We start from the raw sequence: 144179 nt of genomic DNA on the forward strand, positions 1-144179 counted from the left end.
CCTGGCTAACAGGGTGAAACCCCGTCTCTACTAAAAACACAAAAACTTAGCCGGGCGTGGTGGTGGGCACCTCTACTCCCAGCTACTCGGGAGGCTGAGGCAGGAGAATGGCGTGAACCCAGGAGACGGAGCTTGCAATGAGCAGAGATTGCACCACTGCACTCCAGCCTGGGCGACAGAGCGAGACTCCGCCTCAAAAAGGAAACAAACAAACAAACAAACAAACAAAAAGCTGCTTAGCAATATAAGCCATCAGGAAAGTACAAATAAAAACCACAATGAGATACCAGTATACACCAAACAGATTGATCTAGGTGTCCGAATTGAGAGTAAATTTTTAAGTATTCAGAGTACACTGTACATTGACAAAGTAATTTTATGTTGACTGAATTTAATACTAACAAAATAGAACTTGTTTCTTTCATGTCTTTGTGGGTATTTTCCACTTATTTTTAGTAATTTATTTTCATTGTAATTCAGAAGTGTATAAATTTATGAGAGATTAGAAATTTTTTAAGTGTCCCTTACCACAGATATTTTGAGAAACCTTGTTTGAAGAAATTGAAATAAGGTACTTAGCCCACACAGTACACTAGCAAGATGACCCCGGTAGTATCAACCCGGAAGCTAAAGAAATGTACTCTGTGTAGACCTGGCTCAGTCTTTAACATCCCAATCCCCATTGGATTTCCCATGAAGACAGAAACCACAAACTATTGCTTTAACGATCATGTTGTTCCCCCATCCATATTTTAATACACTTTATGCATATCATGACAGGTGAAAAGATTGCATAAAATATGTATATCTAATTCCCTGTGAGAGGAAATTTAGAAACACAAAATATGGCTAACCTTTGCATGATGCAAATATGAAGATCAAATTTCATCCTGATGCTTTAGATGGCCTCAACTTTACAAAGCTTGATACACAGTCTTTTTTTTTTTTCTTATAAACTGCTACACTAGTACACTTGTTGCTTAGCTTTAAATTGCATGTCTGCTTTGTGTGCTGTGATGATAGGACTTTAATAACTGAAGAAACCAACACAAACCAAAATAACACATTAATTATAAAGTGTGGACTTTTTCACAAAAAGGACTGTGAATTTAGAATCTGTACACTTGTTTTCTTTCAATACAAAGCCAAAATAAGTCTACTTGTTGGACTACAGTTTCATTTACTAGGTGTTTTTTAGTGAAGGAGCGGCACCAATTTTACACAGACATACACAATTTGACTGCAGTGTGCTGTGCTAGCATATGTTAGACCTAATGGAGTATGTGATAAACGTTATTTATATATTTTTCTTTTTATTGCATGTAGACTAAAATAGCACAGAAAACCAATGAGACATAGAGAATAATTTTATCCCCAACTGATTTTATTAAATGATCAATAATGATTAGACAAAATTAAGCCTAATAATTATATAGAATAAATACGTTCATATAAGGATTTTGCCTTTAAATTTTCTTTGCAGCCTAAATTCTTAGCACAGAAGGATGTGAAAGACAATGTATTTTTTTTCATGTCTAGCAGAGACTCATCAGATTTAGGAGATTGTGTTTATAGAGCTATCTTGAAAACTTTCCCACTATCATGGAAAACTTGAATCTATATTAAAAATCTTTTGTGAGCCTTGCTTTGCAAATAGAATCTGGAAAGGAAATAAATCTGTAAAAACTTTATGATTCTTTCCCCTACATCCCCCCAACACGAAAGAAATTTCATCTGTCAATGCAGTAGTAAAAATTTTTTGAAGAGTCAGACATATGGGCTAACTTTAAAATAGAGTTTTTGTTCTTCTATGCCAGTGACTATTTTCCCTATAAAGGATTAGCTGCAGAATCTGATATTCCTCCCAAATAGTTGATTGACAATTCATACTTATTAGCAAAAACCAGAATTACTTTTGGACCAACCTAATATAAAAGATAAAATATTTATATGAAATTAAACTTTCTGGAAAAAATCTAAACCAATGTATGTAGGTAAAGTGTTAGTTTTCTGCATGTATTTGTTTTCACTACTTTGCATTGGGGGTTGTATTTGGACAATATTCTGTTGTATTAATCTTTTGAACAATAATCCTATCTATGAAGCATTAAAATTTATCTTGCTTAATTATAGATTTTTTTTGTTTCCTTCATTAAGATATTGTGTAACACTAAAGTATTGAATTAAATCTGTGACTCAAATATCTTTGCTTGCTTTCACACAATATTTTACTTTGTGGAAGATTCCAGTGTAATGTTAATAACCAGCCATCATGCTTCCCTTGTCACCCCTATTCTCTTCTATAAAAAAAAAAAATATTATTTGCTACACAGAATTGTTGACACAATTAAATGATCTTGAAAAGCACTGTTCATAATAAATGCTACGTAAGTGTTTGTTGGTATTATTATTATATCACCTTTCAGGCCATAAAGGAAATTCTTGGATTAATTAGATTCGGATCCAATCTTTATAAAATTGTCAAGCTCTTTTTTTTTTTTTTTAAGTTTCCAGAAATCTTGAATCCATGTTTTAGTTCTCTGAACTATTGTGACTTCTTTGAAGGTGTCTTGCTAGTTTAGTCTCAGCCGCTTGTTCTGTTTTTACTATTTAGAGAGTTTTTAGTTAAGAAACTCCTTATTCTCATATGCAGTAACTCACTTTCTTGAACAATTACATGTAGAAAAAAATCTGCTGTAGTTTGAATGTTTTTGTCTTCCTTAAAATGCATGTGTCAGAAAGTGCATTCCTAATGCAACAGTGTTAAAATTTGTGGCCTATGGATAAGAGTTTAGGTTGCAAGGGCTCTGACCTCATGAATAGAATAATGCCATTATAAAATGGGCTGATGGCTGGATGCAGTGGGTCATGCCTATAATCCAAGCACTTTGGGAGGCCCAGGCAGATGGTTCGGCTGAGCCTGGGAGTTCAAGACCAGCGTGGCTGACATGGCAAAAGCCAGTTTTTAGCAAAAACAAACAAACAAACAAACAGACACTTTTTGGTAGTCATCACCTGTGGTTCCAGGTACTTGGGAGGCTGAGGTGGGAGGAGCACTTGAGCAGGGGAAGTGGAGGTTGCAGGGAGAAGAGATTGTGCCACCGCACTCCATCCTCTAGAGTGAGAGAGTGAGACATTGTCTCAAAAACAAACAAACAAACAAAACAAAAATGGGCTTGCAAGAGTGGGTTCATTGATCTTTCTCTTCTGCCACGTGAGAAACAGTATCCCTGTACCCTGGAGAATGCGGCACTTGAGCCACCATCTTGGAAGAGAAGATCAGGCCTTCAGCAGACAAAACCTGCCAGTGCCATGATCTTGGATTTTTCAGCCTCCAGAACTGTGAGACACACATTTTTTTATTTATAAATTACACATGCTCAGGTATTCTGTTATAGCTGCCCAAAAAAGAATAAGACGGAATAAGACAGAAGCTGTGTAGGCTTGCATGAGAACTTCAATTAACTGTCCATTCTCGAAACAAAACACAGAAATTGGAGATATGCAGACAGACAGACAGACACACACACACACACAAACACCCCTAGTCATATTTCAAATTCAACTTAATACACAATTATTAAATAAGTGTTACATCCCAGAAACATATGTTGGTAATACACTTTCTAGAACAATTACATATAAATTACTATAAGCAAAGTATTCAAGTTCTCATGATAATGTACATGCACATGTTAATGTACACAAGAACTTGAATACTTTGCTTATAGTTGTGTAGATCTTAGTTTCCCCTTCTGTAAGTAACTGTACGGTAAAAGTAGCACCTATCTTATGAAACACTTCTGAAAAGTAAATGAGGGAATGGATATGATAAACATAGAACCTGGGTCACATATAGCAAATATTATAATGTATTATAAAGATATGAAGTTAGGGTTGACCTCAGGCAGTTGAGTATTGAGAGAGATGGATATTAAACATGTAAAAGTTTCTCACTAAAGTGAAACAAGAATCTTATACATTCATAGCTAGTCAGGAAAACAATTCTAGAAAAACTTGAAGCCAGAATTTGCTTATCAATGTGAACTTAGCTTAGATCAAGCTGTTTCATAAGTGGATTAAAATACCAACATTGCAAATCTATCAATCATAAAAGCTTAACACATCACTAGTCATGGTTACTAAAAATTAAACATGTATGACCTATTTTAAGGAACACACAAGTCAAAACAACTTAAACATGTTTCAATATTAAGCTAAAATTACTTTTGGTTGTCCTTTGATACTGTACATACAGCTTACTTTATCAAAAGTAATGTTCACATTACTAAAAACAGAATTAATGCATATATTTTAAAAATGTATACAAAAGTTTCACAATTCTGCAATTATTGATGCATATAATAAAAGTGTAGTTTTTATAAGTTGTTGTTAAATTCATTCAACATTCATTAACCAGTTGGGTAATTCACATATGCTTGATACTGAGGATAAAATAAGAAAAATACAGACTAGATCTTTTAACACACTGAGCTTATAGTTCAGTTGAGCAAACAATAAAATGATTTGTGCTGAGGACCACGAAAGAAGTGCCTAGGGTGATATGATATTTACTAGTGTGAGTTTAAAAGGTATAATCCAAGAAACCTTCTCAGAAAGTGATAGATGAGCTGAGGTGTCAACAATAACAGAGATCTAGCTATACACAGATTTAGGAGTTGCCTGTAGTAAGTAGAGCAAACACAAGAGCCAAATTTGGGGACAGGAATAAGACTGGCATGCTCTGAGAACCAAAAGGATTAAAATACCTGCTGGTATTGCTGAAAATTAGAGAGTAACAGATAATGGATGTGTCAGGAAAAAAAATATAGAAATTGTGTCTCCTAGAACTTCACAGGCTATGTTGGGAATATGAATTTTATCTGATGAGTAATGAGAAGATATTGGAATCCCCTAAATGAAAAATTCCGCTAAAAATATATAAATTAGTTTAGTAATCATGCATTCTTATACATTAATCAACCAAGTGTGTAGTATTTAACTCTCAAACACAGAGGAAATTTGATTATCAACATAACTGTAATGAGGCATATTTTCTTATATTGTAGCAAAAAGATATTACAGGTTTACCTTCTATTACTTGGTACTGTAGCAACAATATTAAATGCTTAAGTCCTGTAGAGAGGTAGACAAAAACTCTTAGATACTCAGTTTAAATACAATATTGTGTAAGGTTATGGGACAACTAACATCCTTCATAAAGATCAATATTACTCTGTTTGTCTGCTTTTTATTATCAAGTCTTTATTCTTATTTATATTTTTGTTTTTGAGAGAGGGTCTCACTCTATCATCCAGGCTAGAGTGACATGGTGTGAGCAACACTTTAAGTTATCAAAGACTAAACACATTTAGTTCAAAATGGAGACTAGGTAATTTTGCCAGTTACATGAAACAATGTGAAGAATTTTCAATTAATTTTTAAACCAACAAAAATACTTCTATATTTTAGTATCACTTGCGGAAATAACAGGCTATTTTCCGGTTGAAAAGTATCTCTAATCCATCCCTCTATCTGATACTACCATTAATATGGGCATACAAAACTAATTCATATGCTGTCCAGCTTTTATTTCAAATTCTGTGTGATCACTTAATGCTTAATTTCAACAAATATTTCAACATATTCATATATATATATATACACATATGAACTTTTTTTTAAAAGTTTAACTTGTAGTTTATTTTGATGTTAACAATTTCTTTTTTTCTTACAATAATCTAAACATCAAGGAAACTTAATATTTTGGATTTCTCCTAAAACAAGAACTTATAGTGCTCAAAGTTCTGTACTCTCTAAGTTCATTTTCTTTAGGATAAATGACACAAATATTTAAAAGGAAGTCAATGAAAAGAACAAATTATATTTTTTATTAATACAAATCAAATGAAGTAAAATTGAGTTTGTGATTTTTCTCATTACCATATTCTAATCTTCTAAATTTATCAATATAGAAAGATTAATGGTAATAAAATAGCTAATATTTACTGAATGTGTCAAAGAATATTTTAGCTAAAAATGTGACATACAAATATAGCATGAACATGGATCAAATATTTATTCAACTTATTAATGGGAAAACCAGTAGCAAAGTAAGACTTCTTAAAAGTACAATTCAAAGAAAAGAGGATTATATAGTCAGTCTTAAAAGGCATGCTGAATAAGTTTGCTAAATTAGAAACAATACTGGTTAACATCTTTAAGGGTAATAAATCTTTGAAAGTTATACTATTAATTAAGTATAAGTCACTTAAATCATTACTGGACTAAAACTATTAACTAACATCTAACTTAACAGATTTTGAACCTTAATAAATGGTAAGTATAAATTCAAACAAACGTGCATTCTGTGGACTCTAAACTAAAGGAAAGTAAGCCTTGCAGAGAGGCAAGGAGACTCTTTTTGTTGAAGACTGTTAGACAATGCTGCAATGAGCATTGAAAGGGCATGTAGTTTTTTTTCATCTACTTCCAAGTTTAAAATAATTTTCTTAACATGACTTTATGCTATGCACACATTCTCCAAACTCCTTTAATGTACGCACTCATTGAATTGTTGCTGCAACCTTATATGGTAGGTGCTATTGTTCCATCCTCGGTTTTTGAGACAAGGAAGCTGAAGCACAGAGGTTGGGTATCTCAAATAAAATCATATTATCTGGTGCTCTAAGAGCACCCTCCCACCTTGTGTTATATATCTTTATAGTTTAAATATATAGCATCATGACATTCCTCACAGTTTAAACATATAGCAGCATGACATTTGCTAAATATTCTGGGTTTCTTGTAGAAAGTTTGAGTAAGATACTACCCTTGAACATTTTACAAATACTAACACATACGTACAGTGAGAGACTTCCTTTCTCTTGTCTATTTGCTTTAACTATTGCATCATTCTGATGAGAAGTAAAGTTAATAATTTATTAAAGAAATCGACATTAGTTAAGTAATTATGATGTAACAGCCACAGTAGTTAGAATCTTCACTAAATGAGTTAATAGAGAATGTACGTCAAGAAAAAAAAAAAAATCATATAATTCCAGAAGGAATTTATAAGGTTAAAGAAAGACCATCAAACAAAGGAAATAAAACACATATGTAAATATAACTAAATACTAAGTGCTGAAATATCGACTCCATGTCTTTAATCCTCTGTTCCATATCATGGTAATTTTTAGGTGTAGGGATATAAACATAAGCTATCATTAAACATGAAATTGTGAATAGTTATGAAAAACTATATAGAGGTACTCTGATTTAAAGTGGTCTAAGAAATTTCATTGCACATGAGGAGGGTACAGTTTCTTGTTTATTTCTTACATAAAGTAAGTTATACCTTTTAAATAAAAAAAGGGGGGGGCATAATCTTCCAAATACAACGTGACTAATGCTATTTTTTAAAATAATCATTCAAAGGAAGGAAAACAACATTCAAAAGAAGGCATAAAGTATTTTGAAAAAGTGATTTCAAATTTAATCACCATACATGGAAATATACCCAACTTATTCTATCAGCTGGTAATTTTTTTAAATTGAGAAACAAGAAAAAATTATAAATATATGCTATTTACAAAAAAAAAGTTTTAACACATGCATAGTCAGATAGTTTGATAGTAAAATAACAAAAAGTAATATATGATGTAAAGAGTAGCCCCAAAGAAATTGGTGTAGTTAAATTAATGTTCTACAAAGTTAAAAATCATTATGATACAGAAGGTAATTATGCAACAATTAAAATTTAAATCATTAATGATGCCACTAAAAAGTCAACATTCACATGACTTTGAGTACACAGTCTCAAAATACACAAAGATATATATAAAGAGAAATTGATAAATAATTATTAATCTCATATGATATATAATTTTATTGTGTTCACATATATTATACATTATAATTAATACAATGCTTCTTGGAAACATGAAAGACCAAGAAGACCTAATATTGGTAAAGTTGTAGAAGGGCTGAACATACATAAAATTTGATATCCAACAATTAGAAAATACATATTCCTCTAAGGTAAACATGTAACATTTTAACAATTGATAGTAGAGTACACAAACAAGTCACAATAAATAACAACATATAAAAACAGAATATGTCTTCTGACAAGATTAAATTTATTTTTAATTAAAACGTCTCTATTTGTGCAATTTTAGTTTTGAATGCTTCTGAGTAAGTCTAAGAATAAGAAAGTTTTTAAATGGGGTCAAACTTTCCTGAAAATTCAACCAATATTCATCAAGACTGCCCAAATTCTGGGCCATAAAACACACTGTAACAAATTTAAACAACAAAAGTCTTACACTGTGCCCTCAGAAAACAATGGATTTAGCCTATAAATCAATAACAGAAAGACAACTTGAAAATCCAAAAATAAATGGAGATTTAAAAACACACTTCTAAATAACATATTGGTCAAAGAAGAAATCACAAGAGAGATAAAAATTGTTATAAACTAAATGAAAATGAAAACACAATTTGTTAAAATTATTGGGATGAGTGAAGGTAGTTCAGTGACAATTCAACACATGAAATTTTTACCATGGACATATACATCAGAAAAAAAGAAGTATCTAAAATGAATATTCTAAGTTTACACTTAGGAAACAAAAAAGGAGCAACAAATTAAATCCAAAATAAGCAGAAGAAAATACATAATAAGAATTAGAGCAGAAATCAATGAAATTGAAAATAGGAAATCAATGGAGAAAATCAAGAAAACCAAAAACTGGTTCTCTAAAATGATCAATAAATTTAATAAGCCTTCAGACAGGCTAATGAAGAAAAAAAGGGAGAGGACATGATTCACAATATGAGAAATTAAAGAAGGCACATCATTTCAGATCTTATGGACAGCAAGAGGATATTAAGTCTATGTACATAAATTTGGTAACCTAGGTGACAAAAGATACCAAAACATACAGTGGAAAAAGTATACAATTCAAATAGGCCTATATCTATTTTTAAAAGTTGAATCAATAACTAATAAACTTGTAAAACAGAAAGCAGTAGCCCCAGATGAGTTCACCAGTAAATTCTACCAATGTTTAAGGAAGAAATTATACCAATTCTACACAATGCCTTTCAGAGGATGGAAGCAGAGAGAATACTTTCTAATTCACTTTATAAGGCTAGCATTACCCTAGTATGAAAATTATAAAAACACATTGCCAGGAAAAAAAAAAAACTATAAGACAACATATCTCATGAATATAGATACAGAAGTGCTAAACAAAATAACAAACTAAATTCAATAGTATATTAAAACAATTATACACCACAACCAAGTGGGAGTGTTCTTCAGATATGCAAGGCTAGTTCAACATTTGAAAATAAATGAATGCAATCCCTCATATCAATATGCTAAAAAATAAAAATCACATCATATTAATCAGTGCTGAATAAGTACTTTACAAAACTCAATACCCATTTATGATAAAAACTCTCAGTAAACTTGGAATAGAGTGTAACTTCTCAACTTGATAAATAGTATTTACAAAAACCTATAGCTAACATCATACTTAATGGTGTGGAATTTGAACTTTTCCCACCAAGATAAAGGCAAGACTGTATCCTCTCACTACTTATTTTCAATATCATATTGGAAGTACTAGTTTATGCAGTAAGACAAGGAAAGGGAATAATAGGTATGCAGATTGCAAAGGACAAAATAAAACTGTCTTTTTTCACAGCAGACATGATCGCATATGCAGAAAATTCAAAACAATTGATTTAAGAAAAACTTTGGGAACCAATAAGCAATTATAGCATTGTTGCAGGATACGAGTTTAATATATTATAGAAAAGTCAATCACTTTTCTATATATTAGCAATGAGCAAGTAAAATTTGAAACAAAAAACACAAAAACATTTACACTAGCATTCCCAATAACAAAATATTTATATATGAATCTAGAAAAATATATACAAGATCAATATGAAGGAAAGTAAAAAACGCTCATGAAATAAAAAAAAACTAAATAAATATAGAAATATTTTATATTCATATGTAGAAAGACTCAATATTGACACAATGTCACTTCTTTCCAACTTGGTTGTAGATTCAATGAAATTCCAATGAAAATCTCAACAAGTTATTATGTGAATATTGAAAAACGAACCCTAAAGTTTATATGGAGAGCCAAAAAATGCAAAAGAGCCAGCACATATTGAAAGAGAAGAACAAAGTTGTAAGATTGACACTGCCTGACTTCAAGGCTTATGATAAAGCTTCAATAATAAAGACAGTGTGGCAAAGACAAACTAATAGAAAAATAGATCAATGGAACAGAATAGAGAAACCAGAGATAGATCCACATGAATATACTGTCATCTGACTTTTGACAAATAAGAAAAAGCAATATAGTAGAGCAAAATAGCCTTTTTACTAAACAAAATAAAATCCACATTCAAAAAAAAAAAAAAATGAATCTAGATGGAGACCTTACACCTTTCACAAAAATTAACTCAAAATGAATAGCAAACCTAAATGTAAAACACAAAATAATAAAACTCCTAGAAATAACATGGAAGAAAATCTAGACAACTGTGCAGATGAAGATGACTTTTTAGATATAGTATCATAGGTATAATTCATGAAAAAAATAGATAAGCTGGACTTCAATGAAATTAAAACTTCTGTTCTGCATAAGAAAATGTCTAGATAACAAGAAAACAAGGCACAGACTGGGAGGGAATATTTGGAAAAGACACATCTGATAGAGGACAGTTATCCAAAATATATAATGCACCCTTTTTTTTTTTTGAGACGGAGTCTCGCTCTGCCGCCCAGGCTGGAGTGCAGTGGCCGGGTCTCAGCTCACTGCAAGCTCCGCCTCCTGGGTTTACGCCATTCTCCTGCCTCAGCCTCCCAAGCAGCTGGGACTACAGGCGCCCGCCATGTCGCCCGGCTAGTTTTTTTTGTATTTTTTAGTAGAGACGGGGTTTCACCATGTTAGCCAGCATGGTCTCAATCTCCTGACCTCGTGATCCGCCCGTCTCGGCCTCCCAAAGTGCTGGGATTACAGGCTTGAGCCACCGCGCCCGGCCTAATGCACCCTTAAAATTCAACAATAAGCAAACAATCTGACTGACAAATGGGCTGAAGACCTTAAGAGACACTTTACATAAAGAAGATTATACAGATGGGGAATAAACAATGACAAGATGGTCCGCATCATATGTCATCAGAAAAATGTAAATTAAAACCATGAAATACTACAGTGCATCTGTTAAAATGGCCCAAATATGGAAAACTGACAACATCAAATGCTCATGAAGTTGTGGAGGAAAAAGGGCTCTTATTCATCTTTGCTGAAATGCAAAATGTTACAGCTACTTTGAAAGACAGTTGGGTAGTTTCTTACAAAACTAAACATACTCATTATATGACATAGCAATTGCACTCTTTGGTATTTATCCAAAGGAATTGAAAACTTTTGTCTTCACAAAAACCTCTATATAGAGTTTTGTAGCAGCTTTATTTATAATTGCCAAAACTTGGAAGCAACCAAAATGTCCTTCAGTGGGCGAATGAAAAAAAAAGAAAAAACTGTGGGATATTGAGGCAATGGAATATTATTCAGTGCTAAAAAGAAATAAGTCTTTAAGTCACGAAAAGACACAGGTTAACTTTAAACGCATATGACAAAGCAAAAGAAGACAATATCAAAAGACTATATGCTGAATGATTATGTATGATACTACAATTAACACATGCCATTATTTATCTGTCCAAAACCATAGAATGTACAACATAAGAGTGAACTGTAATGTTGGGGCCAGGTGTGATAGCTTATGCCTCAGAAGTCAAGGATTCAGTGTGCTATGATTGCACCAATGCACTCCAGCTTAGGTGACACAGTGAGACCCTATCTCAGAAAAAAAAAAGTGAACCCTAATGTAAACTATGGGCTTTGGGTTATTATGATGTGTCAATGTAGGTTCATCAGTTGTAATAAATGTACCACTCTGGTGGAGGATGTTGATAATGAGGGAGGTTATGCATGTGTGGAAGCAAGGCAGATATGGAAAATCTCTGTCAACTCCTCTTAATATTTCTGTGAACCTATAACTTCTTTAAAAAAATAAATAAATTCTTTTAAAAAGTCAACTGATAAAAAGACTAAGTAATAATCATTAATTTTAGCAAAATAGAAATCTTTGTTTACATTTACAGCCACAACTTTCTTTGAAAAGGAGCAATAACAATTTAGTAAGGACTACATTAAAGACAGTTTAGTAAAAGAATTTGGAGGAGTTAAATACATTGTCAGCTGACTTTTGACAAATAAGAAAAAGCAATACAGTAGAGCAAAGTAGCCTTTTTACTAAACAAATGAACATCCATATTCAAAAAGTCTGTGAAAGTTGCAAGACAAAGCAGTAGTTGAAGAGAAAGAGGGGTCAAGAGCAGAAGTTTTTTAACATAAACAAATAGCTTTTTTTGCTAGTAAGAAATATCAAGTACAGATAACATGTAAACATTTAGGGGAGAAACAAAACTAATAGTACAAAACTCTTCCAGACATTTGCAGATTCATTCCCAATTTAGTTTATCAAGCCAGCATTACCTTAATACCAAACCAATTCACATATCAATATTCCTAATATAATCAATGCGACATTGTAAATATAACTTTAGCAAATTAAATTCAGCAAGGCATTAAAAGAATTTATCATGTCCAAGTGGAATCTCTCCTAGGTATGCAAGGTTTGTTAAGTATTTGAAATCTAATCAATGTATTTGACTGCAATAACAAACCAAATACCAAAAATCACATAATCATCTCAATAGAAACAACAAAGTTATTTGGAAAAATCAAACATCAAACCTGGTAAAAATTCTGAACAAATTAAGAAAGGAGAGGAAGTCCTTACAAATTGGTTGAAGACATCTATTAAAAAAGAAAAACCTACAGCTAACATCATGTTTAGTAATAAAAGTATTGATGTTTTCCCCTAAGATCACAAAAAAGACAAGGATGTCTGCTCTCAGCAACTCTATTCAACATGGTATTGGAGTGTCTAATCAGTTCAATAAGATAAGGAAAAGAAAAAAAAAAAAAAGATTCAAATTAACAAGAAAAAAATTCAATTGTCTTAATACTCAGATAACATAATTGCCTCTATAGAAAAATCAGTGAAGTATACAAAAAAAACTACTACACGAATACGTGAGTCTGAAAATCAATTCTATTCCTATATACTGGCAACATGAATTCAAACCTTGAAATTTTAATATCAATTAGAAAATATAAAAAATATGAAACAGTTTGAAAGTAAATCTGACAAAAGTTGTACAAGACTTGTGCACTAAAAAATTGAAAGCATATTGGTGAGATAAATTAGAGATTTTGATTAATGAAGAGGCTTATCATGTTCTTGGGACAGAAGACACAGGTATCAAATCTCTCCAAATTGACTTATTGATACAATGCCATAACAGTAAAAATAATGCAGCATATATTACGGTAGAAATTGAAAAGTTCATTCTAAAATTTATATAAACACGCGGTATTAGTCTGTTTTCATTCTGCTGTAATGAACTGTCCAAAATTGGGTAACTTCTAAAACAAAGAGGTTGAATTGACTCATAGTTTAGCATGACTGGGGAAGCCTCAGGAAACGTACAATCATGGTGAAAGGTGAAAGAGAGGAAAGGCACCTTCTTCACAAGGTGGCAGGAAGGAGAAGAACTGAGCAAAGGGGGAAGAGCCCTTACAAAACCATCGGATTTCATGAGCACTCATTCACTATTAGAAGAACAGCATTGTAGAAATTACCCCCATGATGCAGTTACCTTATCCTGGTCTTCCTCTTGACACATGAGGATTATGGGAATTATGGGGATTACAATTCAAGATGAGATTTGGGTGGGGCCACAAAGCCTAACCATAGCATAGGCAAATAACCTAAAATTACCAAAATATTTTTAAAGATAGAGTTCTTTAGTTACCTGAATTTAAGAACTAGTGAGCCTTCAGTAAGGAATACAGTACAATATTGGCATAAAGACAAACAGGTAAATGAAACAGGGTTATTTAGTGTCAGAAATAAATCCATATACATATATAAGATAACTGATTTTCAACAAAGATGAAAAGGCAGTTTGGTGATGAATGGATAAAAATGAATGTTGTGAAATTACTGGAAATTCATATTCAATAAAACAAAAACAAAAATAACAAAACAAATTTTGACTTATATCTGAAACCATATTCAAATATTAACCCCCAAATTGATCATATACCTAAATAAACACCTTAAAACTTTAATAACTCTAGGAAAACATAATAGAAAATCATTTGTGATCATGGGTGTATTAGTCATTTCTCACATTGCTAACAAACATATACCAGAGACTGGGTAATTTATAAAAAAAAATTTACTGTCAGTTTTACATGGGTGGGGAGGCCTCAGGAAACTTACAATCATGGTGGAAGGGAAAGCAAACACATCCTTCTTCACATGGCAGCAAGAGAGAGACATGAATGCCCAACATAGGGGGAATGCCCCAATAAAACCATCGGATCTTGTAAGAACTAACTTACTATCATGAGAACAGGATAGGGGAAACCACCCCCATGATTCAATTATCTCCATCTAGTCCCTAACATATCACATGGGGATTATGAGAACTATAATACAATTCAGGATGAGATTTGGATGGGGACACAGCCAAACCATATCAATGGGTTAAGCAAAGAATTCTTATATTAAACATCAAAAATGCAATCTTTAAAAAAACAAATTGATAAAATAGACTTTGTAAAAATAAAATTAAAAAGAGTAGTCCACAAAAGACATTGCTAAGAGAATGAAAAACCCAGCCACTAACTAGAAGAAAATATTTTCAAATCATTTATACCATAAAGAACTTGAATCTAGAATATATGAGAATCTCTTAAAACGAATAAGGAGTTAAAAAACATAGAAATGGACAAAAGATGGAAGCAGACATACCACTAAAGATGGTATATACTGATTTCAAGAAAGTATATAAAAAATAATTTTAACCCATGTGATGAAATAATTTGTACAACAATCCCTTGTGACACATTTTTACCTATATAACAAAGCACATCTACCCCAAACTTAAAATACAGGTTAAGAAAAAATTTTAAAGCACCATCATTTATGTATAAGCATATTAAACTACAATGAGATGATATTTTATAAATCTATTGGTATAACTCAAACAGACTGACCATAAAATGTTTTCTCTGAGATATAGAGGAATTGGAGTTGTTGGTGGAAATATATAGTGCTGCAACTAGTCTGGAAAACAGTTTTATCATTTCAGGAAACCAGTATATAAACATATATGCTTACCACATGACCCAGGCAATTTACATCTACCTGTTCCCCAAAGAGAAATAATAGTCTGTGTCCATAAAAAGAATTGTATACAATTGTTCATACTTAGTACATATGTAATAGCCAAAAACTCAAAATAACCCAGACAACGTTTAACAGCTGATTGGATAAATTATGACATATATATGCAATAAAATTCTACTCAGAAATGAAAAGTAATGAGCTTTTGATGTATTAAACTATATAGATAAATCTGAAAATAATTTTACTGAGTGAAAAAGGCCACTTAATACAAGAGAATGTGCCAAAGGATTGCATTTATATAAAACTCTAAGAAATACAAACTAATCTATAACGTCAGAAAGCAGATCGGTACTTGCATTGGGACGGATGAAAGGGAGCAGGAAGGATTAGGAAGAAGGTAATATTTAGGAGTAGAAATAATATTTTGTGTGTGATAGCTATTTTCATTTATTTGACTGTGGTTGTGAATTCACAGGCATATACATATGTCAAAACATATATACTTTAAATAAATGCAGATTTAAAAAAATTATATATCATTTCAGATGACAAAAATTCCCAAGTTGATCACTTCCATATTGCAATTACCCAGTTTCTAAATATACCACACTATTAATTTTACTTATCTTTTGCCATTCTTATACATTTTTAGCATGCCTATTAGTAATGTGATTTTTTAAAATATTGATTCTTATTAGATTACTAAGGGGAACAATGAAAGCAATTCAGTCTGCAAGTTTTTCCAATGTTTCTCATTAATTTTAAGCCTCTTTCTACTGATGTCTAATGGCTGAAATGCATATACTTGAAGCAAATGTCCAGCAGGGAATGAGAATACCAAGGTATCATGTAAGAGACCTATTCTGGTATAAGTATACAAGGTGATTGTGCTCACTTTAATAGTTTTAAGTATATATATATATTTTTATTTTTACTCATATATTTAGTTATAAATTTATTGTGTTATTGATAGTTAAACTGTTACTTGAATGAATTAATTCTGATTTTTATGTATAGAAGGCCCTCTTTTGACAGGATAAGATAATAATCTTGCATAATATTTTTGATCTTTACATTCCCTCAAAGGAAAAACCCTGTCCACATAAATAAATGATAGCCCTTTTCTTCTGTGAGAGTAAGAAAAGTGTAATTTTCATCAAGTTCCCTGTAAGTTCACCATGGATTGCATTGTGTTAGTCAGTTTCTCTGTGGAAATGACATTTTCTCACAAATGGAACCAGTAATTATCCATAAGTCCACACAGAAGAATGTGGAGAATGTATCTCTTGGAATTGCTTAGCAAGAACCTGTATCTCTGTACAAGGCTGGTGGTGATAGGTGACAGGTATTATGAGGAGGAGTAATTGGCAGAATGTGTATAGTCCCGATGTATATCAAATATGGTGGCTCTTTAATAATTTTATTTTATCCTAAACAGAACTCTCCATTTTATTTTCATTATTTTTCTGTATGCAATACATCTTGTGCTTACTTATGGCTGGTTAAGGTCCCAGGGAACACTGTTTTTATATTGTTCTTCATCATCTATGCATCCAAACCTAGAACCTAGTGTTGTGTTTGAAATAAACATGGTGTTTATAAATATCGAATTATTAAAATGTCTATTTTGCTATATTGATGGTGGAAAGCAGTTTCTAAAAGGCAATTTGTCCATATGTATCAATAATTCAAAGCAGTAGTACTTTTTATTTGCCAACTTATCTCTTGGAACAATATCCCCCCAAAAAGTCAGAATAGTGCAAAGATGTATGTATAGGTACATTCAATACAGCGATGTTAGTAATAGAATAAACAAACAAAAGCCAGTACAATATAAATGACATTCTATGTAGCAGAATGGGTTAGTAAATTATAGCAAATTTATAACATGGAAGAATATGCTGATATTGGAAATATATTTGTGTGTTTTAAAAAAATAATAATGTTTTTTCATCCATCTTGTTCCGGGCTAACCATTTGTCCCAAAAACTCTTCTCTGCTTACTTGGGCACTATTTAAATCTCCTTGGCACCTAAGTGGGAGGACTGGGTGTACATTCTTTATTTTTATGAGTCAGTCTTTCTTTCCCTGACGAAAGTGAAGAAAAGGGCTTGGGACTTGCTTCAGCAGACAGCTGTTTGGAAACTTTCTCTCATTACATATTCTCTCTGAATCTATTTAAAATATTGTATCAGAGTTCAGTGTTGTCGAAGAGTTATGGTAACCCTAGATCGCTGTTTATAGCCAAGCTTTAGGTAATCCATGTAATTAGACTTGGAAGTTCAATTACATAGTTGTTAAGTTGTCTTGCTTAAGAAATTTTCCCTTCTTAGTCTCAAACTTGAGTCAAGTTAAAGAAAGTATAACTGCATTACTACATTACTTCAACTCCAATCTGGTCACCATGACTGAGCTAAGTGGGGCAATATCAGTTCTTTCTAGAATATATATTGACCTCTAACTCTTGTCCCTAGATTGGGTTTTTAGTATGGTCTTTAATGATTAACTCCTCTAACTGAAACCATTGCTGAAGAGTTCAGTGCATCAAATAAATTTTATGCCAACTCCCTATGACTTCTTCCTATTTTTTCTATTTGGTCTGTGGTATATTATAATTAGCTAATATTTCAAAAAGTTTGTTTTACAAGTTATGAATCTTACTCTAGTGCCAATAGACATAAATAATTTTTCTATTTTAAAAAATCATTTTGGAAAACAGAATCTATTTGATCTATTTCAAGTTAAGTGTCCTTCCAAGTCCAAGCAACCATGACTTCCATATAGTGAAGTCTTCTAATACATACATTTCTGGAGGGGTAATGTTTGGGTGAGCAATTGCTCTTAAGGAAAACAAATTAAACAAAAAACAAAAAGAAAAAAGCCCTTAGTTGTTGGAAATTGGATCAACATTCCAAAATGTTTTTATTAAAATCAATAAACACCATTTAAGATGGTTTAAACACTTTCTGTAATTTATTATCAAACCAACTGCAAACTCAAAGGCATTTATTTCAGTGAAAATCATATCCCTTAATTACATATACAGACATTCAAGGCAAAAATTGTACCAGATAAATTTAAACAAGCAAGGAAGACTTTAATTGAAATTATTGCAATAGGAGAGAGAGGCCAGAACTTGGACTGAACTCAATTTCATGAGAACAAAACTTAGTTGGTTTATAAATTGCCAGGGTAAACTGATGAAAAAGTATGTTACAGAGGACATTATGTCAACTGGAGGCTCATTAATAGAATGTGTACAACATGTCCTGTTAATTCAGAGCTTGTAAATGTTGTCCATGGTGATTAGGTCATCTATGTTTACTAATCAGAACCCATTAAAGTTAGGCTTCTAGTCTCTTACAGAGACCAGGAGATAGGAGTTCTCTCTTGATAATTATATTTCAAAAGGATGGTTCTTAGCTCTTTAAGATTAAGACATTACATACATCTCAAAAAGGATGAGGAAAGAATTTATAGTTACAAGCTTTCCAAATTAAATGCTCTAAGCAAAGGGAGTCAGGTCCTAGGGTCAGGAAGAAGCCTGTCTAATGTTTAGTCAAGCTAAGAAAACATAGAGACAGTCTCTGGGACATTCTAAGTAAAAAAAAATCATTTTCTTATGCTGATTCATTTCCTTTCAGCCTGTGCTGATTTTTTTGTTACCATTTTTAATTCATTTATTTTTTAAGGATGGGGCCTCACTTGATTACCCAGAATGAATTTCAGTGGCCCGATTTGTTTGGTGGTATGGGATCTCCTTTCCTGCCTCTTCCTGACTTTCATACTCATCAGGGAAAATGAAATTTTGCCTGGAAGACAGGTCTCAATTTTGTAAATAACTTGGATACAGTGGTCTTGTATAGGTTACTTCATTTATGTGATATGTATTGTGTCCAGCATGCTATCAAATTGGCATATGAATAAAGGCATGGTCATAAATTAAACAAATAAGACTAGTCTAAACTTGTTAGTTGAAAGGGAATGTGGTGTCTTCTAAAATTTTACTTTAATTTTAACCTAGGTAAAACAATGATGTTTGTAGGCTTCAGAATAATTAAAATGGCTTTAAATGGTGAGCTTTTGTGTGGTTTAAAATCTTGAAACTATAGAATGATTCTCATCTATAAAATGCCAATATCTGATAGGCAGTTCAGAATTTCTTGCCTCCAAAGTTTATTAAAATGTGCCAAAAATAAGTATTCTCTGTTGGGAATAAGAATAGTTTTTATCTAATTCAGAAATTATTAAAGGGGAGATTCAAAATATAAAGGAATAAGTTAGTAGAAAAGAGGGATGTAAAGTAAGTTTTGGATAGAAGATGTATTTTTTTCAAGAAAAAGTTTAAAGAATAACTGTATTTAAAAAAAGGGATGTTGTATTACAAATGTTTGTCCTACTATAAAATTATTGGTAATTTCAAAAAGGGGATAACAATCTGTAATAGAGAAAAGAAAAAAAAAAAAATAGAAATAAATGTATTGCTAGGACAAGTCAGAAAGTCCAAGCATGTCATAGATGGTATATGTCATGATAAGGCTGGTGAAGGAATTTATGAAAGAAATGTTGTGTGTGATTAAGTTAGCTCTAATTAAAAGGAAATTGTTTATAATAGACTTTCTAAAGAATGCTCTACATGCTAAAATAAAATTTGCTTAAGGGACTGATTTGCTAAATTACAAGAAATTTTGCTTTTAATGCTGTAATTGGTATCTTTTAAAGCTTCTCTTATTTGTATTTCAGAAGTTCAACTGTTGTTCTGTGTTACTGCTTTCATCTCTTTCTCCTTTTGAGAAGGCCTGAGTTGATAACTCTTTCCCTGACCTTTTGTGTCAGCTCTTGTAACTATTTTCTCTCCAGTTTTAAACATTACTATAACCTGACACTAAAATATTTTATCATAGAGGTCTATAAAAGCAGTATCTTCCTTCAATATCGGTATAACTTGATTTTATACTCTTAGTATTTCTTGCTGTATACCTCATTTTTGGCTTTTAGTTTTTGGCTCTTATATTGTTTAAAAGAGTTTTAAGTACTAATGATTGCCTACCTATCCCCATTCCCATCTGGTCTAGAATGTTTAATGGAAGTCCCTTGGCCAAAGTGAATCCCCAAAAAACCCTAAAAATCTTAGACCATGACATGAAAGAGTGGATTGACATTCTTCACTATCCATCTGAAATTTAGGCCAGGTTCAAAAGGCCTTTCAAAATTACAAAAATAAAATATTGCCCTTTCACACAAAGGAAATGAATAGCTCCCCTATTCAACCAGAAGACTTAGTCTTATTAAAAACTTAAAAAGAAGGATCCCCGAAGGATCAACTATAAATAAAATAGAAAGGCCCCTATTGGGTATTATTAAGTACCCCCACTGCTGTTAAACTTCGGGGAATCACAGACTGGGTACACCTGTCCAGGGTTAAAACTGTTTCTTAGGAATCCCCACAGGTGTTAAGAGGAGGATACAACATACATTTGTAAATGCTAAGAAACTTAAAGCTGTTGCTTTGCAAACATGCAAATAATTAACATGGGAAGGAGGAGTGTGTGTAGTAATAAACCACACTTACTATATTATTCTCGCTTGATTTTTACCTTTCCTAAGACCTTCATTAGCTATTATTACTAATTTTTGTTCCTTGTTTGTTTAACCTCATAGTAAAATTTGTGTCTTTTAGACTACAATAATTTATATGAAAACTATTCTGGCATCAGGCTTCCAACTCACTCCATCTACTAACCTGGAGAATAAACATATCCTGCATTTGGGTCTCTTAGATCAGCTATCCATAGATTTTTGCTCGCCAGTGCTAGGCAGAGCCTGCACCCATAATATCAGCAAGAAGAAGTTACAGATCAGAACACTAACCTTCTGTGTAGCCCCTTTAAGATTAAACAGTAGTATCTAATCTCTGAGGGGTGCATGAGGTAGGATACCGGCAGGACTTATTTCTCGATCCTGACAGGATGAAGTAAAGAAACTGCCAGGAGCCAGCAGGTGATGATGAAAGCAATCCCTAACTGCCCTCGTTGCTCATTAGCATGATACTACCATCAGCGACATGGTAGTTTACAAATGCTGTGGTAACAACCTGGAAGTTGCCAGCCCTTTCAGTGACCTGGAAGTTACTGCCCCTTAATTAGAAAGTTCTAAAGAACCCACCCCTTCATTTTGCATTAACCACCCCCCCTTAATTTATATCTAATTAAACATGGATACAAATGGATATAAATACAATAGCTCACAACTGCAGATGTAGATAGCATTGCCTGTGAGGTAGCCCTTCTCTGTAAGGAACAGCTGTGGTTCAATAAATGATTACTGTTTAACACTATCATCTTACCCATGAATTCTTTCCTGTGGGAAGCAAATAACTACTTGCTAGGCTAAGCCCCAATTTGGGGGCTTTCCTTCACTGAGTTACAGGTATTGCTCTAGTTATTGGAAATATCCATGTGCCAACCTTTCTAGAATTTATAGTTTTTAAGTAACTAATAGTAAAAAAGCAGGTTCAAATGGACATTAATTAAACCTAAAAGAACTAGAAATTGAGAAAGCAGTTACCCAGAAGTTGCAGGTCAGTAAATGTTTAATACAAACTTCACCTACTTGAAAACTTTAGAGCTGGTGTTAACTGGTGCACACTTTCTAGTTTTACACTGTGAGTCATTTCCTTCTAAGGCATTGCTTTCTCTATCTGGAAACTGAAGGTTTTGGAAACTTTTGCATATAAAACTTTTAGAATATATAAGTGTAAGTAAAATAGTGGCTCTCACCACAATGTCAAAGACTAGACTACCGAGACACATTCTGAAAGGAAGACACATTTTCCTTTAAAATGGAAACATACTCTGCTATAATTTATTCTTTGTGATTTTACATTGGAAGGCCACTTTATAGCTCCTAATGTCTATTTGAAGATCTGCTCACTAGAGGAAAAAGGTAATTAAAGACACCAGGACTTAGTTCCCTCATTTTCCACTTCTTATATATTGAAAGTTGTGCTTTTTGGTCCAGATTCTCAGCGGCTCCTCAAAAATCTTTTGGTTGTGCAGGTAAGCATCTTTCAGAAAAATACATCTTCCCTTGAGATGCTTGCAAATATCACATCTGTTGTAGAAAACAGAAGATAGAGCTGTGTGCTCTAATTAGAGAGTAAAATTACTTGAAATGTATCAGTGGATTACTAACAGTGACTGATGCAAATGGTTAGAGGAAAATAGCTCTTTTTGATTTGAAATAATGCTTTCTATACAACTGCTGTGCCCATAATAGGTAAATCAAATTATGTCTTTTCTCCTTCATGACTGTAAATTAACAGTGAGTAAATGGGAAGACATTAGAATTTTACTTTTCCATAAGCCAAAGTATAAATGTTAATCTGAATCTCCTGAATTTGCACAATTTGCCTAGAAATACTGTTAAAACATACTTTCTCAAGAGAATTGTCTTTGTTTACAGCCTCCAAAAAATGCACATACAACAGCTACAGCTTTTCCTTGCAGCATTTTGGAATTGTCCTCACCTGGCAGGAAGTGAGATCTATTCAAAGGCCTGCAAATCTTAAAAACAAAACAAAAACAAAAACAACACAAAAACTCTGCTCTTTTAAAATAAAGTTCAATAAACTTTAGTTTCAATTCCTGCAAGGGTCACATGAGGATTAGTTTAAATTTCAGGTCAAGAGGCAGCTTGCTTCCTATTTGATCTGCAGCAATTGAAGCATACCTAATGGAAGCACTATTTTAAACACAAAGGTTAAACACTGTTGAATTTTGACAAAGGTTAAATGCCTATTTGCCAAAGTTAATGACTTAATAGCATTTTGAATACCATTCTTTGTATAAAGGTTAATCTCATTTTTTCAATGTAGTATTTCCTTTCTTAAAAGGAAATACTCATTAGAACCCAATTACCTAATTGTTAATTTGTTTTGATCTTATTTATAGTTCTTCAACCAGAGTATTATCTGTTTTGATTGCAAGATAATTTTTAAGCTTTTAAGAAGAAAAATGTTTAAAAAGAGAAATATGGTTATCAGAGAATTACTCCTTCCAAAAAGTCGAAAAGAAGAGGGCTGAAGATTTTAGAAAAACATTTTGGGCAAAGTTGTAATCTACGGTGGGCTCACATACTTTCCAAGGATGTACATGAGACCAATAAATAATTTCTTGGACTCAGTAGAAAAATCACTATCAGGTGATCATATTTAGAAAATGTCAAAAAATTATTGTACAAGGGAACAGCATGTAATTAATTCAGCATTAGTTTCAATGCCAATTTTAGCCAACATGATTATAATAATTTACAGCATATAGTATATTAATTAGAAAAAAATGCCAAAGTACATCATTCATCTATTATTCCCCAAAATCTCTAAATGATTAGACCATCTCATCTCACATACTGCTTAGAAATTGAACTAAGAATTCGGGCATTGAAAATTAATGCTGAATTTAAAAGTTGTATACAGGGAAAATACATTAGGTGGCTCTATATATTGCTTTGCAGGTAAGATATACTTGACAAAATATTTTAAATTCAATTACAAACACTATTACAAGTGACACAATTGTGTCAGGGTACACACATGCTATATATATTTATTTGAAGGTTATGTTGTAAATTACAGAAAGTGATGGAGGGCAATATCAGGAAAACCATTGTGAGAATTCCTCTCCTTTTTAAGGAGAGAGCTCAGTCAGGCAGAGGAATGCCATCTGATCTGTCAGAAGGTGAAGATCAATGAGGAGTGAAAGCCAAATTTCAGTTATATTTGAGGTAAACAAATGGGATAATGCAATTGAAAACATACAAGCAACAGTGGAGGGTATTCTAAGCTTAAGAAGATTTCAAAGACAATTTGAGGTTAAGTCTAGGACTTCCTGAGAAGAACCTAAGAATGGATAAAATCAAGTGATACAATGCTCCAATACATCGAAACACCATTTGGTATTTTACCCATTTTGTTTATATTCTGAAAAATAAAAAAGTTTTGTTTTATTTATGCTAATTTTTTCTCTCTTATTATAGCATATTAACATTTATTTTTATTTTCTAACTTCAGTTTAGTGTTTCTTCAGAAGCGTCATTTTAATTTTAATTATATAAGCTTTTTGTCACCTGCCCATTACACCTGTATTGATGTTGGCCACTAAAACTTACTTGGTGACAGTAACCTAAGACAAGGTAGAGTACGTAAAAAAGCAATAGCTTATTGGAAATTGTTTGCAAAGTTTTTCTTGGTTCATGCCTGCAAAATATTATAATAATATTCTTACCATTTTACTTTAAGAAAATGCAAAGTTATCTTGATAAACCATTCCATAATCCTTCTGAATGAACTGAAAAGATAATGAAACTTGTTGAACCAAGCCTGTTATGGTAAATTCTTTTGCTGTGACTAATGGGTATACTATCTAAAAATCTAATTATTTAAGAATTAATGCAAGAGATATATAAAGTTTTCTTCAGTTTAAATGGATTGTACAACATTAAAGAAAAGATGAAGAAATTATTTGATTCAAATGGGGTTTTTAAAAATTAATTCTTAGTCTTGTAATGCTTAACAGTTAAGACAATAAGTACATTTATGAAGACATTGAATTTCATATGCTAAAGAAATGCTTTACTTTTTTTAAATGAACTTTTTTCATGACACCAAATGGGAAAGAGCTCCATTTTTGTGGTAACTTTTCCATTTGGTGTCATGAAATCAATACCAGAAATGGACAGTAAGTATCAAGCACTGCAAGCTTTATTCGATGGCCAAAGATTTGGATAAGTGGGAGTGTAGCTGATAAATCACCTTCTCAGCTCTTGCACTCTGAGAATTTACAGATATATTCTTCGTAAAGGGTATGGGCATTAGGAGCAAGAGGAGGAACATTTATGTTTTTTCTTGAGAAGGGGTGAAGATTTTTTTTTTTTTTTTTTTGGAATCAAAGAGCTGCCTCTTTTTTGTCCTTTTTGTTCCCTTCAGGTCGTTGATGTGGTGATTGTCAACTGTCATGGTGCTTCTGGGAGTGTCATTCAGTATGGAAATTGGATTATAATGAAGCTAGATTCTTCAGCAGTCTGGTAAGCTGTATAAGAAGGAACCTCTGACCACAGACATCCTGTTTCCTAAAAATAAACAGAGTTAAAGCTGAGTAGGAAGTGTATGTTACATAGGTATTGCATTGGACACAAAACAGGATGAGTGTCCAGCTGTTACGTAGGCACTGCAATAGGTAACACTTTTTAAAAAGTAGTTTTTAGGTTCACAGAAAAATCAAGCAGAAAGTACAGAGATTCCCTGTATATCCCACATATAGATAGCCTCCCCCATTATCAACATCCCCCACCACAGTATACATTTGTTACAATCGATGAACCTACACTGATACATCATCATCACTCACAGTCTATAGTTTACATTAGAGTTCACTCTCAGTGTCATGAAATCTCTATTTTGGATGTTTATAATGGCATGTATCCACCAGTATATCATACAGAGTAGTTTCACTGCCCCAAAATTCTTCTGCTCTCTGCCGATTCATCTCAATTTCACCCCCAACCCGTGGCAGCCACTGAACTTTTTACCTTTTTGACAGTTTTATCTTTCTAGAATGCCACATAAATAGAATCATATAGTGTGTAGCATTTTCAGACTAATTTCTTTCATTTGCTGATAGACATTTAAGTTTCCTCCATTTATTTTCATGGCTTGATATCTCATTTCTTTTAAACACTAAATAATTTTTTCATTGTTCGGATGTACAATGGTTTATTTATTCATTCACCTACTAAAGGACATATTGGTTTCTTCCAAGTTTGAGCAGTTGTAAATAAAGCTGCTATAAACATCAGTGTGTAGGTCTTTTTTGTGGACTAAGCTTTTATCTAATCTGACTTCATACCAAAGAGTGCAATTGCTGTATTATACAATAAGAGTATGTTTAGTTTTGTGAGAAAGAGCAAAACTGTTCCAAAGTGTCCGTAGAGCTTGAATTCCTACTAGCAATGTATGAGAGTTCCTGTTGTTTCACATTCTTTGCAGCACTTGGTATTGTCACTTTTCTGGATTTTGACCATTCTAATGGGTGTGTCGGGGTATCTGACTCTTGTTTTAATTTACATTTTTCTGACAACAATACATTAAGCAACTTTTCATATGTTTATTTGCCATCGGTGTATCTTAGGTGAGGTATCTATCAAGGTCTTCTATGTATCTGTTAATCAGTTTACTTTTTACTGGATAATTATTTATAAGTGTTTTGTAAATATCTGCTACAAGTCACTGGCTTTTCTTTTTGTTCTTTTGAAAGTCTTTCGTTTTTGTTCTTGTTTCAAAGAACAAAAATGTTTAATTCTAATTAAGTTCAGCTTATTAATTTTTCATTTTATGGATTGTGCCTTCTTTTTTGTATCTAGAAGTCATTGCCAAACACAAGGTCATCTAGATTTTTTTTTACATTATCTTCTAAGAGTTTCATAGGTTTGCATGTTACATTTAGGTCTTTTATTTTAAGTTAATTTCTCTGAAGGGCATAAGTTCTGTGTAAAGATTTACTTATTTTTGTATGTAGATGTCTAGTTATTTCAACACCTTTTGTTGAAAATACTATTTTGCCCACTGTATGGTTTTTGTTCCATTGTCAGAGATCAGCTGACTAGGTTTATGTGGTATGCTTTACTTTTGCAAAATCAATGAGCATAAACCTGAGAATTCCAGTGCTTGTCAGAATATCCCCGTTACTGCGTTCAAAGTGCTAATTTGGTAGTGAAAAAAGTACATTCTAGAATAAATAGCAACAATTCTTAATCATATCAGTAGTTTAAAATACATAAGTATCAAGTTGTTCACTAGAAAAATTAGTTTTATATCTATTTTCAAGACATGTAAATGCTTGAATAAAATGTTCAAATTTATAGACATAAAGATAAATAGCCTAACTAATGATAGTCCAATGATGATTTCAAGTTTGTAGATTTAAATTATATACTTTGATTAAAAACAGATTTTACTTTTCATAATTTAATATGGGGAAAGTGTTTCTTACCTTCCTTTGGGATTTTAATGAAACACATAGTCAAATTGTTATTGCCTGGAATTCTGCTTTGATGAAGGGTCTGTAAAGGTGGCTGACAATGGAGGAACAACTTGCATTTTTACTTATTCGTGGTCCAAAAAGTTCTGACTTATGTCAAGTTTGTTTGGGTAACTTTAATCCAAATAAAACACCCTACTATATTTCTACAGTTCTGTGCCTCATTTGTACCTCCCCTCCTTTGTAGCATTCCATGTTAGGGATAATCTTAGTTTTCTCAGTCTAATAAATAATAGTTGTTTCTACTTGATGCCTCACTTCTCAATATTGAGTATTGCACTAATAAATGAATAATTATCTTGTAATCACAAGTTCTGTTTTTAGTTTCTGATTCTCCATCTTTACACTGCATAATCTCATAAGCTCTATAAATGGGAAAAATAATACTTAACTCATAATGGGTTGTTTCAAGTATGATAATATTAATGTTAAAATTTATTTGAAAGGACCAAACATAATAGCTGTCATATAGCATATTCTCAAGATACTGGTTAATTCTAAATATAAAACATTTTGGGGTCACTTACATGCATTTCATATAGAATGATTTGAAAGTAGAATCTTAATCTTAAAATGCTTTTCAATGGCCAAAATTTCAGGTGAAGTGCCTGGCAGTAGAGAAAATATTAAGGGAATACTATCATTGTATTCAAGTAACTTCAATAGGCAGCTTTAAGTACTTCTATTTATATATTTTGCACAGTTAACAAACTAGTATTAGCATTCTTACTATTTTAAAACAAAAGATGTAAGTTAATACACTAATTGACAGAAATATTTGGCTAAAATTAATTTATACATTACTAGAATTATTGTTAAAAGTAAAAAAAGTCTGTTCAATATTTTAACATTTTTAAGTACCTAGTAATATTTTGGGTCTTATTATCTCATTAAAAACTTAAAATACATCAAGCAAGCAAGCAAACATAAATGTGTCACTTGAATAGAAAAATAATAAATGGAACTGAGTCATAAAAGTCATCTATACATATAGGAAACTTTCTACTCACACAATTATGGAGCTCATAATTTCTGATATCAAGACAGAAAATAGTATTTTGGAACACCTGTCATAAATTCATATGGTATTTATCTCAGAATAATTGTTTATTCTCTAGATTTGATAACATTTGTTTAAAGAATTAATAATAATTTTATCTGCATTACTTAAATGCAACGTGCATTTATGTAATAATGATTAGAAGAAGTTACAGCTTTCATTTCAGTAAATGTACGGTTTCAATTTGATGCAGCTTTTGGTATCACATCAAATTCTCTTATGTATTATAATTTATTACCCAGAATTGTTGGGAATTATTTGGATGAAAACATGAAAGTCATTGACATTCAGTTCAAGAAACAAAGCCATTCAAAGAGCAATCTTGAAATTTGTAGCTTGCAAGCGAAAATAAACTTCCCATTTTCTCACTAATTATTTTCTCTTGATATAAGAAATGCTCTCTGAGTAGGTGACATTTACATTAAGACCTCAAAGACGATAATGAGATAAGGAGCAAGTGCACATAAAGAAGGAGGAAAAGACTCGGCACAGTAGAACATAAAGACAGTCATTGCAAACGAAGATCCTGAGTGAAGTGGAAAATATGGGCTTTGAAAATTAGACAGCAAATTAATAATGTAAGTGTCAATGGGGATTTTCAGTTTTATTCCAAATCAAATGGAAACCTAGTTTTTTCAAAGCAGAGTGATAAACCTAAAAGCAATTAGAAGCTCAAAGGAAACAGAAGACATCTAGATATTCTAAAAGTTTTACAGTTTCCTCTCACTCTAAAGGGAGGTAATAAAATTTCCAAATTAAATCCATTAGAATAAAACTTGAATGGAATAACTATAGAGTTTCAGTGTGGAAAGAAATTACTTTTAGATATACTTATGCAAAATATTATAGAACTGGAAGAAATAATATAACATAATTTAATTCAATTCAGTCATAATGGAATTCATGTACTGCTACATTCATAAAAGTATATATACACACACATATATGAAGACTTGTACATGTCTACATATGTGTATATGTACATATCTATATACGCATTTATATATCTGATTTACATAATAGTTTAATTAGTTTAAAAGAGTTTAAACGTGATGCAGGGCTTTTGCTTCTTAGCTCAGCTAGGTCTGGCTTCTTGCCTTATGACCAGGAAGAATTAGGCATGCTGACATCAAATAGTGAGTCGAGTAGAATTTACTAAGTGAACAGGGAAGCTCTCAGCAAAGAGAAGAGTCCTGAAAGCTGGCTACCCCCTTCACAGTTGAATACCACGACTTAAGGTGGGAATTCCTGGCAGCTCTACCCCATCCTTCCAGTGTGCATGTGGGCCCTTATACTGAGCTGCTCCATATTGATTTATTTTCCATACTGTGCATGTGCTAAGGAATGGAATTTTCCACTGCCAGCCTGTTTAGGTAAGCCCCCTGTGCAAGTTCCCTTATCTGCACAAAACATCTGGTGTAAGCACTTGCGGGGCAGGTCAGAGGTTCTCTGGGGACCCTTTCTTTACTTTCTGCCTAAAGCAAGCTGGCTAATTCCTTTTAAAAGCATTTTTCAAAATTCTCTTAGTGCTACAGGGAAGATAGATTTTAGGTGAATTAAAAACTAACATAAGCATATATTCCTCATACTTTATTTATTAGACCTGTCACTGTGTCAGATTAGCAGTGTTACTGTAATTTTACTAAGTCATGTCAATAGCTTGATCACTTAAGGTTGTGCAAATTTATCTGGAGAATTTCCTTCCAAGTATTTGCCTATGCTTTAATAATTGAGATTAAAACTATACTACAATGAATCATCCCAACCTCCCTTTGAGGTTCGTGGGAATTGGTGACCTATAATTTTGAAAAACGTTTCAAATTCCTACTTTACAATTAATTAGCTGTGTGTGTCATTTAGTATGCTGTTCAATCTCTCTGTGCTTCAAATTGGAATTTAAAAAGTGAAATGGAATTCTATATAATCATTTGGATTTTCTTCCAGTAATGTGATTTAAGTTTTTTTTTTCCCTCATCTTAATTCTCTTCTGTTCTCTACAAGATTTTCTAGCCTGGTCAGAGGGAGGTCTTTCTCTGACTGAATCAACACTTGTTATGCAGTGAGGTAATCTTTAAACACAGGATATATCTGAGATTCAGTTGACTCGATTCCTGAGTTCAGCTAAAATACATTAAACATGTTTTCTATGTTCTTAATCTTCCTTGAAAGCAAGCTAGCAGGCAATATATATATATATATATATTCAATTCTTATCAGCTTAGCCCAAAATGTAAGAAGCAAAATCCGCTGTCCTAAATAAGCATTTGGTGTACAAATGAATGTGACAGGCTTACAATAAGAAAAAATGTAAGTGCCTCTGAGGAACTGGAACTCGTTCCATGCTAAAGTACAGGTTGTGGCCTGTGTTGCAGTAAAACTAAATTAAATAAAAAGCAAGCAAGCAAGATGATAAAATGCTCAAATATCAGTGCACTGCGTAACTAAACTTCTAATTTCATTGGCACTTTATTTTGAGAAAATGGAAAATAAAGTGTCTATTTAATGGGCTATATTGACTCTATGGGAGACTAGTAAATTTCAGACATCTCTTTTAATTGAAGAAAAGCTGAATAATAGGACCAAAGTGCACTTTTCTGTGAATCAAAGCTTATTTGAAGTGGAATGAGCATGTCTGTGTACATATGAATTATAAATGAATAAGTAATAAACATTGGACAGTCAGTAAAGTACTTCAATGCTAATATTTTCAATTTTCATGCCTGCAAATTACACATAAGATATTTATAAATAAGCCCTTATTTTACTTCTTCCAAAATGAAACCTTGACTGGATTTACTGCAGTTGTTGTTTTTTCCTCTATGTATATCTGTCATTTACAACTCAAAGTGATTCCTCAACAGGGGATATTTGGAATATCTGGATATATTTATGCTTTCACAGCTGTGTGAGTAGGGGTGGGAGGTTGCTACTGGCATCCTTTGAGAGAGGCCAAGAGTGCTGCCAAGCAATGTACAGGACAACCACATCCCATCTCCCAACAAAGAAGTGTTTAGCCCCAAATCTCACTATGTCACTCATCTGAGGTTGAGAAACCCTGACTGATATTAATAAAATATTACTCCACTATCCATTTCACTTAAATAGCAGATTTTGTAAGCTAAATTTATTAAATTATATAATATAAAGAAAGAAAACAGGAGAAGCAATTGTGGGTTTTGAATTAGGATGAACACCTAATGCAAATAATTTTTTAAAAATTACATCAATGACAGAACCCCAGTTATATAACTGTATTATTCTCAGGTAGCATTGAATCATTTTGGTTTACTTTATAGTTACTTTATAGTAACTCTGACTGTAGTCTACTTTGTCAATCTCACTTAAATAGAATCAGTACAACAAATGTCATGTGCTAAATTACAGATACTAATCCAAATTTAGAATTAGAATACACGTCTAATTAACAAATATTAGAATATAACATAATAAAAATAAATTAGACATGCTGCATGAAGAAAAAAATATTTTTTTGCTTTATTTTACCTAAAGAGCAATTAGAAAATTTATCTTTGTAGCAGACTTATTGCCAAGTATGGAGTGATCTGCTATTTCAACCAGACTCTTGTTACAAATGTTGAGGCAAATATTTAAGAATACACATATTATTTTAAAAAGTAACGTGCTTCCTCAAAAATTGGAAAATCAAAGAAGCACAAAAATTGAAGATATAAATTGTGTATAATTGTGATAATAATATTTTGTGAAGTGACTCTTTTCCTTGGCCATTTCCAGGAACAATTGTATAAAGATTACATTGAATTTCATTACAGAAATGTATCCAAATATAAGTATCCAACCCCTTGTTAATTCATACATTCATTAATATAACAAATGTTTGAGTTTTTACTGTATACTAGGAACTCACTGGAGGTGGACTTGGAAACAAACTAAATAAATTACTTCATATTATATTTTGAACTGATATATTACTATGAATAATAAATGTGTACATGTTTTGAGAAGTAATAAATGCTACAAATAAAAGTCAGAGCTATGTAGACAAAATGTTTTTGTAAAGGGTGAATGGCTATGGTCACAGGATGGGCAAGGAAGGAATCTTTGAGGAGGTTACATTTGAACACAGGCCTGAGTGAACTTATCTCTCTCAACTGAGAACCGTATTTCTTAAATGCAAAAACATCAATTGCCAAGACTCTGATATAGGATGATACTTGGCATTATGCAGAAAAGATAACTAAACCAGAGTGATTGAAGCAAGTAAGGGGAAGAGGGGCTTGGGCAGACAAAAACATGTAGGCTGAGTTTAGGAGGCTGAACTTTAAGTGGTACGAGAGGTCACCTAAGAAAGTGAAATAATACATCTAAGTTGGAGAAAGGACACTCTGCTTGCTATGTGAAAAATAAAGAGAAAGCACATAGAAGTATATCTGGGGAACCAATCAGAAAGTTGCATGACATGCAAGACATAAGAGGGACTTGTACTAGGGTGATACTGGAGGAAGAGAATAGTAGAACTTAGGATGTCCAATCTTAAGATGGACATCTTAAGATGGATGTCCAGTCTTAAGATGAAATCTGAAAACCAGGTATAGGAGTTTTGAGGAACATTCTAACTGAGGAAACATTTATTCAAAGATTTATCATCAAAGAGGAACGTTCAGTGTTCAAGAAGCTGAAAAAATTTCAATTATTTAAGAAGGGAATGCCTTAGTACAGTTTGGTTGCTATAACAAAATACTATAAACTGTGGGCTAATAAACAGCAGAAATTTATTTCTCACAGCTCTGGAGGCTGAGAAGTCCAAGATCAACACACCAACAGATTTCAATGTCTGGTGAAGGTTTTGTAGTTGTGCTCCCACATGGCAGAAAGGGCATATGAGCTCCCTCAAGCTCTTTTTATAAGGGTACTAACCTCATTCATAAGGGTTCTGACTTCATGGCCTAGTAAATCTCAAAAGCCCCACCTCCTACTACCGTCACCTTAGGGGCTAGGATAGCAACAATGAATTTTGTGGGAATATAAATATCCATACCCTAGCAGTGAAGCAGAATTTGAAGGTAATCTTTCTTCCAAATAGTAAATGCATTTTTCAGAATTAAAAATTAAATTATTCGCTCCCCACTTTTATTATGTACAACTATTTTTACATTTGTGTATGGGTCTTAGGTTGTGTCTTAGGAAACAAATATTTTTGTCTATCCTTTCATGATAGACACAGGAAATTGGTCAGATTATCAGATAGCTTTAATCATTTGTCTCTTTCAATATTAGAAACATGCATTTTAAATTATGCATGCTTCAAAAAAGCTATTGTTGAAATTATGCAAATGAAGCAACAATTTCTAATCACTTACAAGTTTTTTTTTTAATGCGAACAATTGTTTATTTCTTGGCACCTGATGATTGAATTTTTAGCTACTTCATATTTGACAGTGTGTCTTAATTTATAGTAAAACAATTAAAACCAGTGAAGTCAAAGAAATACATGCTATTTTTTGAACAGCTCTCCAATGAAAGTTTGCCTTTACATGTGCTTCAATTAAGTACTATAATGAAAATAGCTATACTGATTATCTTTTGAGAACGTACTATGATTCACTGTCTTAAAAGCATTTCAGCCATATTATTTGATGTTTAAAAATTCAACAGGAGATATGCATAATTTAACACATTTTATTAATCAGAAAATTAAGTTTCAGTGACAAATCCACAGTCACACGCAATTATTAATGATTCCAGAACCACTCTTATTTCAAAAGTCATGTGCTTAATTCCAATATTAATCAGTATTTATTGTTTCCTCCAATTATATTAGAGTAGTGGTTAAACTGACTTTGGAAAATCAAGTCTCTAAATTTTTCTAATTTCCAACTGGATTGATATATTTTTGGCTTCTAAGCTTAAACAAATAAAGCCATACAATTTATGTCAGGAAAAACACTCTGGTGGTTACTGTGGCATAAATATTAGCACACCTTATCCCCCAAACCTTTCAATGTACTTGATAAAGACTCAGCTCTGAATAATTTGATAAACTTGGCCTAGAATGCAAAATTTGGAATTAACCTCTGGCAACATAAGCAAGACAATTATTTATTCCAGATTCTTGATTTATGTTGTGTAGTAAACAGTGGTTCTAAAGAACGTATTGTTCTTTTAGTTATAGATTTTTATGCTAAAGCTCCAACTCAAAATCACAAAAATTTAGAATTATATTTCTCAAAAATAACCATTCATATATACCTGTATTATTGTCTCCCTTTGAGGCATAGAGCAATTTAAATGATATCGTTAACTTTTAGAGTTAAAACTTTGTGTTTAGTAATAAACATTTATTCCTGCAAATGGAATTACTACTCAAATAACAAATACATATGTGGAATCACCAGATTTTAATACCTCACATGAAAACAGTTGTGGCAGAGAATGCTATGTAGTTTAAGACCCCTGAGGGGTGAATAATTTTAAATCAATGACATTGGATAATATGCTTCTGAAATACAGCCTCTCGAAGGAGTTTCCCAGCAACACTGGTAAACATTATGCCATCTGTATAATTGCTCTACATAGTTTTTGTTCCTTTAACTTAAAAGGCTTTTTTTTTTAAAGGACAATATTAGAAATGGATTATTCTGAAAAAAACTGACAAAATTTATCTGAAACATGAACATCAGTTACACTGCAGTTACACAGCAGACTTCATTAACTAAAACACGTTACAGTCAAGTAGATGATACTGGGTAACTTCTCTTCACAAAGTAGTCTAATCACCCAGACTCCTCTCTCTCATAATTCTACTGTTCATTAGATCCCCAATTCATTCTGCAAGTGTTAGATAATGGATAGTGAATGCTGTGGTGTTCTGATAACTGGAATGTTGGCTTTTGAGGACTCAAAGCTAAGTGACTCTCAGAAATTGCTACTGACTTAAAAAAAATTATCTTACCCAAAGTTACTCTTCTTTCCAGAGGCTATATACATAACTAATGACTGGTCAATAAAAAGTACGAAGTCGATTCCTTTGCCCTAGGTGTCTCCATCTTTGAAAGGCCATTCTGCTAAAGAACTTGCTATGGGATTGGTTTCACAGGGAAGCGTTCAGCTCCTCTCTCTGTCCATCCTGCTATCTTCAGTTCCTCACAACTATTATTCCTGAGAATTTTCCCAAATAAACCACCTGCATGCAAACACATCTACTTAGTGGAGAACCAAATTACAAGAGAAGAAAGGCAATGTATGGAAGGTATACTCCTATTTCTTAAAATGCCTTGCCTGGAAGCCACACATACCACTTTCATTCATCTTGTAATAGCTGGAACTTATCTCATGACTACATATAGATGCAAGACTACTGAGATATATATTGTTCCCTGGAACACCTCTACAAGAGAAAAGGAAAACACAAATCAGTGCCATGGTGGATATGCAACTTAGCTCTGGTTGCCCTAACAACATGCAATAGACATGACATATACAATGAACAGTTATTTCCCACAGTTCTATAAGCTGAAAATATGAGATTAGGGTGGCAGCATAATCAGGTTCTGATGAGGACCCTCTTCCTGGCTTACAGAAAGCTAGATGCTTGGTGTATTCTCATATGGTTGAGAGAGCAAGCTCTAGTATTTTCTCCTCCTCTTATGAGGCCTCTAATCCCTTCAAGGGGGTTCTGACTTCCTGATCTCATCTAAACCTAATTAGCTTCCAAAGACTCTACCTTCTAATATCATCACATTGGGGTTAGAGCTTCAATGTATGAATTTTGGAGAGACACAAACATTCAGTTGAAAATAATATGTGAAGGGCTACTTTCAGAAAATGGGAGAGTTGGAATGAAAGTGGGCTTAAGTTGCTATAATGTTTCAAGTACACCAATGAGATTTCCTTTTTACTTATGCTTACATTTAATCTGGGTATTGGAAAAATGGACTAATATATTCTGTTTCATGGAATAATGTTTTTTCAAGTAAGTTCAAAATAAATATATTTTTTAAGATAATTTGATGATACACATCATTCATCTCACAAGTATTTTTAAAGTACTTCCTGTGCATTTTGCCAGACAATGGGAATCAGATATAGAAACACCAAATCTATATTCATGTAGTATTCATATCATATTGGTAAAAAGGGAAAAATAAATACATATTTTTTTCTTTTTTAATTGAGATGGAGTCTCTGTTGCTCAGGCTGGAGTGCAGTGATGCAGTCTCAGCTCACTGCAATCTCCCCGTCCTGGGTTCAAGCAATTCTCCTGCCTCAGCCTCCCGAGTAGCTGGAACTACAGGCACACAACACAGCACCCGGCTGCTTTTTGTATTTTCAGTAGAGATGGGGTTTTCACCATGTTAGCCAGGCTGGCTTCTAACTCCTGACCTCAGGTGGTCCACCCAACTCAGCCTCCCGAAGTGCCGGGATTATAGGCATGAGCCACCGTGCCTGGCCGAACAGATAACTTTTATATTGTGAAGTAAATTTTATAATGAAGACTAGATGAAGAAGTTATAGAATTATAGAAAAATGGTGTGAAAATAAAATTAGATAAACCAAAAATATTTACCAGCAAAGCTACTGCGTATGATTGTATACATTATAGGTAGATTATGCACAGGACAACCAAGAAGGCTATTCTAACAGTCACTATTTAAAAGATGATATAACATGAATAATATATTTAAATATTCATAGCTAATCTCCCAACAACACAGTAGGAAAAAAAAATCTAAGTTTTAAAATTTGCTTGTGCACAAGACCTGTCATATAGCATACATTCAGTATATATTTCAGAAATGAATGTATGTATGAGTTGATAAATGTGTAAACACATTTATTTAAGATTGAGGAGGCAGATTAATGAACTGTAATTATTTGATTGTGTGGCTAGAGTAGTAAACTTTATATTACTCAGTAAGAATTATTACATTGAAGTGAAAAATTAGAAAGGGCAGGAAATGGCAGCACATTTAGCTAGGATAAATGTTTAGAAGGGCCAATTAGTTATGCATCAGAAATCATAGAGATTAAGCAAAAAAAAAAAAAAGGAAAAAGGGAGAAATTGGAAATAATTTGCATTCTTGCAACTGCAAAAGGCATAGTGCCAATAGAATCTATTTTTTTATCAAGACACCTGTCACACTCTCTCTGTACTGGGGTGAAGCAAGCAGAGTTTCTGACCTCAGAGAGCTTGTATTTTACTGGAGGAAAATATATGACACACAAATACATTGCATTTTCTATATGACTATGAAATAAAATAAAGCAAGTAGACAGGGGTAGCAGTGATTATGTTTTTAGTAACGTAATCAGTGAAGGTACCTGTAAAGGTATGACATTGGAACAAACAACTGACAGATGTAAAGGATGGAGCAATTTGAATATCTGGGGAAAGGGATAAAACTAAATATAAAGTCTCTGAGTTGAGAGCATGCTAGGAATAATCAATAAATGAAAAGAGGCTAGGTAATGTAGGTAGAGTCCTGTGACAATTGGATTTGCTGTGTCTTTTGTCAGGGCACCTGGGTTCTTAGCAAATAGCAAATAGCAAAGACAAATAAAAGTACATTCTCCTACTTGAACTATTAAACAAACCTCAGAATAGCACTGAAAAGGGCTTATATTCCAGTTTTGGATACTTTTCATGAACAACTATGTTCCACTCAGACCTACACTTTCTAAAATTTGTCATGTGTTTTGAAATGCTATAAAGGCCGGGCGCGGTGGCTCAAGCCTGTAATCCCAGCACTTTGGGAGGCTGAGATGGACAGGTCACGAGGTCAGGAGATCGAGACCATCCTGGCTAACACGGTGAAACCCCATCTCTACTAAAAAAATACAAAAAAACTGGCCAGGCGAGGTGGTGGACGCCTGTAGTCCCAGCTACTCGGGTGGCTGAGGCAGGAGAATGGCATAAACCCGGGAGGTGGGGCTTGCAGTGAGCTGAGATCCGGCCACTGCACTCCAGCCTGGGCGACAGAGCGAGACTCTGCCTCAAAAAAAAAAAAAAAAAAAAGCAATGCTATAAAACATTTAACATCTCTAATTTTAACTGCTTATTTTGCAAAATGGTTTTAAACTCAAACCTTGTATTTGCTACACAATCTATTAACATAACATTAAAGTTCTTATGATTTTTTTCATTGAACTTTGAAAAGTTTAAAGTATATGTATGGAAGAAACTGGCAAACATGCTCATGAAAATTGAATAGATTTGAACTTCTAATAGAGATGTGGACTTTGAGGACAGGTAATTTGTACATAGATTAAGAAGATACACATTTTTAAATCTGAAATATTGAGACAAAATAATTTCTGTACACACTGAAGAGATTTACATTTAAAAGGCCCCTAATCCAAACAAGCCACTTGACAGTGGGCAATAGATACAGCAAAATATGGAAATAAGGGCCAAGGGAGGAAAAAATCAAGCAAACAGTGGATTATGAAAAAAAAAATCTTAAACATAAGCACAAAGAATAGCACATTATGCTATTCATGTTTAATAATATTGATATTGGATGTCGAAAAGCATTTTCTAATCCTTTAGAAGGATCCGGCCATCCCACAGGGACCTGTTGGAGGTTGGGGTCTAGGGGAGGGATAACATTAGGAGAAATACCTAAGGAAGATGAAGGGTCGATGGGTGTGACAAACCACCATGGCACGTGTATTCCTATTTAAAAAATCTGCGCATTCTGCACATGTACCCCAGAACTTAAAGTACAATAAAAAAAAAGTAGCAATTCTCCTGAATGTAAGTGGCATTTGCTACCTTGGCATTTTTTTCTCTTCGAAATATATTTTTATTTCATCTAATCACTTATATGAAATGCTCTGAAAAAGCATCATAAGTTAATAAAGTCCACTTTATCAAATTTATGGGAACAAATCAAAAATTTATTGATAGATTAAGAAAACAAAAAACAAAACTAGGCAATGTAATGCAGAATGTTCACGTATTATATACATGTGTGCGGTGGTTTGAACGTGTTTTCCAAAGTTTGCGTGTTGGAGACTAAATCCCAAATAAAAGTTTTGGGAGGTGGGGCCTAAAATGAGGTGAGTGGGACAGCAGGGTTCTGCTTTCATTAATGGATTAATATTTTTATCACAGGACTGGGTTTCTTATGGTGATAGTAGGCTCATTATAATAATGAGTTTGTCCCCCTCTTGCTCTCCTTCTGTTCTCTCTTCCATCATGGGATGATGCAGCAAGAAGGCCCTGAATTTGGATTTTCCAGCCTCCAGAAGCATAAAAAGTAAAATACTTTTCTTTATAAATTATCTCATCTGTGGTATGATACAAAGATTATTATTTGAATTATAAATCTCATATAAAAATCTTTCACTGGATTTCTTTTAAAAATACCTAATAGCAGCATACATTTTTATAAACACACAAAAAATCTCTCATGGACATACTGAGAGTTCCTATATATGAATTTTGATGTGTGAAGAGCTGTGAAGCTAACACTTTGTTGTAAGAAAAAAGCTGGGGTAATCCTCTTGAAGCTGCATTTAAATATCATGCACAATGTTTCTACTTAGATAAATTTAATTGAGTTTGGGAGTGGATGTATGATAGGGATGTGAAAAAACTAAACCTCTTCCCCTGGAGCTACCCTTTGGCGTGGCACTTTGCTAGACACATAAATCAGATCATATTATGTGAATTGCATTTACAATAAACAAATGATTTTTTTAAAAGGGAGCTTCCACCTTCTAGAAACTGAGCAACTTTGGGTGAGGTAAAGAATCTCAAAATAACATGAGCATTACTAAGTGCAAAAATGTACAAAGGATAAGAGCTCCAAGTCAAATGGTCTTGGGTTATTAGGCAAGTCTGTATTTTTAATATATTTTCTGATATTTTTTTCTCTGTTACTCATTCCTCTGTTTCTCTTTACTTACTTTCTGTAGCTATATGAACCTCTTTAGGATTGCATCCTGATTATTATAGTGTTGTTGAGTATAATTCTTTGAATAATTTTCTTAGTAGTTGCTTTAGGTATTAAAATATTCATAGGTAACTCATCACTGTCTGCTGGTATTGAAATTTTGCCACTTCAAAAAAGTGTTGAAACCTTACTTCCACTTAGGCTCCGTTACTTTCTCCACTTTTAAAATATAATTGTCTTACCTATTTTTTCTACGTAATGTAGCACTGTATTAGACAAAGTTATAATGTTTACTTTTACCTTCTAGTATGGCTTAGAAAACTCATGAGAACTAAAAATTGTCTATTATAAGTATCTTTATATTCACTCATTCTGATCGTCTTTTCTGTTTCCTGAAATCCCAAGCATTCCTCTGTTATCATTTCCTTTCTCTTTAACTTATTTTAGCCACTCTTATAGTCTGATTTGTTAATAACAAACAAAATTATTTTTGTTTTCTTTCATCTGACAATGACTATATTTTACCTTCATTCCGTTTTGTTTTCTTTAAAATTGGGTCTCGCTATGTTGCACTGGCTAGACTCAGACTGCTGGGCTCAAATGATCAGCCTTCTCAGTAGCTGGAACTACAAGTGTGCACCACCATGCCCAACTACCATCATCTCGAAAAATATTTTCACTGGATATTATAAAACCTGCATTGACAATTCTTTTTATTTACTTCTTGAAAACTATTGTGCTACATCCTTCTGGCCTATAATGATTTCTGATGAGAAAACTACAGCTATTCAAATAGATGTTTCTATGTAAATAATGTGTTGTTTCCCTGTGAATGCTTTCAGATTTTTGTCTTCAAATTTCAGAAGTTCAGTTATGATATTTTTTGGTGTATATTTATTTTGTAGATTTATGGCCTGTTACCAATTAGAAGTCTTAAACGGCATTTCTTGGAATCTTTTTTTTTTTTTTTTTTGGCTCTATTCTCTCTTTTCCTTCTCATGAATGTTACTGTTATATTACTGTCATGCAAGGCCCTGAAACACTGTTTCCACTTCTGAAATATCCATTTGATTCTTTTCTATAAATTTTATTTCTTTACTGAGATTTTCTATTTTTTGTTAAAGAAAATTTCTTATCGATTTTTGAATCATTTTGTAATGGCTGTTTTAGAAATACTTGTCAGATTATTTCAAAATGTGATTTGTCTCAGTGGTGGCATGTGTTGATTGTCTTTTACTATTCATTTGTGATTTCCCCTCTTGGTATAGCATTTTTAGATATTATATAATGAGTATTTAGAGTCAATTGAATCTTTCCCTTGCATGCGTGTACCATGAGGGCTGGAGAGGTGAGTATGTTTAGCTTTCCACTGGGTTCCATTAACGCCACCTGGCTAACATGCAGTATTGGTGCACATCTTATTTCAGATTAGAATAGAAACATAGCTCCTCCCAAGCCTTGCTGACACTCTCATTGAAAGCAGGTCATTGGCTATCATTGTATATTTCCTCTGATTGGGGATATAAATTCAGTTCTCCACTGGGCCTCAGTGACACCAGGTGAGGGGCAAGATGGATTGCCAACTACCCCTCCTTCCTTCATGTCATCCTACCTCATTGAAACCTGATGAGAGTTGAGGCTCAGTTCCTCCTTGGGCCTTGCAGATGCTGGAGGACAGGGAGAACTGGTGTTTTAACTGTCTCTGATTTGCATTGCAACAGTCTTATTACTGTCAGATAGATAAAGAGGATCAGCCCACAACTGGGCCTCAATGATATCAAGTGTAGGAAGGAGGTGGAGTGATTACAAGTCCCAATTCCCACTGCCTTGCTCCGTTTCATTGATGTAGATGGTGGTAGATGCTCAGCCTGATATTGGATCCCGTTAAAACTACCCTGGTTGAGGCAGTCGAAGTGGTGCCTGCTTTTGCCAGATGGGGAAGAAGAACAACTCCATTTTTGACCTATCAACACTCTCCTGGCAGGGAAATTGCATCGCTACCATCTATTTCCACAAGGAAGGTGATGGAAGGTTAACTCTCTACTCAGCAAAGGAAATACCACCAGTGGGGGAATAGGAACACTGTTGCCTACTTAGGCCTGGCTTGGAAGGTAGGGTTGAATAATTCTCCATTCTGTCCCAAAGAAACTGTGTGTGGGTGATAGGAGGGGAGAAAAATTTCTGGGTTTTCTGTTGGCATTTGGCTTGATAAGGATGAGTATTATTTAAAAGGCCACATTTTTCCCTATTATTTGGCAGGGGGAACAAGCATTATGTAAGTTTTGTTTTTTGTTTGTTTGTTTGTTTTCCTATCTTGCTATTGCCAATGTAGGTTGAAGGTTTCATTACACTCTGTTTAAAGTGTATGGGATAAAATAATGAAACCCAGAGAACTCACCCCTGTGTTGTTTCTCAAGTTCCATAGTCCCTAGGTAGTCTTCCTTCTTCTTTTCTCCTTTGAAGTTTTTCTAGGTTTGTTTGTTATGTCTGGGGATTTTTAGTTATGAAAAACAGGAACTGAGTGGAATGTGATCACGCTATTTTAGCAAGACTTTACTTTTATTAAACACTCATTATTAAACAGTGGTATCAAAGAAAGAGCAGGATTTTGTAAAGTTAATATCATGGATGATATTCAAATAGTGGCAAAGCATCTGTAAAGACACTGGGGGAATAAATGCTACTGTGTGCCGGGAGATCTTTTAGACTGTTTTGGCAGCAAAGCAGGACTCAACAGGCTGGAGGCGTAAGCAAGAGCCTCATCATGAGAGCTTTATATGCTCAGGCAAAAATTTTGAATTTTGTGCTTTGAGGATGGGAATCTCTGAAATATTTTAGTATTATAATATAGTTAGGTTTACATTTTAGAATGATAGTGTTTATTGCAATGTGGAAATGTGGAAAATGTACCAAAGTAGTGAAAAGAAAAAAAAATGTCTTATGGTAAGATATCATCAGAGGATGGTGGTGAGAATAGATAAAACGGGGTGAGTTTAAGACACAGGGATTTAAAAAATCAAGAATTAGGTGTTCATGTGGGTTTGATGTGAAGGGCTAGAAGAATGGATGTTGGGAAATGAGGGAGAGAGAAGAGTTAAGGATGTCTTCAATGTTTGTAGTTTGATATTTATATATTTATAGAGATAGGTAGATAGATAGATAGACAGATAGATAGATAGATAGATAGATAGATAGATAGATGGATGGATGGATTTTTGCTCTTGTCACCCAGACTGGAGTGCAGTGGCACAATCTCAGCTTACTGAAACCTCTGCCTCCTGGGTTCAAGAGATTCTCCTGCCTCAGCCTCCCGAGTAGCTGGGATTACAGGCACCCACCACCACATCTGGCTAATTTTTTGTATTTTTAGTGCAAACAGGGTTTCATCAGATTGGCCAGGCTGGTCTCCACCGCCTGACATCAGGTGATGAACCTGCCACGGCCTCTCAAGGTACAGGGGTTGCAGGCGTGAGCCACCATGCCCAGCCTGGCTTGGTATATTTGGTTGGATGTTAGTCCTATTATCTAGTATTGCAAATACAGAAGGTATGTCAAAAGAAGAGATTAATTAGAAAGAGCTTAATTAACTACACTTTAAACAAGTTGAGCTTGACTGCTTTGAGGTATATGTGTAGAGCATTCCCAACAGAAAACAGAAGTTGAACGTGAACTTGAAGATCGGAAGATAAATGTAGACAGTCATCAGCATCTGTTTTGAAGTTAAGATCATGTATATGGATAAGACAGTAACAAGAATGCATACCAGAAAAGCAAAAACAAACAAACAACCAAAAACCAAATCAAGACAGAATGAAGAAAAAAAATACCAAGAATCTATATTGGGCAGATGCAGAAGAAAAATTCAGCCAAAATAACTGTGAAGAACAACTTAGAAAGCTAGAAAACTTTGTGAGTGATATTAAGGACCACAAAAGGGAAGAGTTTACACATTACAAAAATGGTCGAGGGTGTCAAATGCTATGGTGCTTTTCATCCTTGCCACTCGAAGAGTGATTCAAGGACTGGCATCAGCATCATCACCTCAGAGCTCATCTAGGATGCAGAACCAGACGCCCCACTCCTGAACTACTGCTGAATTAGAAGCTTCATTTCTTTTAAACTTCTCCATGTCTACAGATCACCTAGAGATCCTGTTGAGATGTAGATGTAGTAGGTCAGTGGAGGCATCTAACATTCTTCATTTTTAACATGTCCTTAGGAGAAGCCTCCCCTACCAGTTCATGGGCCACATTTCAAGCGTCAACCCTCTAGGTGGCAGGAGGCTGCTAATAGCTGATAGCAAATTGGGCAGTGGCTGGAGTTCAAAAATTCACTCTTTGTTTTTTCTTAAAACATTTTTGTTTTGTTTTGATTTATTTTGAAATATGCCATATATATTGTTGTTAAATACTTGTTAAAGGCAAAAGCAGAAGGCACAATTTCAGTTTTTCTCTCATCAGCAGAATTGAAAAGTACAGCTAATAATTAACTAAAATACATTTGAATATGCATATCCATGTATGATTTAGCAGGGATTTGAGTGATTGCTACAATGACAGCCGCATCACTAATAATCCAATTAAATGTCTTTCAGAATAAAGTCAGTGTTTCATCATTGTGGTACATACCTCTCTTTTTAATCATTATTTAGAAGAAGTACTCAACTCACAGTTTAAGAACAAATATTATTTATAAAACTGCCATAGAAAACATTGCATTTAATATATATTTAAACTTGTGCTTATTTTGGAGACTATTCTCTAGAGAAGTGATACTTTAATGTACATATAAAAAAATGTGGAGAGCTTGCCCAAATGAAGATTCAGATTTGGTGGGTCAAGGTGAGATCTGAGATTCTGCATTTCTGTATACTTTCAGGAAACATTCAACCGCATCTTTCTCTATTTTCTTCTTCTGGGTATATAACCCAGCTGCTCTTTTTATACATTTTTGAATTTTCTTGATTTAAGCATGGAATTCCTATATTGGCCTATTCTCCCCTTATCAAGATAATTCTTCACTCATAGGATTTACACTATAACTGATTTCCTCTGAAAAGCCTTCCTTGATACCTATATCTCCTTTAATCAAAGTGTAATGCACAGGTAATTAGTGTTGGCATCAACAGGAGACTTGTTAGAAATCTAAAATCTTGAGTATTACTTATGCTGTGACAGAAGCTGCATTTATTTCAGATTCAGGTGAATTTTAGGCCCTAAAAGTTTGACGAATATTGCCTTAAATTATGGCCTGGGTCCTCTTCTGCTATGCTATCATATCACTCTATACTGTTACCCACTTTTCTAGTAAATTCAAAGATTCATAAAAGCAGGGATAAGATCTGTTTCGTATCAGCAACTACGCTTAGTGCCTAGCATGGTAGCACACACTTAATACATTTTCATTGAATAAATGTTTGAGTAAATGAGCAGAAATGGAATACTTTAGTTTGAGCGTTAACAATAATTTAAAGCTTCTTTTTTTCTGGCATTTTACTTTTATTATTCATGAGACAAAATGTCATGTATAAACAAGGAGATGTGCATTTCTGATAAATTTAATTAAATGTAATATATCAGTATCATGTTTTTGAATTACTGCATATTTTATATATACTTTCATTTTATTACATTCATGAAATATTAAGTCAAAAGAAATGCAAAATTAAAAGTTTAGAAAGATTATATTTCTATGTATGTGCAGGTAAAATAATGCTTGTTCATTGTGTTGTGAGTCTGTCACTGCTATGGATTTTAAATTTAAGGTGCAACTTAATTTTAAACTTCAATTGCGCTAACCATATATTGACATGTCATATCTTTCTCTCTGTGCTTCATTTCACCCACTCATGTTTAAATTCTTGAAAAATGGAGTCTTGGATTTATTAATCTTCCACTCTTGTTACTTCCAGTCCTCTCACTGTAATCTCAACCCTCATTGGCTTTCATGGTCTATTAGGATCACTTCTTATCTACTGTCTCTGTATAGATTGTCACTTTGCTCCTGCCATCAGAGTAAGTTTTATAAAGGAGCCAATAGATCGCCCTTTTTTCCTGCAAAATATTTTAAATAGATACCCAGTATACACAGACTATGCTACATGCCTTATACTTGTTGACTTTTAGAAATATTCTTCATTTGGAAAATCATTGAAATTTGCACAGAAGACTGTTAATATCAGTTTCTTCACATGGAAGTAAATGCAATTGGTGAATGTAGGCCAAGATAATTAGTGTTTTTTTGTTTTGTTTTGTTTTTTGCATTGTTTCACTTGTTACAAGGGGAATGCATTACTTTTGTAATGAAATTATAAAGGTGTTAAAATAACTTTGTTAAACCTCTTGACTATTCTGAGTTACCTATTGCCTTAATAATGCTACAAACACCACTAAACCTCAGTAAAACTATAATAATGAACTGCTATTGAGCTCATGAAACTTTAATCCAGTGAATTAACAAGTCCACGGAGTTATTCTTGTCTTGTCTGGGCTAACTCACATGTGTTGGCATCAGCCGTGGGTTGGTTAATTCAGGATCGACTCTCCTGAGATGATAAAAAGGGTTTATCTCTGATCCATATCTTATATTTCAGCAGACTAGTTCAAATTAGTCTGCTTCCTAACAAAGTCTGAGTGCAAGCCAGAAATAGACAAGTCATTTTTTCTTGCCTCTGCTTATTCATATTTCCTAACATCCTGTTGGCCAATAAAGTAAGAAGACTGAGTCAGAGTCAAGGAATGGGGCAGAACTTCTCATTCAGAGTTGCAAAGTTCCATGGCAAAGTGAGCCAATGCAGAAAACAGAGATAAACTAAAGGCATGAACACAACCAACTTATAATATTTAACTATATTCTACATTGTCATTTCTTTGGCTGATCTATATAACTGACAAACATGTATTTACTCTTAGTGCCAAATGCTGTGGTTATAGCAGTGGTTAAGACAATATCACTGTTATTGAAAATTTCTAGTGAAGCAATTGACTCTAAATTAGTCATAGATATATAAATCTGACTAGGGTAAGGGAATGGCAAAGGGAGGAGCTGGTCAGGACAAGATTTCTCGGGGAGAGACATATGAAGGTGCTCTATGGTAAAGGGGTAAGTAGAGTAAGGCAATGCAAAGGTTTGGGGAAAGTGTCTTCCAGTCAGAGGGAAGAACTGTGTGAAGCCTCTGGGGTAGGGACAAACATGTTAGTATTTTCCATGTCAGCCTGCCTATAGTGCAATAATCAAGGAAGACAGTGGGAGGAGGGGAGGCCAGAAGGCTGTGGACGTCACATCATCTGGGTGCTTGACCCATGGGTGAAGAGTATGGACTCATCTGACGTGAGTTAAGAAGTCATTTGAACATTGAAAGTAAGCCAAATTCATTGCTTAATTTAAATGTTTATAGTTCTAGAACTGTATACAATTTATTTATCTCCATATATATTTTACATGGGAGAAAACCCTTCATTTTACATATGAGAAGACTCAGGCAGAAATATCGTACAATAATTGCTTTATTAGTACAGTTCTCACAGTCTGTCTTGGATTAATAACTAATGTGATGATGTTGAAAATATCATATAAGTTTTAAAATAGTAACTAAATATATTTGCTGATTCATAAAGAATACTATTATTGGATTGAATACAGGTTAGATAAAATTTTTATAATAATATATAGGACAATATATATGGGAGTCAAAACACTACAACTCATGAGTTCAGTGTTTGTTTAATCAAAATGCACTGAACATAAAGAGTTCACTGTGTATTACAATGCAGTTGACAAGACATACAAGATACTTTCACAGTTTCTACATGTGGACAGGTTTCCCTGGCAGAAATATAAATTAGGTGTTCTCTAAAGATAGTGACAAAGATTAAGTGATTTGACAGTAGAGTCAATGGAAACATAAATTCTTTTGAAAGACTTGCAAATCTGAGATTTGTTTTTCTTTGAGATGGAGAGAATGTTTTAAATAATCCAACTTCATGTAATAATAAAGAGGTAGAGGCATAAGTGGCAAAAATAAATTATTGTAATTAAGAAGAGAAAGTGGCCATGGAACATTCTACCTCCTATGATAGACTATAAAATTTACGGACAGATTAAATTCTGGAAAATAATATGATCAACCTTTCCTCCTTTATGGAAGAAACTGAAGCAATCCAGATTAATTAACAAGATGCAATTTATCCAGTCAGCACTAGTGACTGTATGCTCTGACTCTATGCCAATCTCTGCATTAGGAAAAATTCCCCACAGATGTTTTAGTAAATCTATAACCTTGCATAGACCTTGGACAGTAAATTCTTTATCCAATATTAAATATTATGATGTTTTTACATTGACACTAAATAACTAAGGCTTTAATATCCTTTTAGCTCCATTTCTGTACTTTGAAATATGATGTTAATTTAAATTCTTAATAAACCATGAATTTGATAAGACCCTTTCACTCCTTATCATGTCTAGTCTAATGTGATGCAGCATGGCCTACACAATGCTGAGAATCAGGAACTACTTCCAAAACTTCATTTTTTTCAAACAAAACTTTCAGAGTTTTTCTTATGTATATAAACCCAACTGTTGTATCAAACCTAGTTGTTTAAAAGAAAAAGCATCTCATCTTTCAGGTTCTGTGTACTCAGACTGGATTCAGCTCCACGGTCCTTTTGCTATGGACACTTCACTTGTATTACCTCATTGACAGCCAGTTGTTGGTAAAGCCAGCTATAGAATTTGCATGGCTGGTGTAGTAAAAATGCAGGCTAGCTGAATTAAAAATCATTGAAAATTTCTTGGCAGCAACAGCAGAGCATTGAACCAGGTACAAGACCAATCTAAGTTCAGAACCCTTCTAAGCATGAGGCCTTTGTATGACTGCACACTTATGTGCCCCTAGAGCAGCCCCTGGGTGTTGACAAGAGCGGGAGTCCTTGCTGAGTTGACTTGGACAATGGTACAGTTGGACCTTACTCACTCCGGCTAAGAGTAGTAGTCTCAGGGCATCTCCTTTCCATATGACCTCTACACATGATCCTTCCATGTGATCTTTCCAGCAAAATAAAAAGACTTCTTAGATGACAGCTCAGGGCTTTCAATAAAACATGCAAAGAGAGAGAAAGGAAAATTACCCAGTTTCTTGAAAGCTAGTGCCAGAATTGTCATAGTCACTATGTTCAGTAGGTTAATGCAGTCATAAGCCACCCTAGATGGGATCCAGGACACACACACTGGCAGGTATGGTTTATTAGGGGTCATATCTAGGGGAGCAGCTGTCAAGGTGCCCTTTTACTAACTCAAGAATTAAGCTCTGATGTCTTTCAGGTTTATGTGCGAACATTACCTTCCTTGAAATGTAGTCCTTGGTCACCCTAACTAAAATGATCTTCCCACCTCGTCATGTTGACTTTATTATCATCTACTGTCCCACTAGAATATTTTCTCCATGAGAGGAGGAAATTTGTCTTGTCTGCTGCTGCATACTCAGTGTTGAGAAGAGTTATTTACAAAAAAAAGGTAATTAATATTTGTTAAATAAATGAATTATTAAATCTTACATAACAAAAGAGATATGTATATATGCATATCTATCTAGTATTAATCTATCAATCTATCTATTGTGTAGCTCCCATTTAAAAAAATAGTAGAAAGAATAATTTTGGTTTCAGAGCCAGGCTAGGTGGTACATGCCTGTAGTCTCAGCCACTCAGTACACTGAAGTTGGAGGGTAGTTTCAGCCCAGAAGTTCAAGGCTGCAGTGAGCTATGATCATGCTGCTAACTGCAGCCTGGAAGATAGAACAAGACCCTGTCTCTATAACAATAATAATAATTTTGGTTTCATTAGAGTAGCTTTGCTGTTCTGGGGGCAAGAGTACATTCAGAAAATTTTTTCAATTTGGTGACTGAACATGATTTTGCATACCAGATAGACCTGTGCAGTGGTTTATAGTCTGGAAACTATATCAGTAATGTGTCACAAAGATAACTTTCTGATTCGGTTTATTATCTTCCATATAAACAAGATTGTCTTGCTTTTACATAACAATACTTTTCATTATATGCCGAAAGGGTTTGGTTTTGCTGTGTCTTTCTTTGTCGTTGTCATATGATTTTCTCTAAATGAAGGAAAGATACCAATAAACAGAGTTAAAGAGAACAAGTGCCTTTGATGAGAAGAGATGGGAGAAACTGACTGCATAACGATGGTTAATCAAAACAATATATTTATATATTTGTGTATATATATGAGTGTGTTTGTCTCTGTGTGTCTCTGTAACAAGTGTACATTTATATATGTATTCATGTGCAGATATGTGTGTGTATATATACCCATCAATTCACATATACATATATATACACACACACCTGTACTTTTCCTATTCTGCAGGCTAGTTGTATAAATGGCTTATCAACAGTTAAGTTTATTTATAAAAACATTTACAAATCACGTTAAATCAGAAGACAGCATTGCTCTGCCTAAGCCCCAGAGAGAACGAATAAGTCGAAAAATTATAGAGAAAAGGCAAAGAGCTCACATGAGTACATCTATGCAGTTAGCCTGTATGCATCTATTCTAAAGATATCTAGAGATACAACTGTGTGCCTGAACCCAGCATTACTCAGGGATATAAATTTCCTAAGAATCAAAGCTTAATTGATATGCTGCATTTGGCTCTTTGCATTCACTTATTTACTCAGTCTAGCTCATAGCCTAATTCTTGAATAAATAAGCAAGAAGCTGTTTTCAGTCAGCCTGTACTAACTATCTACCATATTGTCTTTGAATGAAAGTGGTTTCGAGTATTGTGATGCAGATCCTGAAACAGGTTGATATTTTTTAAATGACTTGAGTATAAATATCTCCTGAAGGATAACAGAAAGTAGTAATATCCTATTCATTATATTATATTCCAAATAAAGTTTACATCAGAATATATAAAATTTCCCACTTTCCCTCAATACTCAATCTGGAGTAAAACTACTATTATTTGAACTCTCCCAAATTCATCTAACACAAGCCCAAATCTTGTAACAAGATTAAATGTGGATGTACAAACATACGAATATATACCATTCATAAAAGCTATGTATACATTTGTATATGTCAGCAAGACTTTATCATAATTCATAATTTACATTAAAATTATAGTCTTTAATATTCCCTGATTTAAGTTTAATATTTAGATATAATATTGACATTATTATATTTTTACATCATATTAAAATATTTTTTAAAATTTTTATGTATGCATACAAACTCTAATTTTAATTAGAAAGTTCATATTAATCATCTTTCTCAGAGTATATTTTGAAAGTTACATGTTCTATAATGAAGGACGATGCCAGGGCAAGACTAGGGTGAACACCTGAGTCTTATTAAGCAAAGTTTAAGGAAGGTGTGTTTTACATTTATTTGAACACCCTTGAACTATTAAAGTTCAAGGGAAAAATTCTGAGATATACAGAGGTATTTTCCAGACAGGATTTTACTCTGTCACCCAGGCTGGAATGCAGTGTCATAATCTTGGCTCACTGCCCCCTCTGTCTCCTTGGCTCAAATGATCCTCCCACTTCATAATTATTATTTTGAGACGGAGTGTTGTTCTCTCACCCAGGCTGGAGGGCAGTGGCGCCGTCTCTGGTTGCTGCAAATTCTGTCTCCTGGGTTCAAGTGATTCTTGTGCCTCAGTCTCCCAAGTAGCTGGGATTACCCACACACACCACCACGCCCAGCTAATTTTTGTGATTTTAGTAGAGATTGGGTTTCACAATGTTGGCCAGGCTGGTCTGGAACTCTTGGCCTCAAGTGATCTGCCTGCCTCGGCCTCCCAAAGTGCTGAGATTACAGATATGAGCCACCGTGCCTGGCCTTATAACATATTCAAAAGTATCTGGGTAGAAACCCCTTCCTCAAAATGAGAGTTATTTAGTTAATTGGGGAAAAAAAAAAAAAAATATGTAGAATATACATTTTTTTCAAAAGTTTCTGTCTAAAATAAATGTGCATATATGGTTCAGCTCATGGCAAATCCTGTGAGATTAAATAACTGGAGAGGAGTGGGGACTTTCTTTCCATGGGTTTTTCCAGTATCCCTATAAGAAACTCCTGAGCGATCACGAGAAATCCTTACAAAATTTCACCTGCCAGTTTATAAGCTTCAATGAACTATCTTGCTTTTTCTGACATGAATATTTTTTTTCTCATGGGATAAATGGATTTGAGATATTGTTGCTTTTATGGAAATTGTAGCCATTTTATCATGACATTCCAGGGCAGTATTTCTTACCTATTTATACTTACCTTTGGTTCCAAAGATGTTTCCAAGTTTGTAAGTATTAGATAAGCATCTCTCCAGATTTAATCAGTGAAATTCTCAATACAATATTAGAATGTACCTTACTGCATAGCTTTGATGTATTACTTAAGAAAAGGAAAGATATATATCCTGGTTTGGTTTAATATGTCCCTTCAGAAGAAATTTGAATTGGATAGAAACAGTTTTGACATGTACTTGAAGACTATAAATGCTGTAAATGGCAGCTTTTAATCAGTGTGATAAATAGCAAAGGTCTGTAAATGGTATCAAATAATTTCTAAAAATGAAAACTAATTTTCCACTCCCACTGCTAGGAAATTTGTCAACTACAGTTTGATAGAACCAAAACATCTGCTCTTTGAAGCTGTGTAAACTCTCTCAGTAAAATGATGCATTATTTTGTTTTCAGATATACATTCATCTCTTTCCTAATTTAGTATGTTTATGAAGTACTGAGATAAGTTCCTGATTAAAAATTGTATGCAGTTAAAGACAGAAGTTTTGTTGCTTAAAGTTTTAGCTTTAGCTTTGCTCTCTATATTCTTTTTGAATTTCTTTCTTAGGATGTTAAAGAAGAACATGTATATGTGTTCCCTTTTCCAATTATTTTATTTTTGAAGTTTAAGAAAGTTAATACATGTAAACAATGTAAAACATCATTAAAATTAATAAGTATTTAATAACAGATATAATTATCAAGAATTGCATTAATTATCAAAGTGTTTCTTCTTCATTTAAAAATATATGTTTTCTTCAACAAAATGAGAAGGAAATCCACAGACTTGAAGAAAATATTTGCAAAAGACACAAAGGATAAAAAGGTGTTATACAAAATATACAAAGAACTCTAAAACTCAACAACAAGACAACAAACAATCCCATCAAAAGGGGACAAAAGACAAGCGGACACCTTGCCAGAAAAGATAGACAGTTAAAAGTAAGCATCTGGGCCGGGCGCGGTGGCTCAAGCCTGTAATCCCAGCACTTTGGGAGGCCGAGACGGGTGGATCACGAGGTCAGGAGATCGAGACCATCCTGGCTAACACGGTGAAACCCTGTCTCTACTAAAAAAATACAAAAAATTAGCCCGGCGAGATGGCGGGCGCCTGTAGTCCCAGCTACTCGGGAGGCTGAGGCGAGAGAATGGCGTAAACCCGGGAGGCGGAGCTTGCAGTGAGCTGAGATCCGGCCACTGCACTCCAGCCTGGGCAACAGAGTGAGACTCCGTCTCAAAAAAAAAAAAAAAGTAAGCATCTGAAAAGATGTTCAACACCTTATTTCTTTAGGGAATTTTAAATTAAAACAACAGTGAGATTCTACTATATAGCAATTAGAATAACCAAAATTCAAAACACTGACAACACCAAATGCTGCTGAGGGTGTGGAGCAAGAGGAACCTTCATTCACTGCAGGAGGGACGACAAAATGGTACAGCCACTTCGAAAGACACTTTGGCAGTTTTCTACAAAATTAAAAATACTCTTATGATATGATAGAGCAATCATGGTTCTCGATATTTACCCAGATGAATTAAAAACTTATGTTCACATAAATACCTTTACCTGGACATTTATAGCAGCTTTATTCCTAATTGCCGAAACTTTAAAACAATCAGGATACCCTTCAGTAGCAAGTAGATAAAGTGAGGTATAGCCAGAAAACAAAATATTACTCGGCACTAAAAGAAAAAAAAACAAAAACAAAAAAACACACCAAAAAAATGCAAAAACGCTATTAAGCCATGACAGGACATGAAGTAGATATAAATGCATATTACTAAGTAGAAGAAGATAATCTTAAAAGACTACATACTATTTGATCCAGCAATACAGCATTCTAAAACAGGTAAAACTATAGAGGCAATAAAGTGATTGTTTGCCAGGGATTAGGAGAGATAGATGAATGGACATAGATAATTTTCAGAGAATGATACTATTCAGAGTATGATACTACAGTGAATATACACTATTATACATTTGTCAATACCCAAAGAATGTACAACAGCAAGAGTAAGCCCTAATGGGCCGGGCGCGGTGGCTCAAGCCTGTAATCCCAGCACTTTGGGAGGCCGAGACGGGCGGATCACAAGGTCAGGAGATCGAGACCACCCTGGCTAACACGGTGAAACCCCGTCTCTACTAAAGAATACAAAAAACTAGCCGGGCGATGAGGCGGGCGCCTGTAGTCCCAGCTACTTGGGAGGCGGAGGCAGGAGAATGGCGTAAACCCGGGAGGCGGAGCTTGCAGTGAGCTGAGATCCGGCCACCGCACTCCAGCCTGGGCAACAGAGCCAGACTCCGTCTCAAAAAAAAAAAAAAAAAAAAAGAGTAAGCCCTAATGTAAACTATGAACTCTGGATGATGATTGTATGTCAATGTAGGTTCATAATTTGTAACAAGGGTCCCACTCTGGTGTGGAATATTGATGGAGGGGCATGTTGTGTGTAGAGAAAGGGGGTGTATAATAACACTGTGTACTTTCTGTTCAATTTTGCTGTGAACCCAAAATTGTTCTAAAAATAAAGTTTATTAGTAAAAAATGTGTTTCTTGATAACTAATTTTGGCATGCAGTTTTGGTCAGAAGTCTGTTAAATACCTACTGTGGGTCAGATACCATGTATATCCAACATAAACAGAACCAATAGGAGAGAGAGAGAGTGTGTGTGTGTGTGTGTATATATATCCACATATAGACATAAAACCATATATATTACCCTATATATTATATAAATATATATGGAGATAATTTTATTATAAGATGTTTACACACATGGTATTTCAGCTGAGATTTCCCATGTCATGCTGTCTGCAAGCTGGAGACTCAAGAAAGCTAGTTGTGTGGTTCAAACGTCTGACAGCTGGAGAACTAATGATATAGATGGCATAGATTCCAGTCTGGCCAGAGAACCAGCAGTGCCAAGGGCAGGAGAAGATTGATGTTCTAGTTCATTCAGTCAGGCTGACTTAATTCAAGCTTCCTCTACTTTTTTGTTTTATTCATGTCTTCAATGGATTAGATAATGCCTGCCCACCTTGGTGAAGGAAGACCTTCTTTATTTAGTCTACTGATTCAGATGCTAATCTCTTCCAGAAACATCCTCACAGATACACAAGTCATTCCTCACAGATCAACCAGTTATTCCTATGGCCTAGTCATGTTGAAACATAAAATTAGCAACTCGTAGTTTATTGTGAATGTAAAGATGAAAAAAAAAATTGTATATCTAAAGGAACTCACTGTTTAGTACGAAAGAAGAATAGATGGTATTTAAAATCTTATTATCCTGTTTGAATTCTAAGAAAGTTTCCTAGGGAAAATGATTTGAGGACAGAAAGGGAGATTATTTCAAAAGGAAAAACAATCTGAAAAAATATGCAAAAGCAAGAATAGAGGCAAAAATATAAACATTGCTATCACTGGAATATACAGTGTCCTGTGTAATACAATGGGACATGGATAAAAATTACATGGGGCCGGTCTAGCATGGTCTTGCAAGCTATACCTAGGAACTGGATTAGTGCATTTACTAGGTAATGGGTAAATATTAAGAAATTTTAAGTAACAGTATGGTCTTTCACAATCTGTACCCCGACCCTTTATCTCTGTGACCTCAGCTTCTATGATTTCTTTCCTCACTTTTTTATCCTAGCAATTCAGATGTTTTCAACATGTCTAGCACGCATCTGCTTTGGGCCTTTGTTGCAGTTTCATTTTGTTTATTGTGGTTCCCACTTAGAACAGTGCCTGGAAAATAACAGGCATTCAGTTTTAAAAAAATGTGTTTAATTAATGATTTTACACATTTGTTAAACAAAATTTAGACATGTGTGCCTAATTGCTTATTTCAGTGGACATTTTTTCTATCCATTTCCATGTTAACAATCTTCACTTGACTCACTAAATTGTAAGTTTCTTTAGCACAAAGATCTTATCTTGCTCACTGTTGAATCCTGAGCACATGAAATATAATAGCTGCTTAATATATAACGGATGAAAGAGTGAAACCACAACTATCATTCCACTCTTTGTAAACTCCGTTTTCCTAGCATCTCTCTTACATGACCATGCCTTCCACTCAGGCATTCCAGTGTCTTTTTATTGACTCTTCTCCTGAGTGTCCTCTAGGTGTTGAAGTTTCTCAAGAGCACATCCTAGGCTCCTTTCTATTCTACACACTTTTCCTGATTTTTTTAATGAAATTAATTCTATGGTGATCTGTCTGAGGATGTAATAAATGTGTTGATTTTTTTAATTTATTTTTTATTTATTTATTTTTTTGAGACAGAGTCTCTCTCTGTTGCCCAGGCTGGAGTGCAGTGGCGCAACCTTTGGCTCACTGCAAGCTCCGCCTCCTGGGTTCACGCCATTCAGCCTCCAGAGTAACTGGGACTACAGGACCCCACCACCACGCCTGCCTAATTTTTTGTATTTTTAGTAGAGACGGGGTTTCACCATGTTAGCCAGGATGGTCTCGATCTCCTGACCTCATAATCCGCCCTCTTCAGTCTCCCAAAATGCTGGATTATAGGCATGAGCCATGGTGCCCCGCCTGTGTTGATCATTTTTTTAGAGTCAGCAATTTTAATATATGAATAAGTTTGTCCTATGATTTTAAGATATTTTATACAATTTTTAGAGGATATATTGATATAAATGGTTACTAACAGTAACCATTAATATCAATAATTTTTCAGAAAATAATTTTTCAGAAAATTATCTGAGATTTATTAGCAGATCGACCTCATGCCAAAATTAACCTGTTTTTGAGACTGGGCTTTTGGGGTGCTTCATGATCTCTGTCGATAGTAGTAATAATAATAAATATTGTTAATTAATTAATTAATTTTTTTTTCAGACGGAGTCTTGCTCGGTCACCCAGGCTGGAGTGCAGTGGTGCGATCTCGACTCACTGCAAACTCTGCCTCCCGGGTTCACGCCATTCTCCTGCCTCAGCCTGCCGAGTAGCTGGGACTACAGGCTCCCGCCACCACGCCCAGCCAATTTTTTTTGTATTTTTAGTGGAGACAGGGTTTCACCATGTCAGCCAGGATGGTCTCCATCTCCTGAGCTCGTGATCCACCAGTCTCGGCCTCCCAAAGTACTGGGATTACAGGCGTGAGCCACCGTGCCCGGCTGTATGTTTTTTAAAACTTCTTAATTCAGCTTTGTGATATATTTCACCATTGTTCTATGGTGAAAATAGGGATGGCATTAATCACATTAGTCTCAATTAAAGTAAGATTTAGAAAGCTTGGGGACATCTAGGATTTACTGAATTACTACTTGTGCCAGGTGTTACAGTAAATGTCACCTATATGGTCCCTCATTTAAATCCTTCCCAGAAACCTGTGAGGTTTAAGTATGATTTCTATTTTGGAAATACAGAAAATGAAATACAAAAATTTAAAGTTACTCAAAGTCACAGAGCTAGAGATATAAATATGCCATATCCAGATATGTCTCATTCAAAATACAGTACATTGTCCTGCAAGAATGTTTTTAAAACTGATGCCATAGTTGGAAGGTTTCCTGAAGCACTAGGAGTCACTTCTGGGATCAGAGATAGCAGAGGTGGCTTGATCCTTGACCTTTGGTCTCAGCAAAATATGCTTTTCTTTTACGTGTTGTACATGCAGGAGTTTTATATTTTAAAAAATCCCATAGAATTTAAAACATCAAGAGTGAACTTTATGAACTTCAGGTGTTAATGATGTGTCAATGCAGGTTAATCAATTATAACAAATGTATGTGGGGCAGGGGTATATGGGAAATCTTGCTACCTTTCACTAAGGTTTTGCTGTGAATCTTAAAAAAAAAAAGTTACCAACGTGTCATTTGACTCAACATGGATCCACTTGAAATTTAGTGGAATCACTTAGTTGATACAACTCACAGAAATGGCAACTATAATATTTCATTGACTATAATATATATTTTGACAATATATTATATATATATAATCATATATGTATGTTACCATTTGATATGCCAATTATACCTAGTCTAAAATTTGTTCTAACTGGAGGGAGTGACAATATTAATGAACTTATTGAGCAGCTTAATATTTATATTAAAGCATGCTAGATATTCTATGCTGTCTTTAAGAGTGTGAATAGAAATTTTTTTCTCTTCTTGTCCCTAATTCTCTCAACCCACTTTTGATTTGCATCTTCAAAAACATGTCTTTCATATTGAGAAATAATTTATTCAGTTCTTACATTAACTACTTCCCTCTTTTCTCCTCCATACCAATTTTATCCATATCTGCAGTTTCAAAATGAAATTTTGTTATCATAATGATAGCACCACTATCTAGAGCTTATTATGGTGGTGTTTTAGGTGCTAAAGCATTTTATACATATTAAGAGTAAGTCCCTTAGTTATCACAGTAACCTGAAAGTGTTACATATAGAGAAACTGAGGCTAGAAAGATTATGTAACTCTCTTAACATCACATATTCATTAAGAAGAATCAAGAACAAAAGCTGGACCATTTGTTCTTGATCACCACCGAGAACTGGTCCTTCACATGACAAGTGCTGTCCGCATAATTTTGGCTTTTACTACAAAAACCCTCACTGTTTATTAGTGCATAATTTACCTGATGCCTGAAATACAGACCAAAAAAGACCTGTCTGGGAGGTTGCAAAGCTGAGCACAGAAAGATGTGGCTGCTCCCTGGGTTAAATTAGCAATGCTATTCTCAGGAGGTTAATTATCACAAATTAGGAGCTTTCAATAGTCTGGAAGCATCAGGGAAGAAATAACAGATTAGTACTGATAAAATCTCATGGGCTCTGATGGGAAGCACTTTATATTGACACTAATGAAAAAATCAGAAGCAACCAAGCTTTGAATGCTCAGAAATTTCAGGTTTCAGCATATTAAGAATTCAGTCAAATAAGACTTAAAAGAGCTTTAGGATTACAGCAATTGAGCGAAAGGATGACTCTCGAAGATGGACTAAAACTTTAGGAAAATTGTTCGCCATTTTTAATGCATTTTCTGAGAAACATGTATTTATACCTGATTTAATAATTTTGTTCTGTTTTGAAATTAAAGTTTGATTAGAAAAGAGTAATGCTCCATTTCAGTAGCTAAAGATGTTTCATATGACCATGTCTTCTACCTTAGTCAGGTACTTTGTTCTGGTCAAATAAGAGAGTATGTTTAAATCCTGAGGTTCAGTGAAGCCTTTGCTACTTTCTTCCTATCAGCCTTCTTCCTAGCACAAACAAAAGCAAAACAACTAAACTTTCTCCACACACTCTGGAAAATTATCAGTGTTGGAGCTTCATTTCTATAATATGAAGTTTTCTTACAAGGATTTTTTAAGTGTCATGACCTTAAATGTAAAGCTTTACTCATTTTTGGATAATTAAAAATTTTGAATTTGGAATTTTTACTATGAATTATAGTGAAAAAATTTAATATAAACACTACTAGAAATGGAGAAATGTTACTCTATTGGGACTAATCACTTTAAAATATGCTTTTCTTTCTTACTTTAGAAAATATATTGTGACTACTTTTAAATTATAAAGTAGTACATGTTAATTATAGAATATTCAGAATCTATAGAACAAATAGTAGAATGTAGAGAAAATATTCACAATCCAAACAAGATTCTGATTTTCAAAATCAAGTTTAGTGATTTTTTTTTTCTAATTTCAATTTTTATTTTAGATTCAGGGGCTACATCTGCAATTTTGTTACAGTGGTATAGTGTGTGATGCTGAGATTGACATTTCTATTGATCCCATCAAATAGTGAACACAGTACACAACAGGAAGTTTTTCAGGCCGTATCCCCTTCTCTCCCTCTCTCCATTTTGAATCCTTAGTGTCTACTGTTTTCCTCTTCATGTCCATAGGTACCCAAGATTTAGCTCCCACTTACAAGCAAGAACGTGATATTTCATTTTATTTCTGCATTAATTAGCTTAGGATGACTGACTCCAGCTGAATCCACGTTGCTTTGAAGAACATGATTTCCTTCTTTTTATATGTCTACATAGTATTCCATGTTATATATGTACCACATTTTCTTGACCCAATCCACCAATGATGGGCACATAACGTTGATTCTTTGTCTTTGCAATTATGAATAGTGCTGTAAAGACCATACAAGGGCATGTGTCTTTTTGATAGAATGATTTAGTTTCCTTTGGCTTTATATCCAGTGATGGGATGGCTGGGTTCAATGATAGTTCTATTTTGAATTATTTGTGAAATCTCCAAACTGCTTTCCACAGTGACTGAACTGATTTACATTCCCATCAACAGGGCATAAACTTCCTCTTTCTCTGCAGCCTCGCCAACAACTGCTCAAATTTTTGTATTTTTTACTTTTTAATAATAGCCATTCTGACTGCTGTGAGATGCTATATCATTGTGATTTTGATTAGCATTTTTCTGATGATTAGTGATACTCTGCCTTTTTTTCATATATTTGTTAACTGCATGTATGTCCTCTTCTGAGAAGTGTCTGTCCATCTCTTTTGTCCATTTTGAAATTTGGTTATCTTTTATATTCTTAATGATTTGTTTAAGTTCCTTATAGATTCTTGTAGATTCTGGATATTAGATCTCTATCAGATGCATAGTTTGTGAAGATTGTCTCTCTGTTCACTCTGTTGATAGATTCTTTTGCTGTGCAGAAGCTCTTTACTTCAGTTAGGGGCCATGGGTCATTTTTGTTTTTGTTGCAATTGCTTTTGAGAGCCTAGTTATAAATTATTTTCCAAGGCCAATGTCCGGAAGGAAATTTCCTAGGTTTTCTTTGAGGATTTTTATTTTTATTTTATTTTATTTATTTATTTGTTTATTTATTTATTTATTTATTTGAGATGGAGTCTTTCTCTGTCACCTAGGCTAGAGTGCAGTGGCACGATCTCAGCTCACTGCAACCTCCGCCTCCCAGGTTATAGCGACTCTCCTGCCTCAGCCTCCCAAGTAGCTGGGATTACAGGTGCGTGCCACCACACCCAGCTAATGTTTGTATTTTTAGAGAGGCGGGGTTTCACCGTGTTGGCCAGTCTGGTCTCGAACTCCTGACTTCAAATGATCTGCCCGCCTTGGCCTCCCAAAGTGCTAGGATTGAGGATTTTTATAGGTTAAGGTTTTACAATTAAGTTTATAGCCAGTGAAGAGAGAGAGGTTTCTGCAATGCGTTTCATAGGCTTTGCTTGCTGAAGCAATTTTTGGTGGTGTAATTCCGGCTGCATTCCAGTAGGTGGTGTTTAACAGTAAGAGAAAGCAAGTAGGTTCTCAGTCTTGCACCCGTTTTGTATTTCAGTACATACACAGCAGGGCTCTGTGGAGGGGAAGCAGTTGGGCAAAAGATGACTCTCTCTCCAAGTTCATTCTCTGTCCTTGGTGGAACTACTGGCTCTGTACCAGCATTGTCTTTGCCCCAAGGGAGGCTTTGGCAGCTTGCACTCCCTCCTCCCTTCGGAGCACTTGCAGCTAAGAGTTAAGTCATAGGAGACCCACAACTCCCTGGGGCCTGCTGGTCTCCTGTGCTTTTTAGAGCAAATTGTGAGATATGTTTGCTGGTGGTTTGGTGAGGCAGTGGGTCAAGGATGGAGGATCCCAGAGCAGGGCAGTGGAACTGTGGATGTCCAACTGGTATGGCACCCACAGCCCTGGGTTTTCATCCTGGCAGACAGCTGTGGGCCTGCCCAGCTTGCACTCCCACAATCCAGTGGGTCTCCCTTTGGTCGAGCACTGGCTGTGCTGAGGGGCCCACTACTCCCACACTGCTAAGAAGACACAGATGGGGCAGTGAAGACTGTGCTGTGGGCACCATCCTGTAGGAGTCAAAAGGCAGGTTGTCTTGGGAGGGACCAGCAGGCAAGGGGGCATGTGGATCAGATATGCTTCAATCCCATATCAATGGCAGCCCTGTTCCCTCCAAGTCCAGCAGACAACAGGAGCTTCAACCACTCGGTCCAACATGGAGAAGCTTGGGGGATGGGCATCTATGCTTGTGATTTGCCACAGCTGTACTGCACAGCAAAACCTTCTGGGCTCCATGAAGGTTCAAGCTGCACATCTACCTGCTTTCCAGGCAGCTCCTCCTCTCAGTACAAAGGTCTATGGGGGTTGTGGGAGCTTATCCTATAGCTAGGATACCAGAGGTCCATGGGGTATTATTACCCCAGGTTTTCTCACTCCTTCACTGGGTTGAGGAACTGGGGGGCAATCCTAGTGGCCCTGTGACTCCAAGCAGACTTCCCAGCTTACTCTTTCTTCAACCCCAGCATCTGTGTCGCCTCTATGGACTTTTAGTGTTTTCTCTCAAAATATCTGTTGGAAGTGTGCTGGTTTATTTGGTATTTTGGTTCCTCTTGGTGGAAGAGGTGTTTTCTGGCTATGTCTGGTTGACCATCTTGCCTGGTTTCCTCAAGATTATTTCTCTTCTTAAAAAACTGGTGTATTTTTATGGAGTCTTTTCTCTCTTTATCATTATATTTTTATGATGTATAAAATATTTTAATTCTATTTTTTAAAGCCCTATAATAAAAGCATTTCATGTTCTAAGAAATTATTCCTACATAGTACAATCAACAGTGGCAATAAATAGGACATTAAGCCAAATAATTAGGGGAGGCTTATATTATAAAAGCATAAATAATTATTAATAACAAATATCTGAGATTCTTACATAATTTTTAAACTTTTATTTAGGTTTGGGAGTACAGGAGAAGGTTTGCTACATAGCTAAACAGGTGTCACAGGGGTTTTTTGCACATATTATTTTGTCACCCATGTATTAAGCCCACCCATGGATTGCACTCCCACAATCCAGTGAGTCTCCCTTTGGCATGTACCCTGGGAGCAGGCCCGACTGACTAGACTGGTCACAAGCCTTCTGCATCCAGGTCACTGAGCCAGTCCAGGTGTTCCAGGTCACAGGGGTCAGTACCCACTAGTCATACTTTTCTACTCCACTCTCTCCTCCCACCCTCCCCACTCAAGTAGACTGCACTGTGTGTTGTTTCCTCTTGTGTTCATAAGTTATTATTTAGCTCCCACTTATGAGTGAGGACATATAGTATTTGATTGTATGTTTCTGCATTAGTTTGCTAAAGATCATAGCTTCCAGCTCCATTCACAAAAGACATGATCTCTTTCTTTTTCATGGCTGCATAGTATTCCATCCACAATATATATGTACTATATTTTTTTTATCCAGTCTGTTATTGATGGGTGTTTAGGTTCATTCCATGGTTTTGCTATTATGAATAGTGCTGCCATGAGCTTTCAAATACATGTGTCTTTATGGTGGAATGATTTATATTCCCCTGGGTATATGCCCAGTAATAGGATTGCTGAGTTGAATGATAGTTCTGCTTTTAGTTCTTTGAGGAATCGCCATATTGCCATACTGCTTTCCACAATGGTTGAACAAATACATACTCCCACAAGCAGTGTATTAATGTTCCCTTTTCTCCAGAAACTCGCTGTTAGCCCGATGGGGTTCCCTTTGTAGATCACCTGCCCATTCTTTCTAGTTGCCTTCAACATTCTTTCTTTCATTTCAACCTTGAAAAATCTGATGATTATGTGTTTTGGGGATGATCTTCTTGTGTAGAATCTGGCAGAAGTTCTCTGTATTTCTTGAATTTGTTGGCCTCTGTAGCAAATTTGGGGAAGTTTCCATGGAAGATATCCTGAAATGTTTTCCAAGATGTTTGTTTTCTCCCTCTCCCATTCAGGAATGCCAATGATTGGTAGATTTGGCCTCTTTATGTAATCCCATACTTCACAAAAATTTTGTTCATTCCTTTTTATTCTTTTGTCTTTATTTTGTCTGATTGTCTTATTTCAGAAAACAGGTCTTTGAGTTCTGAGATTTCTCCTTCAGCCTGGCTTATTTTGCTGTTAATACTTGTGGTTGCATTGGGAAATTCTTGTATTGTGTTATTCAGCTCTGTTAAACCCATTAAGTTCTTTTTTATACCTGCTATATTGTCCTTCAGCTCTTGTGTCACTTTATTGTGATTCTTATTTTCCTTGGATAGGGTTTTGCCATCCTCCTGAATCTCGATGATCTTTCTTCCGCTCCATATTCTGAGTTCTATTTTTGTCATTCCAGCCAGTTCAGCCTGGTTAAGAACTGTTGTTGAAAAACTAGTGAGGTCATTTGGAGAACATATGACACCCGGGCCATCTGAGCTACTGGAGTTCTTGCATTATTTTTTTTTTTTTTCTCATCTCTGCATGTGGTTGTTCCTTTAACTGCAGTATAAATTGAATATAGTCAATAAATTTTTTTGGATATTTTCACTAGGCTGAGGCTTTGTGCAGGGTCTTTATTTGAAGCTGGCTGCTTGTCTCTGGTTTCAGACAGGGGTATGTTAGTGAGGTTTTTGGTGTTGAAACTTTGGGTATGATCCAGCAGGAGGCACTTAGGCTTATTGGTAAGTTGGTAAACTCTTGCTTGGTCATGTGACTCCCCTAGGTTTCCTCACAGTTGCAGCCGTGTTTCCTCTCAATGCTCTGAAAGTGTGGGTTCCTCTCCTCCTTGAGTGCTGGCTATAGTTCATGACCTGGTACACCTGGGCTGTCCATTGCAGCTCAGAAGTGATTTCAGTGTTTATGTTCCTTCCTCAGCTTAGAGGCAGCAGAGGAATAGATCTAGTAGTGATTGTGGAAGATAGTTGTTTGCTTGTCTCCTCAGGGCTCCACTCCAGATACATGAAAGTCAGAAATCACTCAGTGCAGTCAGCCCAGGATGGAAGGTCTGTGCCGTCGGCCAAAGTCAGGGGTTCCCTGCCTGGTTATGAGCAGTGGGGAGACGGAGGTGGGGGTGGGCGGTGGGACCCATGGAATACAGACTAGCTTCCTCTCCTTGGGTTTCCTACAACTCATTGGACTTGTGGGTAAGTCACTTAGGGTCTTTTCTCCTTTGTTAGTCTGAAGGTGCCAAGGCCAGATCCCCTGCAGAGGCAGTGACAGAGAGTCTGTTGCCCCTGAAGGCTCTGTCCAGGGAGTTCCTGAGTTCCTGCTGGCTCAATAGTTCTGGTAAGGGGTGCCTGTAGGCCCAGGCCTGGAGGACCTCCCCAGTGAGGAGATAAGAGAATGGACACCCCTTAACAGTCTGGCCACTTTTCTGTAGGGCTGCTGCGGTATTCTATAGGTCTGCTCCAGTATCTAATCACTGTATTTTCTAGTATCTGGAAATGTCACCAATGAAGATTGTGAAGCAGCAAAGATTGCAGCCTGTCCATCCCTCTGAGAGCTTTGACCTAGGGAGGCACAAGCTTCTTGCCAGCCCAAAGGCACCTGTAGAAGGTGACTAGAAGCCCCAGTTGGGTGGTCTCATCCGGTGGGGAGGAATGGGATTGGGTACCCACTTGAAGAAGCAGTCTGGTCTCGTTTTGGTCGGGCAGCTGTGCTGTGCTGGGGAATCCCTTCTGCCCAGAGTCTGCTGGGACTCTCCAAAGTCCAAAGCCTGAAGGTGCCCAAACAGCAAACATGGCCACCTGACTCTCCCCAGGGGAGCTCCTGCTTAGGGAGGTGCAACAGACTTCTAAGCTGTTGCTGCTCAGCTGCCTGGATTCAGTCTCTTTCCTAAGGATATATACAGGGGTCTAAGCTCCCACTTTGCTGGAGCTACTGCTACTTTGGCTGGAAAGACCAAGTATCTAAGGGTCTAGTGTTCCCACACATGCCTGAGTGACTGCTCTGTCGAGACTCCACATAATTCTGTTTGTCAGACCGAAAGCCTGGTAGAGTAGGTTCACAGGAAGATCTCCTGACACAAGGGTTGCAAAGATTCCTGTGAGAAGTGTGGCTTGCCAAGACCGCTCATTCACTCGCCACTTCCCAGGGCAGGGGAGGTTCCCAGGTGGGTCATTGTCGTGTCTCTTCTTCATTCTCCTTGGGTCAAGTTGTTTTCTTGATTAGTCCCACTGTCAGTACCTAGATGCTTCAGTTGAAGGTATCGTAGTTACTTGCCCCTTCTGCTCCTCTCTGTGAGAGCAACGCACACTAGCTGCTTCTAGTTGGCCACCTTGGCCACTCCCTCATAATATTATAAGAAACTTATTTTATATCATTCAAATAATATTATTTGATAAGTTTAGAAGACGATAAAAGAAAATTAATTACCCATAGTCTCACTACCTGGAGCCAATAATCTGTATTTTCTAGAACCAATGGTCTAAAATTAATGTAATTTTCATTTTGTATATAGGTGTGTGTGTACATATATATAGATTTCCTTTACTCTCATATTCTCATAGTATTTAAATAATTCAACCAAATCTAAGTCTTCATTTAAAAATATTTTCTCTCAACATTACATCATTCTTATAATTTTAAATTTAATTAAAGTAACATATGTATACAGTTTTTGTCAGATTTTTGAAACTCATTAACGTTATTAATCCTCATATCAAAACTATTATCTTCTTTTTTGTGTGTGTGTGGTTTTGTTTTGTTTTTTTGTTGTTGTTGAGACGGAGTCTCGCTCTGTCGCCCAGGCTGGAGTGCAGTGGCTGGATCTCAGCTCACTGCAAGCTCTGCCCCCCGGGTTTACGCCATTCTCCTGCCTCAGCCTCCCAAGTAGCTGGGACTACAGGTGGCTGCCACCTCACCTGGCTAGTTTTTTGTATTTTTTTAGTAGAGACGGGGTTTCACTATGTTAGCCAGGATGGTCTCGATCTCCTGACCTCATGATCCGCCCGTCTCGGCCTCCCAAAGTGCTGGGATTACAGGCTTGAGCCACCGCGCCCGGCCAATCTTCTTTTTTAAAACTCGGGAAACTGAGGTTCAAGGAAAATGTTGAATTGGCTGAAGTCACAGGATATAATGACCAAGAACTCCATAATGGCCCTTATAATCTAAAATGCTTAAAATCTTCCACATCAGTATATTGACTTCCTATCATATATACTAGGTGATACATGACTACTCTATTGTTAGATATCTGATTGCTTCCAGTCCTTCACTAAAGATGTTATGAAAGCAATTGCAACACAAGCAAATTTGACAAATGGGATCTAATTAACTAAAGAGCTTCTGCACAGCAAAAGAAAACCATCATCAGTGAACAGACTACCTACAGAACGAGAAAATTTTTGTAATCTCTCCATCTGACAAAGGTCTATTATCTAGTCTGTAGGGAACTTAAACAAATTTACAAGAAAACAACCCCATTAAAATGTTGGCAAAGGACAAGAGACACTTCTCAAAAGAAGCTCAACATCACTGATCATTAGAGAAATGCAAATCAAAACCACAATAAGATACCATCTCATGCCAGAAAGGATGGCAAATATTAAACAGTCCAGAAACAACAGATGCTGGCAGGGCTGTGAAGAAAAAGGAATACTTTTATACTTTTGGTGGGAGTGTAAATCAATTCAACCATTGTGGAAGACAGGGTGGCGAGTCTTCAAAGATCCAGAGGCAGAAATACCATTTGACCGAGCAATCCCATTACTGGGTATATACCAAAAGCAATATAAATCATTATATTGTAAAGAAACATGCACATGTATGTTCACTGCAGCACTACTCACAATAGCAAAAACATGGAACCAACCCAAATGTGCATCAGTGATAGACTGGATAAAGAAAATGTGATACATATACACCATCGAATACCATGCAGTCATAAAAAGGAATTGGATAATGTCCTTTGCAGTGACATGGATGGAGCTGGAAGCTGTTATCCTCAGCAAACTAATGCAGGAATAGAAAACCAAACACCACATGTTCTCCTTTATAAATAGCTGAATGATGAGAACACATGGGTGGAACAACACACACTGGGGCCTGTTGGGGGTGCCCAAGAAAGGGAGGAAAAGCATCAGAAAGAATAGTTAATAGATGTTGGGCTTAATACCTAAGTGATGAATAGATCTGTGCAGCAAACCACCATAGCACACATTTACCCATGAACGTAACAAACCTGCATATTCTGCACATGTACCCCAGAACTTAAAAGCTGAAGAAAAAAATAAAATAAAACAAAAAGTATAAGATTAAAAAAATAAAAAAAGAAGAAATAAAAGAGAGAAAAAAAAGATGTTCCCAATCTATTTCTAAAATTGTCTATTTTTATTATTTTCTATATAATAAGTGCATAGAATTAGAATTAGACTAAAATATACTACATTTGTATGGTTCTTGCATTTATGTTTCTAACATACTTTCTGGAAAGCAGCACCCAAATAACACCCTAAGTCACAACATTCATGAGGAACCATTTCATAGAGATAGGCTGCTAGTTGTTCTCCAAAAGTCCTCACTCCCTTCTTCTATAGTGATTAAAGATTTATCTGGCACATTGTTGACCAGCTAACATGTTAATGTCCCAGCTTCTCTTGAAGGCAAGAGTGGCCATATGATAAGATTCTGGCTAATGAGTTATAGGCACAGGTAATACTTGCAATTTTGGGTCCAAGCTTTTGAAAAGAAAAAAAGCATATATTTCTTCTTTTCCCAGTCTGAAAGCTGGAATGATAAAGTAACAGTGAGTCATCACTGATCATAGAGCAAAGGTGAGCCCTATACATAATATAATAATTGAGTAGAAAGATTTTGGGTTCCTACAAGTTTCAACCCAGCAAATAGTCCTAAACCAAACTGATACACAACATATGTGTGCTGTATATGTATGTATTCTGTTGGTCACCATATTTTTCAACCTTTTGTTGTATTGATTTAGCCTATATTGTTGCATATACACACACACCCAGTATGCTGATGGGCTTGCTTACAATTACCTTTTCTTTTTTTCATGTATCAGTATGGCACCTCCTTATTCATCTGATTACTACTGATTTTCCAAATGAATTTTTTTTTACTTGAAATTTTCATTTTGAATTGCTTGTTTTTGCATCTGGCTTCCGTTAACATTTTTCTCTCAGATTTACAGCAAACGATTTACACTCTCTGTTTCTGTTGGTAATTTTTTTATAATATAATATTAAATAAAAACAAAACAAATACACAAAAAGTCCACACTAAACATATTAAATAATGACAAACAATCTAAGTGCTGTCCTTCAATCTATCTATCCATCTATCTATCTATACTGTTTATGTGGGTGTTTGCAGAACTATACTTTTTTTTTCAAATGAGCAGCAATATAGTGACAGGGACAACAAGTTATTTCCAAGGAAACAGACAAGTTGTAAGTTACAGGCACTATTTAAATCATTTAAGATTTATACACTTTCTAAATTCAGTGTTGACATTCTCAAAAAGTCTTTGTGTTATGGTCTTGAATATGTGTGTTTAGGCCGGGTGCGGTGGCTCAAGCCTGTAATCCCAGCACTTTGGGAGGCCGAGGCGGGCGGATCACGAGGTCAGGAGATCGAGACCATCCTGGCTAACATGGTGAAACCCCGTCTCTACTAAAAAAATACAAAAAATTAGCCGGGCAAGGTGGTGGGCGCCTGTAGTCCCAGCTACTCGGGAGGCTGAGGCAGGAGAATGTCGTAAACCCGGGAGGCGGAGCTTGCAGTGAGCTGAGATCCAGCCACTGCACTCCAGCCTGGGCAACAGAGCCAGACTCCGTCTCAAAAAAAAAAAAAAAGTGTCTTTATGTGTTTCTGTCTTTTATGTCTACATACACGTCTATATATCTTCCTCACATCGTGTTGTAGTTCTCATGTAACAAAAAGTTTGCATTGTATTATATAAACTAATAGCTAATTACTTTTTCTTTTTGGCAGCTTAAGAAACTACCTATGAATTGCTTTGGGATTGAATTCTGTAATTGCCACATTTCTTCAGACCTATTTATGGAATAAACATGCACTTAAATTTTACTTTTTATATAGAAGCTAATTAAGAAAAGGCAAGAAAATAGAATGCAGTGAAAATAGTGGAGTCAGGATATCAACAAGGGATCAGTATTCTTACACATAGACAGAAACTGAAATAATCAGTTTCTGAGTGTTGGGACAAAATACAGAAACCCCCAAGTCTCTAACATAACTGAGAGATGAGGGAGGCAACTTGCGCCTGAGGCAGTAAACTTTTCCTTGTGGTGTAATCTTTCTACTGCTCCCAGATCCCCAGGTATACAAAAACAGACTGATGTTCTGATTCATCCTTAAAAATTTAATTGTAATCTATTGAAAATATGATCCACAGGATCAGGCCCACAGCAATCATGTAGCTAAAAAATAGTCCAGGAAGCAGAATGTAGTTTTAATGTAACTTCTTATACATGTATTTGCCAAAGGTACTAAAAGAAATATACCCAAAACTTTAAAAATTCTTTATCATAAAAAACATCAACTTTTATCATATTCCACAGATGCTTCTGTGGAGCACTCTCTCAAAACCCATCAAAGGTTACCTGATAAAATCACAGAAAGAAAATAGAAGACACTTGGCAGACACTACATGAACCAAGTGATCAAAATTAACCTCACCAGTAATGGGACAAATCACTTGTGTGGCTCCATGATGCAATGCCCTGGGAACACAATGATACCTCAGTTGCACTTGTGCCCATAATGCATAGCTTGAATCTAAACACAAGGAAACATCAGACAAATCCAAATTCAAGGCGATTCTACAACATAGCTCACCTGTACCAAAAATGAAAGAAAAATTGAGGAACTATTTCTAGTTAAAGGAGACTAAAGTTTATGAATCATTCTTTGTTTTTTCTTTTGCTGTAAATGGCCTTACTAGGTCCACAGGCTAAATCTAAATTAGGTCCTATAGATTAGAAATAATGCTGGATCAATGTTAATTTCCTGATTTTGATCACTATACTGGAATAAGGAGGGAATGTTCTTATTTGACAAAATATGTTCTCAAATATTTAAGAATAAAAAGAAAAAAATTAAAAAAAAAAAAAAACATGTCCTAATCCTTCCTTCCTTCCTTCCTTCCTTCCTTCCTTCCTTCCTTCCTTCCTTCCCTCCCTTCTTTCCTTATTTATTTATTTATTTATTTATTTTCTGAGACCAAGTCTCACTCTAGCACCCAGGCTGGAGTGCAATGGTGCGATCTCAACTCACTGCAATCTCCTCCTCTTGGGTTGAAGCAATTCTCCTGCCTTAGCCTCCCAAGTAGCTGGGATTACAGGTGCCTGCCACCACGTCCGTCTAAGTTTTATATTTTTAGTAGAGACTGGGTTTCACCATTTTTATCAGGCCAGTCTCAATCTTCTGACTTCAGGTGATCTGCCTGCCTCCTCCTCCCAAAGTGCTGAGATTACAGGCCGTTTGTTTGTTTGTTTGTTTGTTTGAGACAGGGTCTCATCCATGTGTTCTCATTGTTCAGGTCCCGCTAAGAGAACATATAATGCTTGGTTTTCTGGTTTTGCATTAGTTTGCTGTGGATAATGACTTCCAGATCCACCTATGTCCTTGAAAAGACATGATTTTTGTTCCTTTTATGGCTATATAGTACACCATGGTGTATATGTGCCATAATTTTTTTATCCAGTCTATCATTGATAAGCATTTAGGTTGACTCCATGTCTTTGCTATTGTAAATAGTGCTACAATGAACATATACATTCACATATCTTTGTAATAGAATGATTTATTTTCCTTTGGGTATATTCTCAGTAATGGGATTGCTGGGTCAAATGGTATTTCTGATTCTAGATCTTCACTGCTACACAGTCTTCCACAATGGCTGAACTAATTTGCATTCTGAGGGGACACATTCTTATTTATCAATTCTACACATGAAAAGTTTATAAATTGGAAAACTATTTCCTTCCTTCCTTCCTTCCTTCCTTCTTTCTTTCTTTCTCTCTTTCTTCTTCTTTCTTTCTTTCTTCTTTCTTTCTTTCTTTCTTTCTTCTTTCTTTCTTTCTTTCTTTCTTTCTTTCTTTCTTTCTTTCTTTCTTTCTTTCTTTCTTTCTTTCTTCTTTCTTTCTTTCTTTTTTTTTTTTTTTTTTCAGCAAAAGGGTTTTGCTATGTTGCCCTGACCTGGATTCAAACTCCTGCGTTCAAAGGACCATCCGGCATCAGCCTCCCTCATAGTAGCTAGGATTACTAGCACATCACTATGCCAGGCTTAGAAACTCTTTCTTAATTCTCTAATTTCAAATATCATTTCTGTATATGAATCATACATTTAAGTAATTTGTATACACAAATTCAATCACTTTTTAACATGCATTTGGATAAATATTAAATTAAGTAATATATCTAATATACGTAAATTTTTAAACAACTGTATCTAACCCTATTTACAATTTATCAAATTATTTTAAACTTTTTGAACTACATATGCAATTGAATAGAGATAATTTTCTCAAACATTGCAAGCACCTAAGAAAGTAGTTCATTGTTTAAAAAATTAAGGTCTTACTAAGCCCATAAGAACAAATATGCTAACTCAAGCATAAAGGTAGCATTTAGGCCGGGCGCTGTGGCTTACGCCTGTAATCCCAGCACTTTGGGAGGCTGAGGCGGGTGGATCGCCTGAGGTCAGGAGTTCCAGATCAGCCTGACCAACATAGTGAAACTCCTTTTCTACTAAATACAAAAAAATTAGCTGGGCATGGGGGCGTACATCTGTAATCCCAGCTACTTGAGAGGCTGAGGCAGGGGAATTGCTTGAACCTGGGAGGTGGAGGTTGTTGTGAGCTGAGATTGCACCATTGCACTGCAGCCTGGGCAACAAAAGTGAAACTCCATCTCAAGAAAAAAAAAAAAAAAATAGTATTTAAAATGTTCAAACATTTTAAAAAACTATCAGAATGCACATAAAATCAATGATTTTAAAATGTTTGTTAATTATCTTGAGTATTTCAACATAAATAAGTTTTGTTTCTGGTTTGTTTTTAAATCCTGGGATGATAAATTTCCTCATTCACTATAAGGGTATTTATAGAGCAACTTAGATTACTTGACCTTAACGCCGAAATAGAACTTGGGTATGGGTGAGATTAATTGGTTAAATAATTGCCATTACACACAGCCTATTAAGGAAAGTGACTCAAGAAGAAAAGCAACTTCGAACTTAGATGTGACACCCAAGACTATCCCAGAGAATGACAGTATGACTAATTATTATGGTTTCATTTTTTTCTTCTATGTAAATTAGGTTTTCTAATAACCATGTCTTTCTGCTAGGACTTAATCAACCATATTGATTCCCAGGTTTAAAACATTTTCCTTTCTATTGGAATAATCCACAATTAATATAACAATACCAATGGAGACTTGCATAAGTCTTCTGATTTTAATCGTTTTTTTGTGTAAAAGTGTGTCTTTATGAACAAGGAATACAGCAACACTTCAGAGTTTCCGACTTTCTCAGCAAACATGTCAAGTTAATCAATATAATGTTATCTTCTAATGCACAGGCCACAAATGCATCCACTACTTCTGAGGTATGAATAACATTTTATTTGTCACTGTAATTATTTTGGTTGCAAGCAAAGCTCCTTAAGAAAAGAATTTGATGTTTCATGGAGTATATCCAGTGCCTTCATGTTGGAGATTTGATAAGAATAACTTTCTTGCTCACTTTTATAGCTTCCATTCTTAATTACATTATGAAATTTGTTACATTCTATTCGTGAATTTTGTAAAGGCCAAATATGATACAATTCACCCTTTCATTGTTTTCAGTTTTTAAAGATATAATTAGGACTTTTTAGAAGATTTTCTTCATTACTTTTTCGTCTTTATGTCTACACTTTCTTGTTCTTCTGCTTTTATTTTCTAAATATATCATAATTAGTCTCATATTTCATCCCAACTATCCATAGAATTTTACAATTTTGTACAATCTTATTCAAAAGTGAACAAAGTTCAAAAATATTTTTAAAAACAAATAAATGTAAAAATATACATTATTTGTACATTTTTAATGCTAAAACTAAGTTAAAATCAATATATATAGTAATCAATAAATATTTAAAATTAAGTAAAATAATAGAGTTGACATAACTATGTTTTAAAATTAAATTTCTTTATATATAAGAATAAAACTACTCACAGTTCTAATGTTCAAAGTAAAATATATATATATATATATATATATATATATATATATATTTTATTCATGCATGCTGGCCCTATAGATGTATAAATTTAGTAGTTACAAGAATTATTTAATACCAAAAGAATTCATTCCTGACCGTGTACAGCTACTGTAAAACCCACAATAAATCATGGGTTTATCCAAATTCTCAACTTGGAAGATAAACAAAAGCAAGCAAATGTATAATTGACACTATTGAAAAATTACGTTTTGCTATTCAGGAACCTATTTCATTCCAGGTAAAAGAAGGAGGACCCGACAAGTTCACTAAGTCTGTTGCTATTTTTCCCAAATGCTTCAGTCTCTCCATCAGTGTTAGAAATGAAGAAATCCACAACTCTTATGACCTTGAGATGCAATTGTTTTGAGAACTTAGGGCAAAACTTGTGAAGTGCTTCCCTGGAGCATAAACCATGTTAGTCACTGGAGCGATGCTATGTCAGTACTGAACATTGAATCCCAAAAGAAAAGATAGCAATGCACTGTGAAGTATTTTGGGGATTGTAATCGGTGAAGACTTCTAAAGAACAAACCCAAGGAGAGGCTCATCTGTCCCAGGTTTTAGAGCAGTCACAAGGAATAGTGTTTACTTATTGACAAATATTTTCTAACTGGTTTGGTTTTCCCTTGCAAAATTCTCTTGGTAAGACAAAATATATCTTTATCTCACCCTTGGAGCTAAAGTAACAAATAAAGGTTAAGAAAAAAATATGAGAAAGTTACATTTAAAAGTATTAATTAGTCCAATACCACTAAAAATAAGTATACTTCATTTTCTATTTTGATTTCAATTTGAGAGAAAATGTCACAAAGTTTAAAGAAAAATGAGTAGTAGGATTATTAATATATTGTTTTGAGACACAGTCTCACTCTGTTACCCAGGCTGGAGTGCAATGACACAATCTCGGCTCACTGCAACCTCAGACTCCCAGGTTCAAGTGAGTCTCCTGTCTCAGCCTCCTGAGTGCTGGGATTATGGCATTCACCACCACACCCAGCTAATTTTTGTGATTTTTCTTTTAGTAGAGACAGGGTTTCACCATTTTGTCAAGGCTGATCTTGAACTGCTAACCTCAAGTGATTCACCTGCCATGGTCTCCCAAAGTTCAGGGATTACAGACATGAACCACCACACCCAGTCACAATTCTTTTAAAATCTTCATAATTATACTCATGGTCATCCATGAGTATCTTCATTTATGTACATAAAATATATACACATGAATATTTGTGAGTAAACAATTTATAACCTGATGATTTCTGTACATCTTACACCTCGAAAAATTATAATCTCTACCAATAACTATTTTTGATATCAGGCAAATAATTTAGAGTTTCTGTTTCTTCATCTTTATAAAAAGAGTAATAGTCTATTATCATAATCATAGCATTGTACACAAATCAAAGCCACCAAAAATACACACAGCTATAAACCACTGGGTCAAAGAAGAAATCATTGAGACTAATGAAAATAGTAGCATAACATATTGATGTGGTTTGGCTGTGTCCCCATCAAAATATCAACCTGAATTTTATTGCCCAGAATTCCAAAGTGTTGTGGGAGGGTCCAGAGGGGAGTTAATTGAATCATGGGGTTGGTCCCTCCCATGCTATTCTCATAATAGTGAATAAGTCCCTTGAGATCTGATGGGTTTATCAAGGGTTTCTTCTTTTGCTGCTTCTCATTTTTTCCCTTGCCACTGCCAGTAAGAAGTACCTTTCACCTCCTGCCATGATTCTGAGGTCTCCCCAGCATGTGGAACTGTAAATCCAATTAAACCTCGTTTTGTTCCCAGTTTTGGGTAGGTCTTTATCAGCAGTGTGAAAACAAACTAATACACATATGATATGCAGAAAAGTCTGTTCTAAAAGGAAAGTTTATAGCAATAAATACCTACATTAAGCAAACAAACAAAAAAATATCAAACAGAAAACCTAAAGTTACCCAAAGGAATAAAAGAAAAAAAAAAAAAAGCCTAAAGTTAGTAGAAGGAAGAAGATTACAAAAATCAGAACAGAAATAAATGAAATAGAGACTTGAAAGACAACAGAAAAGATCGAAAGAAAGAATACATCAAAAAATAAAATCATAAATAAAAAGGAGACATTACAACTCATACCACAGAAATATGAAGAATCATAAGAGACCGCAATGAATAATTGTAAGCCAACAAATTGTATAACCAAAAGAAATGGATATACTTCTAAATGCATTCAATGTACAAAGACTGAATTATGAAGAAATAAAAAATCTGAACACACCATTAATGACTAAGGAGTTTAAATCATGGCAAACAAAACAAAATAAAAAATAAATAACAACAACCAAAAGCCCAGCGTCTTATAGCTTCATGACTGAATTCTACCAAACATTTAAAGAACTAATGTCAATTCTTCTCAAACTCTTCCAAAAACTTGAACAGGAGACAATACTTTTAAACTCATTTTATAAGGCTAGCATTATCCTAATACCAAAGCCAGGTAAGAACGTTACATGAAAAGAAATCACTGGCCAGTATCCCTGATGAGCATTGGTGAAAATATCCTCAACAAAAAATATTAGCAAACTGAATTCAACAGCACTTTAAAATACTTATGCACTATTATCAAGTGGGATTTATTCATGGGAAGCGAGGATGTTTCACTGTATGTAAATCAACAAACAATATATCATATTAATAGAACGAAGAATAAAAATCATATCATCATCTCAATAGATAAAGAAAAAGCATTTGACACAATTCAATATTCTTTTATGATAAAAACTCTCAACAAATTAGGTATAGAAGCAAAGGACTTCAACACAATAAAGGCCATATATGACAAGCTCATAGCTAACATCCTCCTCAGTAGTGATTATCTGATTCCTATAAAATTGGTAACAAGATGAAGTTACTTAGTTTCACCACTTATTCGACATAGTGCTGGAAGTCCAGTCAGAGCGATGAAGCAAGAAAAATAAATAAAAGACATTCAAATATGAAAGAAATTAAATGGCCTATATTTGTAGATGATATACTCTTTATATAGAGAAAACCCTAAAGGCTACACCAGAAAAGCTGTTAGAAATAATAAACTAATTCAATAAAGTTGCAGAATACAAAATTAGCATACACACAATCAATAGTGTTGCTATATACTAACAATAAACTGAAAAACGAAATAAGAAATGGCCTCATTTATAATAGCACAAAAAATACTTAGGAATAAGTTTTACCAAGGAGGTGAGAGATCTGTATACTAAAACTTATAAAACATTGATGAAATAAATTGAAGAAGACACAAATAAATTTTTAAAACCCCATTTTAATGGATTGAAATTATTAATATTGTTAAAATTTTCAGACTATGTAATCAATAGATTTAATGCAGTCCCTTTTAAAATTCCAACGACATTTTTCACAGAAATAGAAAAAAAATTGCAAAATTTGAATGGAATGTGAGAAGACCCTGAATAGTCAAATAAATCATTAGAAAATGTTGGTTAACCTAGTTATCTCATATAATTATTGTGACTAGTTAGTCACACTAGATCATACTTCCTGATTTCAAAATACACAGCAAAATTCTAGTAATCAAAACAACATGGCACTGGCATGAAACAGACATGTAGCTCAATGGAATAGAACAGAGACACCAGAAATAAATCTACGCATTTATGGTGAACTAGCCTTCTACAAAGATGCCAAGAACACACATTGGTAAAAGATGGTCTCTTCAATAAGTGGTGCTAAGAATATAGGAAATCCACATTCAGAAGAATAAAATTGGACCCTTACTTCTAACCATATACAAAAATCAAATCAAAATGGATTAAAGATTACATGTAAGACTGGACACTAAAAGTTATAGAGGAAAACATAGGATAAAAGGTTTTTGATGTAGTTCTTAAAAAGATTTTTAGGATATGACCCCCAAAGACAAAGGTAACTAAAATAAAAATAGAAAAAAGTGATATTTCATACATCTAAAAGTCCTCTGCTCAGCAAAAGAAACAACCAACAGAGTGAAAAGGCAATCTGTGAAATTGCAGAAAATATTTGCAAATGATATGTCTGATAAGGGGTTAAGGAACTCAAATGAAAGATGACAAATATTGGCAAGGATGTTGAGAAGGTAATACTTTTACACTGATGATGAGTCATGAATTAGTATAGTTGTTATGAAAAATAGTATAGCGGTTTCTCATAAGATTAAAAATGGAACTACCCATATGATCCAGCAGTCCCATTTCTGCTTCAAATGAATTGAAATAAATATGTCAAAGAGACATCTGCTCTCCCATGTTCATTGTAGCTTTATTCATAATAGCTAGGATATGAAACTGATCTAAGTATCTAGGAAAAGACAAGTGGATTTTTAAAATGTAGGGTGTATACACATACACAATAGAATACTATTTAGACCTTAGTAAGAAAGGAATCTGTCATCTGTGACAACGTGGATGAACCTGGAGGATATTATGCTAAGTGAAATAAATCAGCCTTACAAATAACTTTTGGTCAGATAGGAAGAATAGGTTCTGGGACTCTATCATAAAGCATAGTGAGTATAGTTAATAATGATACACTATATTCACAAAAATTGCTAAGAAAATAGACCTCAAATATTCTCACCCTATACATACACAGAAATAATAAATGTGTGCATTACAAGATATGTTAATTAGCTTGATTTCATTATTATACAATGTATATAGTTATCAAAAATACCATAAATACAATTTTAAAGGTAATCTTTTAAATTTTAAAGGTAATGTTTAAAGGTTAAACATTAATAGAGATAAAAATACAAATCCAAATAAAAGTTAATAAGTCTCTCACCAGCTTTAAGGTCAAGGAATATCTTTTTCAATGACCTGGAACAATCTCTCTGAAGTGTAATCATCGAGGAAGATAGTACCCCCAATTCTCAATTTCTGGAATGGTAGGAGCTTAGCCTTGGGTGAAGGGGGCTGGTTCTCACTCCAAATTGCAAAACTACCTCTTGCTGTAAAAATATGGTAATTTGTTTTTTCCTTTGAATAAATCCAATTACCTAACACAGATGGTCACCTCAATTACCAAGTGAATTTAGGATCAACTATGTGTGACAAATGGTACTATCAAGTACTCTTACTGAGGACTAGTTATTATTTATTTGGAAAATATATATGTAATGGATTGTACCTGCTTGAATATATAAAAGGGTGAAATTTCTTTGTTTGCAATCTCTTTATCAAATTACCTATGTGTATCACATTCTGGTTTAATGCCTAGTCGGTAATATTTTTACTTTCTTTTTTACCTCTACAGAGAGGTTTTCAGAGTTGGGAGGATATTTTGTTTTCATTTTCACTAATAATTTTGGCAACAGAGATAGAATGAGTTTTGCCTTCTCTAAACTGAATGGTCCAGCTGAAGGTCTTGTGAGCACACAACACTCAGGTAAGATACCATGAATTATTATGCCTCTCTTTCCACTCTGCACAATTTTGGAATACCAGCCAAATGAACCCCCATCTTAAAATTCAAGATTTTACTATTAAATAAACATCGATAATACAGGCTCTAATGTCTCATCAGTATTAATATATTTGGAAAATACAAGACACCAGAAATGCTGCCTGAAAGTGTGTCTCTTAAAGAATTAATAACTTTCTATTATATTTGAAAAAATGTATGATAATTCAATCTAGCAGTAGACTGAAGACAGTTCTTCTGATTTGAATAAATTAAATGAATGCATTGAGGTTCATAGACAGGCCTTGTTACATAAGAATATGTTCTCCCATCGCCCAAATTCATAGGTTGAGGACCTAACCTCCAATGGGACTGTATTTACAGATACAGCGTAAAGAGATAATTAAGGCCAAAAGAAGTCATAAGAGCAGAGTCCTATCCAATATGACTCATGTTCTTGTAATAAGAGGAAGAAATACCAAGGATGGAAACCACAGAGAAAAAAAGGCCATAGCCACATGAGGATGCAGCAAGAAGACAACCATCTGCATGTCAAGGAGAGATGTGTCTTGAGAAACCAACCCTGCCGGCAACTTGATTCTGGATGTCCAGCCTCCAGAACTGTGAAGAAAATAAATTTTTGCTCTTTAAGTCACTCAGTCTATGGTATTTTGTTATGCAATCCCTAGCAAACTAATACAAATCTCATCTAAAACAAGTCAATCACTAGTATTTATGTGATGAATATTATTCCAAGAAAAAAATAATTTGGATAGGCAAAAGGGAAAAAAGCAAAATAGAATAGAAAATGTGAGAATTAGAGGTACTTTTTCTTTCACAGAACACTTCTGACCCTTTTTCTGCAGTGGCTACTCCCCCTTTTCCCCTGAACATCTTGTCTTTATTCCTCATTACCTCAGAATGAGTCTAGGGAAGGGAAGTTAATGACCTCTTCGATGAATGGTTTCTTTCTGCTATGGTTTGAAAGTCTCCCTTCCAAAATTTGTGTTAAACTTCAATGGCCAATATGACAATATGAAGAGGTGAAGCCTTCAGAGGTGATTAGGCCATGAGGTTTTCTTCTTTCTGAATGGGATTAAGGTTTTTATAAAGGAAATTTCACTCAAACTTTGGCTCCTTTGCCCTTCTGCCTGCTGTCATGTGAGAACGGTGTTCCTCCCCTCTGCCGGATACAGTAACAAGATGCCACATTGAAAACAGAGAGAGCTATTGTCAGACAAACAAACCTGTTGATGCCTTGATTTTGGGCTTCCTAGCCTCCAGAACTATGAGAAATAACATGCTATTCTTATAAATTATCGTGTGTCAGGAATTTTGTTACAGCAGCATAAATTAACTAAGATATCTGTGTCAGGAGCTTTTCCTGAAAAGAGGGATGAGGGAAAAATGTTATTATCTACTTTTTGAGGGCACAGGTTTGAGTGCCTCATGGTCAACTGTGATTTCACTCTATGTCTTAGCCTTGATTTCCCCTCCAAAAGTCTCTTATTATTCATGTACCATGAAGCTAGAAAAGCAGAAGATATAAGGAGACCTAATCACGAAAATATGAGAACTTGAAGAAAAGGCTGTCTTTTAGGAAGACAACAGGATGGAGAGTAGCTGCACTTGTCAATGGAAAAAAAGGCAAAGAGAAAAGATGTTAAATTGATAAACGTAGACACAGAAAAAGAAACCAAAAAGCTATATAACTTTCATTTCCTTTGTCTCAGAGAAAAACCTGCTTTTATTTATCCTGCAAGCAAAGCTGATGCCATCAAGAAGCTACTGAGGACTCCTTGTTCATCTATATGCCTTCTTTGCAAGTTAATATTATTCATTTATAATTTTTTTCTTTTTCTTATGCTTTAGAAGTTGAAGTAGTGCAAAGCAAACTCCTTTACAGCTTCACACATGGGGATGTGTACTGACTCCTGTATGGCATTTTGTAACCAGTCAGCTTTGTTCCTTTGATGGAACAAGAACATTAGGATTCTAAAGATTCTATCAGGGAGTTCTGGTGGACGAGGGAAGCTGATTTTCTGACACACATCTTCCCTTCCAATACACACACACAACTATGAAAGGACTTAATAGTTTAAGAGACACATTGAAAAGAGTTGCTAATAGCTGGAGTCGAACCCTTGCTGAGAAAGGTGAGGTGGAAGGTATAATGGTGTTCCCAGAAGGGGAGTGAGTCCCCCAATTCATTATCATTAATTATTCATTGAGACGTTCGTACAGTTTATTGGCATAGATCCAATGGCAGATGAAATAGCCTTCTGACCATAAATACCTTTGCCTTGTCTCTTTTGCAGGCTACAAAATAGAATTACAGAAAATGTAATAGGATACCAGGTGTAGAATATCACTTAAGTCTTATCAGTAGCTACTTGGTTTGGGTATCATCAAAAGAAAGACAAAGAAGAAAAAATGTTAAAGCTTACTGTGTTAATTGATCAATGAGCATTCTGTACTAAAGGGAATGATCTCTACTCTGGCCAATCTGTAAAGGTTGAAAAAGAAGAATCCATGACATTGGAAAAGGAAGTATAGAAGTAGACTGGGGAGGATACAGGAGGCACAGGAACAAGGGAATTAAGGAAGTCCAGAAAGCTATGGAATCAATGGAAAATGACTTAAAATACATTTAGGGACACTCAGATGTGAGAATTGGTAATAGTGGTGCTACTTATCCTGTAGCTTTCTCAATAATTTCTCACATGCTTTTGGTAACAGATTAATACAAGTTGTTGGTATTTTATGTCTTTTTTTTTCTCTTACTTGTTCTTTTTCCCCCCTAGTTCCCGTACAGATAACTCCTCTGAGGATCTGAGGAACATGTGTTCTTACCTTGTCCTGATTCCCCTATACATCTTTTTGGGAGAGAACTGTGCAACTTAAAGGCTACCTTATTTTGTACTGTGAAGGAACCGTCTCTGGAGCTCCTTGGGAAAAAAAGTGATCTGATTTAGCTACCCTGTGCATTTTGAAAGAAAAGGGCTATGTAAGAAGAGAGCATCTCACACTGTGCCAGAAAAACACTCCAAACTGAAAAAGAAAACAAAGTTTCACTTTTGGCTCTAGTGATACTTATACTTGCTATAGAACCAATAAAAAATGTTTGTCAAAAGGGTAAGCCATGATCACGTGCAAAAAGGAATCTTTTACTGAGAGCTCCATTAAAAGGAATAAAATCAATTATTACAAATATCAGAAAAGCAAGGAATAAATTTTAAAAGGGCACTTACTTTGTCATATTCATATACTTACAGTAAAGAAGAAAAGTAAATTTGATAGAGATGGTTGCATTAGTCCATTCTCATGCTGCTAATAAAGACATACCCAAGACTAGGTGATTTATAAAGGAAAGAGGTTTAATGGACTGACAGTTCATCATGGCTGTGGAGACATCAGGAAACTTAAAATCATGACGGAAGGGGAAGCAAACACATCCTTCTTCACATAGTGGCAAGAAGAAGAATGAGTGCCCAGCAAAGAGTGGTTATATAAGAAATCTCCTTATATAACGATCAGATTTTGTGGGAACTAACTTAATGTTGTGAGAACCAAACGGGGAAAACCACCGCAATGAATCAGTTATCTCACCTGGTTCCTCCCATGACACATGGGGATTATGAGAACTACAATTCAAGATCAGATTTGGGTGGGGACACAGCCAAACCGTATCATTCCATCCATGACCCTCCCCACTCTCATGTTCTTACAATTAAAAGCATAAGCATGCCCTTCCAACGATCCCCCACAGTCTTAATTCATTCCAGTATTAACTCAAAAGTCCAAGTCCAAAATCTCATCTGAGACAAGGCAAGTCACTTCTGCCTATGAGTCTGTAAAAGCAAAAGCAAGTTAGTTACTTCGTAGGTACAATGTGGGTACAGGCATTGGGTAAATACACTCGTTCCAAATGTGAGAAATCAGCCAAATAAAGTGGCTGCGGGCCCCATAGAAGTCCAAAATCCAGTAGAGCAGTAATTAAACCTTGAAGTTCCAAAATGATCTCCTTTGAATCCATGTCTCACATCCAGGTCATGCTGATGCAAGAAGTGGGCTCCTACAGCCTTGGGAACACCAACTCTGTGGCTTTACAGGACATAGCCCTCCTCCCAGCTGCTTTCACATGTAGGTGTTGAGTGCCTGCAGCTTTTCCAGACACATGATGCAAGTTGTTGGTGGATCTACCATTCCGGGGTCTGGAGGATGGTGGACCTCTTCTCACAGCTGCACCAGGCAGTGCCCTAGATAGGACTCTATGTGGGGGCTCCAATCCCACATTTTCCTTCCATACTCCTCTAGCAGAGGTTCTTCATGAGGGTTCTGCTCCTGCAACACACCTCTGCATGGACATCCAAGCATTTCCATATATACTGTAAAATCTAGTCAGAGGTTCTCCAACCTCAATTATTGTCTTCTGTGCACCCACAGGCCCAACACCGTGTGGAAGCTGCCAAGGCTTTGGGTTTGCATCTCTGAAGCAATGGCTTGAGCTGTGTGTTGGTCCCTTTTAACCACAGCTGGGGCAGAGGCTTCTGGGATGCAGGGTACCATGTCTCAAGGCTGTGAAGACCACCAAGGCCCTGGGCCAGGGCAAGAAACTTTGTTTTCTCTCCTAGACGTCTGGGCCTGTGATGGGAGAGGCTGTCATGAAGGTCTCTGACATGCCATGGAGACATTTTTCCCATTGACTTGGGAATTAACATCTGGCTCCTAGTTACTAGTTACTTATGACCAGGCTTGGATTTATTCCCAGATTTTTTTTTTTTTCTATTGCATTGTCAAGCTGCAAATTTCCTGAACTTTTATGCTCTGTCACCTCTTGAACACTTTGCCACTTAGGAATTTCTTTAGCCAGATAACCTGAATCATTTCTCACAAGTTCACATTTCCACAGTTCTCTGGGTCAGGGCAAAATGCCGCCAGTCTCTTTGCTAAAGCATAGCATGTATGATCTTTATTCCAGTTCCCAACAAGTTCCTCATCTCCATCTGAGATCGCCTCAGCCTGGACTTCACTGCCCATATTACTATCAGCATTTTGGTCAAAGCAATTCAACAAGTCTCTAGGACGTTCCAAACTTCCCCCTATTTTTCTGTCTTCTTCTAAGCCATCTAAACTGTTCTAATCTCTGCCTGTTACCCAGTTCCAAAGTCGCTTCTACATTTTCAGGTATCCTTACAGCAGCACCACATTACCTGGTACCAATTTACCCTATTAGCCTGTTCTCATGCTGCCACTAAAGACATACCCTAGACTGCATAATTTATGATGGAAAGAGGTTTAATTGACTCACACTTCCGCATGAAAGGGGAGGCCTCAAAAAACTTACAATCACAGCAGAAGGGGAAATGAACATGTCCTTCTTCACACGGTGGCAGGGAGTAGAAGAATTTGGTCAGGTGAGGTGGCTCACATGCCTGTAACCCTAGCAATTTCAGAGGCCGAAGTGGGCAGATCACCTGAGGTTGGGAGTTTGAGACCAGCCTGACCAAAATGGAGAAATCCCATCTCTACTAAACAAACAAACAAACAAACAAACAAAAAACTACAAAATTAGCCAAGTGTGGAGGCGCACGCCAGTAATCTCAGCTATGCAGGAGGCTGAGGGAGGAGAACTGCTTGAACCTGCCTGGCGGAGGTTGTGGTGAGACGAGATCATGCCATTGCATTCCGTCCTGGGCAACAGGAGCAAAAACTTTGTCAAAAAAAAAAAAAAAGAATGAGTGCCCAGTGAAGGGGGAAGCTCCATCATGAGAATTAACTCACTATCATGAGAACAGGATGGCAGAAACTGCCACCATGATTCAATGATCTCCACTTGGTTCTTCCCATGACAATGGGGATTGTGGCAACTAGAATTCAAAATAAGATTAGGATAGAGACACAGCCAAACCATATCAACGGTCAACCACTGATAAAAGAACTTAGAGAAGTAAGCATGTCTGTTTTATTAATCCCTAAAGTTCCTCATCCTGCATCTCTTCTGTCTTTGATATTATTGTCTGCAAGTTTTTCTCTGTAATTAATCCACGTTCTGATTTTCGTGCCTCCTCTTTTCTTTCCTTTCTTCCTCTCTCTCTCTCTTATTTCTATTCTTCTAGCAGATGAACGTAAATTATTTTTTGTTTGTTTGTTTGTTTTTTGTTAGACGAAATCTTGTTCTGTCTCCCAGGCTGGAGTGCTGTGGTGCAATCTCAGGTCACTGCAAGCTTTGCCACCAGGGTTCACGCCATTCTCCTGTGTCAGCCTCCCAAGTAGCTGGGACAGCTATACAAAACTACAGGCACCTGCCAACACGCCCAGCTAATTTTTTGTATTTTTAGCGGAGACGGGAATTCATCCTGTTAGCCAGGATGGTCTCGATCTCCTGACCTCGTGATCCGCCTGCCTCGGCCTCCCAAAGTGCTGGGATTACAGGCTTGAGCCACCGCGCCTGGCCTGTACTAAAATTATTGTGTCCTTTTGCTTATGAAGGAGTTCAATATGAGATAAAGGATTCCACAAGGGTTTTGATTCTCCTACAATTTATCTAATTGTTTATAAAACAAACAAATGAACAGCAATAACAACCCCTCTCAAAAAAAGAAAAAAACACTCAGACAAACTTTTCCCACCAGAGACATCTATAGTTATTCAAATACAGATGAATTTCCACAGGCCTTAGAAACTACAGAGCATGCAAAATTGAATACTTGGCTTTCGTACCATTGCATAAGGCCTCACTAGACAAACTGCAGCATTGCTCAACCGAGGAAAAGTATTGAGGTCATTGGTTGATAGCTGTGGGCCACAAAGTCCATTTTGCAGATGTAAGTGGATTACTACTAAAAAAAAAAAAAAAAAAAAAAAAAAAAACCTTAGTTTTAGGCATTAGCACCGGATTGTAGAGAAAGGATTCCAGTTTTTTAGTATGAACAATACATCTCATTTGCATAATTCTCCAGATCCTTGGTTTTGCTCCCTGTAAAATGAAGAGCTTATAAAAAGCTGAAATTGAATATAGCTTCTTCCCCACCTTTGCAGATTCAAAATTTTGAAAAGTATGACCTGATTTATGTGATGTTTATGCTCATCTTTCATATTTAATAATGTTTCCTTATGGGTCATGCATGTGGAAAACAAGTGTCCTAGTTAAGGCTTCCCTTGCTGTAGTGACCTATCTTTTTTCTTTTTTCTTTTTCTTTTTTTTTTTTTTTTTTGAGACAGAGTCTTGCTCTGCCACCCGGGCTGGAGTGCAGTGCCCAGATCTCAGCTCACTGCAAGCTCCGCCTCCCGGGTTCAGGCCATTCTCTTGAGTGACCTATCATAAAATGATAGAAGCTTCTGTTTTGCCTGGAATTAAGTCTCCACAAGGAGAGAAGATGATAACACATACTAGAGATGACTTTCTTTGGTTCTGGAATTAAAATGTATTTGTGTACGTTTTCAAAAGTATTCACAGTACTTTTCATAGTACAAAACATACATATGTTTTGAGTTTGTCAAGCAACAGCACAAATTAAAAAGAAAATGATTTTTTACTTCCCTGAGAACTAAAAAACTCATAGAAAATTGATGGTTGATTTGTTCTGAACTTTACCATTGCCTGCTAAAATTTCAATAATTAATTTTGCTGACAGAGCTTCAAAAGCTGTTGATAAAACATAGAAGACTCAAAACTTAGAAGCTCCACTTATACTACATTAAGAAACATTTTTTTTTTATTATACTTTAAGTTCTAGGGTACATGTGCATAACGTTTATATCATGTATAACTCCCCAATGCAATCCCTCCCTCCTCCCCCCTCCCCCTGATAGGCCCCAGTGTGTGATGTTCCCCTTCCCGAGTCCAAGTGATCTCATTGTTCAGTTCCCACCTATGAGTGAGAACATGCGGTGTTTGGTTTTCTCTTCTTGTGATAGTTTGCTAAGAATGATGGTTTCCAGCTGCATCCATGTCCCTACAAAGGACGCAAACTCATCCTTTTTGATGGCTGCATAGTATTCCATGGTGTATATGTGCCACATTTTCTTAATCCAGTCTGTCACAGATGGACATTTGGGTTGATTCCAAGTCTTTGCTATTGTGAATAGTGCCGCAATAAACATACGTTTTTAATGTTCAAAAATATGCTTCACAAAGGGACTATGGGAATGATCTAACATAATAAGATTTGGTTAGGGTTTTTTATTTTATTTATTTATTTATTTTTGAGATAGAGTCTCACTCTGTCACCCAAGCTGGAGTGCAGTGGCACAGTGGTGCGATCTTGGCTCACTGCAACCTCTGTCTCCGGGGTTCACACCATTCTCCTGCCTCAGACTCCCGAATAGCTGGGACTACAGGCGCCTGCCACCACGTCACGCTAATTTTTTTTGTATTTTTAGTAGAGACGGGGTTTCACCATGTTAGCCAGGATGATCTCGATTTCCTGACCTCATGATCCTCCCATCTCAGCCTCCCAAAGTGCTGGGATTACAGGTTTGAACCACTGCGCCCGGCCTGGTTAGGGTTATTAAGTCATCAACAAATCATCTGAAGAAGAGATGAATTTTAAAGTCACTAGACTCTGAGCCCGCATACCAAAAAAAGATTTTTTAAATACAAACATATTAGAGAGATGTGATATTTGTCAGCAGAATTATTTACAAGCTACTCCTAAGAAACCACAGGAAACGCTCTCTGAATAACTACCAGGAGCCTTTTGGTAGTTGAATTTCATAGAACTACATGTAAAAGGTAAGAGCTTTGTCTGTTTACTGTGTGTATGATGTCTGGATGGCCTGAGGCCTTACCCTCTTCAAAAACAAAAATGAAACAAAACATATAAACTGATTTTCAGGAAATGGTAAAGACTCTCTTAAAAACCTTTGTTCTAACTTTTGGGATACCACAGTATTTGAATCAAACAGGGAAAGCTATTTTATTTGTACCATTGCCTAGGATTTATGCAAATGTGTGCTGATTTCCATAACCTATCATACACCTTATATTCCTCAGTCCTCCAGATAAAGTAGATAAATTAAATTTTAAAAAATAATTAGCTAAGACTCAGCTATGTACCGGGTTAAAATCTCCAGAGTTTTGTCATTAGTCTTTTTCCTGCTGCCTCTGCATTCAAGCACAGAATCTTTCCTCTGAACCCACATTTGGCAGGCCCATGAATTTGGGTCTAAGAACATGCCCTGTGCCTGATACAAGCAAATCCTCTTCTAACCGTTTCCAATGCCTAAAAGGGTTTATCTCTTCCCTAGAAACCCTGAAACTTAAAGATAGTAAGATCTGGAAGGACATGCCAGTGGAAATTGACTATCTCTGTGGACCAGGAAATTTCATCTACAAAAAGGTATTCCAGAAAGAAAATACAGTCACCATGTTGGGAAGAAGGCTTTCAAGTGCTGCTGATCACTTGTTTGGCTATCAGAGATTAAAACAAAATGAAACAAAGACCAAAACCAAAACAAAAGAGAAACAACTCAGCTGGAGTCATGCTTCCCTGTGGAGACAGCACCCAGGGAAGATTTGACTGTGGTTCTCACAAGGCCTTGAAATTCAAGTTTTCAAGAATAACTGATCTTGGTATTGAATTCAGATGAAGAGGTACTCTAGAGAACATATTACATATTACATTTTAGATGGTCTTGCTGTCCTTATTTCCGGTAGGGTTATTCTGACTACTTTAAGATTCACATTTTACCAGGAATCAAAAGTAGTTACATGACCTTTCCTTTTTGTACTCCCAGTAATGGTTCTCACAGTCTCCTTTCCAGTTAGCTCAAATTGTCCTCCCAGCAGAAACAGGACCTGGAATTGTATAACCAACAGTTTTATTATTCACAGAGTAGAACTGAGACCATCTTCATTAATAATCATTTGATAGCAAAATAAAACTAATATGAATCCAAGTACTCAAGCCTAGCTATGGTTTGAATGTGTCCCCAAATTCCATGTGTCAGAAATTAAATTCCCAAATTTATGTGTTGTTTCTATTTGAAGGTAGGGCCTTTGGGATGTACTTAGTGATAGATGATGTCATAAGAGTAGGGACCCCATGATGAGATTAGTGGCCTTATAAGAAAGGGAGGAGAAATATCAGCCATGTAGTGCTTTCTACCGTGTTATGATAGAGCAAGATGACTTCACCAGATATAGCTCCTCAATCTTAGACTTCCCAGTCTCCAGAAATGTAAGAAATTGCTTTCTTCATAAATTACCTCATCTTAGTATTCTGCTATCTCAACACACAATGGGCTAAGACAAGCCCTACTTGTAAAACAACAAACAAACAAACAAACAAAATTAACTGGCTTAATTGAAAACATAAAAATTCCAGTTAATAGAAAAATACAAACTTGGCATTGTAAGATAGAAACTACAAAAAAACAGGTCTACTTAACTAACTTTGTGATGTAACTTCTTTCCCAGCTAAGTACAGATTGATACATGAAACTGAATGTATTACTCATGAATATTTTGCTGACTATTATAATGTATAGCTATTGATTTAGATCCCATGCAAAAAAAAAAAACAAAAACTCACAGAATAGGTTTGTCTTCAAGACGTAAAATAGTAATAGCTGTATACATTAAACACTCAAAGTTTAATCTGTATCTTTCAGTTTGTACCTCATAATAAGACTTTTTTTTTTTTTTTTTTTGACAGAGTCTTGCCTTGTCACCCAAACTGGAGTGCAGTGGCATGATTTTGGTTCACTGCAACCGCTGCCTCCTGGGTTCCAGTGATTCTCCTGCCTCAGTCTCCTGAGCAGCTACATTACAGGCACCTGCTACTACGCTCAGTTAATTTTTGTATTTTTAATAGAGTAAAATGTATTTTTTTTGTGTGTTTGTGTATTTTTAGTAGGGGTTTCACCATGTTGCCTAGGCTGGTGTCGAACTCTTGACCTCATGATCCACCCGCCTCGCCTTCTCAAAGTGCTGGGATTACAGGTGTGAGCCACCACGCCCGGCCAAGACTTTTATATTAGATGGTGACCATGGATGTTACTGAATTGCAAAACTGAGAAAAGCTATTTAGGAAGATAGAATAATTACTAAAAGGCCTACGTAGTCATGTGCTGGATCACAACATTTTGTTCAACAGTGGATCATATTACGACGGTGGTCTCATAAGATTATAATGTATTTTTTGTGTACTTTTTCTATATTTAGATATGGTTAGATACACAAATACCATTGTGCTATAGTTGCCTACAGTATTTGGTAACATGTACAGATTTGTAACCTAGGAACAATAGGCTATCCCATATAGCCTATGTGCCATAAGAACATCCAAGTTTGTTTAAGTACATTACATTCTATGATGATCTCACAACAATGAAAAGGTGTATGCAATAGGCTGAATCTGTTTGGCTATATAAAAGGGTGAGATTTCTTTCTGTCTGCATTCTCTTTAGTGGAGTGCCCGTGATGTGCATCATATCCTGGTTTCAAGCTTGTTCAATAATAACATTGCTTTTTTTCTCTTCTACCTCTGTAGAGAGGTTTTCAGGGTCGGAATAAGACTTTTTTTTTTTTTTTTTTTTTTTTTGAGACGGAGTCTTACTCTGTCGCCCAGGGTGGAGGGCAGTGGCCGGGTCTCAGCTCACTGCAAGCTCCGCCTCCCGGGTTCACGCCATTCTCCTGCCTCAGCCTCAACAAAATCTAAGTTGCTTTAGGATAACAAAGGTAGCTTTCTGATGTTCACACCATCCCTGATATTGGGAAGTTAGATATTTCTTTTATATTCTACTCAAAAACATTTGTAAATCTAAAAACCTACTATACAGTGAATACCTTATGCTCTATGAACATAAATATGAATATGAAACAATTTTTATTTTTGAATATAGTTCTCAAAGCCAAAACGTAATTTTTCCTTTATTAAAGGATTTTAAAATTACTAAAATGTACTAGCAGTATGCTTCCCATTTTCAACAAATTAAATTATGGAAGGACATAGTTGATTGTAAACTTGGAAAAAGATTTCTTTTGAATTGAAATATATATTCTGATATAATATTGTTATATTTAAAACCTTATAACCAAACTAATCTCTCATTAAAAATCCAATAGAAAAAAATTGAATAAAAGTAAGACATAACTAATAAGAATAATAGTGGATAATGGATAACATTGTCAACAAACATTGATTTAAAAGAAACATTCTTATCTGTATATTATCTACTAAAATGTACTTTGTGTATACAGCAATAAGTTAGGTCTTATGATGTGTTTTTAAATTAGATTTCATTCCTCTTTTATTTATTCAAAATAAAGTAGCCCCACAATCTCTAGGTCTCTTTTTATAAATCCCATCTATCTCATGTATTTTCATGGTATGCTCTGAAGAAAAGACTGAAAGGAAAATATATGCCAGAAACCATTTGGTAGATTATATATTTGACTTAGATATGTGTATGAATAATATTTCCAATGAATTTCAATGTATTATAAGTTCAGAGAAAAGTGTTAGAATTTTAAAAATAAATAGCCTCTGGTCTCAACATAATTTCTATAAGCTTGTGCTTCTTTTCCACTTTGTTTTAGTTCTTTCCTTGATGTTTCCAGATTTGGCAAGTAACTCAATTTTCTGTGCATTTTTCACTTTTGTCTAATAAGTATTTTCTGCTCCTCTTGAAGCAAAAAATCTTCTGCTAAATCTTTTCTTCATTCGTTCATTCATGTATTTATTTTCAAGCTATTAATAATATATTTTAAATGCATATTATATACTCCATGCTTTCCTATGCACTTTCACATCTCTACTTGGGTATGTAATTTGCACTCCAAGTAATTTCCTAGCATTTTCCACTGTTACACAAATAATTCGTGCTCACTTCTTCCTGAGGACATTCTGCCATTCCTTTTCTTCCTAAAATGAATTTATCCCTTTTCCTTACCAACCCAATTTTCATAAATTCTTAGCTTGATTCATTCAAATTCTCCCTATAAAAGCTTTATCAAAATCTCCAGACTTGCCATATCCTGTACTTTATGCTTTCACACCAACTTATAATTTTCTCAAACATCATTTATTAGTATGTTAATAAATTAATTAGGTAGACAGAAACAAACTTTGATTTCTGTCTCTCCTTTTAGATTCCAAGCTCAAAAAGGACTTCTTTGGCTTTTTCATAGTTGTTAACATAGCGACATGCTTAGCACCTTGCATATTGTTGATAATCACTAAATGTACGACAAATAAGCAAATGAATATAATTATTTATATATGTCATATATATGTTCATGTTGTATATAAACATATTTTTATGTTACATATAACATATTTATACATTAATTATATATAAATTATACACACACAGAAACACACACACACACACACATATTAATTTAAAAGGGAATGTGACCATAGGATGAAAAAGAAAGTCTTCAACTCTGAGCAATTAAGGGGGCACCTTCTAAGTATATGGCTGAATCTAAACACAGTAATTGCTTTATTTTCTGAATTAAATATTTATTTTGCTAAGTAAACTATTTGATAGTTTTAACAAATCGATGAAGTCAAAATATTTAAAGACAATTTTAATGCAGGCAGGATCTAATACGATAAAAGCTTTTCTTTCCTTACTGGGAATACTTGGGTCAACGATAGAAATAGATTTTTCACCCTACAAAACCACTGTTTTAAATTTCTAGATAAGAAATAAGTGTAATGTACCCATCAGGTAATTCACAAATGCCAAAATCACTGAGTTGGGTAAAATGCTTAAGCTCAATTTCTGTCAATTTTCATTTTAGGTAAGGGAAAATAACCCGCTTCCCTGAAAAGGACAGCATTTTACAAACGTCTTGGAAATGATTGATAAAATAGTGATAATTTACTTTCCTGAACATCCCTGGTGCATCATGAAGTGGATTGAAAGAGTCAAAATCTGATAATTGGTTGGTGTTCATCTGGGATTTTGTGCCCACTAATGCCCTCCTGCCTTCTAACCTGTGACATCCCCAAATTTTCACATTTTGAAAGAACTTGGTTTGTTCTCTCTTGGTTGTATTACTTTGCCAAATGAGAATAAACAAAAGGGTTAACAATATAAGAAATAATATCTAATATATGTGTAGATAACAAACATACATTTAGAAAAAGTGGAATTATTACTAATCTTAAGAGCATGTTGAAGACAGCCAAATTCATGGAAGTGGTCAGTAGCTGAACCCATTTGCTTTATTAAGAGATGTTCTCTTCTTTCCCCTTTCTTAATGTTTCTGTTTCAGTTGTTTGTTCAATATTTTGTTGGCAGATTCATCTTCATTCCTCTTTTTTTTTTTTTTTTTTATTCTTTTTTGAGAAGGAGTCTCACTCTGTTGCCCAGGCTGGAGCGCAGTGGTTCTATCTCAACACATTGCAACCTCTGCCTCCTGCGTTAAAGCAATTCTCCTGCCTCAGGCTCCCAAGTAGCTGGGACTATAGGCACGCACCACCACACCTGGCTAATTTTTGTATTTTTAGTAGAGATGGGGTTGCACCATGTTGGCCAGGCTGGTTTCAAACTCCTGACCTCAGGTAATTCACCTGCCTCGGCCTCGTTCCCAAAGTGCTGGGATTACAGACGTGAGCCACCGTGCCCGGCCCATTCTCCTTTTAAATACAAATATTTTATTATCTTATTATTTCTTCTTTCCTTTTAAAGATTTTCTCTAGAAAGTGTTAACCATCTCTGTATTTTGAACCTTTATACTTTATCACTAATTTGTACCTCCAAAAATGATCTCCCTGTTGATTCTTAACGTTAGACATTTAACTGACTCATAGATACCTCTTCTTGGACATTTTATAGTAGATCAAATTCATTATAGTAGATCAAACTCAGTGATTTCTAATCAAGAATAGGGATTTTTAAGGCAGAAATAAAGTTAGGAAGTTATCTCTACTTTGGTACTTTGACATTTTGGACAGATAATTCTTTGTTGTGGGAACCTTACCTAAGCATTGTAGAATATTTAGCATATTTATCAGTGTATTAGCATTGGCTACAATTTAGCCAATATACTTGGCCTCTACCTGCTACATTCTACTAGTGCTCTTCCCTGACTTGCAATAATCAAAAATGTCTCTAGATACTGCCAAATGTCCCTCATGCATGAAAATCACCCTTAGGCAGGAATCCCTGATCATGATGACATAGAAGTTTCTGCAGAAAGTAATACAAATAGAGATGAAGTAACAAAATTAAGAGGCATTTTGGAAGAAGACTCAGTGAGGTTAAAGATGGCATATATATGCAATTAGAAATAAGGAAGAATCTCAAGTTGTTTTCCAGGTTGGTTGTTAAAAATTTCCTGAAATTTCTTATATTTTTAAGTTTTTGTCTTCTATGCTTCTCTTCATACTATTTCCTTTATATAGATTTGTTTCCCCTTCCTGTATATTAATAAAGTTCTATTTATGTTTAAGGCCTAAATGATCTATCAGTCATCATCATTGTGACTACTTCCCCAGCCTGAAACTCTAACATAGAACATTTTGTTTGTTAAGCCGTTAGATATTATTTATTGCGATGTTTATTCCCCATGTCTTTAAAGATAGTTGTGTCACCTTATACATTCTTTCACAACATATCACACTGTATGGCATGTAATAAGTCCTTAAAAATGGTGAGTGATTTACTTAGTAATAAGATACAAGAGAGTAACTTTTTTTTCAGAATGCGCAGTTATCATCACATGTATTTGACATACATTAACATTAATATTAATTTTGAAATAATATGCTGACGGCAGTCTCCATGTATTTTTTTAAACATTCTTTGAATAGACAAAGTAAAATATAGATGTAAATTATATTTTTTATCACAAAGTATTTGATATACAAAATAGTTATACTTTTATGTATGGAAACTAGAAGTTTATCAAGTAACTCAATTAAACACAATGGATGGTCAAAAATGGCTTTGAGGAAGGTAAGTGATTCTGTAAGAGAAAGAAATCCTGTTGTATCTGGAATTGGGGGGTTCTTGGTCTCGCTGACTTCAAGAATGAAGCCGTGGACCCTGGAGGTGAGTGCTACAGTTCTTAAAGATGGTGTGTCTGGAGTTTGTTCCTTCAGAGATCATTCAGATGTGTCTTCTTTCTAGTGGGTTCATGGTCTCGCTGACAGGAATGAAGCTGCAGACCTTGGAGGTGAGTGTTACAGCTCATGAAGGGTAGGAGGACTCAAAGAATGAGCAGCAGCAATATTTATTGCAAAGAGCAAAAGAACGAAGCTTCCATAGTATAGAAGGGAACCAGAACGTGTTGCCGCTGTCTGGCTCGGGCAGCTCGCTTTTATTCCCCTATCCCGTCCCACCAACATCCTGCTGATTGGTCCATTTTACAGAGAGCTATCCATCCATTTTGACAGAGTGCCGATTGCTGCCTTTACAATCACTGAGCTAGACACAGAGTGCTAGACAGAAAAGTTCTCCAAGTCCCCTCCCCCCCCAGGTTAGCTACATACAGAGTACTGATTGGTGTATTTACAAACCTTGAGCTATACCCAGAGTACTGATTGGTGTATTCATAAACCCTAAGCAAGACACAGAGTGCTGATTGGTGCATTTACAATCCCTTAACTAGACAGAAAAGTTCTCCAAGTCCCACTAGATTAGCTAGACACAGAGCACTGATTGTTGTATTCACAAACTCCCAGCTAGACACAGAGTGCTGATGGGTGTGTCCACAATTCCTTAGCTAGACACAAGGGTTCTCCAAGCTAACCCACTAGGTTAGCTAGATACTAACTACTAAGATAACTGATTGGTGTATATTACAGTCCCTCACTGCCCTGGGGCTGGCTTGGAGTGTGCGTCCCACTGAGCCCGTGCCCATGCTCCCCGGAACTCGTGCTGGCCTGGAAGTCCCAGTGCCGGTTCCCACCAGCGCCTCTCCCTCCACACCTCCCCAGCAAGCAGAAGGAACTGGCACTGGCCACGGCCGCTCAGAGAGGGGCTCCCACAGTGCAGTGGCGGGCTGAAGGGCTCCTCAAGCTAGCCAGAGTGCATGCGGAGGCTGAGGAGGCCCCAAGAGTGATGGCTGCTAGCACATTGTGATCTCTCACTGTTTGACATGAATTAATATCATTTTCTTAAAGTTACCTGTTAGATCAGAGAACATGCTTAGACTCAAAGAAGATTAAAATATTAGGAGAGTCTGTTTTAAGTCTAAAATTTCAATCTATAAATATTCTTTTCAATTGTCTAGAAAATATATGAGTGATTATAATTATACTTCAAAAACGTCTCTATGAAATTAAGTTCAAAATTTTAATAAAAGTGTTATACTCAGAATAAAGAATTAAAATGAACTTTGAGAGCCAATGTATTTCAAAGTAGCTGTTAGAAAATTTTGTATGTATGTGTCTGAATCAAGTAAATTGTGTTGCTTCTATCTCTCAAACACTATCCCTGCTAGGTTGTTGTAAATTATTTCACTAAGATTGAACTTCTTTAATCAAAAAAAAAAAAATGCTTTTCACTTGTAGGAGAGTACAATGGTATTTTGAAGTTGTATAATTTATTCTAAGAGAGTCTAAATTTTTAGTTTAATAACTCTTGCATTTTTAAAATTTAAAACACAAATAAAATGTGATTTTTATTGTGCCATCAAACAATTCTGGATTATCAATATATATCAAGTGGTAGAAGATTTTACATTGTTTGAATACCAAAATTAACAAGAAAAATAAAAATATGAATATTTAGATGTCTATTTTGTTTGCAAGATCTCAAAACAAACTAACTTGGACATTTATACAGAATTGGAAAAATGAAATGATATAATGATTTTTTTGTAGGAAAAAAGCCTTCTATTTGCTACTCAGACACATTATTTAAAATAATTAGATAATTGAAAATGAAACAGTATATATTTGCATTAATGGTTAAAAATAATTTTCTCTTGCCAGTTAAGCAGAACTTTATTTCCCATTATGCAAATGTAGTTTTTGTTTTCTGTACTCTATTCATCTGCCTCCACATAAAACTCACTAGGTAAAGTTCAACATACAGATTTTAAAATCAGTCATAATTTTTTTTTATTATTATACTTTAAGTTCTAGGGTACATGTGCATAACGTGCAGGTTTGTTACATAGGTATACTTGTGCCATGTTGGTGTGCTGCAACCATCAACTCGTCAGCACCCATCAATTCGTCATTTATATCAGGTATAACTCCCAATGCAATCCCTCCCCCTACCCCCCTCGCCATGATAGGCCCCAGTGTGTGATGTTCCCTTTCCCGAGTCCAGGTGATCTCATTGTTCAGTTCCCACCTATGAGTGAGAACATGCAGTGTTTGGTTTTCTGTTCTTGTGATAGTTTGCTAAGAATGATGGTTTCCAGCTGCATCCATGTCATAATATTTTTATCTCTGCTATGGCAAATCTAAAAGCTGCCTTGCCTTATAATCACCCTCTTCTACTTTTTACATTTCACTTTACCACATATTTGATATTTGTCATCTCGAAACTACCGGGAGTCACCAGTTGACAGTTTCTTTTTAATTAAGATTGCAGTGTTTATTGTTTGATTTAAGTCTGAATTTCTTCTTTAGTAATTAACACTTGCAAGGGAAAGCAAGTTTCATATCTGTTGAAGCAGCCATTTTCTCAGTTTTGTACCAAGGGTTATATATTTAAAATGAAAATTACATGAGGTTTTTTTTAAATTTTTTTATTTTTATTTTTTCTAGAGAAAGTTCCCATACTAAAAAAAAAAAAAAAAAAAAAAAAAAGATAAAGTTTATGCTACGTGAAATTTAACCTCTTTTGTTAATCACACTTAAATGAATGAGACATGCAATAACAATTTCACAAAATTGGTTGTTGTATACTTTTTAGTGATCCCAAGTTTTCACTAAATGTTAACTTTTCAGGATTGATAGCTAGAACTTTGACTCTTTCTCACTCATAAATCAATAGCACCTTATTTGTTGATATTTGGCTAAAATATTACTATGATGATAAAAATAATATTGTTGATTATATAATAAATTGCATTTAAAATAATCGTTTATGGGGGCAATACTCAGCACTTGATATTTATATTATTAAAAGTATAGATAAATTCATCTAAAAACCTCTGTACTGGGACATCACTCAATGTCCAAAACATTATAGTAGGCACTTTAAGTAATATATTATACATTTGATCCATTTGTGAGTTATTATTAGTGACTTTATAAAAATCCCATTTAGTAAGACCTAGTGTGTTGAAAGAACAAGATTTCAAAAATACTTTCAGACAGAATCAATTTCAGTGGCATATGATCTGTGCAGTCACATGGGGTCCCACACTCAGAAGAGCTTTGTGTCTGAACTTACAATTCACTCCAAATATATATATATATATATATATATAATATATATATATATATTCTCTAGGCTTCTTTAATTCTTCATATGGGTTTGATTTTTAAAATACATTATGTCGGCCGGGTGTGGTGGCTCAAGCGTGTAATCCCAGCACTTTGGGAGGCCAAGACGGGCGGATCACGAGGTCAGGAGATCGAGACCATCCTGGCTAACACGTTGAAACTCCGTCTCTACTAAAAAATACAAAAAAAAAAAAAAAACTAGCTGGGCGAGGTGGCGGGCGCCTGTAGTCCCAGCTACCTGGGAGGCTGAGGCAGGAGAATGGCGTAAACCTGGGAGGCGGAGCTTGCAGTGAGCTGAGATCCGGCCACTGCACTCCAGCCCGGGCGACAGAGCAAGACTCCATCTCAGAAAAAAAAAAAAAAACATTATGTCTCCTAGATCTTGAAATAGCTTTAAAAATAAAATCTGGGTTTTGAAAAATTGTGGACAATGATTTCAAAGAACAGATTTTCCTTGGGATGTGTGTGTGTGTGTGTGTGTGTGTGTGTGTGTGTGTATTTACTCTGTTAAAATAAAATAAACAATTTCTTTCCACCATAGGAAAGGTGGGCAAAAGCATGACTTGGGGCCAAATCCAACTATGCCAATCCATTTACCTATTGTTTACAGCAGGGATGAGTAGTTGTAACAAAGACCATGTGGTCTGCAAAGCCTAAAATATTTATTATCTGGTCACAGAATAAGTGTTCTGACCCTGATTCCTCCATTAGAGCATAATAAATATTCTTTTTTGTGTATAGGTGAATACTGAGTGGGAATTTTATGTATTGCATGACACTGACAAAACAGGGAGAAGTCAGCCATGCGACTTACAAGAACATTAACACTTTATATTTGGGTTAATCAGTGGCCCCTGAAAACTCATGACCACCCAGAACCTGTGAATGTAACCTTATTTGGAAATAGGATTATTATAGATGTAATCAAGTTCATATATAGTCATATTAAACTGGTGCAGCCACAAAATCCATTATTGAACTTAGGACATTGTATACTGGATAATGTCCTTTCCCTAACAAGGGAGAAATTTGGACATAGGCACATACACAGATGAAAGATGATGTGAGTATACAGAGAAGGAAGATGATGTGAAGAGAAGAAGACATGAAGACACAAGGGAGAAGACCATGTGATAAAGAAAGTAGAGATTTCAGTGCCAGGTCTACAAAACAAGGAATGCTGAAATTTCACAGCAGACACCAGAAGGTAGAAGATCAAGGAGGCATTCATTCCCTGGGCCTTTGGGGAGATCATGGTCCCACAGAAAGCTGGATTTTGGACTTGTAGCCTCCAGAACTGTGAGAGAATATGTTTCTGTGAATTTTGGTCACCCTATTGTGGCACGTTGTTATGACAAGCCCTAGCAAAAGAACAGCATTTTAAATAATTTTGATGAATTGTTTAAATATACTAAAGCTATTAAACATTTTCTAACATTTTCTTGATTTATAGTAGAAGACTTATAGTTATTAGTATTATAGCAGAAGTCTTATACTCTAAATAGGCTTTTACCATATGAAAATTTTACAAAATACATAAATACTTTACTTCCTTTTGATAAAATAAATTGTATTGCCTTTTAATTATAAATTATGACTTAATGGTTCAACATATTCTTCAAAGATAAGGTAGGTTATATGACGATTTATCTTAATATTCATTTAATAAAAGATCAATCATTATTATGATTCTTAAGAGCATACAAATTAAAGTTATGATGGAAAGTGTAGCTTAATTTCTTCTTGTTATTACTTATCTCTGTTATTTTTATAACCATTAAATCATGTAAAGCAATTATTGCCAATCATTACAGCCCAAGAGCAATAACTGTTTTATTTCTTAATTAAATACTTATTTAGAGCACTTCATTTCAAGTGTTACCAAATACTTACTAATTTCTTCCTAGGAATAAACTTATTTGTAATTCGGGAGGGCAGCCTGGATATCTAAACTACTGGGGATTTTGAAAAAAACAATTTTGTCAAAATTACATAATTAAAGAAAAACATGAAAGCATGGGTAGCTATGAGTGACTTAGTACCCTTTTTTTGTAGCAATTTATTATCTTTACTTACTCATAAGTTTTCCTGGCACATTCCAGGATGCTCCACATATTTTAGTGCTATTAGATACCACTGAACTTGTGCTGCCACATTATCATGGGTAATTTGTAGATCCAAGTGCTGTTTTCAGAACCCCAAACAACATTTATTAAATTTGCTAAGTAATTATATTTACTCATGATAATTTCAATTCCACAGTGAGAGTCAGCACAGGTGTGACTAGCAGTTATATTTCTTCATGCACAGAGCCCCTGCTGTACATAAAACATCCAGTAGTAATTTTCTTTAATTCACTTAATTGCTTGGGGCAGCCTGAGCCACTCTCTTCCCCTAATTTGATGCTTTCCATTGTGTTTCATAGAAAATCCAATAGTCTGAAGTGGGGCCACTTATAACTACAAGAACTGAAATACAAGCACACTTGTGTCTAATATAGTTTTGAAGTCAACCCTGTAGTATTTACATGGGTGTCTATGTAATACAAACAATTTGAGAAACTCTAATAGCCCAGAAGCAGAGAGAGCGAAACAGGGAAAGGAAATAAATGCAAAGTAAGACAGATGATTGCTGTTATTAAAAATATTATGAAGTTTACTTCTAATGTAATGATACTAAAATCCAAAGCAATCTTGTGACAATTCTCTTTTTTATTGTTTCAGGATTTAAAATTATATTCATGTGTTTTCCAAAGATGCGTTATCAATGTACGTTCAAGTGTTATTGAACTTCTTGGAGTACATCAAACATATTGTGTGTGTGTGTGTGTGTGTGTGTGTGTGTGTGTTTCTACTGGCCTTACCTGTGCACATTCTGCTTCATCTAACTAACGTGCAAGGTACCAGATTTATTTTGTGCTTTTAGGTCCACTCAATTTTTGTTGCACATGTTTTAAACAAATGAACAATTTGATGGATGAATAGTGCTTTTAGTACCTTTAAAATGCTAAATGATGATCACTAAAAGCTCTTGCAATGTAATATTTTAGCTTTTCAGCATCACAATTAAATAATAATTAGTTAATGAGTTCAGTTCATTGCACTTGTGCAGTACATAAAAAGGTAAACTAATGTTTTAAAGTGTTTAAAGAAACAGAACTCTTCATATACTCTGAAAAAATGTCATTCAATGAAACATAATTGAAGAAGCAGTTTGCTTCCGGAAAGCTCAATTACCATAGAAAGCAGAATGCTATTACTGAAGAAACAGTTTTCCCTAGAACAAAGAAAATGGCTATACAATTTGAAATCTAACTTGCACCTGCGTGAGTGAGAGAGAGCTTTTGATTCCATAAATCTCTGTCACTCTTAGAAATATTGTGGATATTGTGTACAATTTGAGGAAAGCAACACTGGCTAATGTAAATGAAAGACACCTGTTTAATAAAATCGTTTTTGTTCAATTTATGTTTTTAACTATGATATTTAGATGATGGGCCTGAATTTATCAGGAAGCCGTGCATGCCTAGAGGAATGTCAAAACATACTGCCTCTATAACATTATTGGAGTAGCTGAAAAATTACTCTGGTCCAACAAAAGAGATGCTCTTCTATTAATTTAAATGTTTTTTTTTTTCTTAAGATTATGAAGATTTAATCCATTGACAACCGACTTAAATAGAAAAACTTCTTGCCCAGAAAAATACATAAACATCACAAAATCTCCATGTTAGTTGGGGAGGAGGCACATATTTCCTAAAGCTGTCCTTGAGAATTGACAGATTCTAGGAAAAGACGCCTTATTCAAGTAGCTACCCCATTAACAAAGCTATTTGTCAGTGTGTCTCTAGCACACTGTTACCTCATATACAGATTTTACTCTGTGGGCTCAGAAAATCATACTCCAGCCGGGCGCGGTGGCTCAAGCCTGTAATCCCAGCACTTTGGGAGGCTGAGACGGGCGGATCACGAGGTCAGGAGATCGAGACCATCCTGGCTAACACGGTGAAACCCCGTCTCTACTAAAAATTACAAAAAAACTAGCCGGGCGAGGTGGCGGGCGCCTGTAGTCCCAGCTACTCGGGAGGCTGAGGCGGGAGAATGGCGTAAACCCGGGAGGCGGAGCTTGCAGTGAGCTGAGATCCGGCCACTGCACTCCAGCCTGGGCGACAGAGCGAGACTCCGTCTCAAAAAAAAAAAAAAAAGAAAATCATACTCCAAAGTATGGCACTTGGGCGTGCTAAGTACTTTGAAATAAAGGAAATGGAAGCCTCAGAAGCAAAGTCTCTCTGACCTTCTCCTGTACTCCTGTCTCCTGCTGCCTTTCTCTCCCTGAAGTGAGTCATACAAACCAAGGTTTGTCTTCCTCAAGCAGCTTATATAAGCTAGAACTACCCTCCCCCTTAAAAAACAAGCTGTAAAACCTGGACAAGCCACACTCACCCTTCTCCTTTGACCACCCTTATTTCCTCCAGGTTTGTTGCCCGAAGTATGGAGCAAGAGGTGTATTGCCTCATATTTGGAAGAAATGAATGTTACACAGAGAGAGCAAGAAGTTTCTGAACAAACAAATCTTGCAGGTACTGTTCAATTGTTACTAAATTAATAAATCTAACGTTCTATTACCACTAGAAAATACCCTTTTGTCGAATTAAATTTTTTACATGGCTACCCATTTTTCATCTAACTTAAGCATAAAACAACACTTTTCCCTGTGTCCTTGGGCCTTCATTTCTGAAATCTCACATGCCACATAAATATTTGATTAAATAAATTTGTTATGCTTTTCTCTTGTTAATCTCTTTTGTTATAGGAGTGTTGGCTTTGACACCTATGATGGGTGAGGAAAGGTATCACATGTTTTCACCCTTTCAACTCTTCTTAAGCCTTCAAAATCATCCACTGCTTATATAGTTTCTTTTGATATGGTTAGCATATGGTTATAACAAAACTCTTTCTATTCCCAATTGGCACTGAAAACAACAACAACAATAAATATATTCTATCAAATATTTTAACAATAGTATTTGATATTTTACAATAAATTTTCTTCTAGATATGATACACTTTAATTATACATTATTTCATTGTTTCATATTTAGGAACTTTTTGTAAATAATTATGTAAATCTCTGATTATTCTCTTAGTGCATATTCTTAGTTCTGAAATTACTTTGTCAAAAAGTGTGAATGTGATAAAATTATTGAAACACATTAAGTTGCTCTCTACAAAATCATAACAATTTATATTCTTACCAATGTTGACAAAAAGAGCCAAAATCTGTAAAATAGTTGAAGAGATTGATTCTTAGCCAAGTATGAGTGAGCAATGGCCTATAGCACAGCCCTCAAGAGATCCTAAGAAAATGTGCCTGTGGTTGTTGGGACACAAATTGGGTTTAAAAGACATCAATGAATACATGTAGGATGCACATTGATTCACTCCAGAAAGGCATGACAACTGGCTTCCAGGTCACAGTTGGAGTCAAAGACTTTCTGATTGGCAATTGGGAGGAAGAGTTTAATTATTATATAAAGACTTAGAATCAATGGAAAGGAATTGTCTGGGTTGAGGTAAAGGGTTGCAGAGACCAAGGTTTTATGATGCAGACAAAGCCTCCAGGTAGCGCGCTTCAGAGAAAAGATTGTAAATGTTTCTTATCAGACTCGGAGTCTGTTCTATCAGTAATTCCAAAAGAGAGGTAGGTATAATGAGACATGACTGGCTTCCCATTCCCATCATGGCCTCAACTAGTTTTTCAGGTTAGCTTTGGAATGCCCTTGACTGAGAGAAGGGGGTCTATTCAGATGGCTGAGGGGCTTTAGAACTTTACTTCTGGTTTATACCAGTGATTTGAGACTCTTAGGGCTCAGGATACATCTGAGCCCAACTCTCATATGACTGTTGGAGAGCAGAATGTGCCACTGCAAAGTAGATTCGTTTGGTAAATTTTCAGCTGGTTATCCTGAGAAAACTGTGAACAAAGGAGTAGCTCTGAAAATTGTCCTTTTGTAATCTATAAAGAAAATCTACTGAAGAAAATAAAACTATTTTATGCTGTACTAGTTTGTTTTTACAGTGCTATAAAGAACTGCCTGATATTGGGTTATTTATAAAGAAGAGAGTTTCAATTGACTCACAGTTCTGCATGCTTGGGGAGGCCTCAGGAAACTTACAGTCATGGTGGAAGGCGAAGGAGAAGCAAGCACCTTCTTCTTCACAAGGGGTTAGAAAAAGTGACAGCAAGGGGGAAACTGTCACATACTTTTAAACCATCAGATCTCATGAGAACTCCCTCACTATCACGAGAACTGCATGGGGGAAACCTCACCATGATTCAATCACCTCCAGCCAGGTCCCTCCCTCAACATGTGGGGATTACAATTCAAGATGAGATTTGGGTTGGGATGCAGACCTGAACGATATCATACCCCAAAATATGTTTACTTGGCATACATGGAGAAGGCCATTCAGAGAGTCAGCAAACAGATGTAGCCTTACAAAGCTGTCTTTTATGGCAGAGATTGGCATCTGTGGACAATCTGCATTGATACAGCCAGGGCTTCCCTTTCCTGGATCTAGCAAAGAGTAACTGAGAGTCTGACAGCTTTAAAGACCTGAAAGAAATATATACCATCTATTCTATCTGAGGGCAGCTACGTGCAAGGTTTCATTTACATTACAAGGTCACTTTTCCTAGCCAAGCCTCCACTTCTCTTCCATTCATAACCTGCCTTGCTACTATAATCTGCTTTACCACTACAACCTGTTTTTGCCTGGGCTCTGAGTCCCCATTCTATCTGTAACCTCAAGCTGGTGTATAAGCTTCTGGGGGTTTGGGTAATCACTCTGGATCTCTCCAGGCGCACCTTAATAAATAAGATGGCCTTTCTCTTATTAATCTTTCTTTGGTGAGTTGAATTTTCAGTGAATCTTCCAAGGGTGAAAGGGGAGTTTTCTCTTTGCCTCTTCACTGCTTTAGTAAAAGTACCTAATACAGATGTCTAATAGCTCCTCTGAGACAATTTTATGACCTGAGAGATTTTTGATCTGCAGAACAAGACAACATTTATTTACCATACATCTCCACCCCTCACCCTTATAACTTGTCTTTACCACCCTTCAGAAACCCCAAGCCTCAATATTTTTCTATAGCTCAAAATGCTATATAAGCATCAATCATCTGGTTTTTCATTTAATCTCATATTTCTTTTGGACTCCTCTGCATGTACATAGTTAACTATAGTTTTTTTCTTGGTAATCAGTTTTATGATCGTTTAATTTTTAGTCTTTTGAAATAATCTAGGAAGGTAAAGGGAAGCCACTTTTTCCTCACTGGTAATGCAAAGTCCATTTCAATATATCATCAATAACTCAAAAACATAAAGTTTATCCATTGAAAAAACAATAAAAAATAACATTTATTGTGATCATCCTATGAAAGATATTTCCCATGTGGAAATGAAACAGCCGGTTGAAAGGGGTTATCGGCAAACCCCCAACCAGCCTGCACACTGGGATTGGTGTGCACTGTGGTAGAGTCTCGGGAAGTTTGAACCATTTGCAGCAGGGAGGAGCCTGGCTCCTCCTCTTCCTAGGCAGAACCTGGCATTCAATCTGCGAGGTAGGAAGTGAACAGCAGGGACTCTGGGTTTGTGGAGGGTCCCCTTTTCCCTTTTTTCCCAATAAATGCCATTTTCCTCACCCTTCAAATTGTCTGCAACACTAATTTTTCATGGCCATGTGACAAGGATCCCATCTTTAACTGAACCAAGGAGAGAGTCCTGTAAACAGAGATCCTTAATCACAAAACAGATAATAAGTCAAGTGCAGTGGCTCATGCCTATAATCCCAGCGCTTTGGGAGGCCAATGCTGGTGGTCTGCTGGAGTTCAGGAGTTCCAGATCAGTCTGGGCAACATGGTGAGACCCCATCTCTCCAAAAAATACAAAAATTATCAGGCATGGTGGCACACACCTGTAGTCCAAGATACTTGGAAGGCTAAGGTGGGAGCACGGCTTGAGCCCAGGAGGTGGAGGTTGCAGGGAGCCAAAATCTCTCCCCTGCACTCCCGCCTGGGTGACAGAGTGAAACTCTATCTCAAAACAACAAAAACAAATCCACAGGCAATAGATTTTTTAACAACTACAGGGTCAATGAAAAATCAATTTGATATGACTACTTTTTTGATAACTATTTTCAAACAAAAAATTGCACTGGATACAGTTAAATAGGCAAGGAATAATTCATTCAAAGTCATTGCAGCAGGTGATAGAGGCCAGAACTCCTCTGAACTCAACTCAGATGAAACAAGAAGTGGGAGAGTTTTTATGTACTAGGGTGAGCCAGTGAAAACATCTTGCAAGATGTTAGAAGGGAGGCTGATCTGTGGGATGTATGGAGCACATTTAGTTATTCCTGAGTTTTCAAATGTTTTTCTTTGAGATTATGTCATCTATGTTTGCTAATTGGTACCCATTGATGTTAGGAGTCTGCCCTCCCATGGAGATTGGAAACTGGGGTGCTAGCTCCTCAAATATTTACATTTCAAAGAGATGTTTCCCAGATCCTTTAGGAGGACATTCCTAAATTCTAAACTGGCAAGATGCTTTTAACAAGATTTACATCTCAAAGGGGCAAAGAGATAATATGGAATGATAAAGTGTTCTAATGTAAATGTTCTCAGAAAAGAGAGGTCAGAGGCCTAGAATAAGAAGAATCCTGTCTGAAGATTAGTCAAGCTGAGGGGAATATTAACGTCTTCTTGATCTCTTGCAATAATAGTTTAAGGCACAGCATTAATGTCAGAGGCACATGAACCAGGACAACTCCATCTTGAATAGGAGCTGTCTAAAATGAGGCTGAAACCTACTGGGCTGCATTACCAGACAGTTAAGGCATTCTAAGTCACAGGATGACATAAGAGGGTGGCACAAAGTACAAGTCATAAATCCTTGCTGATAATACAGGTTGCATTAAAGGAGCCAGACAAAACCCACCAAAACCAAAATGGCGATAGGTCATCCTCACTGCTCCCCTCCCACCAGCACCATGACAATTTACAAATGCCATTGCAACATCAGGAAGTTACCTTGTATGGTCTAAAAAGGGGAGGCATGCATAATCCACCCCTTGTTTAGTATATCATCAAGAAATAACCATGAAAATGGGCAACCAGCAGCCCTCAGGGCTGCTCTGCCTAAAGAGTAGACATTTTTTATTCCTTTACTTTCTTAGTAAACTTGCTTTCACTTTGCACTTTGGACTTGCCCTGAATTCTTTCTTGTATGAGATCTAAGAACCCTCTCTTAGGATCTGGATTAGGGCCTTATTCCTGTAACATATTTCTGGCGACCACAGAAGGGACTATAATGCAGAAATCCTGACCCAACGGCCACCTTTGAGTAAGCGTTGGGGTCCTGTAACATTAAGGCAACACTTTTAAGAAATTAAGCCAAACTAGCAAAGCATTTGGTAGTTTGATGGAAAGAATTATTTGCCATTGAAATATAGATTAGTTAAAGGTTGAGACTTCCTTAAATATCACATTTACCAGGGAATCCTTATTGCAGCATGGTTTAGAAATTACACTTTTTGCTAAGGCTCTTATTGTGTGTTTCTATTTGAATGATCATTAGCCTTTGGGACTCAGATGTTTGAACACAGAAAAACACGGGGAAAGACATATGGAAGTCTTTTCTGAGCTGGACTTTTAAGTTCAAGAGAGCCTCTAAGTGACAACCTAGACCTAGATCAGGAAACATTCTCAGACAATTTTTATGTGTTGGATCTGGTTGTTTGGATAGACCCTAGTTACAGAATGTGTTTCTGAGATCTGAACTCCAGAATACGTATTCTAATAGGAGATGTCGGTTATTTTAAAATGAATATGCTACCGATTCTGTTCTCAGGTAGCTTACAAATCTAGCAAAAGTGATGACAAATGCACTCAAGAAGCAGATGATCTACAGATGTTACATATAGATATGTATTTATTGATAAGTTTAACATTTTAGTAACCTATTTTTCTTATTGTCATCTTTCTGTTAAATTCATTAACTTTCCTTTCACTTTTTCTGCATACCTTGCTGTGTTTCCTAGTAATTGCTTTTCTGTGAGTATTCTATTGCTCTTCTCCTCAAGGGAAAACATTCTGTTGTCTATTCATATGTTTTTGTCTCTTCCTTCAGTTAATTTACTGAACTCTAGCTACTATTTACTCTCAAGGTGAACTTCCTGCATTTATTATTAAAAAGTGACATCGCATAAGAGTTCAATTCTCTAGGTTATAAAAGACACAGATATTGTGTTATTATGATGTAAATGTATTATACCCTATGGCAAAAGCAAATGCTTTCTTCTTACCCAAAGAAGATTGCTGCCAATGTTTTCTGGTGTTATTTATTATCAGTTTTTTAACATGTTACTGCATTTCAGTCCATATTGAAATATGCAAAGGAATAATGTTCTTGTCTCAAGGTTTATTTCTTGTGTTTTTTTTTTTTTCCTTAATCACTTCCAATAAAATCATTAAATAATTCTATTAATTTACACTGAAGAAAAAAAAAAAACAAACTGGCACAATAGATATGTTTCAGCTCTTCCATTACCAATATTCTAGTGAAATTCATTGCAACGTCTGCAACATGAAACATTTATGATTAACACCAAATTTACTTAAAAATTATATATCATTTGTTAGGTTATGTGAGATTTCCTGGGCTCATCAAACAGAGACTTTAGTGTTGGCCAGGCACAATGAGGAGAGAAGTGGATTTGGAGAGAGAGCAAGCCAAAATAAGTCAGCTTGCCTCTCCCTGTGCTAAGCAAGAGAAATTGGCTGTCACTGCACTAAGCATAAGCCTGGCTAAAGGGGAATCATACAAATATGTGATGGAGGTGACTTTTCTCTGTTTCCTGCCAAATAAAGAATGATACTAGCTCCCTCCAAACATAAAAGGAAGAGTGAACCCAAAAAAGCACCAGATTAATGTTAATGCTTGCAAGTCAAGAACTCCTTTGAAAAATCTCTCCTAAAGGGGGAAAAGTAAACAAAAGAATACACATTCACATTGTTCCTACCATTTTTGCAGCTGAACAGACCCTTGCTTGCAGCAGCAATTTATAGACCCTAAGTTAAAACTGTTTTCATATAAGAAAATAAAATGTTAGAAAGAAAAACCTTACATTTTCTACTCCAGATCTAGATCTCTAGTGAAAGCAAAAGGAAAGACTGAAAGAAACAAATTGACTTTCTTGGACGGAATTTTTCCGAGCCACAGTCAAATGATACTTTTTTAAAATCCTTAAATTCATTTGTTAATAAAATAATTCAGCAAAAGTATAACTTAAAGTCAGATTGTTAATTTCACATACTTTAAACAATTTTGCTTGCTAGAATTTAGAAATTAAAGGTGCAAACCCATTTGCACTTAATCTCAGCTAGGGCTTAGGCTGCTCTTGTCTTATCTATCCAAACTGCCTTCCTGCATGAGAGGAATTAGATTACACATCTCATGTGCTTGCATCATGCATAAGTTAGGCAGAGAAGCCACTTGTTTATTTTAAACAATAGAATCATGTACCACATAATGACTTTTCAGTCTAAACGACAGACTGCATATACAACAGTGGTCTGATAAGATTATAATAGTGTATTTTTAGGTACCTTTTCAATGTTTAAATATGTTTAGATACCATTGTGCTAAAATTGCCTACAGTGTTCAGTTCAGTAACATGTTGCACAGGTTTGTAGTCTAGGGGAATAGTCTATGCCATATACCCTAGGTATGTAGTAGGCTATACCATTTAAGTTTGTATGGGTATACCCAATGATGGTTGCACAATGACAAAATCACCTAATGGCACAATTTTTATTAATTTATATTTATTTATTTATTTATCTGTTTGTTTGTTTGTTTGTTTGTTTTATTTATCTTTTTTTTTTTTTGAGACGGAGTCTCACTCTGTTGCCAGGCTGGAGTGCAGTGGCACGCTCTCCACTCACTGCAACCTCTGCCTCCTGGGTTCAAGGGATTCACCTGCCTCAGCCTCCCGAGTCACTGGGACTACAGATGTGCACCACCACGCCCAGCTAATTTTTGTATTTTTAGTAGAGACAGGGTTTCACCATGTTGAATGGCACAATTTTTAGAATGTGTTCTCCTAGTTAAGTAGTGCATGCCTGTATATTCTATATCATGTATATTATTTTTCTTTAAGTTTGTTTACAACCCATTATTTATGTTATAGTACCAGAGAAGAAGTCTTATCAGTATAGTTCTTCTTGGTTTCTTTATGCAGAAGACTATATGTGCTAAGAAAAAAAAACTTTTAATTTAAAATTAAAAATATCCTCTATATAAGATCTATACTCATTTTGAATGTACATAAATTATAAAAAAGTACTTTATAAAATACAACCAATTTCATTGGTCATGTTAAGTAGAAACATGGCTTATTAAATGAAAACTCTATAAGAGAAAGGACGCTCTCCCACTTGGAGTGATTTTTGATGCTGATGCCATTAATGATCTTCCAATAACTAATACTAATTATCCTGGCACTAAGTTTCTGGCTTACCCAGAAATAAAAGCTTATGATCCCTCAGGGATATGGACTTGACAGAGGAGTTAAACTCCACAGCAGCTGAGCGGGCAGAATATGTCAGAATGTCAGACTGTGAACTTGATGTAAGAATGTAAGAGAGGGAGATCACCAGTCTTTGTGATTTTGTGGCCGTTAAGTCACATTTAGTATGAGACCTGAGTTCACAAATTACATACCACACTCAGAAATACCTTCACTAAAAAGAAGACACACCCCTCTATCAGATAGATGTTTCTCAACTTCATTTTTTAAAAATATATTTACCCTTTCCTAGGAGCATTCATGAACACTTCTTTTTCCAAGTCATTTTGCCTTCCATCAAATTTTAATACCACAGTTATACTGTGTATTTATTTACTATATTTATATCCATACTTTATACATAGTAGAGTATAATAATATTATTATTATTATTATTTTACGTAGCCAGTTTTGGTCCCTGAGGGACAATATAACTCCCATTACTCAACTGTTGCTTGACAGAAAGAATTATTATTCCATAGAGGAGTAATACTTTTTTCTTTAGATTCTAGATACCCACTCTTTTCTTCACTTTTTCTTAGCTAAGGATAACTTGTATTGAAAAAAAAATCATTTCTCGTTAAATACAATATAGTTACTGTAAAGTAGGTATAGTCGGACTACTAACTGTGCATTGAAGTTGCTAATGCTATACCTGTAGCTTAGAATCTTGTTAATTCTATATCTTTATTCTAGAATTTTGCTGTATATTTTAGTGAACACTAAACATCTCTATCTGAAGGACCCTCAGCTACCTTAAGGCAAAATGTGCACTGTACTTCTTCTTTCACAGAAAATTGATCTTTGTCAAAACCACTACTTCTCCTTTATCCATCACTTCTATTTGTCCTGTATGTATGCTGACTCCAGGTTTATAATCTCTGAAATTTATTATGATTTCTTATATTTATTCCTTGCTCATCATTTACATATGCCAGTGTTAAATCAACTCTCTTCCTCCCGTATATACATTATTGAAGTATTCTGTTATCTCTCTGACTCCAGTTTTGACTATGAACTCAGTGATCTTCACTGTTTCTTGCATAATTTCACTAATACAGAAATCTATTGCTATGATTCCTCTTTTTCGAAATGATTCCCCATTTCTCAAGAAACAGTGTTAAACCTCTTTAGCTGAACATGTGGACCTGACCCTGGTTTGACATATCCAGTTTTATATTTAGCCACTTCTATGCAATTTCAAAACAATATTAAATTAATTATGTCAATTTCTGCAATTACTCCATGTGGTTATACTTTTCTGAGGCTTTGTATAAGACTGCCAATCCCCCAGCCTCCTTAAGTGAGCCTTCTCAACCTTCAAAGTCCAGTTCACTCCCTACTTCTATGAAGACTTCTTCTACTCTCTAATTGGAATTTAAGCTCAAATTGTGCTACTTTGTTATTTAGCAGTGACTTAAACTATAACAATTATAGTATTTGTCAAATATGTTTATGTCTGCCTCAATTATGCTTGATGGCAAGAAAAATTTAATTCATTTTTATATCTACATCAGGTGGTCCAACTCAATATTTACTCACATAGTAATAAATGAATTAAATAATAAATAAATTAATTAATTAAGGTATTATCAATAAATGAATGAAAAAAATTGGGAGGAGACAATATGGAGAGAATGAAGGAATTTAATAACAACCACCACCACAACAAAATCAAAATAGCAAAAAGTCACTAACAATTTAAATAAAATTATTCCTATACCAGTAAAATGCAAAGCAATTTTATATTGCCTCTCTAAATTAATATAATCTCTGGGCTTTCAAAAAAAACCATACTATTTTTGTCAGTGATAAATGAATTATACTTTCTTAATGAGGGATATAGCAACCTTGTAAATGTTTGAATCCATAAGTCAATGAGCTTTTTCACAAAATTTAAGTTTGTTTGCTAGTGTGCTGATATTGTTATCATATGCTTATATGTACTTATAAAAATCATGTACCTTAAAAAATGAAATGCCCCAAAAGATGTACTGGAAATATTCAAGTAAAATAAAAGTATTTTCTGTTTTCTAGAGTTAATTTTAGTATCTCATGCTATCTCAAAGATAAATGAGCCAGTTTTCTATAAAATCAATTATTAATCCTACCAATTATATATAAAATACCAAAATGTCTGATATCAACATTATCTGTTTAAACTAGGATAAGTGACTCATTCAACTACAAGGATTTGCATTTATACTTGAAGCTTGTCTATGGAGTACTTTGACCTAAGGATTTGTTTTCTCTCTTTTTCTCCCCCTTTGTCAAAGTCTGTCTTAAACATATTCCCCATCTATGCCTCATTTTGATAGTTATGAGACATTTTGATTATTCTTATGAAAATAAAAAATTATCCAGTGCCTGTCAAATCTCTAAAGCTTTAGTCTGATGTGAGTTTTAAAAAAGAACTGAATTTTTAGTTGTACAGATGATTACTGAGAGAAATCTGTGCACTGAAACACAAAGAATAAGGAGGTTAATGGGCCATCCGCACTTAACTGGCATATTATGGAAGAATTGGAAAACGTCACATATTGAACAGATGCAGCATTAATTCAAATTTCCCTGAAATTTATTCATATAGCACCTTTTAGGTAATAAAAGAAAAAGAGAAGGCATACATTGAAAGTAAAGAGATAAGATTTAAAAATAAATAAGATTAGTGATATAAAGAAAAAAAGAAAACTTCCATTGGTAGTATATATACATAGTTTTGTCTAGCTAGATAATGTAAGGGATTCAATTGCTATTTGTATCATCTATTCCTCTGTCAGATCTGAATTCAGAGCAAGGATAATTTTGAAAAATGAAAACAATTATGTGAGTACACTATGCAGTTTGTGGCCTAATTTTATTAAACTATTTGTATTCAATCTGAATGTCAAAATTTCCGGCTCAACCAAATTGCTAGCTTACATGTCAAGCATGCTTTCATCATTAGATTTAATATCTCGATGCTAATTATACTTATTTCATGCTTCTCCTCTTCTGAAAGTTCATGTCTTCTCTCAATTCATATCCTATTTTTGTTGTCTATGTCTTTCCTGTTCTATTTTTAGAAGTGAATACAACAGAAATGACTGTGGTCAAATGTTAACACAAATTTCAGAGTAGAAAAACCTGAGGTATAAACAATGTATTACACTTGATATAGATTCTTCTTTTTTTTTAATGTGTTTCTTTTATTTGGACTATTTCTCCCAATTATTTTCTTTTTAGGACTGCATGTGAAACTTTCAAGCTATAGCTTATTTTTAAAAAATACTGAACCAAATGTATTTTCTTCTGGAATACCTTGGCTTACTTTATCCACTTTCAATATAAAAATAGTTGGATTTAATATACAGCAAGCTATCATGGGATGTATAGTTGAGTTTTATGTGGAAAGGGTTAACCAAAATCACCAATATATGTAAGGATGAAAATGTATCCAAGGAAAAACAGGAAGATTGCCAGTAATTAGGCAGCCCAGGGTTGATTTCCTTCCTGTACCAAACAATCTAGATGATTTCTAAAATCTCCACAGCAAATGTGAACAAAATTATGAGGCAGGAAAAAAAAAAACATAAGAAATAATTAGACAAACACATCTGCTAGTGACTGCCAGATAAAGTACCTTAAAGAAGTTGGGAGGAACTGTAGTCACATGTATACTTAACTTTGAAATTTTAAAATATGAAAAAATACTTGTATGAAAAATATAAGATATATGCATCATTACATTAACTAGTCAATTATATTGAGTTTCATTTTCCCTATTGATTATCTCCTGAGTTAAGTTGTTTCCAGTTTTACAGATTTTCTAACTGCCATTCCTGGACTCATATCTGGACTGTTTCACAGTATTGACTTTAGAGAATATGGAGGGATAATCTTGGAAATAGAGAAACAATAGTGTTTATTGACTTTAAAATCATATATATACGTGCACACAAATAGTCAAAAAGTCATTTTAGCCAAAATGAATCCCATGCCAATGAAAATAAAATAACAAAATGATACCATCAATCAAAAAGAGATGAGAAAATGGAGAAAATGAATATTGGAAAATAGAGTCACTGACTTAATTGTTGGATTTAAATTCTCTTCTGTGGAGTTATCCTATCTAGGGCCACATGCCTTTAACCTGACACCAACAAAGTACTAAAGTCATATAACAAAACATTCTTTTATTAATTCCATATTCATCAAATGATTATCTGGTATACATTTAGGTCCTCATGTAACTTTCTTTATCTAGAAAGAACTTTTTGTTAATTTAAAATGAATATTTCAGTTCTTACAGCATTTCTTTACATTAACTGGTTTAAACACCAATCTCCATTAGTTAATGTTAGTATACCCCTAACAAAAACTGGATTAATATTCAGGTATCTGGGCAGGAAATGCTGTGCCTTAGGGTCTACTAGCAGTGAATGAGTAAGGAAATGATTTTTTGTGTCTTTCTGTAGTAAGGCATTCATAGCTTCTGTTTTACAAAACGTAATTATAGCTACTAATATTTTGGAGCCATAGATCATCAGTAAAAGACTATATTTGTGTGCAGAACATTTGATATAAAAAGTTAAGGCCTCCAGTCTTATTTTATTTTCTGTTATGATAACTTTTTAAATTACATGGTATTATATTTTCAGATATGAGTACACACAATGAAAACAATTAAAAACACAGAATTACCATTCACAGTTTGCCTTCTTTTCATCAAATTGGTCTCATGTCATATAAATGTAGTTTATTTTAGATATGCAGTGTTCCTTTATATTCATAGCATCCTCACTCAAGATGGTAATTATTATGGTGAACATTTGGGTCATTAGACTGGATTATAGTTTAACAGATTGCTATGAAATTGGATCTTATTCTTAAGCTCCAGTGTCTGTGTGGCCCTGATAATGTTGAAAATGCAGTCATCATTGTACCTAACCTTAGGAAATGAATAAACGGCTATTTGGAGTCCTGGCTCCCTTTGTGCTCTTATATTCCTGAGGGCATGGTTTTATAATACTTCACAGAATATCTCAAAGACTAATTGTGAAATATTTGGATGTAAGTTGATTTGGATGTCCCTGATTACACAACATCTGCATGCAAGATAATACACTATTTCAATTATGATTTTGTCAAGTTCTCAAAATACAGGATTGACTTTTAACTGGAACTATTTCTGTTTGCTGGCATAACACCATTTGTGCTACTTTCTTATATTCATTCTGCATATTAAAAAGGAATATTAATTAACTAAAAGGGTTTTTGTGTTTATTTTAAACAATAAACAAATTTATTATGAAATTTTACTCATAAATATGCTGGATGGTCATTTAATAATAAAGTATGCCATTCTTTTATTTATGTCTCCCCAAGGGTTAAGATCATTCAAGCAGAACTATCTCCTGTAAGTATCAGTATTTATTCATCTAAATAGGCTGTTTTGGTTAAAATTTTATTAAAAATCATGCTTATATTACTGTATAATTTTGTATATGCGTGGATATTTATCTGTTCAAAGTAGAGATGTGGTTGACATGAAGAGATATCTGCCTAGTTCACAAAACTATGACTATGAAAATACCATTTCCATGATACCCCCTTGTTAGGGAGCTATCCCTTTCTCACTCCGACCTTGATACTGTAATGTCAGAGATTACAGAATCTGTTTCCCTGTGCAGTATTTTTTGATCCAAGTAATAAATCTATGATCTGAGAATAGTCAAAGTGCATCTCTTAGATTTTTCAAGAGTTGGAGAATGTGAAGGTTTCACTTCTGATAGTATATGTTGGAAGAATGTGTCTGTATCTGTCAGTGACAATTAAGTAAGATGGAATAAGAATAAAGCTACACTCAGAGAAGGGGGAATGAGAGTTAGAGTTACTATTGACTATTTAAAATCCGTGCTGAGGTCAGACCCACAAATGCATTTTCTGCTATTTTATTTCAATACTGATAAAACCTTCATTTTACGGTTAGTTCAAATTAGTTCTTTTTTTTTTTCTGTTTCAATTGAAGTAACATGTGCAAAAAAATCACAAAAGTACCCCCTTTCCCCTTGCAAATGTATTGTTCTGAAGCTGGACTGATATTGAAATACTCAAGGTCAACCTAAATGATTCCATTTTACTCATGCCTTCATTTTTAGTATATTTTCCTTAGATTTTACAAGAGGCAAAAACATCTATTATAGATGTGTTACCTTTTGAGATTGCTTTTAGTCTTAATATCTGGTATGTGTATGGCTGGGAGAGTGGAACACAATGGAAAGACTGAAAATGATACAATTCCAAAAATCTGTGTTTACATTTTGAAGCCTAGCCTCAGGGTAAAATCCCAATACTATAATGCAAAAACTTACTAGGTTTGCACCAACTGCAAAGAGGTTGGAGAACTAAAAAGGCCTATGAGGGTCTATAAGAAGAATCTTATTAGTGTTTAATAAAGATAAAGGTAAAGTACAACAGGAATAAATGCAGGAAATCATTGAAAGTCTGTCTTAAAGGTCCTTTCTCAGTCTCACGGACACATTTTATCTGTATATTATGAATCTTCAAGATTTGAGCTTACTGTAATAATTTAAGGGAAGTGCAGAAAAGTCTTTATAGAAGGCTCTCTCATACACTGTTAGTCATATACAACTCAAGCCAAGTTGTATAAACAATCAAACTAAATATTCTCAACAATGTAGACCAATTGGCACTAAACTTAAAGCAACATATTATGAATCATAATTAGCACATGCCATTTTTAATTTGCTCATGGGTCAGTGTTATGCTTCCAGTGCATCTCCAGATATAAATATCAAGCTGTTTCAGTCCAACTTTAAGAGAGTCCTCTCTTATATAGCCATACATTCACATATATGAGAATATAAGATGTGTGGAGGAAAAAGTATCAAAGGATTGAGAAATCTACATTAATTTTAAAAATAATTAAGAGAAGGCCAGTCTATATTCAATGTCATCAAAGATAATTCCGGCATTATTTTTTCATGTCCCTTTTCTTTCTTTTCCCCTCGACTGATTCTCTCCTCTCTAACTAGTTTTAATCAATTTTACATAATTATAATTTGCATATGATGCACATATTTTAGTCCAGTTCAGTTTTACAAATTTATAGAGCTAGACAATCACCTACACAATCAAATACAGAATATTCCCTTTACCTACACATTTATTGCACGACCTTTGCCAATGAAATTCCCCACTTCAACCTCAGAAAACTTTAAGGCATTCTGTCTTCATATAATTTCAAATTTTATCTACATGGAAGCATACAGTATTTATTATTTAGTATGTGCCTTCTTTACTTCAGTATAATTATATGATAAAAATTCACCTTTAATTTTTTTTTTTTTTATAAAGTAATGACAATCCTTCAACTCTAAAAACTGAAGAACATGCACCCAACTAATCACATGGCTTAGGGTATATTTCTGAAAAATAAAATACATATGTTAAAAGCAACTTTATTCAAACTCAGGGCTATTAAATTATATATACAAATGTAATACTAGAAAACAAAGTTAGATTTCCAGAGGTCTTTTTGTCCATCCTTCTCAATCCAAAAATCAAAAGAGAAACTACTGTATTTGCCATGTTATGTTTTAAGCATTCATTCAAGTGGACTTGTTTTTAACTCTGACTTTAGATTCCATATAATCTTTGCCATTGAAGATTGACTTGGTCATGATTATAAAGGTTTCATTAGTCAGTTCAGACTATGGTTATATTTCCTAATCTTTCTATCTTGATATTGAGCCACCTAGGTTGGGTTTTATAAATGTGAATTCAACATAGAGTCAAGTATAATTCCTTTCTCATTTGCAGTACTAACTCAAGCCTGTCTAAAGTATGTGTCTCTTTGTTTTTGTAACTTCACATTTTCTTGTTCTTTTTAGTAAGATTCTGAAGGGTGTATATCTATATATATACACACATACACATATACACACACATATATATACACACATATATATATATACACATATAAAACTTGATAAAGTACCCCACTGTTGATCAGGTGCATTTATTTTATTTGAATCTCCAATTTTTATGTCATGTGTATATTATTTTATTGCAAGTGTGTTAAGCAATCCTAATAAATATCAGCTTTCACTTCTTTTCTAAAAGACACTGGAATTAATAAACATTTATTTATGATATAATTAGCAATAGCTAGTGAGGAGGGTCGCAGAGTAACATTATAGCTACTGGGAACCCACTGCTCTGGTGTTATTTCACAGAGAAGAGGAACTGGTTTTTGCTCAGCGATGAACTTGCAAAATGTGTATATGACACAATTACCATGTAATTAACTTGCAAAGTGTATATACTACACAGTTAACCATGTCAAATGGCATTTAATAAAATGTAGTAATCTTTTTGAGAGATTGAAGGGACAAGGTCTTGCTCTGTTGTCCGGGCTGGAGTGCAGTGGTGCAATGCCAACTCACTGCAGCCTCCATCTCCCAGGCTCAAGTGATCCTCTCACTTCAGCCTCCTAAGCAGCTGGGACTACAGGTATATGCTACTATTCCCAGCTAATATTTTTATATTAATTTTTGGCAAGACGGTGTTTCATTACGTTGCCCAGGCTGATCTTAAACGCCTGGTCTCAATGAGTCCACCTGCCTCAGCATGCCAAAGTGCTGGTCATGAGCCACTGTACCCAGCCCTGTGTAGTTAATCTTTAACTGTAAAATTAACCATACAATACTGTCCAAGCATTCCCCTGGAATTTGAGAGCCTTCAGTAGAGTACACAGTTCCATGATAGATTCTGCCAATGCAGTTGTCATCTAGGTAGGCAGATTCCTGGTGCCTCCTACTCTATCATTTTCCTAGAATCCTTGATCAATGAAGATTGGATTTTTTTGAAATAGTCATCCTTTAAATCCTTTGTAGTTTAACTACACACCCACTCTCTTACATAAACACACACTGTACCAACACTAGACACAGTAACAATACTTTATTTTAATTATAAATATGGGATGCTTAAAATTTAAAATGTGAGATTGTTTTGTACATACCAGTGTATGTGTCTTTGTATAGCTTCAAGGACTTTCATATTTTAAAAAAATCTTCCCAAATCTCTCTTTATGGACATATATATATTATGTGTGTGTGTGTGTGTGTGTGTGTGATTTTACATTCAAGGTTTTTAATCAATCTTGAATTTATTTTGAGATATAGTGTCCAATTTTATTTTCTGCAGTATGGCAAATTGTATTTTACTTATTTAACCACTTTTTAATTAAAACAGAAACAAAACTACAAGTATAATATCTGTAATATAAAACCTTTGATCAATTCAGGACAGAAATATGAAAAACAAAGTAAATGAACATTATAAATCAATTTGATAGGATAACATATCTAAATATGTAATTAATACATTTTTAAAGCTGAACGTTTCTTTTTCTTTCTCTTTTTTTTTTCTTTCTGAAATGGAGTCTCATTCTGTCGCCCAGGCTGGAGTGCAGTAGCGTGATCGTGGCTCACTGCAAGGTATACCTCCCCGGTTCACGCCATTCTCCTGCCTCTGCCTCCCGAGTAGCTGGGACTACAGGCACCCACCATCACTCCTGGCTATTTTTTTCTTTTTTTTTTTGTATTTTTAGTAGAGCTGGGGTTTCACCATGTTAGTCAGGATGGTCTCGATCTCCTGACCTCATAATCCGCCTGCTTTGGCCTCCCAAAGTGCTGGGATTACCGGCGTGAGTCACCATGTCTGGCCAAAAGCTTAACATTTCTAATAGTCAGATTAATGCAAATGAAACTAACAATTGACACTACTTTTAAGTTGGCAAAAGTTAGGTAAAAAAGATTACCCCTACTGCTGGCCAGGTATGATGAGGATAGGGTATACTTTTACTTTTGGTGAAAAGAACAATTATAGCATTTTGAAGGTGATCTGGCACCTATCTGCTAAAATTAAAAATATGTGCTTTTTACTCTTTAATCTCAGTTTTACAAAGTATCCCCATAGATATAAGAATACAAGAGTATCAGGATATTTTGTACAAACAGGACAAACAGGATTATTTCGGTATGATTTGCGGAGAAAGAAAAAGTAAAAGAAAATGAAAGTTCATCAGTTCAAGAATGGTGGAATCACCTGCTGATATATTATAGCATTAACTGCCAGGCAACCACGAAGTATAAATTGACTTGCGGGCAGTTATGTATTACAAGATTTAGGAAGAGTATGTGATATTATTCAATTTTTCCTAAAGTAGGCAATAACAGTTCTCCAATTCTGTATTTGCGTGTCCAGACATGTTTTTATATGATTAAGAGTATGAAGAATGCTATGGATAAACTGAAGGAATAAAAACCGTGTTTTTAAGATTGTTTGATGGATATATGAATGAGAATGAGGTAAGAAAAACAATGTATAATCTGACTTCACTGGAATAAAGCTGTGTGTGTGTGTGTGTGTATGTGTGTGTGTATGCATAAGAAGATACATGAAAAACAGCCATGGAAATGACTGTTTTTCACTGTTGAAATGGGGTTTTAGGATACTTCTATTTTCTTCAGGATATTATTCACATATTTTCAAATGTCTCCAAAAAATGCATTTACTTATGTTATCAGAAAAAAAATCTATTCTCATTCGTGAAACATAAATATATAATGATTAATAACTGGATACATAAATAGGCAAAACTTAAGGTTATTGCAATAGATAGATCTAAAAATGAGACAAGTTTCTTGTTGCTTCTATTTCCTCATAAGCACATCGATAGTGACTACTATTTATAGATATCAAACATTATAATAAAGATTTTTTCATGATAATTGTTTTTAATTTTAAAACTTAATTGAAAATGTAGTATTAAAGGATATTTGAGCAAGTCTGAAGTTGTAACTCAATTCCTAATGGGAAAATCATTGGTTAAAGTGATTTAAAACAAACAAAAAAGTCTGCTTAGATGTAGCCATATCTTTACTGAGTTGTTCCAGGAACAAGAGAATTAAATTAAAAAGAAAAAAAAGAGGGAGAGAGAATGAGCCCTTGAGTACTGGATTATTAAATCAGTAGCTTAATTGCATTTCCATAAATTGTCTCATGTATTTTTATTGCCCTGGGGTGCTGGCAATATTAATGAAGCTGTGACAGAAGACTTTCCTAAGACGTATCAAAAAGGCAGTATAGAAATAAGGTACACATAACATTGTAAAATCTTCTACATTAATATAATTACATTTTTTTTGCCTGATGAAATACCCAAATTGATATGGCACAGTGCTTAAAAAATAAAGCTTGCCTATGGTCATGTCTAATTCATTCTTTTTCTGATAACATAAGTAAATGGATTTTTTGGAGAGATTAAAGTGCCTGTTTAGCACTTTAATAAATAAGAAAACAACACATGAAAATGATTAATAGGACCTTTCCAGGCACTTCATGGAATCTTGGATGCATTCAGGGAGTGCATTATGGTATGAAAATGCAGCAAAAATCGATTATCAGTAATTGTAATTGGGGGTCCATGTCCACTTTTTCACATCTAGGGACAACTTACATTGCAAGTGTCCTATGTAACTTGAAAAAAAAAAAAAAATCAATCATCCAAAACGGCAATGTACCCTACAGTTAGGTTTGATAAGGGCCAAGATGAACCAACCTTGTGTAAAATAATGCTCCAAATTTTGCAATTACTTTTCATAAATAATATCTGAATGATACCTATATTAATAATAGCCATATGTTTTGTAGGTATCTCATAAGCAGAACTCTGTTTAACAAAATCAAGCACTGATAAATTTATTTGCAAATTCCTATAAAATCAGAAAGTTGGAAGTTCCCCTTGCCCTAATATAACAGGTTTTTATATTACAATGATGGTGCATATTATTTTCAGATATTTATAATCATTTATATTAACATTTGAGGAAAAAGCAATATTGCATGGCATAAAATAATCACAATATAAATAAATTGTATTATTGCCGATATATAATATCAGTAAGACAAGTTCATTATTATAATATTAAGTCAGTGAGATAAATACTAGTAGTTATTGAGCACCTTTTATATACCCACAATTTTAACTGATCTCCTCAGCACTATTATGAGGAAAATGCTATTAACCATCCCAACTTGTGGATGAAGAGATAATTTTTCCAAAGTTACAAATTCAAATCCTAGTTCAGTATAAGGAATTCTGTACTTCTACACTATGTCGCAGTAACTCTCAAAACTACATATTTTATTTTATTTATTTTTAAAATGTATTTATTTATTATATATATTTTTTGAGACAGAGTCTCTCTCTATCGCCCAGGCTGGAGTGCAGTGGCGGGATCTCAGCTCACTGCAAGCTCTGCCTCCCAGGTTCACGCTATTCTCCTGCCTCAGCCTCCAGAGTAGCTGGGACTACAGGCGCCCGCCACCTCGTCCGGCTAATTTTTGTATTTTTGGTATAGACAAGGTTTCACCTTGTTGGCCAGGATGGTCTCAATCTCCTGACCTTGTGATCCACCCGCTTTGGTCTTCCAAAGTGCTGGGATTACAGGCGTGAGCCACTGCACCTGGCTAAAGCTACATATTTCAAAGTTTTAAAATATATATATATAGTCTAATTAATATGTCTCATATGAAATCTAAATAATGAAATGTTTATTATATGTTTAAAGGTCATGACTGGAAGAGATATTTCTACAGAAGCGACTTTCTATAAATGATAGCAGTTATATTTATGAGCATGATTAATCCCATTGGGTACAGGAGGACACTCACTATGTGATCTTAGGCTTAAGTGTTTTTAGTATGTTAACATTGTATACAAAAATAAGTATTTATTCATACACCTTATTCCTTAAATTAATAGCGCATTCCTTGATAGAAGGAACCACATCTTAATTTTTAAAATTTCCCACTAAGGGTTAGCACAGTTCTTAACAGTTAAATATCTGGTTGAGTTAAATTGTTAAAAATAATTTTTTAAAAATGTACAGTGTGTGTATGTGGGTACTTGTATTTTAAGTTACGCATGTTTTCCAACAATGGATGGCTCTTTCTATCAGAAAAAGCAAATAGAGCAGGCTCAGGCAGTTTGAAATTTCCAAATGTATATTCCCTACCTCATTTTCAGAATATTAGTTTTAGGAGAATTAGATGTACAAAATATACAAGTCAGTTTCCTGCATGATATAGCTCTCTCTGGAAGACTCAGAATAATCATTGACATATTAATGCCCTGAGAAGTCTTTTCACAAATTTGGTTCAATGTATTATTTTTCATAATTAAGTTAATTGCAGCAAAAAATTCTCCTTGTTCATATGGTGGAAAATACGAAAAGTACTTTGCAAAGATTTTCAGGAAAATTAACTTCATATACTACAATATTTGTTTATTAATGTAACTTAACAAACATATATGAATAATTATTAACTGAGTGAATAATGATTTCTCCACCACTTCATTTACTTTCAACAAAAGTGTCCTGATTTTTCATTTACTTTGAACAAAAGTGTCCTTATTTTTCTTTTAATACAGGGTTAGATATTGTTGACTTAAGATTTTCTAAAAGTGCCATAGTCATGTTGTCAGGCATAGTTAACAATTTTCCCATTATTAAGGTGAAAAGTGCAACAAAATGCATATATGTCAATTACACATTCAACAGAAACTAATAATGACCTGTGAAATTTAAACGGGTTCATTTTCTGCCTTATTTGAAGTATTCATTAGATTGTCGAAAGTTGAAAAACAGTTGTGAAAACGCTGATCGACATTTTTTGGGGGGCAGGGGGTGAATTATGCAGAGTTCAATTGTGGAATCAGAGTGTTTTTCAATCAATCATCAACATGGATAGACAGATTTGCCATCTTACTTTCCAGTGATAAGCTCTGGTAGACCATATAGCACCCTGTAGAAGTGAATATACTACTGAAGTTAATTTAGAGACAAAATTTTAATCTTAGGATTCTGACAATGGTGTGAGGCATCTTTGAGGCTTTGTAAATGGTAATGTTTTTCTACCAGAAAACATTTATCGTTTCATTTTTCAATTCACATATCTCCACAGTTATTTAAAAAATTGTTAAAATCTCCTAGACATATTCATTAGACATAAATGTATGAAAAGGAGCTATTACACATTTTTGCTTATTGAGAATATTTGAAGGTAATCGACATGGGCAATCACTGTCTGTTGTTTTTCCCATGCACTGTGCAGGAAAAATACTACTGTAAGTTACCTTTCTCATTTGCAAACTTTTCTCTATTTTCACAAGCCTCTCACAAACCAGTATATAATATACAATGCTAATTGTAAAGGACAGTCTCTGATATGGACTTATTTTTAAATCATTACAAAGTCATGGTTTTTAGGGACTGGTGTTGGGAAAGTTGAACTGACAGGAATAACTTTATGAGATTAGTGATACAGTATTTTCTGATCCACTATTCTTTTTGAGAGACATATGTGGCCAAGAGAGCTGCACTCTTTTTTTTTTTATTTTTTTGAGACGGAGTCTTGCTCTGTCAACCAGACTGGAGTGCAATGGCGTGATCTCAGCTCACTGCAACCTTTGCCTCCCAGGTTCAAGCCATTCTCCTGCCTCAGCCTCCCGAGTAGCTGGGACTACAGGCGCCCACCAGGACACATAGCTAATTTTTTGCATTTTTCGTAGAGATGGAGTTTCACTATGTTGGACAGGCTGATCTCAAGCTCCTGACTTCATGATCCGCCTAACTCAGCCTCTCAAAGTTCTGGGATTACAGGTGTGAGCTACTGTACCCAGCCAAGAGCTGCACTCTTCTGGCAGGAGTTAGCCTTTTATGCAGTGGTGAAAGAAAAGCTATGATGCTCCCACTGGTATAAAACCTACACCATCCACTTCTTTTTTTTTTTTTTTTTTTTTTTTTTTTTGAGACGGAGTTTCGCTCTGTCGCCCAGGCTGGAGTGCAGTGGCCGGATCTCAGCTCACTGCAAGCTCCGCCTCCCGGGTTTACGCCATTCTCCTGCCTCAGCCTCCCGAGTAGCTGGGACTACAGGCGCCCGCCACCTCGCCCGGCTAGTTTTCTGTATTTTTTTTTTTTAGTAGAGACGGGGTTTCACCGTGTTAGCCAGGGTGGTCTTGATCTCCTGACCTCGTGATCCGCCCGTCTCGGCCTCCCAAAGTGCTGGGATTACAGGCTTGAGCCACCGCGCGCGGCCCACCATCCACTTCTGAAGATCACTGCCATCATCTCTTCAACTATCTGGTCATGGTTATGCATCCATACACCATTTGCAGTTTTTCAGTTTCTAACTCCTCATTGGATCTAAAGTCACTTCATTTAACTATATTGAAGGGCTAATTGAAGAGCAACCCCTGTCTTGAAGGCATCCCAGGCAAGTCCGTTAACTTTACCTATGTATGAATTCTAAAACATGTTTTAGCCATAGTTAAAAGAAGGGCATAGCACACATATTTTACCTAAAGAAAAGTAAAATATAGCTGGTGATATTTTTCTTCTTTTTTTTTTCTATTTTGTTTGTTTTTTTAAGACCCTGGTCCATTTGATGAACCACTATTTATTAGACACCTAAGTTTACCTGGACTTGACTGAGGACAGTAGTTCAGGTCAGTGTGGTGGAGACAGAACAGACAACCAAAATTTAAAGTGACAATTGACATGCCATAATAAAACTATATAAACATGTTGAGAAGTGTAAACTCCACTCTGAAAATAGGGTAGAAATAGGGGGAAAGAAGGCTTTGAAAAATGGCAATACTTTGGCACTGTTGTAAAAGATAATGAATTTTTCAGGTAGGCAGGATGAGTGGGGCTTTTCAGGTGGAGTGAATGGCTCAGGCTAAAAGAGAAAAAATAGTTATTAGGTGGTTATTGTTAGATCATAGTGTGTTAGAGAAGCAATTAGAAGTGAAACTAGAGAGGTAAGCTTGGACAAGAATGTGGATATAATATTCAGGAATTTAAAATTTTTATTTTGGAAAAACAGGAGTTGTTAGCATGTTTTAATCAGCAGAGAATATGGAAAAAAATGTATCTTTTCTTGGTTATTCAAAGGGTAAGAAGAAAGTTACCTAAAATGAGTACAGCACATGAGACAGTACAACACTTACACAACTGGCACAATAATAGGATTACACATTAGCATTTATTCTTTTTCTCAAGGATAAATTTTGAGATACCAAGTTTTTATTTTCTTCTTTTAGAAAAACATACTAAAACAACAGAGCCATTTTAACAGTATCTGAAAGATAGCACCCATTCTAAAGGTTTTCAGTATGTGATTGTGCTACGTAGACAATTCATGGCAAGAAAGTTTGTTAATAAGAGCGTCCATATAATTGAGCATTAGGATTGAGCTATATTCTATGCATTATTTTCCTGTATCAGCTTATGTGTCCCTCAAAAAAGGCAACACTATGATTATCTAAATTTTACAGATGAGGAAACTGAAGCCCAAAGGCAGGAGTTAGATAACTTATTCAAATTCACTAACTATTATGTATATAAATGTGGCAGGATTTTAACAGGTCAACCTTTTAACCACAATTCATACTACCTTCTAATGTTCTATTAGAGAGGTAGGCACATTTACAATTCCATACATGAGTTACTTTCATACCTCAAGTAATGGAATATTTTTCTACCTTTCCAAAACCATATTCATCATCAATAACTTTAAGGCATCTTTTAAGGCTCAAATCAAGAGCCAGCTCTTTTGGGAAGTTTATTTTGCACTGCTTTCTAAAAACATAATTAATTTATCCTTCTTCTGCCTTTCCAAATTGTAATTCTTCTATATGTTTATTCACTCTTTTATACATTGGATAGAGTATGCTACTTATTTATCAAATGGATGTTATTCAGTACCTTTTCTATATATGTTACTGTGTTAGATTTCAACTTTCTGTGGAAGATCTATGATTAACACTAATTGAGTTTTGTCTTTATCATGAATGTCTTATATGTTATTTCTTGTGTTTTGTATTATTTTTAAGAGAAATGTATGTGCAATACTAAATAAGTAAGTAATAAATTTTATATAATGAATAAAGTCATTCAAATTCATCAGTTCAATGCCCCAGAGAGTGAGTATAACCTTGAAACGACCTTGGATTGATTTATAATATGGGTGCATGACATTTCCATGACAGACTTTTATGGAAGAAAAACACAGTAGAGAATTATAGCTGTTTGGTTATATGCATTTTTGATAAAATGTTGATTTGTTTTATGAGACAATTCCTATCTTATCACTTATGGGGGAGGAACTGTATGCTTGCATGAATCTCTTAAGTTTCTTTTTCATTTTATTGTGAACAGTGAGTTACTATCTGGTATTAAAACAGTGTCTGACACAATTGTAGAAGCATGGCTAGGCATATATACTCTATGTCAATCTACTACCTTTTAATCATTATCAGACCTGCGCAAATTAATGGAATTTAAATTAAAATGTATATACATGAATATATAAACATTAACACATACATACATAATATTTGTATGTATGTGAGTGTATGTGTGTATATTTCTTTTATAGGCATACATGCACATATAATTTTAGTGAGCCTTCTCTTTTCAGGATAGCTCTCAGAATATAGAGATACAAGTATTTGAGGGGATTGCTCTTGGTCTACATCGCCACAGAAAAAAATTGTATTCTAATTTGTAAAATTATAACATTAACTCCATGTATGTACCTGACTTTTAATGACTAATAGCTCTGTATAATAGTCAGATGAGGATATTAATTTATTTTGACCTAAATATTTTCACCAAATGTGTGACTCAGCCTGTGTATGTGTGCATATATGTATGGTGGGATGAGAAAGAAGAGGTGGGCTTCTTTAGGCTATTGGAAAGTTTATCCCAGATGCATTAGAGATTGGAACTGGGAAGTAATAAAATAATAAAAATACCAAACATTTTAAAGGCTCAACTATTACAAGTACCAAATATTTGAGATCTATTCACTGAATGCAATTTTATTACCTTCTTCTACTTAAGGAATACTTGCTGGGCAGTCATAAAAAAGGTCAACTCTATCTCTGTGCTAGATGTGCTAGAGTACAGGCAAAAAATAATAATAATTATAGTATCTGGGGTTTTACAGTGAAATTGGTAATTGACCTAAGTAAACAGAGAGGAAATGAAGGTTGATGCATTAGGATAAAGGCCCATAGTCCTAAATATACATCATCGACTTCATCACAAACAAAAGAGGGCATGATACATGTATACTAAGTTACAATGATGATTACTCATTTATTCATCATGAATTTGAAACAACTACTGAATATTGAATATTGTAATAAGGCCTGTGACATATACAAAAATAAGACCTGATCACACTGATCATGAAGTGTTCCCATTAGAAGAGAAATAGACCTTAATCAAATGCATAGTTTGTCAATATTTTCTCCCATTTTGTAGGCTCTCTGTTTACTGTGTTGATATGTCTTTTGCTGTGTGGAGTCGCTTTAGTTTAATTATGCCACACTTGTCAATTTTTGTTTTTGTTGCAATTGCTTTTCAGGATATAAATGCAAATTATTTGCCAAAGTTGATGTCAAAAAGAGTATTTCCTAAGTTTTCTTCTGGGATTTTTATAATTAGAGGTTTTACATTTAAATATTTAGACCATCTTGAGTTAATTTTTGTACATGGTGAAAGGTAGGGGTTCAGTTGTATTCTTTATATGGCTATCTAGTTGTCCCAGCACCATTTATCGGATAGGGAGTCCTTTTCCCAGTGCTTACTTTTGTCAATTTTGTTGAAGAACACATGGTTGTAGGTATGTACCTCCATTTCTGGGTTCTCTATTATTTTCCACTGGTGTACGTGTCTGTCTCTGTATCAGTATCATGCTGTTTTGGTTACTGTAGCCTTATAGTATAGTTTAAATTCAGATAACATGATGACATGATGCCTTCAGCTTTGGTTTCTTTTTTTGTTTTGTTTTGTTTTGTTTTGCTTAGGATTGCGTTAGTTCTTTTCTGGTTCTACACAAATTGTAAAATAGTTTTTCTATTTCTGTGAAAAATAATGTTGGCATTTTGATAGGAATGGCATTGACTCTGTAGATTGTTTGAATAGTATGGCCATTTTAATGATACAGATCCTTCCAATCCATGAGCATGGCATATTTTTTCCATTTATTTGTGACATTTCTTATTTCTTTCAGCAGTGTTTTGTAATTCTCTTTTTAGAGATCTTCCACCTCCTTGGTTAGATGTACTCCCAGATAGTTCATTTCTTTGTTGTGGCTATTGTAAATGCCATTGAGCTCTTGACTTGGCTTTCAATTTGGTGTGCAGAAATGCTACTGATTTTTGTACAGTGATTTTGTATCCTGAAACTTTACTGAAGTTGTTTCTTAGGTCTAGAAGCCTTTTGGTGGAGTCGTTAAGGTTTCCTAGGCAAATAATCATATAATCAGCAAAGAGAGATAGTTTGATTTCTTATTTTTTCATAAAAATATATTTATTTATTTATTTGTTTATTTTACTTTATGTTCTGGGATACAAATACAGAACGTGCAGGTTTGTTACACAGGTATACGTGTGTCATGGTGGTTTACTGCACCTATTAACCTGTTATCTAAGTTTTAAGCCAATCATGCATTAGCTGTTTGTCCTAATGCTCTCCTTTGCCTTGCTCCCTACCCCCAACTGGCCCTGGTGAGTGTTGTTCCCCTCCCTGTGTCCATGTGTTCTCATTGTTCAACTCCCACTTATGAGTGAGAACATGCAGTGTTTGGTTTTCTATTCCTGTGTTAGTTTGTTGAGGATGCCTTTTATTTTTCTCTTATCTGATTGCTCTGGCTAGGACTATGTTGAATAGGAACAGTGAAAATGGGCATCCTTGTCTTGCACCAGTTCTCAAGTGCAATGCTTCTAGCTTTTGCCTGATTAATATGATATTTGCTGTGCATTTGTCCTGGTTACCTCTTATTATTTTTAGGTCTGTTCCTTTCATGCCTAGTCTGTTGAGGATTTTGATCATGAAAGTATGCTGGATTTTACTAAAAGCTTAATCTGTGTCTGTTGAGATGATCATATGGCTTTTGGTTTTGATTCTGTTTATGTGGTGAATCACATGTATTGATTTGCGTATATTGAACCAACGTTGCATCCCAGCAATAAGCTTACTTGATTGTGGTGAACTAACTTTTTGATGTGCTACTGGATTCAACTTGTTATTATTTTGTTGAGGGTTTTGTGTCTAGGTTTATCTATTGGCCTGTAGTTTCTTTTTTTGTTGTTGTTGTTACTGTTTTGTTGTTGTTGTTGTTGTTGTTTTGTCTCTGCCAGATTTTGGTATCAGGATGATGCTAACTTCATGGTCTCACATTCAGAATCTATGAGGAGCTTACACAAATCAAAAAGAAGAAAACAAATAATCCAAGTAAAAAACGAGCAAAGGACATAAAGAGATACTTCACAGAAGAAGGTATTTAAGGGGCCAACAAGTATATAAAAAAAAAAATGCTAATCATCACTGATCATCAGAGAAATGCAAATCAAAACCATGATGAGATACCAACTCACAGCAGCCAGAATGGAGATCATTAAAAAGTCAAAAAATAAAATAAAATAAAATAAATAACATATGCTAGCAAGACTTTGAAAAAAAAATGTTTATAGACTGTTGGTGGGAATGTAAATTAGTTCAGCAACCATGGAAAGTAGTTTGGAGATTTTTCAAAGAACTCTAAATAAAACAGAATTACCATTAGACTCAACAATCCAATTAGTGGGTATACACCCAAAGGAAAACAAATCATTCTACCAAAAAGTCACATGAATTCATATGTTCATTGCAGTGGTATTCACAATAGCAAAACATGGAATCAACCTCATATCCATTTATGGTGTATTGGATAAATTATGTGGTACATATACACATCATGGAATACTCAACAGCTATAAAAGAAGAAAATCATGTCCTTTGCAGCAACATGAATGCAGTGGGAGGCCATTGTCCTCAGCGAATTAACACAGGAACAGAAAACTAAATATCACATGTACTCATTTATAAGTGGGAACTAAATATTGGGCACACATTGATGTAAATAGGGGACCCTTAGAGGATAGAGGAAAGAGGGGTATGGGCTGAAAAACTACCTATGCTCACTACCATGGTGACAGGATAAGCTGTACTCCAAGTCTGTGTTACACAATATGCCCATGTAACAAATCTGCACATGTACCTTCTGTATCCAAAATAAAAGCTGAAAAAAAAAGGAGATAATACATATCACTGAGATTCAGTGTTGAGGAAAAATAAATTTTAATCTTTCACTTAAATTTTTAAGTCACAAGATATGACACTTAAATGAATAATTACTTCCATATATTTTAGAAAATCTTCTTTGTTATGCATTCATTCATCATGTATTTTAAGCATCTACAATATTACTGCAAAATACTAGAAATAATTTTGTTGACATATTAGAGTTGTAAAAATGTGAAAGAAGTAGTGAATGGCGCAAATGGAAGAAAATGTAAAATATTCAAGATGTAGAGCATTTCAGCTTAGTCTTGAAAGATAAAAAATAATTAGAAAAAAACGGAAATTCCATGTTAAGAGATTATGTAGACAAAGGCACAGAGATTTTCTTGAAAGTTTATGCCATGTTCACTGTTACGGAATCAGAGGGTACATAGATGAAAGAAGCTATAGATGATGATATCGAAAAGAAAGTTTGGAGTCAAACCATTGAAAGCTTTATGACATGGAAATCACTGTCAAGTTTGTTCTGTAGATAAAAGTAAATCCAATAAGAAGCATGTTCTTCAAATCAAGGTAATATTTGTTGAGTACTCTGCAGACAAAGGCACAAAGGAATAACAAATACATGTTAAGGGTAGAAATTATTGCAAATAATAATGACATCAGAATATTGGTTGTGGAACTAAGAGATGCAGTACTGAATTTCTGTACCAATATATTTGGAGTTTCATAGATCTGAGCACAACCACACAGAATAGCATAATGTATTCCAAAAGTTAGCAAGCTTTATCTGTAAAGGGTCAAATATTATGTATTTTAGGCTTTGAGAGCACTATATTATCTGTTGTTACTACTCTGCTTTTGAAGCAAATGAGCAGCCATAGTCAATATGTAATCCAATGGATGTAGTTTGGTTTGATTTTTTTTTTTTTTTTTTACGAAAACAAAGAAGATGCTCTGATTTTTTTTTTTGTTTGTTTTATTTTTATTTTTTTGCCAATGTTACAGAAAGGCCAGCATAATATATTATCTATCTGTGTATTTTAGGAAGTCTACAACACCACCCTCACTTCTGACACTGTTGCAAGTTTGGGGGTTCCCCTGAATACCCATATTTTTTCACGGGGAAACAATTTAATCCACAGAAACCTCATTGGCTTGTTGTGATGATTACATGAATTAATACATGTAAAATGAAAAGAATAGTGCCTGGAAAAAAGCAAACAATTTATAATGGAAATAAAACAAATCCAAGATATCCGAGGCCTAAGCTGTATTAGTTTGTCAGATAATTGAGTGCAACACATATCTTTGATAGAGATATACATATTGCTGAGCAGAAGGTCATAGACTGATGAAGTACTTTATAATAAGTATTTCAACCTTTGAAGATAGTGTGAATACCTTTTAGATCTATAGATAATAACAAGGATATGTCACAGATGATGTTAAATTAAAAGAAGCCAGGTTGTCTTTCTGTAGCACTTATTTACTCAATTACACGAACATTTATCACACTTTGTTGCAATGTCATATTTGTTTGTTTACCCTGGATAGGCTGTGTCTTCATAAACAGCAGGGATAAGTTCGGTATTGGCAAGTGAGGTACCTTCAGTGTCTGCTACATGGTGGTCATTCCATTCCATTTTTTAAAAAATAATTAATTGGTTAAATAAAAAAGAGTTCTAGAACTGTGGAAATGGTAGATAGTAATCACTTTCTTTCTTTTGTAAGTTAGAATGTAAAGAAGATATTAATTTGTTGTAGGAAAAACTGTTAAGGGAAATTATGCCAGGTCAAACATGCTTTAGCTCAAACAGGGAGATCGGTGGATCATTTGTAGAAAAAGATTTAGAGGTACAAAACCATTAAATATAAAAGGCAGGGCAATTTTTTCTGTCATGTAGGTCAACATTTTTATTTTGTGAATATTAAAATTTAGAAGACAGGACTTAAGAAATTTGTTGGTGTATGTGCAAAAAGTTGGAGATCTGATAATTACCTGCTGTTTCAATATATAAAAAGACTGTATATAGATGAGGAAATATATATAAAATATATTTATAAAAATATATAAATGTAGTATATATAATATGTATTTATAAAAATACATCAAAATATTATATAAATGAGGAAAATGCATAAAAACAGAGTTTACGTTTGCTTTGTGATATCCACATGCTTTTTGCTTTTTAAAATATTCTGTTTGCATGGATTATAATGATCATTTTAATTGAGTCACTTGGTGCAAGGTTCCCCTGTTAACAATTATCTTTCAGTCTATAACTTCAAAATTAATATTGCCATAGCAAGTCAGTCAATATTTACTAAGTGAAAATTATCCACAAACCATTATGCTGAACTACTTGTTGAGTAGTTCACAGGGATAAAGAAAGCCAGTTTCTCACTTATATAAATTTAAGTGGAGTTACATAGAAACATAACATATCCAAGGTAGATGACTTGTTCAGTGTTGGTCTAAACACAGTGAAAAAGAGAAACACAATATATTTTGAATATGTGTCCACATCTCCAAAGAGCACATGACCTCAGGCCTATTCCATCATCATTAACTATATATAAGGCAGACTTATTAAACCTATATTTGACAGCCCACAAGTCCTACTACCTCTCTCTCAGTCTTCACTTAGTGTGGTCTTTGGATTTTTGAATAAAATAAGCAATGTTTCCACTGACCAAAATAATAATAATAAAAATAATTGTATGGTAGCATCTGTTCAGAAAATATTCAAGAAGAAACAATATAAGGACAAGTTTTGCAGACTGAAAAGGATCACACAATTTGATACAGGTAATTATTTGATGTTCAACCTTATTATCTAACTTAAACATAGAAGTGTCTGATTACATGATGTTCCAAACAAGGATGTTCAAAGTCAAACTGGGAGATGTATGTATATCTGAGAATATTCCTGGATACAAACAGCAATACATGTTTTTTAAGAAAACTAATTTTTGGATGTTCGACTTTCTACTTAAGAAAAAGCATATGGTGGCCGGGCGCGGTGGCTCAAGCCTGTAATTCCAGCACTTTGGGAGGCCGAGACGGGCGGATCACGAGGTCAGGAGATCGAGACCATCCTGGCTAACACGGTGAAACGCCCTCTCTACTAAAAAATACAAAAAACCAGCCAGGCGATGTGGCGGGCGCCTGTAGTCCCAGCTACTCGGGAGGCTGAGGCAGGAGAATGGCGTAAACCCAGAAGGCGGAGCTTACAGTGAGCTGAGATCCGCCACTGCACCTCAGCCTGGGCGACAGAGCGAGACTCTGTCTGAAAAAAAAAAAAGAAAGAAAGAAAAAGCATATGGTCTCTTGGCTTACCTTCCCAATATTTCTTTTCAGTCCTCTTTTCTTTCCCACTTCACAAATTTAAGGTGAATTTTTCATCCTGAATCACATTACGGAGCTCTCTCTAGTGATGTTAATGTTTTGAGGACTTAGGGGAAAAAAAAGACAATTTGAAAGTGTTTTGCATTTGACTGAGATACTTGTAAGAGCAAAACAAGACATAATACAAGGATAAATGTCTTATTTCATCCAAAAACAAACTCTTAGTAAATTTCCAGTTTAATCTACAAAGTATACTATCATAGAAACTTATCTGGAAGAAGAAAACATGGTTCTCGAGGGAGTATGTAATGTTTAGAAACTTAAAAATGCAGTTAGACATTTTTTTCTGACATAAAGTAAGTTCGATTTGACTGCTTGACCGTAAGAACTTGTTTTTCTAATTAGGTTATAGCGGTCATTGTCTGCAAAAAGAAACAGCTAAATCTGCAGTTTCACATTTTTATGACATACTGTGTATTTAAAGCAAATACAATGTACATGATACAATCTGCAAATATTTAAACTTATAATAAAATATTTAGACTTCAACATAAAGTGTTCTATGGATACGTATTTACCCAAAATTATATTAAGGAGTATAGAAACAGAAAATGGTTTGAAAACCACAGACTCCAGTTTCCTCTAATATTAAGATACTGTTATTGCCTTAGACAGGGAGGGAGTGGTTATGGACATCCTCATATTTTTCACATTGAAAAGAGGGAACAGAACTTCAGCTAGCATTTTGAACCCAAAGAATCCGCTTTATGTCTCTTGATGTATGTTATCATCTTCAAGTTTAGAAATAACAGTGAAATGTCCATCTCCTGGCCATCTTTATTTTTGTATATTTATATTTTATATTTTTCTTTGTATTTTTCCTTCACAGGAGATTACAACTAGCTTTCTAGCTTTCAAGGTCAACATTTCAGAGTGCACAAGAGGAACAGTTTTGGTTAAGAAGGCAGAGACAAAAGTTTTCTCCCATTCTGTAGGTTGCCTGTTCACTCTCGTGGTAGTTTCTTTTGCTGTGCAGAAGCTCTTTAGCTTAATTAGATCCCATTTGTCAATTTTGGCTTTTGCTGCCATTGCTTTTGGTATTTTAGACATGAAGTCCTTGCCCATGCCTATGTCCTGAATGGTACTACCTAGATTTTCTTCTAGGGTTTTTATGGTATTAGGTCTAACATTTAAGTCTCTGCTCCACCTTGAATTAATCTTCGTATAAGGAGTAAGGAAAGGATCCAGTTTTAGCTTTCTACTTATGGCTAGCCAATTTTCCCAGCACCATTGATTAAATAGGGAATCCTTTCCCCATTTCTTGTTTCTCTCAGGTTTGTCAAAGATCAGATGGCTGTAGATGTGTGGTATTATTTCTGAGGACTCTGTTCTGTCCATTGGTCTATATCTCTGTTGTGGTACCAGTACCATGCTGTTTTGGTTACTGTAGCCTTGTAGTATAGTTTGAAGTCAGGTAGCATGACGCCTCCAGCTTTGTCCTTTTGACTTAGGATTGTCTTGGCAATGCGGGCTCTTTTTTGGTTCCATATGAACTTTAAAGCCGATTTTTCCAATTCTGTGAAGAAACTCATTGGTAGCTTGATGGCATTGAATCTATAAATAACCTTGGGCAGTATGGCCATTTTCACGATATTGATTCTTCCTATCCATGAGCATGGTATGTTCTTCCATGTGTTTGTGTCCTCTTTGATTTCACTGAGCAGTGGTTTGTAGTTCTCCTTGAAGAGGTCCTTGACATCCCTTGTAAGTTGGATTCCTAGGTATTTTATTCTCTTTGAAGCAATTGTGAATGGAAGTTCATTCCTGATTTGGCTCTCTGTTTGTCTGTTACTGGTGTATAAGAATGCTTGGGATTTTTGCACATTAATTGTGTATCCTGAGACTTTGCTGAAGTTGCTTATCAGCTTAAGGAGATTTTGGGCTGAGACAATGGGGTTTTCTAAATATACAATCATGTCATCTGCAAACAGGGACAATTTGACTTCTGCTTTTCCTAACTGAATACCCTTTATTTCTTTCTCTTGACTGATTGCCCTAGCCAGAACTTCCAACACTATGTTGAATAGGAGTGGTGAGAGAGGGCATCCCTGTCTTGTGCCAGTCTTCAAAGGGAATTTTTCCAGTTTTTGCCCATTCAGTATGATATTAGCTGTGGGTTTGTCATAAATAGCTCTTATTATTTTGAGGTACGTTCCATCAATACCGAATTTATTGAGCATTTTTAGCATGAAGGGCTGTTGAATTTTGTCAAAAGCCTTTTCTGCATCTATTGAGATAATCATGTGGTTCTTGTCTTTGGTTCTGTTTATATGCTGGATTATGTTTATTGATTTGCAAATGTTGAACAAGCCTTGCATCCCAGGGATGAAGCCCACTTGATCATGGTGCATAAGCTTTTTGATGTGCTGCTGAATGCGGTTTGCCAGTATTTTATTGAGGATTTTTGCATCGATGTTCATCAGGGATATTGGTGGGAACTGAACAATGAGATCACTTGGACTCGGGAAGGGGAACATCACACACTTGGGCCTATCATGGGGAGGGGGAGGGGGGAGGATTTGCATTGGGGGTTATACATGATATAACTGATGAATTGATGGGTGCTGACGAGTTGATGGGTGCAGCACACCAACATGGCACAAGTATACATATGTAACAAACCTGCACGTTATGCACATGTACCCTAGAACTTAAAGTATAATAAAAAAATAAAAAATAAAAATTAATATAGCAAAAAAAAAAAAAAAGAAGGCAGAGACAGCCACTTGTGATTTATAATGAAGTGCATCAAGGAGAATAATCAAACATCCGACAGAAATCTTCCTTTGGGGAAAGGGATAGTGGTTCAAGTTTTTGTTAAAGAAGACCAGACCAATCCAACTATTAAGGCAGTCACTCTAAATTAACCTTTGTATTCTTTCTGAAATGTATTAACAGTGTTCATTCAGTTGGTGTGGACTTAAGAGTAACAGCAATTATACAGAATTTCTATTTGAAGGATTTTGAACTAAGCCATGCAACCTATATTAATGATAAAGTTATGGCTACTGTGGTGAACTCATCTAACTTACATGAGAGCCTTAATGTAAACACCAAATCCGAGAGATACACAGACATGCAAATATTTGCAGGGGAATTTATTACATTCTCTATGCGAAAACAGATTAAAGTAGAGGAAAATGTAGATAAGCCTTTCAACAGTGAAAAACATTAACTAAAAAACAAAGCTGTCAAAAACCATATTCCCAAGAAGGTGGAGGATGATTACAAGTTCCTAGAGCTGCAAAGTGAATCGCACACATTTTATTTTGTTACTTAGTTGCTGTGAGCCAAGCCTTTCTAGAAGAGCAGGAAATATTTCCTTTCCTTTGTAAATGTTATGCTTACTTATTTATTTGAAGCAACTGTTGGGAAACAATGAAACTTGGAGCCTACGTAGTTGAAGATACCAGATTTGTGTTAATCACAAATTTATTTGCCTATACTAGCATAATAGGCCCATAAGGGAAATTAGTGGACTAGGAAAGACTGAAGAAAAGAAGCCTTTGTCTAGACTAGACAGCTCCGAGAAGGCTCAATTCTAGGTATGGTTCTCAGCTTTGTCATTATTAACACTCTTGTTAATATAATGACCTAATTTAATCCTGAATTTCCAAGTTAGATGGATAATTTAACTGAGCTGCTGTTTCTCATTGCTCTAAAAGACAACCTTCTGCTTTTGGGGATCAATGTAACTATGATTTTCTTAAATTCACATTTTCATGTAACATCCAATGCTAAGACATGTCTATACCAGTTTGATCATTCCAGGACAATAGACAGTATTTCAATGCCTAAGTAAAACAGATTTAATTGCTAAACAAGATTTCAAGGAACTGAAGTTCATTTTAATCACAAACAAGCTGCAAGGCAATTTTCAATTACAGCAAGCTTTTTATTTTTCTCCAGCTGTGTGTCCCTGCTGATTCCTAAAATTACATGTAAGTTGTCCCAGATTTTGAAGTGGTGTACCTACTGAGGTTTTTCTTTTGTCAGTTGATGAAGTATCTGTGATTAGAACTTAAATAAATTGGCATTTATAAGATGCGTTACTCCACCCTGTATATTTTAGGACGTGATGATTGAGCATGAAGGAAGTCTGAGATATCCCCCAGTGAAAAGAGTATTCCTAATTAGGCTGCTGGTGTTGCAAGTATTCACCTCTTCCGCAGGAACATCAAAAGATAATGTGGGAACAAAGCCCTAGAAAAAGAAATCTGTTGGGTATTAGACAATCAGGTCAATAATGCATTGTATTTTCAAAGTTCTACAGAGTTCCAGCTTTTAGGGAAGTTTGCCATTTGAAGCTCATTGTTTGTATCCTACAATAATTGTTTTACTACAAAGCCTGAATGGGAGGAAAGTTGATCAGATGTACTTAAATTTAAAAAGACCAAAGGAAATCTGTTTCTTAAGATAAACCAAAGATAGCATCCTTTTTTTTTTTTTTTTTTTTTTGAGGCGGAGTCTCTGTCGCCCGGACTGGAGTGCAGTGGCCGGATCTCAGCTCACTGCAAGCTCCGCCTCCCGGGTTTATGCCATTCTCCTGCCTCAGCCTCCCGAGTAGCTGGGACTACAGGCGCCCGCCACCTCGCCCGGCTAGTTTTTGTATTTTTAGTACAGATGGGGTTTCACCGTGTTAGCCAGGATGGTCTCGATCTCCTGACCTCGTGATCCGCCCGTCTCGGCCTCCCAAAGTGCTGGGATTACAGGCTTGAGCCACCGCACCCGGCCAAGATAAACCAAAGATAGTATCCTTTAAAGGGAGAGAATAATGTTAACGGAACCCAGAAAAAACAAACCAACTTGCAGTTTAATTGGCTTTCCTTCCTAAGTTAATTGCTATTTCTCTGTTGCTTCTCCTTTGCCCCTTTATTTACTCAATAATCACTCACTAAATATGTAATTGGTGGTTACATGTAAAGGTTTTATCACTTTTGCTAAGTGTTGATCTATACAAAGATACTTACAAGGGTGCAGGAGGCTGCCAATAGAAGGTGAGAAGATCAAAAATATCCAGACAAGTCCAAATACACAAAATATCTCAATTAGATAGAGAAAAGTTATATTAGCTCACTCTAAGTGAAATTTCCTATCTTTTTGAACAGACATGAAGTAGGGAGGTGGCTTATCCTAGAATTGAGAGAATAGCATAAAGGCATAAAGAAAAAGGGAAATAGCAATTGAATTTCAGGATTTTAAGTCACAGCTTTTAGATTCACTGTTGATTGCAAATGGTAGGTCAGTGTATAATTATGAAAGACTATGCTCTCAGCAATGAAAATCACTGAGAAGATTTAACAAGAACACTTTTTTAAAAAGCTCTTAGGAAAGTAATTGAGTTGTAGTATCTACATATATTATAGGAGTTGGAAAACGGGAACAGGAAAGGCACTTGGGAGGAATTTTTCTAAAATTCAGAGTTACTTAATGGCTGATGTAGGTGTGGACTGCAATAGTTAATGGATCTATAGGTGTGGACTGTGAGACTTCAGGATAAAGGATAAAATTGCAAAGTGTGTAAAGAAATAATAAACTGGAAAGATGTGTTGATGGGTTGGAAAGCAATGCAAATTAAATTATATTATGTATGGCATCACCTTGAATTTGAAAATCCAAAGCCATACTTATTTTTCTTGTGATAAACTGTCTTGACCAAATATTATATACTAAAGGGCAAGTAAAACATTAAAAAATTATGCAAGTGTGATTTTTCACAAGTTATGACTTTGGAGATGCAAAAAACAGACACTTTTTTTTTTATACTTTAAGTTCTGGGATACATGTGCAGAACATGCAGTTTGTTACATAGGTATACAGGTGCCATGGTGGTTTGCTGCACCTATCAGCCCATCATCTACATTAGTTATTTCTTCTAATGCTATCCCTCCCCTAGCTCTCCACTACCCAACAAGCCCTGGTGTGTGATGTTCCCCTCCTTCTGTCCATGTGTTCTCACTCCTCAACTCCCACTTATGAGTGAGAACATGTAGTGTGTGATTTTCTGTTCTTGTTAATTGGCTGAGAATGATGGTTTCCAGCTTTATCCATGTCCCTGCAATGGACATGAACTCATCCTTTTTATGGCTACATACTATTCCATGGTATATACATGCCACATTTTCTTAATCCGGTCTATCATTGATAGGCGCATTTCCAAGTCTTTGCTATTGTGAACAATGCTGCAATAAACATGCATGTGCATGTGTCTTTATAGCAGAATGATTTATAATCCTTTGGGTATATACCCAGTAATGGGATTGCTGGATCAAGTGGTATTTCTGGTTGTAGATCCTTGAGGAATTGCTACACTGTCTTCCATAATGGTTGAACTAATTTAAACCTCCATCAACAGTGTAAAACCATTCCTATTTCTCTACATCCTCTCCAGCATCTGTTGTTTCCTGACTTTAGTTATTGCCATTCTAACTGGTGTGAGATGGTGTCTCATTATGGTTTTGATTTGCATTTCTCTAATGACCTGTGACGATGACCTTTTTTTCTTGTGTGTGTTGGCCACATAAATGTCTTCTTTCGAGAAGTGTCTGTTCATATGCTTCACCCACTTTTTGATGAGGCTGCTTGTTTTTTTCCTTGTAAATGTGTTTAAGTTCCTTGTAGATTCTGGATATTAACCCTTTGTCAGATAGATTGCAAAGTGTTTCTCTCATTCTGTAGGTTGCCTGTTCACTCTGATGATAGAAACTGTTTTTTTTTTCCGCCGGGCGCGGTGGCTCAAGCCTGTAATCCCAGCACTTTGGGAGGCCGAGACGGGTGGATCGCGAGGTCAGGAGATCGAGACCATCCTGGCTAACATGGTGAAACCCCGTCTCTACTAAAAAATACAAAAAAAAACTAGCCGGGCGAGGTGGTGGGCACCTGTAGTCGCAGCTACTCGGGAGGCTGATGCAGGAGAACAGCGTAAAACCCGGGAGGCGGAGCTTGCAGTGAGCTGAGATCCGGCCACTGCACTCCAGCCCGGGCGACAGAGCGAGACTCCGTCTCAAAACACACACACACACACACACACACACACAACAACTGTTTTTTTCTATAAAACCTGGGTTATTTCTCTGTCAAGTTCCCCTAGTCATTTCCCTACACCAGCATCACCAACAATAACAACTTAAGAGCTACCCCTAGGAACATGTATATCAAGACTGCATGAAGATTTATGAATTTTAAAGAGTGTTTCTTGACACTGAAGCCAGCTAAACTAACTTTACAGAAATGCTCAAAATGTTTGTAAATTTTAATTTATACCAACATTTGTTTCAAAATGCCACCTAATCTCCTTGATTTCTGTGTTATACAACTTTATTCTAATTTCCATGTGACTCTGCATTTTATTCATTTCTAATCATACATTTGTGACATATGGCTTCATATTCCACAATTT

At 35.1% G+C, this 144179-nt stretch overlaps 1 long non-coding RNA gene across 1 annotated transcript; it reads right to left on the reverse strand.

Annotated features, from left to right (window-relative positions):
* Positions 1-1366: 1366 nt before the first annotated feature.
* Positions 1367-89956, reverse strand: LOC117086325. Its single transcript, XR_004438286.1, has 4 exons — positions 89875-89956; positions 79537-79702; positions 54279-54394; positions 1367-3340 (listed from the first exon to the last, which is right to left on the reverse strand). It is a non-coding gene; the product is annotated as an uncharacterized LOC117086325 (long non-coding RNA).
* Positions 89957-144179: the final 54223 nt, after the last annotated feature.

This window comes from Trachypithecus francoisi, unplaced genomic scaffold, assembly GCF_009764315.1.
Source record: "Trachypithecus francoisi isolate TF-2019V2 unplaced genomic scaffold, Tfra_2.0 Lachesis_group1, whole genome shotgun sequence".
Lineage (NCBI taxonomy): Eukaryota > Metazoa > Chordata > Mammalia > Primates > Cercopithecidae > Trachypithecus > Trachypithecus francoisi.